Consider the following 144,179-nt stretch of genomic DNA (forward strand, 5'->3'; position numbering starts at 1 on the left):
CTGTAAGCATGCATGACCTAGGTCGATAGACAATCATATATAGTGATGCTTAAAGGTATCGGTTACACTCTCATTTACTGACACCAGTGAAAATTGAACAGAGGGCTTGAAATTGGTTAAAATCAACCATTCTGCATCATATAATGTCTTTTCTATGTAAGGGCCAGATTTAGGCTTTGGTTGATAAATGTATTTTCCTACAATGTTTATATAAATGGACTCTTCTGCTGATGTAAAAGAAACAACTATTGGTGAATTCTGTTTGAAAAGTGTCTTTTATCTGATTTGTACCTTGATTGAATAAATAGAAAAATAAACGTCAGACAACTTTTATGCAAACTTGAATCAATATATTATATCTTTATATATCTTTATATATTTACACTGCATGTTTGTTCAGCCTTGGTAAAAACTGTTTTCTTCCATTCTGCCTTCTTTATCTATGTACTATACACAACATAGGTATATTTGGATGTACCAGTACTTTCAATTTCATGAATATTCATATGATCCGTCCAAACAGATGATGTAACATATTCATTTATATGCATTCCGAATGTTCAATGTTTTCAATAAAGTAGTTATTGCTGTTTGTTGTCATGGGGCTATTTTCATACTGTAATCCAAATTTATACGATTTATCCATTGCAAAGTGCCTGGATAGAAATTTGTTAAATTAAAATTCTATTCATCCATGTCAAATCGCTGTAATTTGATTGAATATAAACAGCTATGACTGCATGAGAAACATGATACTAAGAGGACGAGCATTACTGGATTGCGCACTAAATTTCATGTGCGCGTCAGCACAAAGTATGACTCTAAGTCACACTTAACTCTTTGTGAAAACACCCCCCCCCCCTGGTTTGAAGTCAATTATGAATCAGTGAATTTGTATTTATTATGAAAGTTGCCTCTTAGAGACAAGAACTGCTTTCTTGTTATAGAAATTATACTTCTACATATTTCACGTAATGGCCTTCCATGAAATTGAAACATCTTTTTTTCAATGATATCACCTTGTCAATCTTATAAAACCTTGATCCAAATCATTAATGATTTATAACAATGTATTGTATACCGGTTATTTTACACAATAGAGCTATTGGTCTGCCCGCCAATATGTATTAATACCATCAAGGCCGATATAAGCCAGGGGCATGATGAATAGTGTTCAAGAAGGATTTTGGCTAGCTTTGTTGTAATAATGAGGTATTAAAGTGTATTAGTGTAATATATATATACTTGGTCATGCGGGATCATGTATTGTATAAAAAAAATGTATTATATGTAATATATATGCAATACACTGTAATGTAATATAGACTAATAGTATTGCGTCCATCCGCCATTATTGTAATTACTCAAAGGAGTGGATATTTCTTTACTTGTTTCTTCTGTTTAATAATAATGAATTTCTCTTTAAATTAGTTATTGTGAAAGAGAAACATTCATATTATATACAACTGTAGTTTAGTGTTAGCATATCATTACTATTAAACTCATTTATTGATAGCTTGAATGAATAAATTGTTTATTCAGGAATGATTTATATTTAAAGAAGAAAAAATACACACAGTTGCTTAAATTAAAACAACCTTTTTTTCCAATTACCAGCTGTTGGTGAAAATCTTCATTCGTTAGGATGCGTCACCGAAAGGGGGTCTGGTGAAATTATGAGGACATGTTGGGAATTAAACAGGGACGTATTTGGATTAAATGTGGCCCCAATATCTGCCCTCTACCTAATCTTAATCTGTAGGATAGCTAATCTAGATCCATGCTGACTGATTAGGGTGTAGCCCTAATTGAGCTTTCTCTAAGCTCTCCTAAATATCCATGTACATAATATCATAACTCAATTTAATATTCCATTCCATTTGATTTTGTTTGTATTTTCTATGAGCATATATGTATTTTCTTATTATATGCATGTGTAATTGTACATAATGAAGAATAAATTTATTTGTTGTTTAAACTATAAATACATCTGGCTAAGATTTACTTTTGTTCTGTTGCCCTTGTGTTGTAGAATTATATAGGAGTTAGATAAAATCACACTGCAGGAATATCACAACACAAGGTCACAAATTTGGTGAAAAAGAAATATTTGGGTTTGGTGATGCAAATAATCAAGTATAAATTTCTGTGATACATAAACATATGGCACAGAAGGACATTGGTCAAATGCAAATTTATATTGTCATGGTATTCTTTCCAAACATGTGGAATTTCAACAACCTCTGTCATCTGCAGTCCATTGACATAAACTTGTATTACATTCAACAAGAATTATTCTGAAAAATAACATAAAAACAATTTTCAAACAATCATGAAATTCAACATCACTTTCTTTGACAGATTTCTCTTTCCAGTGAGTTTTATTCCACCTCTTCAAATCAGGGTCCCCGTCTTACAAATCCATCAGTGTCATAATTTTTTATACAGGAAATTTGCAAAATGTCCTTTGTAAACAAAGGAGAACACACCAAATTGTCAAGAAATAAATGAATTTATGAATATATATTCATATCTAGAATTTTTTTTAACAAACATGCATTTTATATGTTGACTTTGCTGGCTTTCCATAGTTTGATCTGATCAATCGCAACTCTTTGTAAGGTTGGCACCAGAGCTTCCAGTACAATTCTTGGATGACATAACAATTATTCACAGATGAAAATTATATATGCACATTGTATGATGTGATCATATTGAGAAACTTATAAAATATATAAACATCTGCAACCCAAAGAGTTTTTCTTAAAGGAAATTAAAACTCTGGAAACACTCCCAATCCTCTTTCCAAAACATTGCTTTTCAGAATATAATTTCATTGAACGTTTCTCTAATCTAAGACTTGCCCCCTGCATAATGTAAGACTTACATTATGCAGGGGGCAAGTCTTAGAAGGGATTGTGATTGATCAAATGAATCTCAACCCTAATCAATCCTCATTATGGCAGGCCAGTGATGTCATCACCAAGAATGGATACACCCTTTTGGAACCATGTCCTTTGGTTATTACATTGTATTTTGGCATATAAGAGTGATCCTTCTCAGTGGCCAACAAAGAATTATGGTGCTGTCGCCTTTCCATAGTTATGATTAATTCAATCAGTCATACTTTTCAGATATCCCTGGCCCCATAATTAAATAAATAATATAGGATTTGTATAGCGCACATGTCCACCTTGCTAGGTGCTCAAGGCGCTCCTGTATTACCCCGGCTAAGCTAGTCTACCTATTCTGGTGCGCACAGCTTTTTGAGGAATTACTTCCTGCCGGTACCCATTTACCTCACCTGGGTCGAGTGCAGCACAATGTGGATAAATTTCTTGCTGAAGGAAAACATGCCATGGTTAGGATTCGAACCCACAAATGTATTTAATTTTTTTTTTTTATTAAATGTATTTTATTCACCGTATCGATTGCAATTCAAAACTGGAATTAACAAATTAATTACAAACAAATCGACAGATGACATTAAGAATCATTCATCAATTTCACATTTGTTATTCTTTTTATTTCAATACAACATAATTAAAATTTGCACGTACAGTATTAAGAATCTCTTTTGCATAACTAAATCATTTCCTTGTTTGTCACAAACGGTTTATATTTCCCTCCACAATATATCATTCATTTTGTTAGATTACTAGAAAAGGGATGTTTTTCATTCTCATACATTATAAAAACAATTCAATATCAACCAGACAGACATTGAGACTTTAGTAGTCTCTTTTTTCAGTCCTTTATAAGATAAAAATCATACATATAGCTAAGTTTTTGTAAAATACAAATTCAGATGCATTCATAGATTGGGCCAATGCACAATGGTCCCGAACAAATTGAAAAGATGTATTTTACATGAAAGTGATCATTGTAGAAAATTAAAAAGGCATCTGTTCATTCTAAACTTTTACTACACTTTATAGTCACATTGATTATATGCTAGCAAAGAGGCTATTTCTTTCAGCATTTACCAATTTACCCTCTATATGAAACAGTAAAAAATTCAGTACTGCCGTAAGCCTGGCGTTAATTATCTAAAATATTTGTGTTTTGTGACATAAATCACATGTTTACTATGTAAAATTTGAGTATTTTCCTGCAATAGAGTCTCGAATGGAAAACCAAAATACATTAACTCTCGGAATCATTTTATAATCATTGAAGTCAATGCTTAAAACTGAAGCCAATGCGTAAAAAGTTTACCTTGTATATTTAGTCAATAATCCATAGAGAAATCTAATTCTTCATATTTCAGCACACAAAGATCAACATACTCTTTTCGTTCTACATCTGCTCCTTCCTATCTCATTCCTAAAAATCCAGAAAATAGGCCGACTTCAATTCTTTACAATCCCTCCCCCCCCCCCCAGACTTTTGAACAAACTCCCAACATCTCTGTATCTCTTCTCTGGACCTCTTTTTTAAAAAAAAATCTTAAAAAACATTCGTATAACAAAATCATAACTTGCCTTCTGCCATTAACAGCGCTTTGTATCCTCTGGAAAAAGTGCTATATAAAATAAATCCAATCATTATTTGCAGTAATTTTAGATCCAAGTCTGCATAGATAGACTACATGAACTTCCTCAACTCGCCTTGCATTCATACATTTGTCAAAAGGAATAAAGACATGGCGTATTTTATTGTGATATGTCACTGAGTCACTACACCTCTATTATTCTTTTCTCTCCGAAATCGAACTTATTTTGATAGTAGATCTTCTGACGTCAAAATGGCAGTTCAAAAAAGCAAATTGCGTGCAATTTCATTCATGTAGAATTGGCAGCTCTGATATTTTCCATTTTTTCATTCAAAATTTCTTTGTACCTCTTGACAGACATCTTCAGAGTAAAAAAAAATGTTTGAGCATTCTGTTATTTGAAAGGATTTGGTTGCTTCCTGCTTAGCAAAAAACACATTTAAAAATGACATAATTTCATTCTTCTTTATCATACATTCTGTTATTCAACATGTTTTGATAATTTCTTCCATTTTAGCAAAAAATACTCAACATAATTTCATTTTACATCATCATACATTCCTTCATTTAAGAGGTTTTGAAAATCTTAGCAGAAACACATTCAACATACATAATTTCATTTTTTGATAATACATTCTGTTATTAAGCATGTTTTGATAATTTCTTCAATTTTTGGCAAAATATACATTTAACATACATGTAGATTTCACTTTTTTCTACACTGCAATCAGTAATCTTTTCTCAATCAAAACTTCTTTTCAGATTCTTTTAAGATAATGGTAATCTACAGTTTCTTGGATATTTGCAACTAACTTCCACAAGATAATAGTCTAATAGGACGTAGAAATAAACTCGCAATCAGTTGATCAAAAAGCAATCACAGGTCTTTTAATTGATTGCAAATTTATAATTGATTGCTGGTCTGCTTTATGTATCAACAAATATAAATTGATTTGCTTTAATCTAAAGTGATCTATCACTTTAGTGAATAATTTTGCAAATGAAATTTGCAATTTATTTACTCCTGACAACTAATTTCATGGAAAATCATCAAAAATTAAAACTAAACCTAGGCTAAACCCCAACTTATAACCCCAGCATTTGATTTCATCTTAGAGTTTGTTTTCTACAAGCTTTGATTTTTATCCCTTTATATTTATTCTGAATTATCATACAAAATTAGATCACAGCCCAAAAGCCAATGCAAAATGTTCAGAAAAATAAACTTTTAAACAAATGTTGCAGGAGTAAATATCAGGTTACCATGACGATTGTTTTTCAGTTTGCAAATCTTACCTGATATGTGAGAACGATTTTTCTTGTGAATTAAAAAAGAGAACTGAAGATTACACCTTCAAAAAATATCCTCTCATAATGTATCCTCACTCACAATACAGACACACAGCCTTAAAAAACCATTTCACACAATACTCATCATGCCTCACCAAACAAAAAGCAGACATATTGTTTAGAATTATCCTTGATTTCATTCTATTATATATATCCTTATTTATATCTCCTTCATCATTTTAATCTGGTGTGGTGTTGAAAATGTTGCACAACAGATTAAGAAATACGGAAGCAATGCACGTTTGCCACAATTTTTTTTATAGAAATAAAGGGATTTGGGGATATTGCAAAATATCATCTATGAATACTGGCTTTAATGCAATATCTTAACAATCACTGTACATGTAAGAGCATTCACTTTAATACAGTATGTCCTATATATTATGACATGTAGATACAAGGGCCAGTCTTTTAAAAACAGGTACAAAACCATAGAATATGCAGATTTTTTTTTACTGGACTTCTCTTTTAGTGCCATTTCCCTAAAAGCACACATTTAATTGGATTTGTCTTAGTGTACACAATGAACTAAGCAATAATTATGTACAAAAATATGCACATTCTATGGTTTGTACCATAGTACAATTGAAACCTCTTTTGAGAAAACCGGCCAGGAAGTCTCATCTCAATTTATGAAATAGCATGGAAATTATCCAAAATTCCCAATGCATATTTTTTCATTTTCCAATTGACCACAATCTCACACTTCTCACATGATTTCTAGCTATGTATTCACTTTTACATTTTCATTGCTTTTTAACAAATGATTACAATGATATAACAAACGATCTTATTTTTCAAATAAAAGCACAAAACTTTATTATGTCAACTGACCTCACTGTTTCAATAAAACATAATACAATCTTTTGTACAATAAATACTTTTATATACAGACATGTACTCAGTTGTTTTAAAACTTTCACTAAACTTTACAACATATCATATGATTTTAAGGAATTAGAAATATGTATGGGTCTATTAGTAGGCCTATGACTTAAAAAAATAAAAATATTTCTTTTAACTCATTATGATCATTTCTCATTTATGAACATACAATATACAACCCCAACAAAGAAAATTTAATAAAAAGCCTTGGAAATAACTTCTTGATTCTTTTGAAAATGAAAGTGAAATTGAAATTTGCAATAACAGAAACTAAGAAAAAAAGAATTGAATTGAATATATTTATAGACAGCCAGTTTAAGGCTGAAATAACACTACATATTTTGGCAGCTTGTACATATATTTTGATTCGATCCCAAACATCTGACTATCACAGTTAAGGAGTGTTATTGTCATAGATTTTCACAATGATGCCAAGTTTTCCTATTCACTAATTCTAATGCTCTAGAATTTTTTTATTTTCAATTTTTGTTAGATCATCAAGGACACCGTACAATTTCTTGTTACTTTGTTCATTACAAAGGAAAGAAAAGTCTCCACTGAAGTCACAGACAATAAAATGGTGATTCACTGACACATGTATAAAGAACTCGGGCAGGATATCATTTTGTCTTTATAAAAATAGTTCAACAAAAAAAAAATGAAAGAATTTCAGACTTTTTGAAAGTAACACAATAAATACCAATATACACCTCTGTACTATATCAAACAGAAATATTAAATATACCCTTTAATAAAGTGATTAGCAATCAACTCTATGTATATAATCGTAATGTTATAAAATTAATGATGCATAATATGTTAGCTTGCTTCCTTTAAAATTGCATATGTTTGAGAAATCTGGCATAAATCCACATGATATTTTTTCTGCTGTACAGTGTACATGAAGGACACCACCAGATTCTTCTTCGTGTGTAAGCAGATCTAGACGATACAGTTTGCTCGTAGATTTGTTGGTCTTCATAATCCTGGTGGCAGACATAGATACATCCTCCTAGCTTTCATTTCATTCAAGCTCATTTCACCACACCTTGCTCAGAGAGGCCCTCCCACATATCCTTGTAGTCATTCATTCCATTCAGAGACACCATACCATGTCTCTTGCAATGACGAGTTTGATGGCATCGTGATGAGGGATAAACCCTGATGCAAAGAGGCCTCACAAACATTCCAGGGAACAACTCATCATGACGACGACGCTGGGAGGCAGTCGGCCAGGATTTCCTTGGTGGTGCTCGGTAGATGGTCGGGAAATACAATGTCAAAGGTGATGAGGAGGTCGCCACGGCGACTGGGCTGTTTGGGGTACGGGAGTCCCTCGCCCGTCACCCGCTTCCTGGAGTTGGGCTTGATGACTTCTTTGCAGGGGACTGTTATTGTTCGTCCTTCGATGGTCGGTACTTTCAAGCTGGTCCCTACCAGGGCCTGGAAAATGAAAGAAGAAAAATGCACAAAAAATACAGAAGATTAAAAATTATGTAAAAAAAGGAAAGATAAGAGTTTTCTTCATCTGAATGAGAGTAAGTTAGGTAGATATACAGGGTGGGAAATATTGTTTATTTGTTATGGGCTATTTCTTTCAATTTAAGGGCTACTTTTTAGGGGCGACAAGCAAATTATGCAGTAAATCCAAATATCATTATTCTGCCATAGTTAGAATATTGATTTCTAAATAATCTTGAATATTTTTTGTGATAGATCTTGGGGCGACTCTAAATAGAATGATTGCCCCAAAGCATGCATTTTTTAGGAATATTACGAGTGATTTGAGCTCTCATGAGTGCGAAATTGCCCATTGCCCTCATGTATTTCTTATCTAAGATACACATGTACATATAAGAATTCTGGTTGTAACTTGAAGATTATTTTATCACTTTGTCAATTTGACATGTTTTTAAATCTGTGTCCCGTTGCATAAAAACTGCCATTATGGGATATGAATACTAAATTACCATGGTAACAGGGATACGCAGCCAATCCAAATTCCAAATTATGTTTCCCAATTCCATGGTAAATTTCCATAATGTCAAAGATAGGAAAGTTTTCATAAGACTAAAGGCACTAGGGAACAAACACACTGCAACCCATTTATAGTAGAATCACTGAGTACCATATCAAATCAAATACATACAGAGACAAATATGGCAGAAGAAAAGTGAAATGTTTTTTTTCTATCCAATAACAGATGGATAAAATCATAACAATTGCTTGCCAAATACTCTGCAAGTTTACAGACATGTATATATTCAAAATGTGGGTGACTAATGGAGATCCCTGATTGTAAATTCTTAACATTTTGAGAATCCAGAAAGCCAACATGTCTGCTTGCTGAGCTCATCACCAGGCTTACGACTGTCCCCTTTGCTAATCAAAACACAGGGGATATCACGCACATAGCGGTCTTGTTATTGAATTGTCTGATTTTTCCAGGACGGCCCTCATGCCTCATTACAGAAGTTAACTTATCATTCTTTATAATGGCTCTTCAGTGATAACCAAGCACAGCTTTCCAAGTAATGAGCATGGTGATTCAGTCAGTGACCCCGTTTTCCCCCTATCATATCCCACAATGCATTCTGCGGACTTGGCCTGATGAGGCCTGTATTCATTGACATGTAGGTTAAGGTCACGGTTTAAATCGCCTGCAGGAGGTACAAACTGCTGCAGTTTTTACACATTAACGTCAAAGATTAAGAACTGGGCTTTATGAGCCAAGTTGATGAAGAGGCGGGCAAGCGGCGCCGCGGCGGCACGGGGGCAGCTAAGTTGATGATGCTACGGGGTGTCCCACATGACAGCGACCTATAAATACCATGTGACCCCCTGACTGTGACAAATACCAAAGTAGGCCAAGTGTTTGTGAGATGTTAGCTATGAGGCAGAGAGAGTGGAATGTCTGGCAGCAAGCTCCGCTCGACATTGATGTAGAAACTCAACCAGGAGCAAGCGGCGGCACTAAGTCTGACATCAAAGTCAGTCTCATGCAATGAAATATATACTGGTATCGTAATAGGCTTATTTATTATTACAAGTCTTAATCTAAATCTGAAATCTGAACTTAATACAGAAGCAGTGCAAAGGATGATGAATGCACTTGTCTATTGTTTAATGATATGGATTCAGCCATCATGAATGGAATTGTTTAGAATGCCAAGATATCCAAGACCATGCAACTACCAATCAGGCGTTGTAATAATATGCATTAAATTACTATGCATGTACCATGTACATGAAAGCATTGACCCTCCTCGGTTGCCTGATCTATCAGCAAACTTTATTCAAGGAAGAGAGAAAATGATTTGATAATCCCCTAATGAACACCAAAAGAATGCATAGCTACCCCACAATGTGAACTGGTGGCTGTTTCATAAAGAAAAATGTGACTTAGAGTCACGCTAAAATTTCAGTTGCGTACAGTGAATGCACCCCCGCATTGGTCAGATCATGCGCAAAAAAACACGCACTACCGCATAGCCATCAATCAGGTTACACGTTTAAGTAACATGTACATATGTACGCACTGACATGAAGCATGGGGCATTGCAAGAAACTTGCGATCAATTACAAGTCTATTTTTAGTCCCCACATCAATCATATGTCTTGCGATTAATTGTGAATTTGTGATTGATTGTTGATTTGCTTCTTATGTACAACAAGAGTGTTATCCGCCGCTAGATCATTCTGCTATGGTCCTAGAACACAAATTGTGTTTACTAGGAATAGCGACATCAGCAGTCGCAAGAAATACAAGATGCCCAGCAGGTGATGGGTTCGTTGTTTTGATTTTGACTCATCAGCTACTAACACTCAGAGGTCATGCTGTTGTGTATCATGTTTTTTTCTGAACGATACCTTTAACCAACATCGGGACAGGGAGTGACTGAAGGTACAACTGAACAAGATTTAAAAAGATCATGCCCTTCTGCTTTTGGGAAAATGTACATCTATCCTTGGTACTTAAGTAATCATAGTCATAATTACTGCTTTCCAAATTTGATGAATTTTCCTTTTTCTCAACAAAAAGCTAAGCTTATGCTTAAAGGAATGTTTCTAGTTCTAGTACAGAGTAAAAAAATGATAAGGTCTAGGACTTCTGTTCACATACATGTACATGTAGCATAAAGCTAACACTCAATGCATGCAGTATCTCTCATTTATCAACTAGAATTGGAATCATGCCCTGTGCATTTATGGCAGAAAAATCGTGGCCATTAATTTCATTTGTCAGAAATGAATCAATGTATCTGTATACTAAGAATTAGTCAGCCAATCTAATGTGCATAGTAACTTAATCAATTAAACTTGAACTTAAAATTGAAAGACCACCAAAACATGAGTAAAATTAAGCCCCCCCCCCCCCCCCCCCGAAAATAGCTGCATCAACCAAATCAGAAATCAGACACAAAATAATAATCAATAACAGTTTTATATAAAAATTGCCACGACTTTTTTGAGGAACAGAGATACCGGTAAGCAAACATAAAAATGAAGAACTTATAAATTTGTTTCTTGTTTTCATTGGATTTTGGTAACCCTTTCCAAAGATGTCTCCAACCTATTCAAATACCTTTTTTAAGAGATCTGTACCTTGAAAACTTAATCCAGATGTAATTCCTTTAGAAAATATATATTTAAAATATATTTTCAAAGTGTATTCTAATGCACATGTAGGGTGACCTGGGACTACATAAAATATGTAATATGCTAGTCCCAGGTCACGCTTCACTATTAAAGAAGTCTAAAATAAAATAAAATAAAGATGAAAATTCTTGGTGACTATAACAACTCACTGATTTATCTACATGTAACTTCAAAAAACAATATTTGGGTCAAAGTCAAACACAACTTTAGGAGAAAGAAAAAACCTAGATTGATCAGTGAAAATTAGAAAATCAGACAAGGAATAACTAAATAAGTTTCATTTGTTAGGAAATGAGATCATTTAGACTATGTAAATTTCAAATTGGCGATTTAGTGAGTGGATTGTGATTTTATTGTGGTATAAGGACAACTTTTGCATTGTTCATACATACATGTAGATCTGCTAAACTGTCAAGAATTATCGGCTTTCTCCAAAGCCTAAAGCACTGTTATCTTTAAAGTGGTAATCAAAACAGCATGTTGTTTTATGTCATCATAAAGAATTTTCCTTTTTATATGACTTTTCAGTTATTTTTTAATCAGGAAAAATTAGTTGTCAGTTACCTTAATGATAGTACATGTACCATACGTCACAATCATATTCTATGCAGCCAATTTGAAATCTCCAGTAACATTACAATACTCAAACCTTTCTTAAAAAATTTTAAGTTCACTCTTTTTTTTATTGTCTGATTTTGATTAATCTGCCTCCACAGTTTGTCTGGCCCTGGATAGGGATTCCCCTATAATATTTTTTTTTATAGAATCAAACCTACATGTATGGTCAGTTCCCCCATGTCTGCGCGGTCTCCCAAGTCTGCGCACCCGCGTATCTGCGCGATTCTAGTAGAAGAAGATACGCAACGAGCACGAACTTTACACATGCAATACATAGACAGGTATTCATAAAAAAATCCGACTCAAAATGGTGAAAAAATAATGAATTCAGGGCATTTCATGTGACGGCCTCAAAATACAGCCTTTCTCATCAAAATCTCAGAATCGTGTGCAAAGTGAATGAGTGCGCAGACATGGGGTACCATTTTTTTTTTCAATCTGAAAATGACTGCCCCAAGGTTTTTTCAAGAAAATCCTATATTCTCTTTCATTTTTTAATGAGAAATTTGGTATACTTACTCTCAATAATATAAGGAACATTATTATCCAAAAGATTTTGTGAAATAAGAAGAAATTCATGTTAAATCTTAACTCAAATTGTTAGGTGCGCAGACTTAGGGCCCACCATCATACATTAAAGCTTGTTAAGATACTTACATCTCTCAGTGGAATTCTTGCTTTGTAGACTAAATTACTCCCATCTCTGTTGAAAACTGAATGTGGTATGTCTTTGAGGGTGAACACAATATCTGCAGGAGTTTTCTTTGGACCTTGGTCTCCTTCTTTGGGAAATGTGATTTTGGTGCCTTCCTTCCATCCAGGTTTCACATTGATTTCAAGGATTTTGTCCTCAGTCCTCGTCGTTCGGCCATCTTCATTCAACACTCGACGGTTGATTTTCATTTTCTTTGTGCACCCACGGAAGATGTCCTCGAGTGTGACCCTTAGGTCATGGTGTACTGGTGGGTCTTGGCGCTTCCTTTGACTGTTGCTTCGCTGTTGGTGGACTCCCGGGAACCCACCAAATCCAAAGTCGTCGTCAACGTCCATCGCTTCGGGTTGGCCACCGGCGAAGTTAAAACGAGTGTTCTGCTGGCCGCCCATGCCACCAACATTAAAAAACATTTCAAATGGGTTGCTATTTCCAAAGAAGCTTGTGAAGGTTGCGTTTGGATCGCCATGGAATGACCAAGAGTAGTTCTCTCCTTGTTCTCCTTGCGGGGCACCTGCACCTCCCTTCAGTCCTTCCTCTCCATATTTATCATAAATTTTCTTCTTTTTCTTGTCACTTAAAACTTCATAAGCTTCTGCTATTTCTTTGAACTTTTCTTCTGCTCCTTTGCTTTTATTCTTGTCCGGATGATACTTCAGTGCCATCTTCCGATAGCCTTTCTTGATTTCATCATCGGAGGCATCCTTGGATACCCCGAGCACCTTGTAATAATCTTTCCCCATCTTGGTCATAGGTGACGGCTATCTTTGTCTCCTCAACCAGGTATGAAATATTCTTCACCTTCACAAAGGTAACAAGGAAGCTGTTCGTCCTTAAAATGGCTCCTCTTTAATAAAAAATCTTGAACAGCTGGGAGAACAGGTAGACAATGATTATTGCAAAGTCCTGTTCGAACGAAACGTTGATCTCAATACCAAATCCAATTCAAAAATCCAACTTTCCAAGACAAGTTCGTCGAAGACGTTGATCGATGTTGCTCAAAATAAGAGAGAAACAATGTTCTTCACACGTTAGTGTTTGGTAGACAAACCTCGAGATTTTATTACTAGACTGCTCAATCGTTTTACTTGGACTTAAGCAAGCTCTTGACGACATTAACGAAAAATTTCTGATTCTTTCGCTTTTCAACCAGCTCATTGACTATCTCCGCAGCTGCGCCGCATAAAGATGATGATGATCCGGCCATGCCAGAGATAGACCGGCGACGTCACGTAATCCCGTACGAACTCGAATGTACACGAATATTCTCGAAGCCGCTCGAAGCATTTGCGATGTAAACAAGGCAAAGAGGGCGCGCGCGCGCAAACCAGGCTTGAACACTTGCGTATAAGTCGCCAATTTTGGCTATTTGGTTTTTACCCCCTTGAGTTATACACAGGGCTGTCAACATTTGGCGTGTTAGTGAGCAACAAGGCTTGTTTCCCGCCACACCGGTTGGGGGGGGGGGCATAGAGATATATACTTATAATACATCTCTATGGGGGGGGGGCACCTATTTTCGCCATCCAGAAAACATTGAACAGTGGGAACAGCTCCGGCATTTCAGGCAAATACTACGTTTTGACAATGTTTCCAGTAACTTTTTGCCCTGTTAGCTGCCGTAAAGCATTAATCGCCCCAGACATCCAGTTATCTTAACCAACTTGAACATGTAAACAAAAATACAACAAATCTCAATACCAAATCCAATTCACTAAATCCAATTTTAAATATCCAATTAACGAAAAAAAAAACCTAAGTATGGTATTTGACAGCTACAATTTGTTTTTAATCTTTTAATTTTTTTTTTAAAGAGAATACTTTCATAATGATTTCGTATACAAATTCACATTTAGGATACAAGCTCGAATATATCCCATATCGTAGTATAATTAATTTTTTTTAAACAAAATACCTAACAGTTAATAAGTTTCAGAACAGCATTTGAGTGAATAAAAGGAGACTTACCTCCCAAACTTTTATTTCTCACATAGTCAAGCTCACATTGCTAAATGAAAAAAAAAGTTTACAAAAGTGATAGGCCCTATAGTGCTTTATAGAGAGGATATACCCCTCCCCACCGTTTAATCGTTACCCCCCCCCCCTAAAAAAAAAAAAAAAAAAAACACGCTAGGGGTCATTATGCCTATAGGTATGATAGTTCGGCATAATCCAACCATGATTGGCCTATAAAATATTGAAAATAAGTTACTGATTTGGAAAGGGGTGTAAAATTATAAATAAAGAAGAAATTAAGGACGATACGAAGAAAACCGAAAAATAGGCCTAGATATATATTTATCACTACAATCAGCCAAAAATCCCTTATACCCATGTAATTATTATTCATTTATTTCTGTTTTCTTTAGACAGGGTGGTCTCTTCTGTACATAAAAAAACTGATTTTCGAGAGAGCCCTGTATATTAAACAATCATATACAATGGTGAACAATTACAGAATTAATAAAAAAAAAAACTACATGCAATATAAAAGAAATGAATTTCAAAAGCATACATATTAAATTAACAATACATAATAGATACATTGAGCGATCGAAATGTAACAGTACAATCATAATATCATTATAATTAAATAATTATCATTATCCAACGAGAAGTCGATAACAGTACAGCTAGTAGACAGTAACTCAGATCTACGCATAGATACTGGATACCAAGGATTCATGTACTGGTATATTAAGTCAGTGTGAAAAGGCCCCGCTCTATTTATAAACACTGAGTAAATTATGCATGCTACGAGTACACACGAGAAGCTTCTCAAACTAGAAGCTTCTCCGCTTTTACCGAAGCTGGCGCTTGTGCTATAAAATCAGACTCCTCGCTTGGAGAGTTTCAATTTCAAAACTCGACACCCCGGGCTCGACACCTCAGAGTGCGCACAGAAGATCAGAGACAGACAGATCATCTCGAATCCTCAAGTTTTTCTTTCTGGATCGTCATTTGCGTTTCAACTGGAGAAACTTTTGAGAAAAGATCGAAGCTTTATTCATTTCTACGAACGAATCATCCTTTTCAGGAATCCCTTGTAAACAATTTTTATTTAACATGGCACCAAGAAAAGCACCAGCGATTGGAATTGATTTGGGTACCACTTATTCTTGTGTTGGAGTATTTCAGAATGGAAAGGTGGAGATCATTGCTAACGATCAAGGAAATCGGACCACACCCAGCTATGTCGCCTTCACAGATACAGAAAGATTGATTGGAGATGCAGCTAAGAATCAAGTGGCAATGTAAGTAAATTTTCTGTCTTTGTAATCATACCTTATTGCTTCATTACAATCTAAAGAGTTTACATGTAAAAGGGACTAAATCCACCTTTTCTCATTCTTCATAAATCTTTTTTTTATTTCTTCAAAATCTATGTTTCATTTCAGGAATTTCTTACACTATGATTAAGAGTCATCAATATATGAAACAAAAATGCAATTAAAGATCCCGCAGATATCTTTTATTTTAGGTGATTCTTTATATATTTATCATTTTTATGGGCCTTTTTGCATCATGAAAAGCTAACTTCACGTTGTTGCTATATCAGATATATATAATTTTTTGGAGTTGCACTACAGTCAGTTTGATCGATGCACATGGTGATGTTTATTTAAACATGCAAAAAACAAATGCCGAATGATAAAAATGGATTTAGTCCCTTTTGCGTGTTAGCTCTTCATAGAATACCGGGTAATGCATGTTTCTTGTTATAATTTGATCATAAAATTCAATTGAGGTTTATAAATGGCGACCTTCGATTCAGCCGTCAGCGGCTATCACGGTGACATGTCTCTTGAATTCATTTTTTATCACTGACTTAGTAATTCATTCAAACTGAACTTCATATAATCGTCATTACTTTTGCAATATAGTCAAAGTATGTTTTGAACGCAGAATATAAGTTAAAACTCAAAATACATGTAAATATCAAAGTGTTGCGGGCCCCCGGGGGCCACTTACATTTTGTGTGAAGTTTAACATTGTTACAGTAATCAAATCTTCAATGAGTTTAATCATAAAGAAAACGTTTTTATGTTTGACTACGATTACAAATTAATGAAGTCTGCACAATCTTTTCTCATTATTACAGGAATCCTACAAATACAATCTTTGATGCAAAGCGCTTGATCGGGAGACGGTTCACGGATGAGAAAGTCCAGGCTGACATGAAGCATTGGCCTTTCACCGTCACCAACAAAGGAGGCAAGCCGATGCTGCAGGCCGAGTACATGGGAGAGAACAAGACTATGGCACCAGAAGAAATCAGCTCTATGGTTCTTGTTAAGATGAAGGAGACCGCCGAGGCGTATCTTGGTCAGAAGATCACCGATGCCGTCGTCACCGTTCCTGCTTATTTCAACGATGCCCAGCGACAGGCAACGAAAGACGCAGGAGTGATTGCAGGTCTCAACGTCCTGAGAATCATCAACGAGCCAACCGCTGCAGCTCTGGCCTATGGTCTTGATAAGAAGCTGAAGGGAGAGCAGCACGTCCTCATCTTCGACCTTGGTGGTGGAACATTCGATGTCTCTATCCTCGCTATTGATGACGGGATCTTTGAGGTTAAATCTACGGCCGGGGACACTCATCTTGGAGGAGAAGACTTCGATAACAGACTTGTCCATCATCTTGCTGAAGAATTCAAGCGGAAGCACAAAAAGGATCTTAAGACCAACCCAAGATCTCTTCGCCGCCTCCGCACAGCAGCAGAACGGGCCAAGAGAACCCTCTCCAGCAGTGCTCAAGCCAACTTGGAAGTTGACTCACTATATGAAGGCATCGACTTCTACACCAGCATCAGCAGAGCTCGATTTGAGGAACTCTGTTCTGATCTCTTCAAAAAGTGTCTCGAGCCAGTAGAAAGAGCCCTCGTCGATGCTAAACTCGACAAGAGGAATATTGACACAGTGGTACTTGTTGGTGGATCAACGCGAATCCCAAAGATCCAGAAGCTTCTTCAGGAGTACCTCAATGGGAAAGAGCTGAACAAATCCATCAATCCAGATGAAGCTGTGGCCTATGGAGCTGCTGTCCAAGCTGCGATCTTATCTGGAGACCAGAGCGAAGAAATCAAGGAGGTTCTTCTTGTTGACGTGGCTCCTCTGTCTCTCGGCATCGAAACAGCAGGAGGTGTGATGACGAACCTCATTGACAGGAACACGAGGATCCCTACAAAGGCTGCAAAGACTTTCACCACGTATGCTGACCAACAGCCAGCCGTCACTATCCAAGTGTTCGAAGGTGAAAGGGCAATGACCAAAGACAACAACCGACTTGCCCAGTTTGAGCTCTCCGGCATTCCTCCTGCGCCACGAGGCGTACCGCAAATCGAGGTTTCTTTTGAGATCGACGCCAACGGCATCATGAACGTCGCCGCCAAGGATCAAAGCACTGGTCGCAGCAACAAGGTCACCATCACCAACGACAGTGGAAGGCTCTCGAAAGACGACATCGATCGTATGGTCAACGATGCCGAGAGATTCAAGGCGGAGGATGATGCTCTGCGTGAACGAATCGCCGTCAGGAACCAACTCGAGAGCTACGCCTTCAATGTCAAGTCTGCCGTCAACGACCCATCAGCCGATTCCAAGCTCAGTCCCAATGACAAGGATATTGTGATCAAAGCGGTTGATGATGTCATCAGTTGGATGGAAAACAACACTCTAGCAGACAAGGAAGAGTTGTCCTACAAACTCGAGGAGCTGCAGAAGACATGTTCTCCGATCATGTCTAAGTTGCACGCCGGACCTCAGGGACCTCATGCATCGTCATCGAGCGGCGGAGGACCCACCGTTGACGAGATGGATTAAGCTTCTTTATTCACATAAACAATTACTGCATATTGCCGATTTTTATCTTTTATAATTTTCGAGGTAAACAAGAGACACAGACAGAACACTTTTATAGTAGATCTCTTTTAAAATATCTTCACAGTTTTTTCACCGTCAAATCGACGGAATATGAATATTTACATGCATGATTTTGCTAACATTGCGTCTTATAGCTCAGATGGTTTTATATTGACATCGTAAACATAACGTCATTCTTTAGTCATACTAAATGTTGATCTATTATTGTTAGATTTTTACTTTAATATCGCGTAGAAAAGAAACGCACGATTATACAAAAGATATGTTTTTTTCAAATAATTGAGTTCTCGAGACAAAAGTTTGTCTTCATTATTTTGTCACTGTCAAATTGAAGGGATTTCAAGAAACTTTTCTTATCGTAAACACAACTTTGTCATTGTAGGCCTTCAAATTGCAAAAATAGTGTTAAAATCTGTTAGCACAATTTTTCTAAACACACATACTAGGCCTATTTACAAAAAAGAGTTATAAATTATAATTTTGTTTGACTTTCTTTAATGGAGTATACCGACATAAAGACGGCCATTTCATTTTATCAAGAGAGCCAGTGAGTTTTTGGTGTTTTTTTCGGTTTTTTCAATAATGCTGCTGTCAAACTGACTAAATTTCAACTGCCCGTTTCTTATGTTTATTATGATATAGATTTTCTTGATATCATTATATCCATATTTACACAAGAAGGACGTAAAGGAAATAAGATATGTTACTGAATATAATGTTGATTTAAACATTTCATATTGCAAAAGATAAATTGAAAATATGTAGTTATGTAAAATGCAAATGGAGAGATGCTACGAACTATATATTCTTTTGTTATTTCAAATTGCATTTTTAGTTTTCGTTTTGAAAGGTCATTCGCAATAAAACATTATTGGTGATAACTTAATGGTGATAATTTGTAAACATCTTCAATAGTGCACCATTGAATGCATGTTACCATTTTTTTGTTCAAACATTGAAATGCCTATAATATCTTTCTTTTTCGGAATGAAGTATAATGGCCAGCGATACTTTGTTAAATTTCTTACAAACAATGTTTTGTATCGCTCTCTTTAACTTATTCAGAATTCTTTCGCGCTGTGCAACACCAGCATTCTCATCAGTGCACTCTTGTAGATGATGACTTTGTGTTAAAATCCTAGTTGCATTCAATTATTATAATGCAACGTGTTGTCAATTACTTGTATAAGATCAATTTAAATGCTTCAAACCCTTCAAATGCTTTTTCTTTTGTCATGCACTCATGAAAATCGTCAGAGAAGAACAACAGGTCGTTTGTGTTGCAATTTCAGTGCCATTCTCTAATTTGTTATCTTGATAATCCTTGTCATAAACCTGTCATTTAAACGCATTTTTTAAATACATGTCGATAACCTTTAGGGAGATGTCCTTACAAATTTCTGAGATCCAGGAAAGGGGATTGAACTGCCGTAGACCATCCGGCATTCTTACAATACTTATAAGTCCACAAACACTCATTGTGTTTCTTCTTTAAAGACGCTTCTTTTCTCGCTCCAAAATCAGCTCTCTCTTAATTAACGACATTGCCCATTCTCCTTTCACTCTCTTCCTTTTCTTTAGTTTACTATTTTTCACTGCAGGTAGATACTTCCAAGGCGGTGCATTGGCCAACAGAGCCTTTTGTACTTTATAGTATATCTCTCAGTGACGATCCTGATACCTCCGTCTCTGTATCCACTTGACTGCACACACACGCACATGCACTCACTCCCAACACACATCCCTCAACATGATAAACAACACAGATGAATTCAATAATGAAAATAAATATTACACAGTAGCAGAATTTAATAACTCATTTTCGAAAACAAACAGCTTTAGCATTTTACATATCAACTCAAGAAGCCTCAGCAAAAATTTTGAATATCTTCAACACTTGCTTTGTGCCATCAATTCAGTTCAATTTTCAGTTATTGGTGTCAGTGAAACCTGGTTCAATAAAAATTCTCCTCCATTATTTAACTTACCAAATTATTCTTTGATTAGAGCTGACCGTGTAGGAAGGAGAGGGGGTGGTGTTGCCTTTTACGTTTCCGACAATTTGAAATTCCGTACTCGAAATGACATAATATTTGAGCGAACTGAAACATTGTTTATTGAGATTGACATACCTAAGAGTAAAAATATTATTATTGGCTTAATATACAAACCTCCCAATGTTGAATTTGACATATTTTATCAAAATCTGGAGCAATGTCTTGATAAACTTTCTACAGAGAATAAACATATTTATTTCATGGGTGATTTTAATACAAATTTTCTGAATATAAATAATTCTAATACCGAAAGATTTCTTCAATTAACTAATTCTTATGCTTTTTCCTCACATATAAATAAACCCACAAGAATAACTGCAGCTTCTGCGACTTTGATAGATAACATTTTTTCTAATATTCATAATGAAACAATCATCGGCGGTTTACTTTATTCAGAAGTATCAGACCATTTGCCAATATTCACGATATCCGAAACCAATTCATCTAAAAATAAATCAACAATACCTCCCCGCTATAGATTAGAAACTCCCAGAAAAATTGAATCTTTCAAACGGGACCTTTTTGAAGAAAATTGGAGTGATATTTACAATGAAAATAATGTGCATATTGCTTATGAGAAATTTAACAATAAATTACAATTTTATTACGATAAAAATTTTCCACTTGTGAGGAAGCGTCAAAATTCCCGGGAGGCCAAAAACCCGTGGATCACAAAAGGGATTCTAAAATCAATACATACTCGAAACAGTCTTTACAAATTACATTTAAAGAAACCATCACCCATAAACGTGCAAAAATATAGGAAATATCGGAACAAACTTACAAATTTAATAAGATTATCTCGCAAGATGTATTACTCAGACAAATTAACTAAAGTTAGCGCTAATTCAAAGGCGACATGGCGGGTTATAAATGAGATTATCGGAAAAAATAAAACTGAATTACCTAAAGATGGACTAACTTTAAACGGTGATAAAATCGCAGATAATTCCACTTATGCTTCACAATTCAATTCTTTTTTTAGTAACATCGGCCCCCAACTAGCAAATAAGATAGGTAGTTGCAACAATGCACATTTTACTGATTTTATTTCAACGCCATTCGAAAATTCTATTTTTCTCAATCCTACCAACCCCACTGAACTCATTAACATTACGAAATCCTTAAACTCTAGTAAGTCACAAGGACATGATAGGATAAGTACATCTATGCTTAAAGAAATTATTCATGCTATTGTTGATCCTTTAACTTATATTTTTAATCAATCTATATCATCAGGTGTTTGTCCGAACCTACTCAAAATTGCAAAAGTTACCCCGATCTACAAAAAAGATGATCCTCATGAAATAAGTAATTACCGCCCAATTTCTATACTTTGTAGTATATCCAAAATCTTAGAAAAAATAATATACACACGATTGTACAAATTTTTAAACTTACATAATTTATTGAATCAAAATCAATATGGTTTTAGGAAAAATCACTCTACAGATTTAGCGCTAGTAAATATTTACGACAAAATTACTAAAGCGATGGCTGATAAAGAACATGTTATTGGAATATTTTTGGACCTAAGCAAAGCTTTTGATACACTTAATCACAAAATATTACTTCACAAACTACATTTATACGGAATACGTGGAAATGCACACAGATGGTTAGAAAATTATTTATCAAACAGACAACAATATGTTACATTTAATGGAATAGATTCAACCTTTAAAACTATCGAATGCGGTGTGCCTCAGGGGTCAATTTTGGGGCCGCTCCTCTTCCTATTATATGTCAATGATATATCAAATACTTCGGCCTTATTATCGTTTATCCTCTTTGCAGATGATACTAATATTTTTTATGCTCACACAGAACTAGAAACTGTAATATCTACTTTAAATGTTGAATTATGTAAAGTATCTACTTGGTTCAAATGCAACAAATTATCCTTAAATATAAACAAAACACATTTTATGCACTTTAAGCATTACAATACACATGCTGTTAACAATACAATAACGATAAATATTGATAACGTATCTCTACAGCAAAAACAACATTCAAAGTTTCTAGGGGTAACTATTGATGAAAATTTATCCTGGAATAATCATTTAAGCCAAGTCACAACTTCCGTGTCCAAAGGTGTTGGAATAATTTCCAAATTAAAATACATATTACCTGAAAAAACTCTCTTTTTACTTTATAATGTTTTGGTGCTTCCTCACATATCATATTGTAATATAGTTTGGGGTAATTGTGGTAAAACGAAACTTAATCCGATTTTCTTATTACAAAAAAGAGCAGTCCGTATTTGCACAGGATCACAATATCTTGCTAGATCCAATCCTTTATTTTTTAAATTAAAAACATTAAAAATTTCAGATATAAATACATTTCATGCTGCTATATTCATGTTCAAATACAAAAAGGGATTACTTCCCCCTTCCTTTCAAAATATGTTCACCCTGAACAACACCATCCATTCTTATCCAACACGAAACTCCACAAACTTTCATTTAACAAATCCAAAACTAATAATAACACACAAATCAATTAGACATTACGGTGCGGATTTGTGGAATGATTTATCACATGACATTAAGCTATGCACATCACTTTATTCATTCAAAGCTGTTCTGAAAAAAAATACGCTGTCAAGCTATAATTTCTAAAATCTTTCTGTGTACCCAAACAACTGATAATCCCCCCCCCCCTTGCACATGCACACTCGCACACCTGCACTTGCACTTTCACTTTTATCAACGTTATTAATCTTATCTCAATCAAATTTCTCTTCTCTATCCACTTTTGATATATTCCTATTATTTTGTGCAATAAAAGATAGTCTCTTTTATTGCACTATACAGTCTGGTTTTCTATCCCCTTTCCTTTCGAGGCCTCCATCGCTTTCAAGCTCCAAGCTTAAGATGGAGGTCTCCCACATTTCTATATATATGTTCAGTAATTAAAGAAAATGTATATAGATATATAATTTCACAGTACAGTTGATATTTTATAATGATTTATGTGCATTATTCATTATGTTTAAAAAAAAATTTGCTTATTATGTAATATTGAAAAAAAAATGTTATACTTGTATATTCTTTGTTTTTTGTTTAGAAATGTGGAAATAAAATAAATCAAATCAAATTATCATTGTTCAATAGACAGAAATATTTTCAGGCGATATTCATATCGTTGATCATCTAGACTGTGTCATGCACAGCTCCAAAGGGATTGGTATGTTTATTAAAAAATAAGACATTTGAAGTATAATTATAGATAATTAAGCATTCTTGTTGTTCGCAAAGGAATTGATGTGATTATTTTGGAAGTTTAGTGTATATGTTGATGTTTAAAATAAGATATTGGAAGTAGATCATTGAGCAATCTTGTTGTTTGCAAAGGGTTTGATACTTATAATTGTGTTTGAAGTTTATTTGTATGTTAAAAAACAAGATATAGATCATTAAGCATTCTTCTTGTTTGCAAAGGGATGGATATGATTATATTTTTGGAAGTCTATTGTATGTTAATGTTAAAAAAGCAAGATAATTATTGGAAGCATATAAATCATTTTAAAAGAGACTTTTCCTATCGTGTACAAACTTCACGAGATTATTTACTTACTTGATATTCATTCTGATTTTTTTTTCGACATCGCAAATATTAAACTTTATTTTTATTAAAAGATGTGCTTAAATGTTGATCAGAATATAACTGTTAGTTGTTGACTTGATGAAGCTAAATGGAACAATAATTGTTTCATCAAAGCTTACAATGGGTATTTGTTCAAGATTTTGGTTGAACATTGTTTTTCTATAATAAGTATCATAAAAATTTATGTGAGTTTTAAGAACTTGGACTACATGTATTATCTTTATGTTAAAGCCAGAATATATATTTTCATATGCCATTTTCACTGCTTTGTAAAGCTAGAATGTGTCAACGCACTCTAAACGTATCGTACGTAAGTGTTAAACGTAAACGTATTATTGTACATTTCAGATTTATTTTTCGGTTAATTTGTATACTTTTGAAAAGTTTGTATTCATTCCGTTGTGGTGCTTTTGCCAAAGAGTTCAGGAGTTGAAATAAAGTAAAAACAAAATAATAACCGTACTTACGCCTTTCCCTTTTATGCCGTGTATGAAAGTAATATGTTTATCATGAGATAGAGCTCAGGAGGAAGTGGGAGATATGAAAATTATTAACTTGTATAATTATAAAACCACTTCGCTTGCATTCTAAAACATTCTACTCAGATTTGAATAAATTCTTTATAGGGTCACTTAGTAAAATTTTATTCAAAATGACAAATATTCTTTTCCTTTTTTTTAAATTATGCCTTTGAAAAAGAAAATCATTTTGAAACAGAAGCTTATATAGTGCTGTTCTGAGAATCAATATATTGAATATATTAAATTTGATTGGATTGTCCTAAGAGTGTAAAAAACAAGCGGAGCTGGGAAACATCGTGCCTATCTGAAAAGCTGTTGTATAATTATTATTAAGAGAAATACAAGATTAATTTTGGTTCGGGGCTAACTCAATTTAAAATGAAAAATATCCTATTCAGTGTTTGCCTATATAGTCGTATCTTTCTTAATGCTGAACCCCATGTGGACGGCTTGCTGCATGGAAAGAATTTACAATAAATCTCTGAAAAGCTATACATAACCTTTAATATTCTCAATTTGCCTATTGATATCCCTGCTTGATTATGAATCTCTCATTGAAAAGAGGAACCCTCTATCACGACTAACTGAATAGATTTTCACCTATATCTGTCAAGAAATATTCACGTGACTTTTATTATCCGTATATAAAAAAAGCTTTGAATATAAATTGAGCAGTTGATTTTTTCCATTTGTCTCTATCACCTTCCCACCCCTTCTATCGATACTGTTATTGAACAAAAATATATGATAGAAATTACGAAAGATAATACTGTTATTGGTAGGTGGGAGAGTTTGGGTTAAGATAGTGAGAGGGAGTGGGTGAGAGAGAGAGAGGGGCTAGGAGAGAGGTGGAGAGGGGGAGAGATGGAGAGAGGAAGAAAGGGAGAGAAGAAAAAAAAATAGGAATTAAACTCGGGAGGGGGAGGTGCAGAGAGAAGGGAGATATAGAAGTGGTGTATGATTTCTGAACTGGGGCGCAGAAAGTCGTTCAATTTCTAACATTAAACTTATCTGTAATATAAGTTATATTTCCCTTGCACACAGCTGACCCCTCCCCCCCAAAAAAAAAATACTAACAAAATAAAATGGGTGGTTTACACTATAAGACCATAGGATTCCCTTTGTGCGCGTCAATATCAACAAAATTAATAAAGGAAATTCAGGCTATACATAAATCATAAAAATGATTGTTCATTTTATGATTGACAGGTATATGCATCACGATGAATGTCTTTGCTAAAAAAGTCGGGAATTTCTCCAGCATTACTTTATTTCCATCACATTTATCTTTTGGACAGGTGAGCAAATCCCACATCTATTCAAACTGTTCAGTGAGAATATACTACGACCCGGGGGAGTGTTTCATCAACATTTTCATCCGACAAGTTGTCAGATCTGACATCTTTCTCTGATGTTGATTGGCTGAGAGGTACTGTTACTATGGTAACTGTCGGATAAAATGGGACTTGTCGGATAAAACGTCCGACAAGTCCTTTCATGAAACGCCCCCCTGGTCCCGAAAATGAGGGACGATCGACTCCCCCGCCCCACTCGATCGTGTTCGTTATATTTTAGAAAGTGCTTAAAATGTCACATTTTCTGGACTAAAATATTTCAACTTCCTCTTTGCGTTCACTATTAAGGACTATTATAATTTAAGGCCTATGTTATCAAAGCATCCAAATTCCAGCTGTTGATATGAATATATTAAATTTGGGTGACAAAGCTACATTTTTCCAAATTCTCGTGTTTATTTTTCTCCATTTATGTTTGATTGTGAGATTACCGGGTATCTATATTTCTGTATTCATACTGCATCAGGAGTTTTTATCGGTTTCATTTTCTGCATTTAAAAAATTAATTTTAACCTTTTCAATTATTTATCAAAATTATGTTTACCCTTTTGGTTGCCCATACCGCACCGTGGCTGTGAAACTTCTACAAGAATCATTCAAAGAGAGATATATATGTTGGGAATAGAATTGAAAATAAGAAGGAAATTAAGAACATGTCGTGTTATGAGAAGAATCTTGTTATTTACAGAATCACTGGTTTATAATGTAATATTATAACACTAATTATAAAACATCTCCCTGACGAGTGACCCCCTGTTTGGCTTACCATAATTGTTATCGTGGGTTTTGCAACAATTTGGAAGTTGGACTGAGGACGAAAAACGACTAAGAAAATGGATGTAAGTTCTATTTCAGCTACATTTACTGTGTTTATTGAAGTTATTGGAATGTACTGATAAATCTAGAATGTGTTGAATGCTATTATGATGTTCTAGCGTGAGTAAATTCGCTGTTTTAGACAATTTATGATTGGTCCCATGCAATGTTGGGTCTTGGCCTGGGAATGGGAGCGCCAGCTTCGCACAGCAACTGTGAATGTGATTCTACAGTGATCCACACGCGCGCTGCGATGCGACAATCCGGACCTTTCGTTTGAGGACGCGCACGCTTATTTACGACGTTAGTTGATTTTGGAAGAGACTTTTTGGGCCCGTCATCATGGTCGTCCTGCAATGCAAATTGTGTGACATGAGATTTTTTTTCGTTTCGCATCTGCGACGGAAACATTCAATATGCGTTTCGTGTGCAAAATCTTGGTTGCTACTATGGTAACACTAACAGCGATATATCTCATTGAGGACGACTTTCCAAAGCCACATTTGACTCCTAGTACTAGAGCTCGAGAGGCCGCCCGGGGGGCCCACTTCCATTGATTAGTGGATACCAGGAGCGACCACGCGTAAAAGGGGACAGAGTGGGCAGGTACGTTACGTATAGGCCTATGTAACGTTATAAGGGTGTCAAAACGATGTTTAAAATGCTGACAAAAAAGGGATATCCAATACTTGTAGGGTTTCACAAGCCAAATTCTTGTTAAGAGATGCATTTTCATAATCTGGAAAAGAATTACTTCCCAGCTTGTTTAGGGTATTTTTCGAAACCCCATGGTCGTGCCTGGTATCCACTCATTAATGGAAGTGGTCCCCCCGGAATTTGAATCTAATCCCCATTTCTGGGGGAAGTAAAACATAATGCCCATTACATCGTGTGCGAGAGGCATATCGTTTGTGTAGAAGGAATAAACAAAAGAAACAAAAAGAAACGAGTTCAAATGTATTACATAATGGTGTGCACATATCAACTCACGCGAAATGTTCGGCTGGAGAGGTTGATCTGACCCATGAAATCAATTGCCAGTGATACACCAATAATCCACATTAAATGTAATATCGATTCGATGGACTGTAATGATCTATATCTAAGCCTTCATTCAGTAAGTTTTTCCTCACTCAATATTTACTCGATTTGTTTGAAAAACCACTTTCTTATCCATGTCATAATCTATTTTAGGTCTTCATTTCGAATATCTCAAACCATCAGTCGTAATATACATGCTATGTATGGTGCGAGTGTCGCAGAAAAGGATTTTGCACACGAAAAGCAGATCTGTAGGGCCTGTAACCCCCCTGTAACACAAAGTTTAGCATTGATTGTAGAGCAGTTTTCTACGTTTGATTCTATTGACTATAATGCACATTCAATCTTAAAAATCAAGTGTATGATTAAGCGTTAACTTTTGTGTTAGGGGACCCTAATATTAGCGTCCGTGAGGATTGCGAAAGGTCCCAAATCTGGCCCTCGACGCGAGCTCGCCTCGGATTGGCGCGCCAGCTGCTGCTGGCCTGGCACAGTGCACGGCCACGAGAGGAGCTAACGACGTTACATCAAACATTGATGATGATGATGATGATGGTAGTCTTGAGGACGCAATGATGATGACTTTTTAAATACTGTCATATACTTCTTCATCATTGACGTCTTGACACTCCATAGTCTCAATAGAGAATGTCCAAAACAAAGATAATCCATCTTTTAAAACATAAATGTATTTAAATGTATGAATTTTATTGATTTCTACACCTTCCTACACCTAATGCATAGGAAGGTTTCAAAAAATCTTCGGTAAAAATGATACAAAATTAAGGTTTCTTACCTAACTGATGCCGAGTAGACCCCTCGATCCACATGTAAACGCAAATACAATGGCGTCGACCCTTGAACCGCATATGTATTACGTACTTCCGATAAGCAATGCCGTTTTGAAGAACAATTTATAGATTAAATATATTATTTCACGAATATTAAAATTTATTACGTGATTATAAATAATTAGCATTTAGAAAAAAATAAAAAATGGAAAATAATGATTATTTAATTTATTGTTCATTTAATGCTTATTTACGAAGCCCCAAACCGGACATTTTTGACAACCCAAAAAAAAAAATTATCACGTACGTACGTAATATTATTACGTACGTACGCAGTATTATTACGTACGTACGTGGTAATTATTACGTACGTACGCAGTATTATCACGTACGTACGCAGTATTATTACGTACGTACGTGATAATTATTACGTACGTACGCAGTATTATCACGTACGTACGCAGTATTATTACGTACGTACGTGATAATCATTACGTACGTACGCAGTATTATCACGTTCGTACGCAGTATTTATTACGTACGTACGTAATGTTATCTCCCAAAAGGTCATACATGAATTCAAATAGTTACTTAAATCTGATCATGCTAGCGCGAAGCCCGCAGGCTTTATATTTTTATGTGGGCCGACAATAGGCCTTCTGCTTTGATTGTTCCCGCATAGAATTCCCTTTAAATACCAGCCTCTTCAAATAGTTTTTCTTTTTTTAAACACCTATACATCTTCACTTAATTTACATCAATTAATACCATATCATATTCAAATTTAAGCAGAGAACGAAGCAATTTTATTCAGATACGCAGCTTGTTTTGGGGCTACAAATAGTTAAGTTATTTAATTCTAAAGTTTAGCAATTGTTTATGAAAATGGTGATGTGCATGTCGTCATGAATTTTAAATAGGTGGGTTGACATGTGCGGAAATCTCTCCCCAAAGGTAGAGGGACCAGGGCCTGCATGGAAAATTTGACAAGCATAAAAAAAAGAAAAAAAAGTTTTTCACCCAAAATGTAAGGTCATTTAGTCCAAAAGCTATTATTTCGATTGTGAAGTGATGTATTTTTCTCCATGAAAGACCAAAAATAGTAGGGGGACATTTGATATTGTGTCCTCCTACTATTTTTGGTAGGGAAGACACGTCCCCCTGTCCCCTCTGGGATTTCCGCCCTTGCGGGTTGAAGATATCACATCCCCACTATCCTGTTTCTTGTGTTATTACATGGAATCAAAATTGTTTAATTTTTTCATACCAGTGTGAATGATATGTCTCCCTTATAATGAAATAAGTTGCAGCAAAGAATATCTAATAGACTAATAAAATCAGTTGTCAATTCAACTGTTTTTTGGTTCTTGAAGGGAAAATATTAAATAAACCTAATTTTATATAAAAAAATACAAAAGAACAATTGGGGATATGACATCATCAGTTTGCTCACTGAATATTAATGAAGACATGCTTAAAACTGTTTCACCGGAATAATGCTAATCTTTAAAATGCAATAACTTTGATATTCCTTGTCGGATTTTGATCAAATCTTTATTCTTATGTTCGTCTGATTTCTCTTTATCTGTTCAAACCATATTACATTCAGTGTGGAGTTTCAGATCAGAATATCAAAAATTTTCTGCTCGCGCTTTGCGCTCACATTATTAATGTAAGAATATATTCAATTACCCATCATTTTCTTGATTTTCAAAACATGAATAGAATGTCCCAATTATAGGTCTGAAATCTCAATTTTGTTTCCGCTCGCTCTTTGCGCTCGCATCAATTGTATAGTTATATACCTATCCTGTTCATGATTAGAAAAGTGCTTAAGATGTCCTGTTTTTAGGTCTGAACTCTCGTTTTTAATTCCGCTCGCGCTTCGCGCTCGCATCAATTGTTTAGTTATATACCTATCCTCTTCAAAGTGCTTAGAATGTCTCGTTTTTTGGTCTGAAATCTCAATTTTGTTTCCGCTCGCGCTTCGCGCTCGCATCTTATCCTGTTCATGATTGCAAATAGTGCTTAGAATGTCTAGTATTTAGGTCGGAATGTCAATTTTTTTAGCTCGCGCTTCGCGCTCGCATTATTTGATTGTTGATATATGAATCGTCTTAATGAGTAACGTACTGCAAACATTCCTTATAACACTTCCCTTTCGATCAGACCAGAGCGTATATAAAAAATATCTGCTCGCACTAATCACGTTCGCAGTTATTATTTGTTACATACGCATCTTGTTCAGGACCACAAACATTGCTCAAAATATTTAATTTTTCAGGACAAAATACATGAATTTCCCCCCCCAAAAAAAAAATAGCTCGCGCTTCGCGCTCCACTTATCTCATTATATATCTATGTTCTTTTATAAGAAGAAAGCTAAGAAGTGACTGTCATATATATGTATATATATATGTGTGTGTGGAGGGAGGGTTGGTTGGTGTGTGTGTGGTGCCCTTAGAGGTGTGTGTGTGTGTGTGTGTGTGTGTAATTATGGAAAATTCAATTGTGTCCCCTCCCCCCCACCTTTGAGGAGAGATTTCAGCACCCCCACTGAAAAAATCGTTCCCAGGTCCCTGTTATATAGGCCTTATAATCGATGAAAAGTCATGATCATCACCAGCATGACTATGGTCCAACCATGGTCCCAGCTAGCAAGCTGACGTTGGTTGGGCCAATGCGGGGTGCCGATGTCGGCCAATGTCGGCGAATATCGGATTCCATAGACCAATGAAAATTAGAATGCTACGTACGTACGTAATAATACTGCGTACGTACGTAATAATACTGCGTACGTACGTAATAATTATCACGTACGTACGTAATAATACTACGTACGTACGTAATAATACTGCGTACGTACGTAATAATTAACACGTACGTACGTAATAATTATCACGTACGTACGTAATAATACTGCGTACGTACGTAATAATATTACGTACGTACGTAATAATACTACGTACGTACGTGATAATTTTTTTTTTTTTTGGTTGTCAAAAATGTCCGGTTTGGGGCTTCGTACTTATTGGTTGCATCTCATGTATTAAATCAACTCACTTGAAAATTATTTTATGAAATATTGAATGCATCGCAGCCTGATAGTGACAGCTGTGTCAACATGTCAACTTATTTCACAATCTAAGCTATGCCAGCACAGCTCACACTCACAGTCAATCATCACCGCAATGCAGGCGGGTATGAAACTGCATTAACGCCATGTATATACTCAGGCACTGACTGCTACTCAACAAAAATTGGGGCTGAAAATCCTTATTTCGCCCTTCAAATTGCGGGAATAACTTTCTTATTTTACAACCGATATTGATGAAATTTTCAGTGCTGGGTTTTTCTCTTTCTATTCGAATCAACTTTTTGTAGGGGTCGACTTGTCCTATAAACATTAATCTAGATTGAACTATTGTCATTTTTTTCCAGGTCAAGGTCATAAATGCTAAATCTGGCAAGGAGTTGCTGACCCTCCACAATGTAAGTATGTGGGTATTTTAGAAAATATTTTGTTGGAGTTTAAATCTGACAGTAGAGACTGAGGAGGTAGTGTATAGGAAAATAGGGAAATAATTTTTGAAATAAGGCTGCACAATATGCTGAGGATATCAAAATATAATTGTGTTACAAATCGTTGAAAGTATAAGGAAATAAAATTGCAACTATTTCATTGTTCACCTAGCTCCTGGTAATGTATATTTTAATTCGTACAACTTCTTCATCTGATGTATTGTCGTACTGGTGAAGTGCAAGTGTATGTACATTGTCCAATAATGCATAAAATTATCAATCAGTTAAATAAAGCTTTTAAACTCAGACATTCCAAATGTAACTCATTCAATTCCTGGGATGATTTGGACACAAGATGCTGCTTAACTCAAGGCAGACCTTCTACAAAGCCCACCCCCTCCCCTTAAATCCACCCTCTACCATCGCCACCTCCAGTTAAATCCAATATTAGAATATGTTGGAAACAACAAAGAACCAAGTAACTCACTAGGCTCCAAGAATGGAATTCCGGACTTTTCGCATTTATTACAGGGAAACTCTACAACGCTCCAATTTGAAAATGCAAGTCAAATCACAATGGATAGTTGAGGGGCTTTTGTTGAAAGTTGGTGGACTCACTGGAATGGGACAGCATCAGAATCTCTTGACTCTGAACAACTATCTTTTGCAGTTGTTCCTCTGGTGCAAATCTTCGGATCTACTGTCCCAGTCCACCAACTTTCGACAAAAGCCTCTCAGCTCTCCATTGTGATTTTAAATGCATTTTCAAAGGAATCGATGCGTTGTAGAGAGTTTTCCCCCGAGTAAATGTGAAAACTGCCTATTATAAACTTGTTTACATAATCAAGAGTGTACTTCAGCTGAGGGTTTCCTTGTAGTCAGCTTAATAATAATACCAACATGCTTTAAAATATAGCACATATCACTGACAAATGCGACCCTATGTGCTCAATTAGATATTATTACCCTGGCTTTAGCCCCGCAGCCTTTTACAGTGCGGTGGCTTTTCAAGGAATAAATTCCTGCCAGGTACCCATTTTCCTCATCTGGGTTGAGTGCAGCACAATGTGGATTGCTGGGATTTGAACCCATGACCCTCTGTTTCAAAGTCAGAAGACCAATCCACTGAGCCACAACATTCCACATTTAAAGCTTAGAAATATACCCCACTTTAAATATTCAGAAGTAACAGGACATTGAATGAAAAGCGTACAAGTATGCCTGCAGTAAATATAATTTATAATCATTGATTTGTGTTTTTCTTGCCTTTTTCATCTATTATTTTACAATATTTTGTTCATTTGATAATAGTTTAGGGTATTCACATGAATATTGCATGTCAAGTATCCACCTTGTGCTCAAGGTGCTCCTAAATTTTTTTTCAATCATTTTGTTTCTTGCCTCTTTTAGCTGAACAAAGGAGTGACCATTGATGATGTAAAGGAGGGTTTCTATCAGAAGAGTGAGTTATTGATTTACTGTGGAGCCCATGATTGCATTTATAATGAAATCCACAGAGATTATGATCACCACTATTAAATGAACAACTTAGTAAAATAAAGATTGATAATGATTTTGAGACATTGAAATAAAATATAAAAAGCAATAGAGTTACCGGTATTCTATCTATAAAAAAGTGTCATTAAATGTTCATTTGTATTCATCCTGAAAATGATTTAAAACGTTTCTTCTTGATGCAAAAAACCCTTTGTCTGTGAGAAGAAATTGATGTTTGATTTTCTGAAAAAGGTTATTTGGAACCTTTTTCAATTTATTGTTGCATGAGTTTGATGAAATTGAACAAATAATTTTTATTGGTGATTTCAATGGTTAGAGTGATTTTCCATTTACAAAAATGGTCTTTTCCATTTCTGAGACCCTGTAATTCTGTTTCAAAATTGATCGCAAATGGAAATTGCATTTTGTTATAGAAACTTTTATACACAGCAAAATTATCAATTTTATTTTGCAAAGGGTGAATTCAATGAATTTTCACATGGAAAGTAAAGAACCAAAGTGGATTCCTGTTTTTATTAACTGGTAAAAAAGAAAATCTCTATCCCTATGATGAGTAATGGGTCTTCTGGTCCAACTTGACTTGTATATTGACTGGAATGAAGTGTTTTTCTCAACTGAGTTGTCCCAATATGAATTTTCAATTTTTCTTAACCCGGGTCCATATGAATTATTTTAATGTATTTTCAGGGTTTTTTTTTTTTTTTTTTTTTTTTTGTGGGGGGGGGGGCTGTTTTCAATAACTCTCATTTAATCTATTATTGTGGGAAATGTGTTTGTTTTACAGACAGGAAGTTTTATCCTGATAGGCAGTCATATCGGACAGAGCCAAGTAAGTCTTTACAAATGATTATTTTCACCTGTATCTGCTTTTTTTTTGTATGGACAAGTATTAACGTCTGTCAGAAAAAAATAATGTATTCATAACAATAAGTATTCAATTCAATGTAAACAAATTTCTTCTTGCTAAAGTTACAGTTATATCATATAGTGTTTGATATGATGTGATTAGAAGGACACGACCAAAGAAGTTACAAACTTGTGTTGGATGCTCTAAGATTACAAATGGTTCAAACAAAATGAGATTGGATATAACTTTGATACAAAAAGGTGACAAACAATATTCGGAAATAATGGCATACATTGCACAGTCACAAAACTTCCAAGAAATAATCTTTCCTCATGTTTTAAACCCTAACAACCTGTAATATTGCAGTCTGATCAAACGGGTCATATCTTTGAAGAAGACTGAAGGGTTCAGTCAGAAATTTGGAGGTAGATCAGTTTTACACATTCCAATTTGCTTCTGGATCAAAAGTTTAATTTTGTGGATGTTTCACCAGTGCAGTTTAACTCTCATTTGATAATGCATTTATATCAAGTATATTTTAAATTATAATTTAAAGAAAACACACTTGTAATTATAACAAAATTTCTAATCACTTATTCAGAGGCGTTTATCATGAATAACATTCAAAAGGTGCTATTCAAACTGTATATTTTTTCGAAAATGTGTGGGTTAATAACCAGTACTATTCAATGTAAAGAATGAATGGAAAATAGAGGTAGGACATACATGCACATGTTCAGAAAGGTTGATTATTTTATTAATCTAACCATCTACCCTTGTTTTTTTAATCTGAATTCAGAGGGTAAATCTTTGAAGGGCGATGAAACTTTAGGATCCCTGGGTATCACTCATGGTGATAGTCTCTACTTCAAGGATCTAGGGCCTCAGGTTGGATGGACTACGGTGAGTATACACCATGAAAGGGTTTCTAAATAAGTTTGGTGTTTTATATACACCATAAAAGGGTTTACATATAATTTTGGTGTTTTATATACACCATAAAAGGGTTTACATATAAGTTTGGTGTTTTATATACACCATAAAAGGGTTTCCAAATAAGTTTGGTGTTTTATATACACCATGAAAGGGTTTCCAAATAAGTTTGGTGTTTTATATACACCATAAAAGGGTTTACAAATAAGTGTTTCATAATTTGTTTTACACACATCTTTACGCATTAGTGACCCTTACCTATTTGAAATAATGTGTAAAATCAGTATTACTGTTTATTGGGTTGCAAGGCCCCAAAATATTGCAATACTAGAACCTTTGATAGGTTTTTTTTTTTTTAATCAAACCAAATAAAAGAAATGAATTGGTAAATAAATTGAAGTAAACGTAAATGTCTCTCATGGTAATTATCTTTAAATGAGTCCAAACAGAATAAAATTAGATGGCTACCCAAGCGCTAGTATGTATAAATACGCTATATCTGCCAGGTTTTGGCAGAAAATGTGCAGTTGGCTAATAGAAATGAGCAACATAAATAAGCATGGCATTCAAGCTTGGTGTAGGGTCTTCTTTAAAAGCAAAAAGAACCCACTGTCCCACACATGTTTATACATGTGTGTCGGCAATCTTTGGGATAATTGTCTTTCAGCTTCAATTTCATTATTTCACAATTTTAGGTATAATTAATGTACCAGATCCCAATCTATTGTTATATGGTGACAATTAATAATAATAATAGAGTTATATTTACCCAGGGTAGCCACTTCAGTTCTGAAAACTGTTCTCCAGCAGGCCCTGCTATTATTAACCTTGATTTTAAAAATCTTTTTCGTAAAATCGGTGATTACTGCAACTACATGGTTATCTTTAAGTTCATTCCGTTTACCATAAATTGATGCTACATATTATACATTTCTGTTTCTGTTTATCCATGTTCCTGTAAATGTAATGATGTATACTCTCATGTACTGTTTGCATATTAAGGCTCTAATATGTATGCACATGATATGCATAATGCCCACAAAACAAATTTTCATTTGTACAAATGAATTAATCTGAATGGTAATATTCCTGATTGTTTTGAAGGTGTTTATGACGGAGTATTCAGGTCCTCTGTTTGTATATCTCCTGTTTTACTTGAGGCCTTCAATCATCTATGGATCTGATGCATCACAGCCTCGGACTCTTGTGGCAAAGTAAGTAGCCGATATTTGTTTAATGACATGACATTTGCTTCTGCGACAATTGCTCCGGGCATTATTTCATCTAAGATATAAGGTTAGGGTTGCAATAGGGCTTTATGTTAGGGTTAGTCTTTAGGATAAGGTATGGTGTTTAATCCAGGGTTGAAGTTGGCGATTCCATTAGCATGTGGAATTCACAGCAGAGCAAATGTCACCGGAGCAAATGTCATGGAACCATTTGTTTATGTAATACACTTGAATTGATAGTATGGAATTGAACTTATTACCAAATCTCACTCTCAAGGATACATTTTAATTGAATAAAATTTACCTGTTCCACCTATACAGCAAACAACGTATATGTATGTATACATAAGAAATATATAATTAAACATTGTTTCGAGATTGATTATTATATACATTCGTGTTACAGTGTTTATATCTATATAGATTAATAGAATTTTGCTGATTATTTTTCCTATACTTATATCATATTACCCTTGTATAAAATTTTGATCTTACAAGCTTTGCTTGTCAGTAGGCTCCTCCCCTTTTTTTCATTTCATTGGTACGTTTCAACCCTGCATATGTTGTGCAGTTGATGCATCTTTTCATTGTAAAATGATTTATTATGAAATGTACTTTGAGGATTTGTGGAATATGAATATATGAATAAATGAAATATATAAAAATTAAGGATATGACGGGAGGTACAATATGCCTTAATGAAGAGGAAAGCTTAGCTTGTAGAAAATTAGGCTCTTGTGTGGAAAACATAAGGGATAAGGACGGTAATATGATGGAAACAGAATAAATATTTGAATGAAACTACATCAAATATGAAAAAAAAAAGGTAATTTGAGCTAGCATAAGAGCAGAATGCTAATCAAGGTTGGCCCAAATAGATATAGTCATTAACCGTAGTTTAAAGGGGAATTTAACCTTTGGAATATGTGGACTTGTGTGGAAACAGAAAAATCAAAGAATAAGAACAAAGAAAATTTTGGAAAAATCAGAGAAATGATGAGAAAGTTATGAGCATTTGAATATTGCGATCATTAATGCCATGGAGATCCTCCTATTGGCAATGCGACGAAGATGTCTGATGTCACCTGTGAACAACTCTCCCTGTACTCTTGTATATATTTCATTTAAACAGCCTCTTTTAACACATCTATCAGTAGATCATGTATTCTTTCAATAGGAGGGCATGTAATTCAAATCTTCAAAAATACATCATGGATAAAGAGTTTGTATCACCATAAGAAAGAGCAAAAAGTTACATTTTGGGGGTATTTTATAGTCTACCAATGGGAAGTTGTTCACATGTGACATAACACATCTTTGTCGCATTGCCAATGAGAGGATCTCCATAGCATTAGTGATATTTTTTCCTGTAATTTGGTCTTAGATGCCTTGAGCAGCTAATCCAGGTGTATATTGTGCTGTATAAATCTTATTTATAATAATCATTAGTATTATGATGATGTTTGTCTTCTATATCATGTAGCCTTGCTATGGGGTGTTGGACCCTTCACTACGCCAAGAGACTTTTTGAAACGGTCTTTGTTCATCGCTTCTCTCACGCCACTATGCCTATCACCAATATCTTCAAGGTATGACATTGTTGGTCTTGTTGCTTTCATACCATCGTGTGGTTTTACACATCCCATAAAAATGTGGTTTAATTACATTTAAGTATATGTTGATAGGATGTTCAATGGGAAAGACTAAGGATAGATTTGAAAATCATGGTTCAACCTTACTAAGAGGATTACAATCACTACAGAGAATATATTGTATTGCATGTTATTGCTTTTATTTCCTAGAAGCAATAGGAAATACATGTATCTATTTTTAGTGCTACTACTGGAATCTCTTTCTCCAGCCATTTGGTCGAATGATGAAATAAACAGAACTAAAATTAACCGTACTCCTTCTAATTTCTACAGCCAGATGCTTGAGAATTATTCATCAGACTATTCTTGTGATTTTTTGTTTGATTTCCTTTTTTGCCCCCCCCCCCCCCACTCTGCCAAGAGCCTCTAGGATCTGAAAGACATATCACTTTTAAGCTACATATATCAAACATATGTAGTGCAAAATCAGCACTTTGAAATGCAAGAATTTATATTTTGTTTCTTAGCGCTTTTTCAATATGTTATTCTAGGATTAATACGATTACCTGTACCTTCCGCTTAGAAATGTTGTTAGTGCTAACAATGCGCTAACAGAGGCCCTGTTACAACCGGTTATTGTGGCAGCGATGCTATAATGCATTACTTGCACATTGAAATGAAAGGTTTTGACTTCACAATCCGAAAGATGTGACTGGGCTTACTGTTAGCGCTCTGTTAGGGTAACAACGTTTTTGTGCGGCTGGCACTGATAAATTGAGTTAAAATTTGAAATGGAATATCTCCTGTTTCCCTCCCGTTTTTGTTTTTTTTTAGAATTCTATATACTACTGGGGTTTTGCAGCCTTTGTTGCTTACTTCATGAACCACCCATTGTACACACCACCTAGTAAGTAAAGAGATGTGAAATCCTATAATAAAATAGTGATTTGGATCCTGATCATATGATTGGCTGAAGTCTGTCATGTGACCAGTCATCTATTGCACTTAACAGAAAAAAAATTCTTCTGACTGGTACTAATGGCAAGTTTTATTGACCGATCATTGTTTTTGAGATGAGGACGGTTTATCAGAAAGACGGATTCACGTCGCTATCTTATAAAACATATAATAAGCACCATTTTGCTTGGGTAGTAGAATAATTACACACTCTTGTTAATTTTGAAAGCCCAAATGTCCTCAGGTTTGACTGGTTAGAACTGTTCCAAATGTACCTTGGGTCTGTAATTTTTAGTGATGCCCTTGATGATTTATAATATTTGTTAATTTTTCCAACCGTTTGCAATGAAATCAAGTTGTGAGGTGCATTGTACAGTGGATTCTATATGCTGAACTTCTGATAGAGGTTAAAAATCTGATAGCGATAAGAAATTTAAAGTTTGTTATAGAATGTGAAATTTTTAATTGGAAGACATTAGAAGTAGAAATGGTATAGGAGGTTGTGTCAGTTCTATGGGTGTAAATGCATCAAATACAGAAATAATTATTGTTGTTGTACTTTAGAGAGTAAATATATATCTTCTGTTTTAATGCAAAGTATCAATTTTTATTCATTTTAATACTGATGATCTTGCTCCTGATTTGATACATTAAACTGTTGAATAAAGATTTATTACTTTTTATCAGCATAAAAATGTGAATCACAAATGTACAAAACCTTTTTTTTATCATATTCTTATTTAAACCTTTGTTCTCCTTTTGCAGCTTTTGGAGATCGTCAAGTCTACTTTGGGCTCTTTATGTTCTTGGTGAGTTTTTCGGTTTATGAAGTTATGAAGGTGAAGCAAGATAATGATGATGATGATGGTGATGATGATGATGATGTTAATGATAATTCAATTTAATGAAAATCTGATGAGATATTCTACTCTGTGAATGAATTTGTTAGTTGTTGTATTTTTCCTATTACTTTAGATGAATTAATTTTCTTACCATAACCATGGATACGCAGCAAATAGAATATCAACTTCTCTTTCAAAACGCATTTCCATTCACTTAACTTTAATACAGCTATGCGAATATGGCAACTTCTGTATCCACATTGCCCTGCGTGACCTTCGACCCCCTGGCACCAGGGAACGACGTATCCCGTACCCGACTGGTAACCCGATGACCCAGATGTTCCGGTTCGTCAGCTGTCCTAACTACACCTACGAGACGCTAGCATGGGTCAGTTTTGCTATCATGACACAGTGTCTACCAGGTAAGATCCAGGGGAAAAAAAATAATGCTTTACTTTCGGGCTCTACTTTTCACAACTTGCTGCCTGAATCTGTAACATTGGATTTGCTGTAACACTGCAGTGAATGGGGAGCTTCCAGGGCACCGTTGCATAAAATTTACTATTATGGTAACACTGCCATCCTATGGTAACTTTCATTGAATCCTTGATTTTGATTGGCTGATGAGCATTGTTACCATGTTAGTTACCATTGGATGGCAATGTAACCATAATAGTAACTATGCTATGGGGACCAGGGCTCTTTTTAGCATATTTTCCTATCACCATCGGCATACTCACCTGTCCCTGTTTAACTTTGCCACCCCACCCTCAACAACACCGGTATCACTCTACGATGCACTTGTGTTATTGTTGGAAGGGCGCGCGGTGGTGAAAGAGGAAGTGACAAGGGATGTAGGTCACAAGGTGACCCCTGACGGGTTGCACGCTGTACGTGCCAGGAGCATGTATACATTATGTGGGAGATATATTACCAGTGTTGTTGAGGGTGGGGTGGGGTGAATAGCAGTGTTAAATAGGGACAGGTGAGTATGTCTCATTCGTAAATAAGACACTCACTGACTGAGTGTCGTTTTCTGGGGACGAAATCGCCCGAGTTGTCAGTGATTTTCACTGATAACTGTTATAAGCTACTAAAATCCTTGCATCTGATTGGCTCAAACCAGATTAGAAAGTGATAAAATCACTGACTATGCTCGTGGCAACACTCCCCAGTGTGTGGTATTTGTGAGTGCTGTTTCGTAATTCTGCTTGTAATTTATGCATAACTTGATTCATGACTGGTGAGCATTTTGTTTGCTTAACGATATACCCCAATTTTTCCCATTTAAATAGTAAGTGTAAAAAAAAGGTGTAGAATGTTGTGGCCTAGTGGATTAGTATCAGGACTTTGGAACAAAAGCTTGTGGATTTGAATCCCAACCATGGCGTAATATCCTTCAGCAGGAAATTGCTCCACATTGTGCTACACTCAACCCAGGTGAGGTGAATGGGTACCTGGCCGGAATTCCTTGAAATGCTTGTGCACTGTAAATAACATAGCGCATAGAGACGTTATATCATATTATTAACTGTATCAGACATCTGCGCAGGGCAACTTTTATACATTATTGCTTGCTTATGACTGTGATCAAATGGTCGGTCAATAAGTTTCCAATTGTTTATCCACGTACCCAATTTATTGCCCGCTCAGGAAAGTCAAAGAGAAAATGAGTGGAAATGTAGCGGGCAATAAGGCAGAGCTAACATCCGGGTATTCTACACGCTTTTGCAAGCGTCCTTGAACCGCGAAGTGCTATACGTCACAATGTTTATCAAGTCGAGAAAACGCTGGATACTGCGTCCCCAGGCCAGGGACGCGTCATTTCGATTACTTCACAATGGTAAAGTTCAGAGGCCCAGTCTGCTCAACATGACAAAATAGATTCCCATTCTTAAACTCTAAAATATCTAAATTTTACAGATTTTTGCTCTAGATGTCTGATTTGGTAAATAATAGCAATATTGACTGGCCTGGGGGCGAAAGGACATATATCGCCCTCACTAAATTGATATCACCCTCGTCTACGACTCGGGCGATATAAATCTAGTTTGGGCGATATATGTCGTATTGCCCCGAGGCCAGTCAATATTGCTTTAATGTGATATGCACTATTCAAGAATTGATTATTATCATCATCATCATCATTATCATCATCATCATCATCATCACCACCATCATCATCACATCATCATCATAATCATCATCATTATAATCATCATCATCGTCATCAATATCATCATTATCGTCGTCATCATCATCATCACCAATCATCAGTCATTGATTCTTTTTTTCTGTTTTCTTGCAGTACTTCTATTCTGCCTGTCTGGTTTTGAAGTGTAGCCCTGTAATGAGCATGAAAGCCTTATCAATCAATGTTTCTTTCTCTTCTCTTTCTTGCAGTACTTCTATTCTGCCTTGCTGGGTTCGGTCAGATGGCTATCTGGGCTGGTGGAAAGCATCGTAACTACAAGAAAGAATTCAAGGAATATCCAAGGGGACGGAAAACCATTCTTCCATTCCTTCTCTAAGCTCCTCCCCCTCTCCCATCACCCCCTATCTTTCTCTCAAATACCATTTTAAATCATTCAAATTATCAATGACTGTACGTGTTAATTTTCAGGTACTACACCGTGTACATAATTTGAGACCTTTTTCCGAATGTGTCGGGCATGTTGGGTTGTTTGGTTTTTTTACTGATTGAATGACAAAGATCAATGCCAGATTGGAAAAAAAATCATTATTTCAATCAAGATGAATGATCAAATTTATAGTCTGCCTTTAAAAATTGTTTTTTTATGGGTGATTTGCCTCCTGAATTAATGGAAATCAATGTTGCGAGAAATGTAAAACATACATTCATGTACAGGGGTTAGATTATTTTGATGTACATCTCATTTTCAAGAAAATATGATAGTTGTCATGATAAAATCTAATTTTGACGAGAAATTGCAGGAAAGATTTTAATGGTATTCCATCGAGTGGAAGAAATTATTGATTTACTAATCACAAGATGTCTCCTCCATAAGAGATAATTATGTAATCGAAAGCAAATTTTACTCAACTCCAGTACAAAAGAGATTCCTTTTTCTGTTGAATGGATTAGTATGGAAGGCATATAGTATTACCAGGAAGTATTAAAGAAGTGTTAAAAAAATGGTATTAAAAATATCCCCATCATCCTTATCCATTTTATGTCGGATTGATTTAAATTGAAGTATTCAGTATTTGATTATTAATGTGTTGATACCTTTCTCATATCTGCATTACACAGTGTTATTAAGATCTATTTTGTGCCATTGTGTTTCCTTTTTTTATGATTTATCATATTGTGTATTTTATACTTTGAAGGGGAAAATACTTAGATAAATGTTCATTACACAAAATATGGACATTTTGTGTAATTTGGTTTCCTCTATGATTTATCATGTTGGGTATATTTAAATTTGATGGGGGAAAATGCTTGGATATATGTTCATTACACATTTCTACTAAGAAGGACATTTTGTGCCATTGTTTTTTGTTTAAAGATTCATCATGTCGGATATATTGAAATTTGAAGGGGGAAAATACTTGGATATTTGTTATTGATATATGTGTATTATTCATTACACATGAAGTTCCTGGATAAGACATTGTGAATTCCATATCAGTTTAAATGATATTTACTTGCAGCATATGTAATTTTGTTTGTGCAACATTTGCAAAATGAATATTACTACACATATCTATGCATGTGATGGTTGAATGTGTGTACATATATGATAACATTTTTTACATGACTATACCTGCTTTAAACATTCTTTGTGTGTTTTAATTGACATTTTTCATGCTATCTACTGACAAGAGATGGCCCATGGAATTGACCTAAATATTATATTAGTACGATATCGTTCAACTCTTGTAGGCTTGTTTTTGTTTGTGTTTTACACAGAGCTGCCAACTATTAAGATAAAGTCATAATGTTAATGATTTTCATGTCAAATTATGCTTTTGAGCGTAATTATTACACTTATGAGATAGAATAGGTATACACATTTAATACTCGTGTAGTAATACATTGCACAGTGGTGAAATTTACTTGCTTGACTAGGCAAGCTAGTGCTCCAAAAGAGTAATGTAACACCCTGGATAAATATTTCTGACAACCATCTTGTAGGGTTGGCAAAACTGAGCATTCACATATGAAATTGTGACTTTTATCTCCGAATTATGACTTATGAGATTCTGGATCATTACTCTTAAGCCCAACGCACACTATGCAATCTGGGGCCTGTAACACAAAGCTTAGCAATGATCGTAGAACATTTTTCTACGATTGATTGCATTGACTACAATGTACAATCAATCGTGAAAATCAAGCATACGATCAATAGCTAAGCTTTGTGTTACGGTACCCAGATGCGATGTGATTTTTTGATAAATCGTTTTTTGCATTTAATGTGAAAGTTCCAAGAAGTAAGATTATTTCATTTTAAGTTCAGCATAATGTTAGGAATAATAAAATCATAAAAATAAAATCATAATTTTGCTTGCGGCAAGCCCTATGGTCAGCATAAAGTCCAAATCAGCTTCAAGTTACAGCCAATGATGACGTCATAACGATTTGGAATTTGCTTTTATTCCTACAGGGAGGCTTGAAGTAGACTGAATTTTTATTTCAGTAGTCCTACCACTGTTCTAAACTCTGATCACTAAGATTTTATTTGTTTGAATGTCCACATCAAATGTTATTTCAATTTCTTTGAAAAAAATTGGATCGCAACAAATCGCATAGTGTGCGGCGGGCTTTAAAGCTTGGCAGCTCTGTTTACAGCACTCTCATGTTATAAGCTTTGTTATTATTATACCTCTGCTAAAGAAATGTTTAATGGGGGAGGGATTGGAATCGGCATAAGGATGGGTGACTGTATGCCAAACAAAGAAATTGTGTTGCTATGGTAATATCATATAATGGCATTACTGCAGAATTCTATATCCACATTTTCATATTTCCATGGTTGTAGTTTCAAGATTAGGTTTTTATTAAGTAGAGCATTTGAGTTTATTCCGAATCTCTCGATCCAAAAGTGGAAGAAAAACATTTTTGTGTACAGTAGTGTCTGTAACATGTTTACGTCCACAAATATTATTTCTGAATCTTAATAAAAGTGCCTTGGTAATCATTCATGCAAACACATGTGAAAATGCAGTCGTAAGCTGTCCGGAGTGCGAGGCAATTTAAAAAAAATTACTTCATATAAAAACCTAACCACTCGGTAATTTAGGGAAATTTTGAAGGCAGCAAGGAAATTGCAGCAAGGCAATCTTGGTTGTGCAGAAGTGCATATTACTTTTACAGCAGTCATAAACAAATGAGAAGTGATTTTTAAATGTTGAAATTCAAGAAAATGCCAATGTCTGAAAGTGCAACAGTTATTATTCTGTGGAATGACAAGAATTTTATCCCAAGTCTACATAAGGTATACCTTTCAACAACATTTTTTCCCCAAATTTTTATTTGTTTTGCTTACAGGGTACACTCATAAAAGCCCATAATTTAATTTACGATTATCTTTTAGGCCCCTCTCTCTCTCTCTCTTAACCCCCTCTGTTGCTCTCCCTCTCTCTTTATCTCTTCTTTCTGTAATTGGTGTCTTTTATAGTATTAATATTTAATATACTATGTTTTGAGTGATTGTATAAAATGGCATTGGTTACAATTCAAATTGAAATGTAATAAATTATGTGATTTTGCAGCTAATAATTACATTTTCTTGTGTCGTCATTCTAATTGTAGTTAATTAGTTTATTAACGGTATGTGTTACCACATTAACTTGGGTGTCAAATCTGTCGATCAGTATTCATGGTTGATTTTACATACCAGTAAAAGTAGAAATATTTAGAAAAAATATTGGTTGGTGGTTTGATGAAATCCATCAAAGAAGAAGTGTTATGACTGTTTTATAGTTTGTAATATGTGACATCATATGAGAGCATTTCCCCCATATATATCATGTAATATAAATTCCATGAATTCAAATTTTTAAATGGAACATGATGAATAAATATATTTTTCTGACAGAAGGGGCCCAGGGTTAAAATGATGTGTCTGATGATTATATCAAAACTGATTTATATTTTTTTAAGAACCTTTGAATATAAATGCCACCTGTAATGTGCATACCAATGTAATGTACATGCTCCCTAGTGATCTACATACCATCTAATGACAATAGAACAATAGATGGATACCTGAATGGAATACCATTGACTATAGATAGAATGTCTCTGCTCTGAAATTCCAAGCCACTTCACTACCTAGCAGCCGAGCAGAGAGCACCTCCCTAAAGTCTCGGGTAAAGCCTACATTTTAGTGTGCACGTTAACGTATATAAAACAGTGGTGAAAAGGATTATTGGAGTCCACCATGAATTTTGGCCACATTGAGGAATATCGCCCAGAAGTGGGGGATTTGGTTGGAGAAAGAGGTGAAGAACGCGACAGGTAAATTTTCATGAAAAAGGGCATGAACATTTTCTGCTATTTCATCCAATGGCTGTAAATTCTGAAATTTTGTCTTAAGACAAATATTCTTGTGTCTTAGGGTTACAATAAAATCTGTATCATGAAAATTCTTTGATCTATTCTTTTATCTTTTCTTGTAACTTTCACTGAGCACACATGATGTCAGAGGTGAAATTTGTGTAAAGCTAAAAATGACGCTTAAATTTCTCTGCACAATAATATATAACGTATCAAGAGAAGGTATTCTGAAAATTCTCTTATCTTTTCTTGAGGTTAACTTCTTTATACAATCATTGAAATTTACAAGGTGGGGGCTATTGTAACTTGTGTTGCATGTGATATTTATCGGTTAACAATAATGATTTCTTGGTGGATCCTGCAAGAACAAGTTTTTCAAAAGATTCTGCAGAGACGGATTGGCAGACTTTTCAGCAATTCAAAGATCTCAATCGAGATGATGAATCTTTTAAAAAAAATTATGGCTGGGAGATCAGCAACATGTATTTTTAGCACAGTAGCGCACAAGCATGAGCAGCGATAATTAGGTCTCATGTCAATAATGCTTTTTTTTACAGAAGATATGCTTCTAATAATAGCAGGGCCCGCTGGGAGAACAGTTTTCAGAACTGAAGTGGCTTCCCTGGGTAAATATACCTATATTCTTATTACTAGTATTATTATTATTGGTCAACCTAAGCATATAAATCCTAATCAAGGTTTTATATGCTTAGGTCAACCAATAGAATTATGACTATGATTCAAATAAAAAATACAAATAAGAATTAAATCTCTAAAAGCATATTTAAACCTTTGGGTGTGTCAGAGATAAAATAGGCGATGTCCTTGCAGATATTAAGAATTTTTAGAATACCGATTTGAGATCATTTTAGCAAGCTGTTATCTTGCTGAGTTACAAGAATAGTTAATTGCCACCTTTCGCAATCATCACGGACGCTAATATTAGGGTCCCCTAACACAAAAGTTGACGCTTAATCATACACTTGATTTTTAAGATTGATTGTACATTATAGTCAATAGAATCAAACGTAGAAAACTACTCTACAATCAATGCTAAGATTTGTGTTACAGGGGGGTTACAGGCCCTACAGATCTGCTTTTCATGTGCAAAATTCTTTCCCGCGACACCCGCACGCCATACATGCATGTATTACGACTGATGGCTGGAGATATTCGAAATGCAGGACCTAAAATAGAATATGACATGGATAAGAAAGTGGTTTTTCAAACAAATCGAGTACATATTGAGTGAGGAAAAATATTGCATTTAATGTGGATTATTGGTGGATGACTGGCAATTGTTTCCATGGGTCAGATCAACTCTCTAGCCGAACCCATTTCGCATATGTACACAGCGTATGCAATACGTTTGCATTCGGGTTTCTTTTGTTCACTCCTACACAAACGATACGCCTCTAGCACACGATGTAAAGGGTATTGTGTTTTACTTTCCCCCAAAATGGGGGGTTAGATTCAAATTCCGGGGGGACCACTTCCATTGATGAGTGGATACCAGGCACGACCATGGTGTTTTGAAAAGTACCCTAAACAAGGGAAGTCTTTTCCAGATTATGAAAATGCATCTTTTAACAATTATTTGGCTTGTGAAACCCTACAAGTATTGGAAATATATCCCTTTTTTTAGTATTTTAATCATCGTTTTTGACACCTTTATAACGTTACATAGGCCTAAACGTAACGTACTTACCCACTCTTTCCCTTTTACGCGTTGTTGCGCCTGGTATCCACTCTTCCATGAAAGTGGGCCCCCCGGGCAGCCTCTCGAGCTCTGGGAGGAACCAAATGTGGATTTGGAAAGTTGTCCTAAATCGGATATATCGCTGTTACCATAGTAGCAACCAGAATTTTGCACACGAAACGCTAATTGAATGTTTCCGTTCCAGATGCGAAACGAAAAAAAAATCTTGTGTCACACAATTTGCATTGCAGGACAGAGTTTTAAGACCATGACGACGGGCCCAAAAGTCTCTTCTAAAATCAACTAACGTCGTAAATAGGCGTTCGCGTTCTTCCAACGAAAGGTCGGGAATAGGAAAGTTTCAGACCATTTTCAGAATACCACCCTTGGTGGGGTGTTTATAAAACTGTAAGTTTAGAGTGACTTTAAGAATGACTGGTGAACCTTTCTTACCCACTAAACAATGGACATTTAATGGTGAATGTCATTTACCACAAGAAAGGATCACCAGTTGTTCTTAAAGTCACTCTTAACTTACGAACAGCTTTATGAAACAGCCCCCTGGACTTTTTTTCTCTTTCCATCCATCCATTTCTAATCATTTCAGAAAGGAATTGTTTTTATCAATAACAAACAAAAAAATTACATGAGAAAAAATTTTGATGGTCACCATGCTCATATACATTACGACAATCAATAGTCCTGCTATCAACATTATGATCATATTTGCTCTAAGAGTAATAATAATGTTCTACCATTAACTATTAACTTGGGAATGGTAATACAGGATAAACATATTGGAGGGGTTAGGGTTGAGGTATATCCTGCATCTCCCCCTCCCCCCCTAAACACTAAAAATGCACATAAAGAAACAATGGCTTCATACACAGAGACATGAGTGATTTCTTTCACTTTATTTTTCAAACAAACTCATACGCATTCAGTCAAGTATTTTGACCAGTTATTTGACGAAGCAATGGAAATTAAATGAAGCAAGTAGCACATTTAAAACACTTTGGCCCTGTAACACAATTGAATTGATTCATTATCATCCGCAACGCTTAGCAATTGCTAAAGGGGTTGATTTTTACGACTGAATCACTGAAAAAAGTATAATGATTAATCAATGATACAAAAAAAAACTGTTTGATTAATCATTTTAAACTGGCCCCTGGTTTACACTATAAAAACTGTCGAGTGACTACTTGTTCATGATGACAAATTAAACATCCACATCCATCATGAAATAAGGAAATTTCACCTACTGTTCTATGATGAAATAAAGCCACATTTCCTCCTTTTACGGGGAAAAAATAAAATTGTCAAATAAACAGTAATCATGACTCTTGATATTACAAGAAATTTCTATTCTTGTGAAAAAAAACCCCACAATATCCTCTGTTTATTTCAATACAAAAAGGCAATTGTTTAAAAATTTGCTGTATACCACCTACATAATTATTAATATATGGTAGAACATAGATAACCACCTCACTAAACATGAAAATTCATCAACCAGGGGCCTGTCTTACTAAGAGTTGCCATTGATACGATCAATCGCAACTATGGAAAACCAGCAAAGTCAACATTTAAAATGCATTTTGTTCAAAAAAAATTCTAGATATGAATGTATATCCATAACTTCATTGATTTCTTGACAATTTGGTGTGTTCTCCTTTGTTTACAAAGGACATTTTGCAAATTTCCTGTAGAAAAAATTATGACACTGACGGATTTCAAAAGAGTTACCATTGATTGGGTCAATCGTAAATCTTTGTAAGACGGGGTCCAGATTTTTGCAACATAACCTTTTGTATTGATCGTGATAAACATCTAAAGCTTTGATAAAGGTTAAATGCACGTAATGTGAATTCAACTGGAGTAACAGATAACGTTCATATCTTACAAGGGAGTACTGACCATTTAATTTTTAGAATCAGGAAAAAACTCATAAGGGGGGCCCGAGGGCAGTTTTGCCTCCAAAATACTCAAGAGCCCTGGAAAATCAAAACGAGTCCCCCAAATGCTCAAAAGAGCCCTGAAATATTCCTATATGATTTCTAACACCATCAAAATAACAATACAATATACATTTAAATAAATATTAGTTACCATCGGAACAAAAATTTGTAAAATATAAAATTAAATACATTTGAGGCAGCACAATTCATGGACAAATATGCTCAAGGTGAAAAATGTAAAGGTAGACATGTGAAATACAGGTTACTCATAAAGTGAGGCAAGTTAGGTATGTCGACTACAAAGTAATACTGAAAACGGCTTTTGAAGAATTGTTATCTTGATTTTTCCATTATCATTATCTTATAATGAGATTCAACGTATTTATGGAAAGCAGGAAAGCTTCATCTCTTTGACCCAGAAAGACTACTAAACAAATATGGTTTTCCATTTCCAGATGCCTAGAGAATGTGACTTTGCTTTTTTTTAATCCATTACGTAGAGTGAAACTGCTAGCCTTGTGCTCCTGAAAACAAAAGAAAAGAACAAAAGAGCTATAAATATGTATTGGAAGAGCAGAAAACACTCTTCTAGTCCTTTGAAGAGAATATAGCAGACCTGCCAACCTACAACCAAAAAAAGTATTCTTATAAGGAAAAAAAAGAGTATTTTTTTGACAAAAAAGAGTATTTTCAAAAATTTGTCTCAACGTAACAATCGCCAGCCTGTTGTAGTGAGATCGGTGAAAAAACATGTAAAACGACTTTACTTGTAAACTTGATAATTCACCCTCTTAAATATGTGCTCGTAGGCAAGAATTTACTTGTTCTTTTCATGCAACAAGTTACTGGCCTGACAGTGATTTTGCCGGTCTGGGACTGTTGGACCGGTGCTAATGCGCTGTGTATAATACATACACCATGATCAGAAATTTAAAACGAAAGTAACAAATCATACAAAAAAAGTATTGGTGTATTTATAGCAAAAAAGAGGAACAAATACTCTAAAAAGGAAACGGTTGGCATGTCTGATATGGGTGTGTCTTACTAAAATAAAGCCATGTATTTCAAAAGGTTTTCATCCTCTAAAATTTATAAATCTAAAAAGTCTAGTCATGAAATATATATAAAGAAAGTTTAGGAATCATCACAAATCAAGATGTTTCGTCAAATAACTAGAGTTTGCCAACTTACAATGAACATTCCAATAGTAATGCTTTTAAAAATTTCCCATCAATCAAATTACATCTGGCTATGATATTGAAATATTTTTAAAATAATAATTTACATGGCACTAATATAAATCCAAGGCACTCTAATATCACCCTGGGGAGTGTTTCATAGGAAGTTTTGTCAGTGATTTTCAATGGCTAACTTGCTCTCAGCCAATGAGATGGAAGTATTCGCAGTAGCTTATAACAATAATCACTGACAAACTTTTTATGAAACTCTCCCGAGAGAAGTGACACTTCCAATGTCAGTGCTCTCAGCTGCATTCAAAGAATTGCTTCTTCAACAGTGTCTGATCACTGACCGCCATCATTAGCCGGATTAGCAGGAATTTTCAATACCTTGAACAAAATACACAAAAGAGCTGGTTATGTAGTCTCGAGAACTCAACTCACAATTCATTTAAGCCCTGCATTATTATGCCTTGTACTACTTTATTTCATTTATTATAGAATAAACTGAAAGACACCAAAATTGACTTTTTAAATTTATTGAATTGAACTCCCCACCTGGGTGGAGAGTGGCAAATGTAAATGAATGACTTACCTTCAACACTAACTCTTGTAACAAGCGTTGACATTGCTTCTCCAATCCGATTAGCAGCTGAAAATAGGTCACCACTCCCTCGCCTACTTCCTCCTAATAAAGGAAATTAAATACATACATGCAACATAAAAATAAAAGGGATTATTTTATGAGATAAAATTCCAGGAATATTCATATACCCTCTTTTCATTCCTTTCTGTGTTTTATTTTGTCTATATCATGGCTTTTTTCTTGAATTCCTTTCCTTTTTTTTCCTCTAAATTTCTTGTTTTCCTAGGCAGGGTTTATTACCACATTTTCAATTTACTGAAGTTTGATGTTACAAACATAGTATGTAAGAATACAAAATATATATATATATTTTTTTTTTAAATCACTACTTAAATTAACATTCCTCAACAGTCGTATTGTAAACACATAGCAGTTGGTAATCTGAAGAAATAAAGAAATGCATATTCAATGTAACAAGATAAAAATACAATATTACCTATTGTTTTAAATGAAAAAGTAATTTTCTATGTCTCAACTCTCTGCATGCCAAATCCTGATTTCACATGATATAAAGCAATACAAATGGCCCAAACAAACTTGTTATTCCGAAGTCCCAAATATAAAGATACAAGCCCGTATTCTGAAGTTGGGTTTAATTTACACTCTGGTCCAAAAATTTGGTTAACTATGGATAGCCAATTGAAACAGGTATCTCTAATAGTACAAGTTCAATTTGCCAGCTCATTGGACACTCAAATCATTCATATGTGACTGAGAATTACTTAACTGAAATAGTTCTATTCATAATAATAACAATAATAATAATAGCTGGAATTTATATAGTGCTTTTTGCCTGAGGATACAAAACACTTACTATTATTACCCAGGCTTTAGCTCGAGCTATCATCACCAGCGCTCCGTGAATGCAAGAAAATAATCCTGCCAGGTACCCATTCACCTTACCTGGGTTGAGAGTAACACAGTGTGGATAAATTTCTTGCTGAAGGAAAACACGCCATGGCTAGAATTTGAATCCACAACCCTCTATTTGAATGGCAAGAGTAAGAACCACTAGACCAAGACGCCCCCACGTATTCATAATCAACACATGAGGAAAGAGCCAAGTAAAGATATGAAACATACAATGTAAACAGAAATTTGACATTTTTGGCTTGCCATACCTTTAACACCGAGTTAGATCATGGCCTACGCTAAGTTAAATCAGACTTCAGGGTCCTGTTTCAGAAAGAATTGCTACAATAACAAATGCGCAATTTCTATCACAAAGTTACTATCAGCCAATCAGATTAAAGGATTTCAGTAGCTTTTAACTGTTATTGTAAATTTGTTATTACAACAAGTGTTATGAAACAGACTCCACAATACAACCAGCAATAGAGTACATACTTGATCTCCTTGGTCTTGGTAGAAGGAATTCTTCCATTGTCATGACAGGCACATGTGGTTCAGCTGAATTTTGAGAAAAAAAAAGAAAGCATTCACCTTAATTAATAGCTATTTTTTATATAGCGCTTTTCCCATAATGGCCCAAAGCGCTTTACAGCATATTATTACCCCAGTCATCGGATCCTTGCATGTCTGTATACAATGTATGCACTTCTCCACTCCCTGGGGATCATTCCAACAAGAGCTCCAAGACTCAATTTCTAGGCATACTACATAGGCTTCACATCCTACCGGGTACCCATTTAGCACCTGGGTCGAGAGTGGCAAGTGTGGATTGACGCCTTGCCAAAGGACGCTAGACCACAGTGGGATTCGAACACACGACCCTCCGTTTTCAAGGCAAGAGTAAGACTATCAATGCGGTTTCTCACTATGGCAAAAATACTCGGATTGACTGGTTGCCAAATAAAAAGAAGAACCTCCCCATTGAAGAGGATGTTTACACTGATATGACTTTTTCTTTAGGCCAAGATTATTATTTTGCCATAATTTCATTACAACTTTAAAAAGGACTGGGCTTTTTAAGGATGTGTTAATGACTTGGGGACATGAATGGCAGTTTTTTCTACTTTTTTTTTCTCAAATGGAATTTTAGAATTCAGGACGTCCTGATAAAATCAGGACAGTTGGCAGGTCAGTGTTTACAATTTTGAATTATTTTGAATAAGATGTAATTCAATGTTTCATTTAAATAAATTGATGCTTTTTTATGGAAGTTATATCTGGTGCATCTAAATATTTTGTCATGACAACCAATCTAAATACCCACCTGGAGGAGGAGGAGAGGGGCTGTCATGGAGAGGGAAAGCATCAGTCATTCTCTGAATCAACTCATCCAATTCAGCTTCCTCCGATGGGTAAGCCATGGATACACCTGTCGTTGGAAAGTGAACCGTCGATTGGTCGTTGATGTTGGGCAGGAAACGCTCCAGATCCAACACGCTCTCTAAGGCACGCGACTTGTTCATTTGAAATGCAGCAGGGATTGATTGGTTGTTTTGAAACCTGGATGGGTGTGATTGGTCCGTTTGAAATCCAGATAGATGCGATTGGTCAGTTTGAAATCTTGATGCATGTGATTGATCCATTTGAAATCGGGATGCATGTGATTGGTCCGTTTGAAGCCCAGACGGATGTGATTGGTCGATTTGGAATCCGACATGATGGGACTGTTCTAGGCGAGAAGGATGTTGGCTACTGAATGGAATGTCTGCGGAATGCGATAAACTGGTCTGATAGCCTTGGCTGTTGTCATGGTGCGGGGCAATAGCACTCTGACTCCCGAAAGGGTACACACCACCCACACTAGCTTGATGCACCGGTGATGCATCACTCTGTAAACCATAAAAACTGTGTGCACCATCTCCACTACCCTGAAGCGGAGCTGGTGCTGAAGTCTGTCGAGCATGAGTAACCACCGGTGGAGCTAAGACAGAAGAATCCATATTCCCAGGGTAAGGTGGAGCAGGTGGCAGCAACCGAAAGCTCCCAGTCGCAACCTTTGACAGATCAGTCATTCGATGCTGATGAAAAGCTCTACTCACATTTCCCTGACCATAACCATGCCCATTAACATGTTTACCTACCCCCACTGGGAGTGCTTGACTAGTATACAGGGGTTGAGGACCAAGTCCAGGGTCTCCATGCCCATCTGGGTAGTCCTTCCCCATCATGACAAACCGTGGTCTAACCGCCGATGCACCAGACGACCCTGATGAAAGGTCCGCGATGGTGTCAAGGGCGGGGTGGGATTGTCCATAGGGGGGCAGTCGCTCGCCCGTCCGGTCATACCCGCTACTGGCCTGGTATCCTGAACTGTGATTGGACGTGTGGTTCATGGATCCTTGATGGTGGAAGTTGGTGTTGCTTGGAGGGTATGAAGGACTGTGGTTGAGGGATGCAGATCTTGGTGAGTGATCAGACCTTCCTTGGCTTGTCTCCTTCTGTCAATGGGAGAGTAGGAAGATCATTTCAAATAATAATATTCCTCTTTTATGAATACCACTTAATAAATTGAAATGACATCTCTATAAAAAGCGCTTTACAGATATATTATTAACCTGGTCATCTGATCCTTGCTTGCTCACACAATTTGTATGCACTTTCTCCATTCCCGGTGGGGGGCATTCCAACAAGAGTTTCAAAACTCAATTGCTAGGCATACTACAGGCTTTTGTATCACATGGGGTAACCATTTAAACACCAGAGTGGAAAGTGGCAAAGTGAGGATTGACGCAAAGGACGCAAAGCCACTGTGGGAATCCAACAAATAAACCTCTGCTTAAAGTTGCACAAAAACATGTTTGATGAACTAGTGATATTCTGGAAAAGTAGGAAATCCATTCAAAATTTTGTTGAGAATGGCCAAAAAGATGTGTATGTAATTTTCTCAAAGCTATGTAAAAGAAAAATAATATTAATTTTTATTAATTCAATTTGAAATACATTTGAATAAAAAATTTGAAGGTTGGACAAAAACTGATTGTTTTTGCAATAATTACAACATAATAATCATAACTTCAGCTGCATGGCTACACATCTGGGTTCAGGGTTCAATAATTTACTTTAAATGAAGTTGCTAATTGGCACAACATAATTTAAATCAAATCCACAGAGCTGCACATCTCATTTCTCATCTTGTAAAGATTTAATACTGAATAGGAGAATTTATTACAGCAAATATTAAGTGCGCTTAATAAAAATTCCCCAAAAAAACTAAAGAAAAATAGAGAAATTACAAGTACGCTTACCCTATGTATCATGGTTCTGAAGTTTTTTAGCTGCTCCTCTAATTTCTTGTTATGTTCTTCCAGGACTTCATAGCGAGCGAAGACTTCATTTCGCTGCTCCACTAGTCTTGTTCGGTCATGTGGAGATGGTTCACGTTCCCTTGGTTCTGAGTACGTCTCAGTTGATGATGAGGTGGAGTCTTGGACATGCAGGCCTAAACGTTCGAGATCATCCATAAGCTCACTTTAAAAATGATGAGAGAGTGGAAAAAGTGTTATTAAACCATTTTGAGGGGTTTATGAAGATAACATGCTAAAAATGAATTCCATTCATTTGTTCATTCCTTTCATCTTGGGATTTGGGGAAAAAATCTCAAGAGTTTGGCAGAATTAATTAAACCTTAACCTTTATTTAACTGGAGGGGGTCAATTTGACCCCCCTCAACAAATGTTGTCACATGTGAAATTTTGTTACCACGCCGCTCACTGACTTTTTACTTTCAAGTCTTGCGTATCTTTTGAGACCAAATTTGCGATGCCCGTTTATGCGGTTCCCAATCTACGCGCGTGCAAATTTTTGCGGTGATTACACAATCAGCGGCCAAGATCTGAAGGAGGGGTCAAATTGACCCCCCCCCCCCGTATATCCTGGTCTGAAATAGCCCAGTTAAATTAAGGTTAAGGGCCAATTCAATACGAACAGCAAGTCCAATGAAATCAATAGAAAGAGAAATATCAAGTCAGCAAACTAATATTGGATATAAAAGATTATGCTAGATATTCTACAATAATTTCACAAAACAGTAATATCCTCAACATGGGTGACATGCAAATAAGAGCTGGGGTACATTCAAAAAAACTTCTTACAATAACAAATTTACAATAACTGTTAAAAGCTACTGAAATCCTTCTATGGCAAATTTGTTATAGATATTGTGCATTTGTTATTATAACAAGTCATTATAATAGGGGACCCTGAAGATGAAATAAGATAATTAATACTAATTATCATTATTATTAAATAAAGTTATTATTATAATATACCATTAAAGAGAGCGGCAAATATGCTGTGTACAGAGTAATAAGTGGAGAAAACACATAGATTTGTAAAATCCAATTACGCACAGTGCACTATTGAAAATTCTTGGAGCAAACAAGTCAATATGAGGGTGAAAAGAATTCAGTTTTTTTCATTTGCAATTCATTTTTTATTATCAGTTCTAATCAGACTGGTGTGTTGGCTCAGTTGGTAGAGCATAAGTCTCACAACCGGGAGGTCGGGAGTTCACATCACACCGAAAGCATTGAAAGATGGGAGTTGAGGCTAACCTGTTGGGCATTCAACGATACATCGGATAGAGCTACTTTAACCTGGTGCTGCACAAAGGCAGCCGGTCCCATAATTAACTGGGCAAAACTAATTTTCTGAGGATTTCTTGGATTTTTTTTTAAATAACGATAATACTTGTCCACATACTCATTCTCTCTTTCTAATTCATCTATAAGATTCTCCAGCACTCGTCGCTCTTGATATCTACTCTCATCAGTGGTTGTTGTACCGATAGATGGCCTAGCGGACTTGATAGAGGGTGGTAGACTAGTAGAACGATGTAACCCTGGAGGTTGTTGGGCTTCCACTGCTTTCAGCCTATTCAAATATGACAGTGGCAATACTGGTACAGGGTATGCAAAACATGCATTCTAATTTCTAAATGCATTTAAGGTCAAGTCCACCCCAACAAAAAATTGATTTGAATAAAAAAGAGAAAAATCCAACAAGCATAACACTGAAAATTTCATCAAAATCGGATGTAAAATAAGAAAGTTATGACATTTTGAAGTTTCGCTTAATTTCACAAAACAGTTTTAAGTACATCCTGGTTGGTATGCAAGTAAGGAGACTGATGATGTCATCCACTCAATATTTCTTTTGTTTCTTATCATATGAAATATTTTCTTCTCATTGTCAAGTGAAAAATGAAAAAATGATTAATGTCCAACTCCATAAAATAAAAGAAATGTACTCACAGTGATGTGATGTCATAATGCCTTATAACCTTATATATTCTTCTACATGCTTTTTTTTCCTACTATTATGAAACAGATTATTTGCTAGATTGTGCTACCATTCAATCTACCATACTGGCATGAAACAATAAACAATTATCTATTTACAAAAATAATAATTGACTTCATCCTACCTCTCTGACATTTGACTGAGCCTAACATGGGTCTCTAATTCAGCATCTTGGTTATCACTAGAAAGAAAGAACAAACATAAAATACATCAGAAATTGTTATAAATTTTGAACATTTTCAAATGTTAGAAATGTTACACTTTGAATGTCTGTTGATATTCATGATAGGTATGACATGTCATGGATTATTATTATAAATGCACAGTTTTGTGACAAAAATTGTGTTGATATTCAATCATATACTGTCCAAAAAAATGTTATACTGATATTCCATAAATGAACACTGTGGATGGGAAAAAGAAGAAAAAATGAAATAAAGAGTGTTTTAGTGATACAGTAAAAACGCATATATTGGTCTGCATCAATTGCCCTGCAGTATTAGAACCTATCCCTAAATAAGACTGAAATCCGACGAATATCCCATAGCCTCCTGTACAAAATTTGTCATTGAGTATGAGGCCATATTCAACAGTCTAGTGCGCATGCGCCAAATATACAACACGTACAACAATGAAAGCAATGTGATGCATAGCATAGATCACAATTACGCTCCATGACGTCATAATGAGCTACCTGAAAGTTGCATGTTGAACGACCAAAATTGATCCTATGAAGTGACTGATAATGCCATAATAATGTGATAGTGATACGACTTGCTAAATCAAATTTCTCCTTCTTTTGGGGGGAGGGGTGGGATAGATGAATAGATGATAATAATTATACTGGATGGCTTTATTTCATGAAATACAAGAAATATTCCACTCATTAGGGCCAATATTTTCCCAAACTAGTAATATTTCTGGTATTCCATTCTGAGCCATCCAATATAGTATAAATATATTTCAATGTCGTTGATTAGCCTCAATGCCCCTCTCATTGGCCTTGACTATTTTTGTGCCCTTTTTAATCTTTTTTTATAATTTTCAAAGTTCAATGTAATAAAGAAATATGCCCTACAGAAAAGTTGCCTTGTCTCCACATACACCTCAACCCCCCTCTTTCCAGAAGAAAAAAAAAACCTACTGATTTCAAGCAAACTAGTAGAAAGCAAATTTTGTTATAATTATTTTGTTTATATATTCTCAGTAAATTTGTGAAGTATTCAAATGCCAGTGAGACCACATTTCTTATTACAAAACAGTTTAAATAGATTTAGTTTTCTTTTACCTTGCTTTGTCATCAGATTCCCAACCATCCTCTATAAAGCGATATTTCTTCTTGATACGGCGGCCATGTTTCTTACTCAAATTATTGCGCACAGTCTTTGTAAAGGCACGGACATCCTCCTTTGATTTACTCTGCAAAATTATATAAAATAAAAAGAGAATAAATTGATGAATAAACAGTCAACAGGCAAGAAATATACAGTTCTAATGGGGAAATAGTGATTATTTTAGTTACAAATCTAATTTGTGCTTAAATTTTCAAACTGCAAATGGAAATTACCCTTTTCCCACATGCCAGAAACAATGTGCATTAATTGTCTTTAAGATTAGGATCTGCATTTTGTTTTGTTTTGTTTAAATTTTTTTAATTAATATTCTGATCATATCTGACCAGTTTGGAAGTTAGTAAGTTATTCCATAATTTCAATTTTGATTTAAATAAAATGGATATTTATTAAAAACAAGGATAAAAAATGCAGAAATTTAAATTCACTAATCATATTTTAAATGGGAATATGCAAATTACATTGCCCTGACATAATTTAACCCCCATTTTATTGTCTTTGCATGATCAAAATACATATAAATGTGAGACATGAGTGTTATGGACCTAATTTCTATTGGATATGGGATATGGTTCAAATTGAGTAAACAGCATTTTAAGTTGAACTGCTCATTTGTCTTGAACAGACAATAATATAATTCCATATCCTATGTTTCTCCCCACATGCTCAAGCAACATTCATTTTTATTCTTTTATCCTCTATTTTCATTGTACTTCCTGCCAATTAACACTCTATCCTGACCTTTTGTGTCTTAACAAAGCAAAGCTTTTTTTGTCCACCTGTATACCTATCCACTTCTTGTATCTAAAACAATGAAGTGTATTTCACTCTGTAGGTGTTAAGCGTTAACTCTGTGGGTGTTAAGTGTATCTACAATGAAGTGCACTTTCCCTCTGTAAGTGTTAACTCTGTGGGTGATAAGTGTATAGATCTACAACAATGAATTTTTTTTTTTTTGGGGGGTGGTATAAGGCAGGGCTCGACATTAGCAGTGGCCTGGTGGCCCGGGGGACCAAAAATGAGAGTCGGGCCACCAAAATTCTGTAAAAGCAAACACTTGGTGGCCCGGTGGGGCAACCAAAGTTTTTATAAATTGTAATGTTTTTCTTTGTTTAACTAAATTTGCTTTGTGGGCCACCAAAAATATCAAATTAATGATTTTGGTGGACCGATCGGGCCACCAAGAAAAAGGTTAGTGTGGAGCCTTGTTTAAGGGGTTAATGTGTAAGGTTTTTGCATATTTCTTAAAGTGAACATTAATACAAATTAAACAACATGAGAATATGATATACCGAGAGGCAGTACTCCTGCATCGGGTGGCTCTGCTTGTGATGTTTGGACGACCTACGGGTGAAAAAGCAATTCTGGCAGAGGTCAAAGTTGAAACACTTGAGGCACTGGTAGCGAAGTCCAATGATAGGATACATCTTACAAACAGAACACTTGACCTCGTGCTTCACTGTGATATTAGAGAAAGGGAGACAAAGGAGGTACAATGAGTGCTAAGAGACAAGGAAATAATTTTTTCTTAATTTTAATTTCTGAAACAAAACGTTTCTGTTCTATAATAACTTTTAAAATTACTTGTAAAGTGTCTGAACACTAACCAGAGTAGAATCGGCGCCATAAAAATTCTAAGCCAAAGAATTATAAGCCAACATTCTCAAAAGAAGTCTAAACCACACCTAAATTTTCTGAGCATGCCATGAATTGATCCCCTTATACAAAAAGATGTAGGTGTGCATACGCACACTTGTGTAATGTGTGTTTATTTGCACATATTTTTACTGAGCTTTAAAAAATACAGTGGATTCTCTAATGGTTACTTTAAACCTCTTGCAATGCAGGTCAGAGAAATCAAAAGGAAGGGAAGAACAAAATATTGATTAGAGTACATGTACAGCAAAAAGAAATGTTTAAAGGAAGACAGATCAACAAAAGATATTTTGAAAAGAAGAGAAAAGAGTGAAACACAAAGTATATCAATGTTAAGGAAAGTCTAAGGAAAAAACATGACTAACAAGACCAACATACACTGAACATATTTGAAAATCATATTAAGAATCTATTCATTAGAATTCAGGCCCTTTTTATGACTATACACTGGTAAATATTCAACATCAGTATCTAAAATCAGAATACTGTGCATATTTTTTTGTTTTTGCATGAAGAGCTTACTTTTTTCTGCAGCTGAGAACCTATGTAGAGTTGGAAGCCAGACTAAGGTCTGTGGTTCAGACATCAACCACTGGTAGAAATCATCCTGAGAAATGGTTGGTCCCAAAGCCTGTCAAAAAGAGAAGAAAAAAAAAACAAGTAATGGATCAAATAACATTTGAGACCAGAGCAGTATCAAATCACATTTGAATTTAGAATATATAAGAAAATAATTTTTTAGGAACTGATAGCAAAATACTCAGGTGAACCTAGGTCTCTATTTCATAAAGACTTATGATCATTTCCACTTTGCCATTATGGTACCTACCATCCAAAACTTGATTTTGATTGACTGTAAAATTACGTTACCATGGTAGTTACCATTGGATGGTAATGTTACAAGAATGGTAAATTTATGCCACCGTATCCTGGTTTAAATGAATTGCAATTCTCCAAATCCAATTTGCATACAGGTTACATTTTTTTAACAGTTTACATACTTCTTTAAATATATCAGGTGAGCCTCTCACATGCTTTTTGGCTGCAGATGGGATTATTATAATTTTATAATTTAAAAGCAATGTCATAAATATGACAAAGACACGTGGATATAAATAAACAATTCAAGCAAGTCTCAGAGGGGTTAGTTTTCTTGGACTAAACCTCAACTGCTGTAGGGCGTTCCATTAATATTTGTAATTTATCTTTGCTATTGATTGGTTGACCAGCACGGGTGTGTAACTGTAACTACAGTAATTGTCGGGGATTGATTACTTATCAGTGCTGATAACATTTATGAAACGTTCCCCAGGGCCCCATCTTTCAAAGAGTTGCGATTGATCCAATCAATCGTAACTCTATGGAAATCCATCAGTGCCACAATTTTTTTCTACAGGAAATTTGCAAAATGTCCATTGTAAAACAAAGGAGAACACACCAAATTGTCAAGAAATCAATGAATTTATGGATATACATTCATATCTAGAAATCTTTCTAACAAACATGCATTTTATATGTTGACTTTGCTGGCTTTCAATAGTTGCGATTGATCGGATCAATCGCAACTCTTTGTAAGACGGGCCCCAGAGATGTAAGGACATTGACAATCTGAACTGAAACTTGGCAAAAACGAAGACACAAGTAGAATTACCGACTGGAAGCAGTCTTCCACTGATGCTCCTACACCTTTCCCAAACGTTCCACTCTCACCCATCAAATTGGTTATCTGTAAAACAGGAAGAATATTGGCAACATTTGGAGTGATACGTCAAAGGAAATTTAGAATTCAAATGAAAAATTACCTAAAGTTGACATTATTTTACATAATATTCGCAGGAAATATAATATCTGTGAAGTTGATTATTCGAGAAGGTTGGCAGCAGTTGAAACTTAAGTGATGAATAGAAAGAGATATAGCAAAAGAGAAACACATTAAACAGAGAAAAAGTTGACACCACTAAGTAATAATTTATTTGCAGGAACAAATATAGAAATCAAAGAAAAGATGACCACTCTGAACCATATATAGCCATGTCAAATGTTTCAAATGGAGAAAAAGAAATAATAAAAGGTGAAAATCAATGCATTTGCTGATGTGGTTACTGAACAATAATGTTTCCTACAGCATTTTTGCAATTACTATGCAGACGCTTTCTATAACGCAGAAAATCTTTTGTCCAAAGCCCTTCAATAGCAAAACAGCCTTTGTCATAAGAATTGTTGAAGCGAAACAGCAGTGTCGTCCTGGACTCTTGACAAACGACACATTTGCAATTTTTCGTCCGGTCCGAATATGCGGACGATCTGCTGTCCCGATCCACCAACTTTCGACAAAAACCTCTCGGCTGTCCAATGTGATTTGACTTACAGTCAACAACATCATAAAAACTTTGTTTCCACAATTTGTTGAAACCATTTTTTTTTCTTCAGTAGTATAAATCTCCTAAAACAGATTTTATTACTCAGAACAGATCTTACCTGAGTAACGTCATGCATGAATTCTGACATCATCTTACGAGTGATACTGCCTATTCTATTAGCAAGGAGGTCTTGGAAATCTATCACAGATAAAAGATTAGAAGGGGAGCAGACTTTATGATAATAAAACAGTGACAGACCAAAGAAAACCATACGGGAGCAAAAATAATTTGCTATAATAAGTACTTTACAATTAAAACCCACATTGATGATTTGCTCTACTTGCCGGTCAACAAGAACAATCCTTTTCCATAACAACTGTAAAGACGTTTAGTTATACCTAAGTATCATTGATATGTTACAAGCTACTGTTATAAGCTACTAAAATCTTATATTTTGATCACCAGGGATTACATCCAACAAAGAATATTAGGATTTTTTAAATGGATAATGAGTTTCAAGGAATGGGTCATTATTGGCTGGTCTATTTTAGCCCTGGAGAAAAATCTGCTTTAGCAATGCATATTTCATGTACAAATACTACCTGTATAAGATAAATAAATATCAAGGTTGACAATTTTTTAATAATAAAAGCCTTAGATTTTTAGTTAATATTTCAGAAGTCTGTTTACTGTAATAATACTTTTAAAAGCAATACATGAGCCTAATTCATATCATTGTATGGGTATTTCATTGCTTACAAACTTGCAGTTTACCTCATAGACAATATTGCATTTGAGTTTTATTTCAGTCTTTGAAAACTACAGTTCAAATCTTACATTGGGGGGCCGTTTCATAAAGCTGTTCGTAAGTTACGACTGGTGATCCTTTCTTACGCGCTAAACCATCGCCTATGGTGTATAGCATTTACCAAAAGAAAGGATCACCAGTCGTTCTTATCTTACGAACAGCTTTATGAAACACCCACCTGTATTTATCTGTTACCTATCCAGAACATATGACAGTAATTCCCCACTTAAAAACTACCATACATATAATACTTACATCTGTATTTATCTGTTATCCTTGCAGAACAAATGATCGCAATTCCCAACTTGACAGGTAGAACTCTTATACAACCTGTCCTTTGGCTAGAATACAACAGACATGACAAGGAGTGTCACTCAGACAGTGTGCTGTTTTCAAAACATTATATTTCAGGTCATAAAACACTTATATGTATTCATATGAAGTTGCTTAGAAAAAAAAGGATAACCAAGTGTTCTAGCTTTTCAAGAAATAGTTTCCAATTATATAGATTTTGATTTGCAAGAAGTAAACAAAAACAATAGCAAGAGAAGTAACGTTCATGTGATGATATCCCAATTATGAAATAAAACTTTACTTTCGAAAGTACAAACTCTACACAGAAAGTTATCTTATAAGCTAACTTAATGGTCTTTGTAAATCCAAGGGCCCTTTGAAAATTCCATAAGTATCCAGTAATAATTATAAATAATATATTGCATTCCAATGGATCTCTTGTATTTCTATAAATAGATTAAATGAACCAAATATCGGCATGATTTTGATCAATACAATTCAAGGATGACTATATAGGCCTACTTATCTGCGGGAAGAATAATGCTCAGGAAAGTGATCTTACACATCAAATAAATTAAGTAGCCAGTTAAGAAGCAGATCACTGCATCGATTCAATCTAAGCGTGCTCCGTCCACGGACCTTGGTCATGTGGTACATCTCATTGATGATGTTGTAGAGCTGGACGGCATCCATGACGCTGTCGTTATGGCGACTGTATCCATGGAGCTCAAAAGCCATCCTTACAGTGATCAAGTTAACCACATCCACTGGGGAATATAATAGATAACACAATGTCATTTCATATAACACTGTTCATAATTATACACAACTTTATGAGCAACTGTTGAGCCTATCTTCTAGAATATGATTCTCATAGGTGTTGATTAAAGTGATGGAAAGGGTCACCAATCGTTTGTGAAGTCACTTGTAACTTCAAAACAGCTTTGTGAAAAGCCCACCTGGTAACATTAAGCAACCAATGACACAGTCAAAATTCAACATCGAAATTCCTTAAATTTCATTTTGCACTGGGACTTGTTATTATAACCATGAAATATCAATGCACGGAAATTTCAAAGAAAGTACCGTATACAATGAATTCATTAGAAAAGAGAGAAAGAAGACATTTTACTAATACTCACTGTGCAATACTTTTTGTAGCATTCTAAGCTTAGCAGCAGTTCTGTATGCACCAAACTGAATGTTGTCCATTTTGCCTAAACATGCATACAATTAAAACATTAACAAACATAGATAACACATAATATCAAAGTGATTCCTGTAGGGTGTTTCACAAACAGCAGAAGTGTGACTTAGAGCACTGGCGGATCCAGGAGGGGGCAAAGCCGGCCCATGCCACCCCCCCCCCCTTTGAGAGGCACAATTTTAAAAATTTGTAATGTAAAAATGCTGTTAAAACAGGAGTGTGCCTCCCCTTTTGAAAGTGAAGACCTTTTTTTTTTTTTTGCTTGTCAATTTTTTCCGTGGGAAAATGTGCCTCCCCCCATTTGAAAAATCCTGGATCCGCCCCTACTTAGAGTCATGCTTAAAGCTGGCGTGCACATATTTGACATGCAATCTCATTTATTAATATCCAGAAAGCATATGTCCACAGAGCAACATCTGACCAATGCAGTGACACGTTTTATACCACACGCAACTGGAATTTAAATGCGACATTTAGTCACAGTTAAATAATTGTGAAACATTCCATTGTTCAACATCAATAATGCTAAAACGGCACTGTAAACTTTCAAGCGCAATTTCAAAAATTCGACGTTTGAAAGCATAAAAATAGTAGGCATGAGAAAGTCATATATGTGTACATGTAGGTAGATGATTATCAAAGGACAATACAGATGAACCCCCTAAAGAACAATGTACAATTTGCAGAAAATTAGAGAATCCAATGATGGAGAATGAAACTAAATTACAATAGCTATAAAATTGATGGTTTGAGGTTTTGATTTTGTTTTTTTAAGTCTCACATCCTAATTAAAACAAACAAATATACTTACTCAAACTGGACATGGCCGACACAAGATCTGGGTGATCCCATTGCGTGACCTCACTGTAATGGCTATATAAAAAGGGAGATAAGACATACACATAGTATGGGGGAAAGAACATTATTCAGAAGCTCTAATACTAAAGGAATCTGGATTTGAATGTATAAATTCTGTAAAGATTCTTTGAGAGAGCAAAAATACACAAGGTTTGTTATGGTAACGTGGATAGATCAAGGCACAACATCAACATTCTGAGCCATGTCTTTCACATATTTCATCATTGTTAAAGGTAAAAGAAGGTAGTTTGAGCAATCAAATATTTCATGAGAAAGTCTTTTAAATCAAGGTTAGTTGTCACCATAATATCATATATCTAGATCTGGTACATTAATGTAAACTTATCTTTGTGAAATCATGAAATCTTAGCTAAAAACCGATAATTCTGATCACTAACACTGAAAAGCATATTAGTCCAGGATAGAAGAGGCATAACCTTGTTTTTTTTATATATACAATATTTTTTGATGGTTTCTTGTCAATTCGAGGGTGCTGATTGCAAATCTGGATGATGCCACTCGTGTAACCTTGAGCATTTTCCGCAAATTGGCAAAATCCAATATGGCCGCCAAAATATGCAAATTACCCATGAAAATCCTAAAATTGTCCGCACATTGGCTATGAAATGCATGAAATCGTGTGGCAGGAGTGAAATACTCTCTGAAAAAATAATTTTTGACAAAATATTTATTTTCCTGATATTCAAAATGGCCGCCATAGGCCCTTGTATACTCTATTATGTACAATATGAAAAGGGAAAACTAATTTTTCACAAAAATGAGCCCTAAACTGCAAAAATCGCGATGTATGAATGAAGTAATATATGCAAATCATCATTACTAACGAGATATATCATTTATTATGTCATATATGGGAACATTGCTGTATTTTGATATCTAAAAAAGCCGCCACTGGCCCAAACAGTATTGCGTACAATGGCAATGGGGGCCAAAAAATTCACAAGAGTGATCAGTAAAATGCAAAGTATTAAGGTAAAACGAGTGGAATACTGACTAAAAACATAATTGTTAACGAAATATATTATTAATATGCCATGTATGTGATGGATGTTGTATTTTGATATTTAAAATGGCTGCCAAAGGCCCTAAAAATATTATGCACAATGAGAAAGAGGAGCAAAGAAATCACAAGAGTGAGCACTAAGATGCATATATATGTGATAAATTAATGGGATACTGTCTAAAAACGTATTTTCTAACAAAATATATCATTCAGGTTTCAAGTTTGTGTTAAATACTGTATTTTTACTTTCAAAATGGCCGCCATAGACATCAACAGTACTATGTACAATGCAAAGTGGGAAACCAATATTCACAGGAGTGAGCACCATAAATGCACGTAATAGTGATCTATGAGTAAAATATTGTCTGAAAGCATAATTTCTATTAAGATATATTATTTATTCTGCCAGTTAGGTGATAAATACTGTTATTGGAAAGTCAAAATTGCCGCTACAGGCCCTTACGGTATTATGCACAATGTGAATGGGAACAAACTATTTCAACAGAATTTGGATTTGCTTGGCCAAATGGTGATGTATGAGTGAAATATTGTCTGAAAACATGATTTATAACAAAATATATCATATCTTATGTAATTTAGGTGATAAATACTGTATTTCAACATTCAAAATGGCTGCCATATGCCCTGTTTGTGAACATTATTTGTCTCCACCCAAATTGTATAGTATACGATAAGGGCCTATATGGTGGCCATTTTCAATTTAAAAATGCAGCATTTATCACCTTAATTACACAACATTATGATATATCTCGTTAGAAACCATGGTTTTAGACAATATTTCACCCTTACATCACAATTCAGAATTATATGCAATATTTAGAGTCAAGCAAAGCCAAATTCTGTCAAAATTATATGTCCCATGTTACAATGTACACAATACTTTAAGGACCTATGGCAGCCATTTTGGATTTCAAAGTACAGCATTTATTACCTCCACGACCAATATGTGATGTATCTATTTAGAAATCATGTTTAAGACAATATTTTTACTCGTACATCACAGTTATATGCATTTAATGATTCTCACTCTTGTGAAAATTAGTTTCCCTATTCGCATGTTACATAATTTAGTTAGGGCTTGTAGAGGTTATTTTGAATGTCAAAATTCAGTATTTATCACCTATATGGCAGAAGAAATGCTATAATAAAAAAATAAATGTATGTTTTCAATTAAAATTTTACTCATACAACATATGGATGTCATATAATCAAGCAAATCCAAATTCTTACAAAATTATATGTCCCCATTCACATTGTAGATAATACTGTTAGGACCTATAGGGACCATTTTGAATTTCATAATACAGCATTTATCTCATGCATGACAAAATAAATGATATGTCTTGCTATAAAACATGTTGTCAGACGATATTTTACTCGTAGATCACAATTACATGCATTTTATGTTTCTTACTCGTGTGAAAATTAGTTTCTCCATTCGCATTGTACATGATAAATATAGGGCCTATGGCGGCCATTTTGAATTTCAAAATACAGCATTTATCACATAAATGGCATATTAACAATGATGTTTTTAGTCAGTCGTTTATATCTTAATAATATGCGTTTTAGTGCTCACCCTTGTCATTTTTTTGGCCCCGGCCATTGCCATTGTACATAATACTCTTTGGGCCAGTGGCGGCTATTTTAGATATAAAAATACAGCAATGTTCCCATACATGACATAATAAATGATATATCTCGTTAGTAATGATGATTTGCATATATTACTTTGTTCATACATCGCGATTTTTTGCGGTTTAGTGCTCATTTTTGTGAAAATTAGTTTTCCCTATTCATAATGTACATAATAGAGTATACAAGGGCCTATGGCGGCCATTTTGAATATCAGGAAAATAAATATTTTGTCAAAAATTATTTTTTCAGTGAGTATTTCACTCCTGCCACACGATTTCATGCATTTCATAGCCAATGTGCGGACAATTTTAGGATTTTCATGGGTAATTTGCATATTTTGGCGGCCATATTGGATTTTGCCAATTTGCGGAAAATGCTCAAGGTTACGCGAGTGGCATCATCCAGATTCGTAATCAGCACCCTCGAATTGACAAGAAACCATCAAAAAATATTGTATATATAAAAAAACAAGGTTTGGTCAAGTTTCTATGGGGCCTATCCTGGACTATATATGTGTGTATGAATATTGCTTGGAAAAATACCTGACATTTGATGGAATTCTGTGCTAATTTTACTAATTTCTCCGCAATTACACTTTTTTTCCAGAGCCACTTGGCATATACATGTATTTTTATTTATACATACAAACACTTGGGTGGTAAGTTTATTGGATTTTGTTCGAACTCATCTTGCGATCGTTACCGCAACTTGTATTTATCTTTAATCCTTACAATAAATTTCTAATAAATGAAAGCATGGAGAAATTGTAGTGAAAGATTCACAGTGCCTTTGAATCCCACTCTAACGGCATAAATTAATGCAGCAACTTCACTTATAAATACAATGCCCTAATGAGTTTTAGAAGAAACAATCATACTTACTTGATGTAATATGGAATTCCATTGCTTGTTTCACTTTTACTCCATTGGTTCTCCATTTTTTCTAGTACTGATCTACATTTCCCTGTCTATCTGTACTAATAAAATATACAATATATGATTATGTGAATAAATAAAAGTTGCCCATTTGTTACATGTAATTTTGTTTATCACATGCAAGCAGCTCCCCCCTATGTCATGTACTATCAATTCTATACATTGCTGTTTTCTATTGGTACATGGTGAAATATGAAACAATATATTTTCATGGTATCAGATAATGATTAACATGATCACCCCCAATATCATTTTCAACTTTCTAAGAAAATAATGATTTATAAAATTCATATTCCAAGACATATGGGGAAGATGCTTATGTATGACAGTGTGATATTGAAAAACTCAAACTTTGATAATTCTTTTGTGGACTTTCGCCAAACATTGAGATGTTTCTTTTGGCCTGTTCCAGAAAATACTAAGCCTTATCCATGGTCAAAATTTCAAAATCCTACAAACAGAACAAATTAGGTATCACTTGAAAGCTAAGACAGTGAAATGTATGAATCTGAAAGAAATAATTTCAAACAAATTCATTTTGGAACGGCATTAAACTTGCCAAAGCAACAAGATACAATATTACTTATGTTAAAAGCTCAAGTTTGCAATGATTTTTAAACCTGATATAAGCTTTGAAATTATCAAAGTTGGATAATGTCCAAGTTGTTATTACATCAGGTTTCTAGAAAATAAGTTAGTTATTTTTCTTCTACCAAATATATTAAAAGCAGGCACTTTAAAATGTACATCCGAACCCTTTTTCACATACACTTTTTTTTTACAAGCAAAACAAAAGTAGATAAATTTCCCCCAAATCAGATGCAAAGCAAGCTTGGTGTGTTAGTTTATACACCAGAAAATGTAGCTCACCACTAGTCCAGGAATTCAAGTTAAAAGGGGGTCAGATGTAAAGTTTTTTTGTATCCGACCCCTTTGTATAGGTATGTGACAAAAAAAATGAAAATCATCAAATATGAATAAATTTGGTATCACTTGAAAGCTCTTAAAAAGACCTTTAAAATGATACCAAGAACTTTAATTTTCATCAAGAAATTAAAAAGTTATTCCAGTTTAAGTTGCGCATATTCATCCAAATTTGTGGTCATTGTCTTAATGTAAAGTCAATGGAGTACAGAACCCATTTTTGTGACCATTTTGTGACCATTTTGAACCCAAGTCTTCAACAGGTTCTAACTTCTTTGTTTTTGAGTCCTATGAAGTAATTTAGGTATCAATGGAAAGGTGAGAGAATGCTCAATTGATGTATATCAATTCATCTTGTAATTTTTCTTATTATGTGTAAAATAATTTCTTCTAATTAATTATAATTAATTATGCAAATAAGACAAAATCACAATTACTCGCCTCTTTTTTTGCCAAATGAAGGTGATTATGATAGATAATTCATATAATTTAGTTGGCATCAAGACAGCATCATGTAGATAATTTCCTAAATGAATTTGTCTAAAGTATTGTTATTGTAATTTCTAATGTATTTCTTTGTTTTTCTGATATAAATTACAAGCTCTTTTTCAACTTAGTATTGTAATTTTGTATATGTGTATGTACGGGGGTCCTTTTTTACATATAAAACATTTTCTTTTGTACTTTGTATGACCAAATAAAAATATGTGTGCTTTTTTCTGATGATTTTGATTGTTTCACCAATTCCTTATGTATTCTATTGTTTCAACAATTTGTTATACATGTATAATATGTAGCTTTTGATTTGAGAGACAATGGACATGTGATTACATTTTTTTAGAAGGAATGAGCAGCTGAGTGTAAAATATGTATGTAGAATTGTATGCAATTTATTTCAAGTATCAAGAAGGACGAAAATTAAGTTTTAATATATTCTATCAGTTGTCAATGTCTTATATTTGTATACATACATTGTATTACTAAGGCCCTGTTTGAGCTCTCTTTTTAAAGAAAAATAAATAAATTCAAATTATTAGTCGAAGCCAAAAGAAAAGGAAAAGAGTGGTCTATTTCTTTCAAAACAAAACAAAAAACAACCAGGAAAAATATATAACAAAGCTCTAAACAACAACAAAACAGACATCAAAGCTCCAAACAAGCACTAAAAACAAGAGAAACAAAAGTGACACAAAAACTTGTACCAATCCCATCCCCATTTTCCAATTCAAAACAAAAACCCCACCTGCGCCCCTAAAAAAAGAAAAGTGAATAAAAAAATAAATACTAAAATTGATAATAAAGAAAACATAAATACATGACTTAGACCCATCTGGAAATGAAATATTCTTTCCTCTGAGTTTTCATGTATTTTCTTTAATACAAGAGTGAAAAAAATTACAACAAAAAAATAAACAACATCTAGTTCGTGCATTTTAATAAAAAAAATCAACATTTAAGATATTCTCCTTTCAAAAGCAAATCCAGTCTCCTAATAATGAAATATGAGTATATGACCCCCCAAAAATGAAAAAGTAAACAATACAATAATTTAAAAAAGAAACTTTAAAAAATATATAAAAAAAGAAACTGAAAAATTAACAATTTTTGCATTTTAATTAAAAAGTCAACATTTATGATATTCCCCTTTCAAAAGCAAATTCAGTCTCAAAATAATGAAACATGATTGAAAAGTTTCAAAATATATTTTTTTTCTACAAAAGAAAAAAAAGAAACACTATAGATTTTGCATTTTAATTTAATAAGTCAACATTAATATTCCACTTCCAAAAGAATCCAGTTTCCAAATGATAAAACATGATTGAACAATCAAAGTAAAACATGTTGACTCTATAACCTTAGGAGGAAAGAATGTTTTTGTGACAAAATGTATATATTTCAATCAATATCAGTATAACAATCTACGGTATAATGACAGACATTTTCAGAAAAAGGCACAATTATTATCAAGTAAACAATTTAGATCCAGTTCAATCCAGCATGAACGACTCACTATCGACCGCTCCCGTCACCAAGCCCTCCGCATCGGGTACCGGTAGCTCGACTGCCGAAAGACGGACGGGAGCCCACCGCATCGGGCAGCTCGACTGCCGAGAGACCGGCTGTGACAAGGGTAGCTCGCTTCTCTTATATCTGGACAGCTCAACGATAGAATCTTTTAATTTTAATTTTTTTGTTGATTTGAATATATTCTATAACAATTGAGATACATAATTGGATCGTAGTTCTACTTACCATTAAAAAATTTCGATCATTTGCGCATCCAAAAATTTGATGAACTTTCAAGCTCCGATATCCACACTTCACAGGCGAGTATCCACATTGAAACTTATATGTACAGAAAGAGCACATTTTCAACTGTCTGTATCAAGGCACGAGATTGCATCAACTATGTGCGCATGCAACCCCATTTTAGATGAGCCTCCCAGACAGAGGCGATGCCACTTGCAGCGAAACCCGTGCGAAAACCGTGCAGCCAAAACCAGCGCTCGCGATGCGCCCGTATTCGCACATACCTACTTTGTAACTTGGTTTTATGAATTTACCTTCTACTGCTTAGATGTTTTTGGCAAAATTTGAATATCATAACATCTTTTAGTCATATCAATCTTTCAAAATTGAATACAAATTTCAATTTCAACCTAGATTAACAATGACATTTTTGGTGTTCTTTTTAACCCCACAAATACTGGGGGCCAAAATCACCTCCCTCCTTCAACATGTTGCATGACAATACTGAAACACATGGTGATATCGCTGCATAGTTTTATCATTTTTTTCTTTGAAGTCTTTCACAACTTTTGAGACCAATTACGCAAAAAAATACCACATATTTTTTACAAAATGCAGATTTTCATATGATACCATCTCACAAAGGATCATTTATTTGTGTTGTGGGTACATGTTCAATGGAAATCATGTTCCCTTATGGAATTCACAAATGGCTTATTTTCTTTATTCTCAAATTATTACTCAAATCAATTGATTTAGTGGTAATTACACTGCCAGTCACAATTCTTTGAAGTTTGACTACTTGTTTACCCGTTTCAACCAGAGAACAATAGATTCGGTCCACTGAACCTATTTAATTAGATTTTTTTTTAGAAGTAAAGTAGAAATCTTGGGGGCGAAAGTTTGAGGTTTTCTGGTGGTATGTGTAGATTAATGCAATAGAATCCTTGGCTTCGTTGAGAGTAAGCATACGTTAGTAAATCAATGATTTTTACTCAAGTCTCAACTTCTCAAGCTAACGTAATAGAATACTAATACGTAATAGAACTTGAACAGTTGAAGTGAACTTCACAGGGGGGGGGGGGGCAGTCAATTGGCTGGCCATAGTTATACCACAACTGTCGACCAGAGTTTAAATCAAACCCGACCTTATAATATGGCCATGGGCCTATTAGTATTAGTCTGACTTTTATTTTTTGATTTTAATAGATCCAATGAAGATCATATCAACGTACAAAAAATTAAGCATGTGGGACCGTACAATATTTCATTTGATTATTAGGCCAGGGATAATCATAGTCATAATAGAATAGGGCGACAATTTTTTTTAACAATTATACAATTGCACAAGAATATTTACTGAAAATACAATGCGGTGATGAGAGGAAGTACAAGTAGCAGATCATACACTCAATTTTTATAAATACCTCTTTCGAATAATGGCGATTCATTCATTCATTTACAATTCAAAATTTCGCTCCGAGTCCTAGTCCGATGCGCTATATGCCGCAAAAGCTAGTACGGTACCGGCACCGGTAAATGAACGGTACGGGTTCTGGGATATCGTCTGTTCTAACCGGTATCGATTTAGAAAAAAAAAAAGATTAATACTCACTCATTCAGTTTTATTTGATTCAATTGCTTAGCTGCAAACTCGTTTTATGTTATATTCTGTATTTATTAGCCTAGGTATGAACCCAGTTTCTAATTCTTAGAATGAATCTTTTGTAACTGTAAATGTTCATATATAACTTTTGAATGTATAACCGTGACTATATATACGGTATGCTTTTGCTCAACATTGTGTTATTTTGGGAGGTAATTTAGAGGTAATTATGTCAGGTTATGTAATATGTCGTATATGTTTTGATCTGAATGATCAATCAAGACTATTAAAATTTAAAACAAAAATTAAAAGTAAGAAATGAATTTTGCCCACTGCACCCCCGCCACAAAAATATGAATAATGTGATAATTATTAAAAAAAAGTTGTTATTAAATAAAAAGGAAATTGTAAAAACAAAGAATTGAAATCTTTTCTCATGACCAAAAAAAGTGCAGCCTACAAGGACATAAATTTCATGATTTTGATTTAAAAAAATTCATCAAAAATTAATATATGGTGTATACCGGTATAGAAGTCTGTGAGTCTGATAAAAGCCGGGATAAACAAAATTTTAGAAATTAGCTCATGATAATTCTGAATGGTAAAATCGTTTCTCTTTAGTTTGTAGATTTTACTAAAAGGAAGCGCATCATTGACTCAATGTATGCTACATATGGCAATTCCACCTGTTCAGGGAGGCATCAAATCTTGTTTCACACTGTACTGAGAAAAAAAAACATTTCATAAAATGAGAAGGGATCAACCTTTCATTTTTGCATATTTTTTATATTGATTTGTGAATGTGTATATTATTATTATGTAAGGAAATAAAGGATACGATGGCATTGTTTATTGTTTTTGATGTGGGTAGTTTTTTTGTCATATTTTCAAAACAATGAGATTAAACCTCATGAAGGAACATAAGATGCAATTTTAAGCGATATTCTTTTTTTTTCGCTGATTTTATCTTTTTCTCCGGGATTTTTTTCTTTTGACACGCTATACTAGTGATAGTCCTTTTTACTACATATTGATGCAATTCAAGTTTCCAATTTGATTCGTTTTCTATAAACCAATTGGGTATTAAAATCTAGTTGGCGTCCATAGTGGCCACATCTTTGAGTTTGAGCCTTACACCAAAAAGTGTTCAAGTAAGTAAGTAGCAACCAGAAGTGCTGTAATGTAAACTTAACGCCGTAGTAAAATGACTAGTAAGTGTGATCTTGAACACCCGTTAACACCTTTTTTTTTGGGGGGTGTATATCTTTGACGATACTTTTCTTGCTTCTTTTATCTTATCAAATCATCCAGACCATCCGTCATAACAAATCAATGAGGAACTGAAACGTGACTGCAAAATTTTTGGTCACGAATTCAGTGATAAAGCCAATAACTGGACCATGGCTCAAGCAGCGGGAGGGCGGGACAAGGGGCAGGTCCCCCCTCCCCAATTTTTAAGAAAGAAAGAAAGAAAAAAAAGAAAGAAAGAAAGAATGTAAATCTATGTAAGGGATCCCTCTGTAAAACAGCGTTGATATGTTATCAACGCTGCAGTATAGGGCAATCCCTCCGTCTTTTTAATGATCATTTCTTTGTAATTGTAAATATATATATCGATGTTATAATTTTTAATTGACAGAAAATAAATACAATACAATACAAAGAAAGAAAGAAAGAAAAAAGAAAGAAAGAACGAAAGAAAGAAAGAAGGAGAGAAAGAAGAAAAAATAGACGATACAGAATTTCCCTTTAGGCCTATTCAATATAAGACCAAAATATATTTGCCCAAAAAACGTTGGCTATACTTTAGACACAGTGGCGGCACCATGATTTTTAAAATAAGGGTCTAGTGGGGGTAACAGACAAATAAGGAGGTGGGACAGAGGTACACGGGCCTAAGTTATATTTTCATCTGTATCCCAGGTTAGCTTAACAGGATGTGAACTTACTAGCATGATGATACGTGCCTGGATTAATAACATGAAAGAGCTTACCTCATGACAAAAACAACGTTGGAAGAAAACAATAGAAAAAATGTCAATTTCCATGGACATCGAAATGGTGAGAAAATGTCAAAATTTCGATTACACTTTGATTTCCAACATAAAAATTAATGGCCCATAGATCTTGACTGGTCAATCGAGGGAACCATATATTCACAACGGTTTATTTCTAATTTGGTCTAATGCCAATTATTGTCGAATAACCAACTGGACTACTATCATTTGGCCTACCGTCAATTCGTCCACTATCCACATGGGCTAATTGCATTTCTTCCACTAACCATTTCGTCTAATAATAAGCCATTGATCCAGTAGCCATTTAGTTCATTTATGCCAGTGAGCTTGGTCTAATTGGACTAAATTAAATATTTGAGTGAAATGAAATGAATTAAAATAAGATGGGTATTAGACGGACTGGTTATGACACGAAATGGTCACAGACGAAGTGATTATTGGACCAAATTATTATTAATGACTGTTAGACGAAATGTTGATGGACGGAATGGCATTAGACTAACCGCCGCATCTGATCCCACCCTTATACACATAATAATTATCCAGTTGGGCCTACTGACTGTTGATGCAAGCAACATTACACCACACTGTAAAAACTGTGGTGTTAAAACTGACACCAGTTGGTGTTAATAGAGGGCCACACCCTGAGGTGTTAAAATTACCCCTAGAGATTGAACATAACGCCAAAGAGTGTAAATGTAACAATCAAAGGTGTTGTAATATAGGTGTTAAACTAACACTGTCAATTTAACACCGATGTAAAATAACTGGTGTGGTCCTCTATGTACACCGGTTAACACCACAGTTTTTGCTGTGCACCAATCTACCACCACCACCACCACCGCAGCAGTGTCAGCAACCATCACCAGCAAAATCAGTGGCACCAACATGCTCAACGCTCTCGCGTCGTGGTCTATTTAGTGTTTCTGACTCTTGCCTTTCAAACAGAGGGTCGTGGGTTCAAATCCTAGCCATGGCGTGTTTTCCTTCAGCAAGAAATTTATCCACACTGTGCTGCACTCTACCCAGGTGAGGTGAATGGATACCTGGCAAGATTATTTCCTTGCATGCACTGAGCACCGGTGATTGTAGCTCGAGCTAAAGCCAGGGTAATAATAGCAGCGCTTTGTATCCTCAGGCAAAAAGCGCTTTATAAATTCAGTTATTATTATTATTGAAATGACTGCAGGAATTACCCAGCAGGAAGAAAATTATTTCAGAAAAGAGATAGAGTCAGTACATAATTATTAACCTTAAAACAATGATAATGATTCGAAAATTATCCTTAAATATGTCAGCGGTGCTTCCGTTTATTGTTGCTTTCGAAACCCGAGAGCCAGGAGGTTTCCATGGTAACAATCAATCACTATCACAGTCAATGTTACTTGTGGTCATTTAGCATTTTACACTTTTTTGTATGATATATAATTTCCAACAAGAAATCTAAAACGGGGGGGGGGGTAATAACATACGTCATACTTCATAAAAATCATGTGGCTGAAAATTATCTCTCAAGCTTTTATTTTTATGATAATAATGCTGGATAAATATTGTTTTGTCGCATATAGCTTTTTGACAAGTACACTGCAAAAACTCCGGTGTTGATTTAACACCAGCCTGGAATCTATATATGTCCACACCAGAGAAGCGTGAAATAACACCAGTTTCGTTTTGGTCTAACACCAGATAGGTGTTTATACAACACCAATTAGTATTAAAATAGCATCGGTTTGATTCCAAACTGGTGTTGTTTCAATACTTCTCTGGTGTGGACATATATAGATTCCGGGCTGCATGGTGTTAAATCAACACCGGAGTTTTTGCAGTGTAATCCCTTTTATCTTTTCGGACACCCTTTTTTACATGACCTTTCTAAAGACCTACATTTTTAGTGTCTTCGTATGAGTTATGGGGTGGTCTATTTGGAGGTGCACATCTTTGGGTTTCGTTTCGTTTGTTTCTGTCTTTAAATTTTGTTTTGGATTTATTAAGATTACGTTCTTACTTTTTCCATGGTTACAATACAAACTGGTCACAAACTCAGTCATACATCGTAAGGTTCCAACTATATGTTCTTTTAAAGGCATAGTTTTACCACATCCATATTGACATAACATCGAACCTTGGGAACGTTTCATCATCATTTTAAAATGGTTTGTCCGACAAGTTGACAGGTTTGACACCTTTACTTGATTATGATTCGGTGAGAAGCAGTGTTACCTTATATAGTAACTGTTGGATAACATGGGACTTGTCGGATAAAACGTCCGACAGGTCATGAAACGCTAGACAGATCATGCGCCCTAACACGCAATGCAATATTTTGATCGTGTAGCCTTATGATAAATACTCAATACAATGAAAACATATATATTTATTAATTCATCTTTGAAATTATAAATTTCAGCGATGAACGAAAGCATTACAATAAATTTTCTTTCGAGATTCTCGTTTTCCTCAGTGATCATTATAAATATATATACCAAACTTCGTAATATATTTCACATTCTTCACACTTAAAATGTTGGGAAACATACTGTCCACTATGTTGGGTAATGTTGGTAAATAAAATATAAAGTATATTACATAATTATGTAGATTCGAATCAGTGATAGGTCAATGCGCAACTTTATTATTACCCAATTGAGTCAATTTATTACCCAATTATTAGTTTTTATTACCCAATTTGGGCAGATTTTAGTTGTGGGGACAGGATGTTGCCCAAGGTTGGTTAAAAGTTGGGCATTTTAACCTAACTATTTTAAGAGTGTTGTATTAAAGGTGTATGCATCAAGACGTCTAGTATTTGGCTTCAGTCACAACTCAGAGCGGCGATAGACCGATTAGTATCCCGGGGGGGGGGGGTACAAACGCGTGACCAAAAACGCGTTGAAAGGGGTGTTTTGAAAGACTGGTCAAATTGTCAATCGCGGGGTCAAACTTTTTTTTCTTCTTTTTTTCCAAAGCTTTTTTTAAAGACTAGCCAAACGTGTTTAGGGTATATTTCCCCCCCCCCCCAAGCTTTTCCCCCGGGGTCATATTCTGGCGACAACTTGTTTAGGGGCCAAAATGTGTAAATAAAGCCCGCGAAAAACTTGTTTAGGGGGTTATAATTTTGCACACAGAGAAAAAAATCGTTTAGGGATGTTTGGAAATTACTTGGTCACGCGTGTGTACAGCAATATATTTGACTGGCCCCCCGGGTTAGTATCCTGCTCGGGTGCTGGAATTTGGGCATCGCCCAACGATTTTTGTAGAAGTCGAGCGGGCTGATGAGGTGGCCGAGCAGTGCCCTGTGGATTACTCATGGCCAAATCCCAAATCTGGGTCAAATCCCGGGAACTTTTCTGTTTGGCGTCCTATCCGAGCAGTGATCGGCTGAGAACCTACTGATTCCCGGACGGTCTCTCATCGGCCACCGGCTACTTTTAAGTAATCGCACGGCCGATCTTGTATTCGCCGCGATCTCTCAGCGGCCGGTGACCGCTCGACAGACTTTGAGCACACGAGTTCAATATTTGACCTATAAATCCTTCGACGGCGACCGCTCGATTGCATCGGCGCCCGGACGGCGACTATCCGGGCGCCGAACGTATTTAAATTGAGCGGCGACCGAGCGATGCCCCCAAACCATTCATTGGTGCCCGGGCAAAATTGGCTAAAAACTCGCGCCGCCCGGTCGCCGAGCATGCTAAATTTGGGGGTTAATTATTGTGACCATAGCCTAAACTAGTACATGAGTTTATAACAGGACCCCTTCCACTCTGCACTGACTTTCTTGGATTACAGTAGCCCTTTAAATAGTTTTAATGACATGTTTTTGCCTTTAACTTGATGTTTATTTAAACTTGATTTCTCTGGTCGTTACATCTAGACATTGTTATCTACGGCAGACTATTAGAAAAAAAAAGACCTTGTTCAATATCCAAATGGTTGCTGCAAACAAAGGAAATAGAAAGTAACCTGTACAAGCATAAAACAGGATATGGCCTTCCCTAAACCCTTTCGAAAGATAGGGCCCCGAAAAACATCCATGATTCCATTTGGCAGTCACATCAACAAAATTTATTACATATCGAACAAGCTTTGTGTACACTTTTTAAATGTTGCTGTAGTGATCGGATGTGGAGATGGTATCTTTAGTGTGTCAGAACCATATCGATAATATTTGTAGGCCTTGTTTTTCCACTTGAGCTTTCGATGAAAGGGAGGTTTTTCGTAGGATTATTTTGATGAGTAATCAAATGTGCATGTGAACCAGAATAAATAGATGAAGAATAATTTTTTTTTGGTCTTAATAATCTTGGCTTCTATTTGCAATGATTTAACTGATCTTCGCCACCAACCCTACTATTCCCTGTTGTAATGGGACTGGGGGCTTGGGGCACTGGACCCCAAAAAGTCCCCCCCCCAAAAAAAAAAAAAAAAAAAAAATAATAATAATAATAATAATAATAATAATAATAATAATAAATAATAAATAAATAAATAAATAAAATAAAATAAATAGATAAATAAAAATAGAAATAAAAATAATTATAATAATACTAAATGAGGGAAAATAGAAAAGAAAAGAAAAGGAAAATAAAGGTGAAATTATGACATAACTTTTAAAACAGTATGTCAAATTATTACAAATTTGATTTTCATTTTAAAAAAAGATAACCTTTTGAATGAATTTGCCCAATACGCCAAGTTGTGCCTCCTCAAAATCATTGGCTCATTAAACAGCTACTCTCTTACAAATGGGGGGGGGGGGGGGCTTACTGCCTACCAAAAGTGTAACATTTTTTGGGGGGGAGGGGGTGGGGTTAAGTTCTTGTAATTTAGTGTTTTAAATCATGAATTAGGCCGATTCGTCTATACAATCAAGTTCATATCAGAATAAATTTATCAATTGTAAATAGAAAACTTAAATTTTTGGCTCCCTAATTTGTTTTCCCTCATTAAGTCATTGTTGACTAAAGATCGCGAGCTTTTCGAAGTAACGGAAACGATCAAATAAGGGAAATATTTAATTCAGCATTGTCATGGTAATGGAAAGTGTGAAGAATTAGATGTTAAAATTATACTTTTCCAATTGGCGGGCGCAACCCTCAACTCCCTTGCAGGGGCGGCGGAGCGAAGTTGAAAGTGGGGGGCACTGGGAAAAAAAATCAAAGAAAAAAAAGGACTTATTATTTACAGTGGTGTAATGAGCCCAAAATTTGGGGGGGGGGGCTAGAAATGACGTATCACATACATTCATAAGAAGCTGAGAGAGAGCGAAGCGAGCAAGCAAAAATTTTGACATTTTACAAGAAAAAACAATTTTGTGATAGATGTTGACATAATATTTAAAAAAATAATATTATATTTTACCCTTCTCTCTTTCCTTTTCTCTGTCTTGATTGTGTCTTTTGGGGGGAGGGCTTCCCCCCCCCCCCCCATCTGTACCATAGGCGGCGGAAGCGGGGGGACGGGAGTCCGGCCGGTCCCCCCTAAATTTTGGTTGATAACCTTTTTTTTTTTGCTTCTCAATTTTTTTACCTGTGTCCATTCCAAAATTTTAGATAAACCCCCTCCGCCTTCATTTTTTGGCTTCCGCCGCCAATGATCTGTACGCCACTGCTTATCTTCCCCACTCACATGACTCGTAAAACTTTAGGCACGAAGGGTTATTCTTACAACTTTTTTCCTTCATAAGTAGTAACATATAAAAATAAGATTATTGTTTTCTTGTTTCAAAGGGGCACTCATTAAAACATAAAACGGGTCCTTCCCAGGTGAAAGGGGCACAGAACATGTTCGTTATTGGTACTTTTCTTTGGTGAAAAGGGGTACTGATACGAGAAAGGGCACCTATAAGAAGGCAAAGGGGCACTTGCTAACGGCATAAAACGGATCCTTTTCAGGTGAAATTGGCACAGAACACGTTCGAGAGGGGGCATTTTTGTATAAAAAAAGGCACTTATACGAGAAAGGGCACTTGGTAACACCTAAATCGGGTCCTCCTCAGGTGAAAGGGAAACATTACACTTTTATGAGGGGATATTTTTTTTCTTGCATAAAAAGGGCACTTTTTCAGTACTTCAATAAGTGGGGGCACTGTGCTCCCGCCCTCCCCCCGGATCGCCGCCCCAAACAAGTGCCCCCATAGCATCCCATCTGTAACCTATGCTAGTCGATGTCACTAACCTCACTTGCTTCTCGATCTTCTGCTCGGAATATGAACAATATTGGATTATCTTCATCCAGTTTAGTATTTACAAAGAAGTACGATAATCATCGTGATTATGAAAATGGAAGTAAAATAATGAAAGCAACTATAAATAAAATGGTTGGTGTCATTAACCTCGCCCCTAAATTCTCAAAGTGTTATCAATGCCACTGTGTATTTAAGCTCTACTCGGAATACGAACAATAAACCGCTCTTCAGTTTTGTATTTACATAAAAAGTACAATGAGAGCACATCCTGACAGAACGTCCTAAATTTAACTCTAGAGGCCTTGGAGTCTAACCGCTGATATTGTAATAATCGATAGGTTTCACAGAAGGCGGACTGGCGCCATCATTCGACGACGAAGGGTCATGACACCGCATTAGTCTTTGATGCTTACTCCTTTAATCAATAATTAAAACACAACGAGAGTGTGTCGATATAGGCCTACTAATGTGAGTAATGATAAATCAGTGATGAATTATATATTTTCTGCATGTTCAGGCTACTTTGAAGAATACATTAATCTGAGCAGCATTTTGGTAATAATTGAGTTCGAAATAGGGTATGATATTTTCTGTAACTTATCTCATTTCTGGTGCAGTACGTAAACCAAAGCCTCGTGTAAAACTGTCGAAGATTTTTATATTGTTATTTTTCCCATCCAAGCTTCCCATTATTGTTTTCTGTAAAATTAAGGCAACACGGCTATTATAAGCTGTCATACGCGTCCATGACAGTGGTGCCTCGAAACTGGCAAAAAAAATGATTTAAAAAAGTCACAAACAAAAATACACGGATTCGTGCGGTATGGTGTGTGATATCTCGTGTCAGTGCCCTATTTGTGGTCACGACTCGAGTAGACAGAGTAAATTGAACTGAGTTCAAATTTTCACAATGATGTTTGCATTCGATGCAAATGAGGTGAATTTCTGGGAAATATTGTTTAGCAAAGTGTGATCCTAATATGCCATGTGTGAATATCAAATCGATATATCTCGTGCTTCGTTTATAATTACGGTATTGTCAAAGAAAATGGGTTCGTTGTTTTCGAGCTGAAGGCTATACTAATGCCTGGATTTCGAATTAAATCGCAGGGTCACTGACAGCTAAAGGAATCGACCCTCGTCCTTCTGATATTCTGAAAGATAATTAAGGACTATTCCAAGTAAAATGAATCACCATTCGTTGATTGATTACCATTTCTCTTTCTCCCCCTTTTTATTTCAAAATTCATTAAATGAGTATAACCCAAATCCAAACGCTTTTATCCCCACGTGCATGATAACATGTTAATGATAATAATTATACTCTTTTTTTATTCATAGCGCTTAATAAAATCATGATCTGCGTGTTTATATTATTGATTTTAAAAATGCTTAAGACATTGTATTCATATTATGTGTTTCCCTTTTCGTTTCTTGTATTTAGGCCTGAAAAATATAGACCATAACTAAAAGTATGCTCCTATATTCACCTGCACTTTATCATAAAAGTAACTAGACCTATATAATTGAAAGAAAATGAAAAGAATTACATATTCGGCCTATGTGTCAATTCTATTCAGTAGGCTTACTGCAATACTAAACAGCAGCAATATCACCAAGAACACGTATTTTTTTGTCGATGTCTGCTATTCCATTGCCGGCTGAAATAATCTAAATGACTTAATTTGCAAATTTTGATAGAAATCCCATGCATGCGCAGGTGTGGGGACAAAAGTATTTCATGTCAAGATTATCAACTCCAAAAGTTGGCCCTACATTTTTCTCCCATGCAGAAAATCGGTTGGGGCGCATGAGGACCGAGGAACCGGGGAGAGCGGGGGGGGGGGGGGGGTGTACAGGAGGTTCTGTGTAGGTTATACAGCACCACCTTGGAAGCCAGGTCGGTATGCTAAAATGTAGAAATTTGAACAAAAGCACCTTCATTTTGGAGCTTAACCCCCTTTTTTGCCTTTCGATTTTTTTTGTTCGGACCAAACTCGCCTTCCCGGCTCACCTTCATTTCGGATTGAAAACCTTTTTTATTTGACCTTGTCTACCCCCCCCCCTCCACATCACCACCCCCTCTCAGTGGCGTAGCTAGGATTTTTTTCACGGGGGGGGCACTGGGGGGTCCTTGCTTTTTCAGGGGGGGCACCGGCCATTTTTCCGGTGTGTGTGTGTGTATGTGTCACAAGGGCGGATCCGACTTTCGCCATTAGGGGATGGGGCCCGAAATTATCTTCACCTGTCAGTCACTTCTTAGTTTTATTCTTATAAAACAACATAAACATGAAATAATCTCATAAGCCTTATAAAAAGTGCGAGCGCGAAGCGCGAGCGATTTTTTTTTTTTTTACTTTCATGTATTTTTTCCTGAAAATTTAATTTTCTGGGCAATGTTATGTGTGATCCTGAACAAGATTCGTATGTAACTAGATGGTTACTGCGAACGCCAAGCGTGAACAGAAATTTTTATCAACTGTTCTAGCATTATCGAAAAGGACTGCTTAAGGACTGCTTACAGTTACCCACGAAGACGGTATATATTTCAATAATGCGAGCGCGAAGCGCGAGCAAATTTTTTGACATTCCGACCTAAAAAATTGTCTTTCTAAGCACTTTTTGTATTAATAAATGGAGTAGATATGTAACTAAATAATTGATGCGAGCGCGAAGCGCGAGAGGAAGAAATTTTAAAATTGAGATTTTAGACCTAAAAGCGGGACACTTTATTCATATTTTGTAAATCATAAATAGAATATAGTCAATTGGGTATAATTAATAATGCGATTGTGAAGCGTGAGTAGACGATTATTGATATTCTGATGTGAAACTGGATAATTTAAGTACATTTTAAATAAAGAACATGCAGGCTATCGCGCATGTTTTAGATTTAGACCTAGAATCTGGGCATTCTGAATACATTTGTTTAATGGAACATTATGGAATACAATATGAACTTGGCAAATCAAACAATGTGACCGCGCAGCGTGAGCTTAAAATGCTGATATGTAGACCATAAAACGGACCGATTTCACAGAGCACTTAAATTTGTAAATGAAAAAAAAATAATGAAAGCTCGATGTCCGAGCTAAAATATGTTTTGCATATTGACTTCAAAACTTGCTCCATATCAGCCTATTGAGCAAGATATGAATCTCATCGAACAGGCAATTCTGGCGCGAAGCGCCAGCAAAAATTTTATATAGTAACATGAAAAGATTTGTTTTTTAATTGCAAGTCTTCCCCTCACATTATTTCATTCACTCGTCTTCCTCCTCTTATTTTCCTCTTCTTTTTTTTCTTCTGTCTTTCTTCTTCTTTTCCTTTTTCTTTTCTTCTTTCTCCCTTTTTTTTTTTTTTTTTTTTTGCTCTGCCAATTTTTTCTGGGGGGGCACCTGGGGGGGCACACCAAATCTCAGGGGGGGGCACGTGCCCCCCCAGGCCCCCCCGTAGCTACGCCACTGCCCCCTCTTGATTAACAAATCGTTCCCAGGCCCTTTCGGGGGGGGGGGGCTGGCTTCAAAGAAAAAAATTATACCATTTGATCGTGATTTTTTTTTTTGAATGATCAGTCCCCTCCCCCCCCCCTTATTTTAACACCGTGCCGCGGCCCCTAATGCGGGGGCACGGTACGGGACACCACCCTAAATCTGGATCCGCCTCTGGAATATTGCACTAACATCTCTCTATTTCCGATCGTTTCCCTTCTTTTTTTTTTCCTGTCCAGGTACCATAATGTTTTGTATATCGAACAAGTCGTTTCCATGGAAACGGAACGTATCGTATTACAGCGAGGTCGACCGGTTAGTTCACTTGTTTGGATCTGACCCATTTTATCAGGGGCCAAGGACCAGAGAATTCAATGTGATGTAAGGTAGGTATTTTTCTCATGGCAAAATGATGGGTGCATGCAATGAATGATTTGCCGAATGAACTACAAGTTTTTGACGAAGACAAGAAGCATGCCACGTAGGCCTTTTTATGCTGGTTTGATAACGATAATTGAAAAAAAGAAAATTACATCATGAGCGCCCCCCCCCTTCTGGGTCTGAAAGAGTAGCGTGAAATTTGAGGGGGCCTGGCTGGCGTATGGTCAAAATTTCTTTTAAAAAGCTGTGAATGAGCGAAGCAAACAAGCAACATTTTTGACCTTTTAAAACAAAAATCTCTAATTTGGTGATAGATTTTGACACGATATTCATCAAATATTGTTTTACTTCATCCATTTTCCTTTTCTTTTATTTTCATTTCTCTTTTTTTCTGAGCCATGACTTTTTAAAATTCATTTATATGTTTTTATTTATTTATTTGCATTATTATTATTATTTTTTTTTTTTTTGGGGGGGGGTCCTGTCTGAACGCCAGTGGTATGTAGTGTTATTGTATGAGATTTTGGAAGGTGTTATGAAAGATGACGATTGCTGATTTCGAAACCATTATTGTACACAGCATCAACATTATTGTTATTCCCCGATCTATTTATAAACCCCGATGACAAACAATCATTATTTTCCAAGCAGCTATATTGATCTTGTACAGGTTGATAAATGATTGGAATTGTGTTTTCACGCATGCTCTTATAATAATAGTTCTGAGATGAATCATCGAATGCAGTGGTTCTCTCTCTCTCTCTTATTATTTGTATAAAAAATAACAAAAATAATAATGAGGAATTACTGTCCCAGCTCGAGGTCAGCGATTTAGAGTCCGGGAAAGATTTATATAATATGGAAAAATCTCAATTGTTTCTGTTTTCTTGGAAAAGAAAATAGATTTGGTATAAACAAGTTGAGTATTTTGTCAGCCCTCCAAAAATAGGTGATCTTCCCCGTGATCTTCAGAGCCTATGAGAGTTGGAGAGGGGGGGGGGGGGTGACATGAGGTCATGATTCTATTTATATGTCAGATCACATGATTTCTTTGTAAGAAGCCGGAGTCTTATCCATCATGGTAAACATTTCGAAAAACTGATTTTATTTTTGGCAAATGAGCTGCTACGTAAAAAAAAAGAAAAGAATAATCCGACAGTCTGCATGGTATCACTGTGTGTGTGTTTTTTTTAATCGGTTTGATATTTATGCTTTTCAGTCATGTTTTAATTTTAATTTTCATTCACTTTCGACACTACATATTTTGTTTATATTTTTTACGAAACGCCTCTTAGTTTTAGGCCGATTGGCTGTCAAAATATATATTTACCTTAAACACTCAGTATTATTAATAATAATACATATAGCATGCACTCTCCATCTGAATTTAATATATGCTCAAGGCGCTTCAGTGCAAATCGCAGAAACGGAGAAAGAAATATTATAACAGTGGGTTATTATATAGCTCTATATAGCTAAATAGGTGCTACCAGTTTGATTTCCATGATTGTTTCTTTTTTTTTCTTTAGTGCAGAAGCACATAAAATATATTTTTGTGGTGAGAAAGGAAGAGAATCTGAGTGGTTAGTCTGAGTTTTGTTTTGGATGTAGATGTCAGTCATGCCTATAAATAGACCACGTGATACATTTTACAGATTCCTCTGGTATTTGATTCGCTCACTCTGAATTCTCAACCGATGTTTTCATAAAAAACAGAGGCTGTCATCAAATATAAAACTCCCATTCCAAACCAAAAAATAACTCGTAAATATTGTGATTTTTCATGATTATTTTTCAATAAAAACAAAATTATTAGAAATAATTTATGTTGCCTATTGCACTCTAAAAAAAAGTATATCAAGGAGATAAAAAGTGATATCTCCTTGAAACTTACCCTTTAAACTTGCATTTTGCCCAATATTGGGGAAAAATTACACAGCACACATGCTTGTTCCCTTTCTACCCAATAATTGTGTAAATGTTTTACTCTTCTTTTTTTAGAGTGTGATCGAGGCTGTATTCCATTTTAATGGACGTTTCCTTATTATTGTTAGAACGGAAGGAAAGAAAATAATATAGGGCCTATAGGCCTATATGTATATGCGTATACATACCAGATGAAGGAAGGATATTTAAGAGGAAATTCCATGTCGACTTCCCCGCGTCTGTCTCAATGATCCTTTCCCCCCCAAAAAAAGAAAAAAAAAATGGAAAGCAAAAAGTACAAATGTTTTTTATAATGCACCACCGTCGCAGGCCGTGGTTGGCGTGGGTGGGGGCACGCACTCGTCACAGGGGCAACTTGCCCCTCCTCCATTGTGGGTAATCCACCGCTTTATGTTCTAACTAATCGAGAAAGTGCTGTCTACTATTTTTGTAATTATGCCTACTCATGCACTGGTCCTTTTGAAATGAATGATCAAAGTAAAGAACAATTGATTTTGTTCAAGTGCATATTAACAAAATTAATTTGTAGGAAATTAGGAGACATTTTTTCAATGTACATGAAACCTATGTGTCCTTGTATGACGATGCATTTAAAAATAAATAATTTCTTTGGGTGTGTCCTATAGGCCAACACCAATATCGAAGGCGAAATGGGCGTTTATAAACACCAAAATCAAAAGGGGGAAGGGAGCAAAATAGGGAGTTGTTTACATCGGGTGGGGCACATTATCATACAATTCGACTCATCAGCCGCAATATATGGTCATCTTGAATTGAATAACAAGACCTTGAGATTTGTTTAGCGTGAGTATGAGTCATCATAAAACTCCAACATCACGGAAAGGGATGCCCTCTTCGTGCTATTAATAAGCGCTGACACATCGACCACCATTATTAGTCATACCAATACAACCAGCCGTGTATAGCTAGGCGGCACGTTGAAAACAACAACAAAATGCACAGCTCTACACACACAGTGGATGTGTGTGTGTAGTAACCTTCGGTGCGCTTGGCCAAATTTCGTCTGGAAGCATACCATTTGATTTTGTTGCCTGTATAGGCTGTATTCTGTCTGCGGGCTATGCACTATGCGTGCAATACAATACCACATTCCTTCATAAATACACAATGGATGAAGAAAAAAAAACGGCACTCTTTGACATGTAGGGGTCTATGTACAGCAGCATAGTCTGGTCGCTGACGCGGCCAGTATAGAGTAACTGAAGTTGAAGAAAATGTATTAACACCATTAATTTGGGGCATATATTCATTACAATTTACAAACATATATATCGCAATGCAAAATAGGCCGAAAGGTGTTGGAAACTCCTTACCAATCCCTGATTTAAACCTCGGATTTATTTTGTTGGGGTTTTGTCAATTGAAAAAAAATCTGAATACTAATAAAAACCTAGCGTAAGAATGTGTAACTAGCGTATCAAAATAGAGGCCTATGTAGTCTCCAATTAAATATTTGGCCGAGTATATCAATATTCCATGTGAACATATATGAACATGAACTAAATATTCCGGGTGTTTTCCCCACTATTATAGGAGCAATGAGGTTTAACATCCTTTTCACTTCATCATAAAGGTACCATTGATCATTCGTCATTATATTTATTTTCACTTCATGACGGAGTGTCATCTGCATGCCTTCGTATATGCGTCCTGAACCATTTCATTCTGAGAAGGCCTATATTCGAATTCTCTAAGGGCCAATTTTCAGGTTAATAATTGACCAATAAAAGAAAAAGAAGAGAAGATCTCCCTAATTATATATGCACGCCAATATTCACAGGCAGTGTGTGTACTACGGTATTTCGTCTCGAGCAAATACAGTTTGTGTGTGCCTAACGTGTCAACGTACAATGTGATAGTCTACTTTCTGCGGACATGTTGTTATCAAGTTCTTTGAGTTCGCATATAAAATCATACAGCGGGAAAATTTGATCATTTGTATAATACAGATCACAGTCTATTGATATTAGATGAATATCAATGGCAAATCTATAAACCTATCCAATCATAAATTAATATTTATAAATGTTTGATTTGATTTTGATATAGGCCCAAAGAATATTACAATTGATACACACTCATGAATGGTTTATGTAAGTCTGAAATAATTCAAAGAATAATATTTGTTACATGTCAAAAGTGACATGCTGCGATTTTTAAAAGAAACTATCATAAATCTTTAAAATGAACAAACATTGTAAACTTCTATAATATAGTAAGTATATAGGCAAGGCATACTGAGGCAAGGCCTAAGCCCATATCAGACGTACTGAAGTCAAATATACTTTGCAATTTACCATAAAATTCCCGATCAATTTTTTTTAAGGCTGTTCTTTTGCAAATAATCAGTGATGTCTTCGATTGAGAAGAGCTTTCCGTTCTCTTTCGTTAACCCCCCCCCCCTTTTTTTTTTTATTCATGCACCTCCAGAAATTTTAACACCTCCACCATAGACCTATTAGAGCATAGCTCTATGCCTCCACTAATAATATCCCATTTGACTATTAAAAAGGGACAAAGAAAAAAATCGGGATGTAGGTCTGTAACTGGAAAATGATTAGACGAATTGTTATGACTCTTGAATTTTTTTAAAGAAATGAAATACAATTGTATTCAATTAAAAAAAAATGATTGTCAAATGATACACTAAAAATGGAATGTGTAGATAGAAGTATGTTTGCAAAGACTAGCATATCAGTTCAAAATGAGGACCGAGTGTGCATGCGGGGAATACCACCTGTCCCTGGGGGAATTGCATTACCCTTTGAATATTCTACACTCCTAATTATTTCAAGTGTCTCCCCCCGCATATATTTATGTGCATGGCTCGTGTTCAATCTAAAACATTACCCCCACACAAAATTGGACGTGAGCAATGCATGGGGAGGGTTCAGGACTGTCGAATATGGGGTTTCGAAAGACTCCCAACCGCGGTATTATAATTGGGTCCGGGAAGGAATATTCTGCAGGGTATGCGGTGGTATAATGTGAACTTGAGGATGTATGACCTCTGGCATGCCAACGTGTCAAAGGAGTTGCATTGTGCTGCGCGCGCGAACGCGTTATGAATGCAAAACGAAAGTACCATAGATGAAATACTCGATTGTATTATATGGTGGTTAGTCGTAATAATAAATTCAAGCGAAACTGAAATTGGAAATGAAATAATTAGCTTTAGGGGTTATAGGCGCGGGACGATTTTCCTTGCTATATGAAAACAAACGAGTCCGATGTATATGGGATGACATGTTCAATTTTACGACTCCGCTGCTTTCAATAGAAATCTGCTTTTCGGTATTTCATCAAGATTATTTCTGAACTTCACACCGGTCCTTAATCATAATCATAAATCATACCACACCGGCATAAGCTTATAACCAATAGAAGAGGAATATGCCTATATAGCATACTGCCACGTCTATATTAAATGAAAGAGAAAATATCAACCGCATCTCTGGAATTTATCTGTTTTGGGATTGGAGTCGGTTTCAAGATTTTTTTGTTACTATCAGGCTTCCGAATTGGCTGTGAATATTGATGCGAGGTCATGTCACCGGTCGTATGTTTATTTGTAACTAAATTTAAAACTCAGTCACAAGGCTTGAAAATAAATCGAATTTGTTCAGGTTCGGGTCATTCTATTCACACCAGGTGTGGATTTATTTTAAATTGCTGAAATCTATATAAAAATTACATAATCTATATTACATAATTCTTAAAACGAGACGCAAACCAGCGTGAAGGAATTCACAAAATGTGACATAAAGAAACATAACCTATATATATATATATATATTTATATATATATGATTATATAGGCTTATATATGTACGTGATCATTCACGTGCCTATATTTCACCTGCACCTGTACTGTACTCATTTTTACCAGGACCCGAGGAAGGGATGACTCATCAATCAAGGGAAAACACCCTGAAAATTTTCCATGCTTCATCAGCGGATGGACTGGGGTTCCCCCGCAGCCAGACGGCTTCTACTAATGCACCGGTATTGATCCAGCCTTTTTTTTTTCACATCCCTCGGTCTTCATGCATATGGAGTGTTCAGCGCATTGCATTTTGAATTGGTCATGAATAAAGCGTATGGGTACATTAAAGGGAATAATGGAAATTTGCTTTAAAATTTTGTGCTAAGATGACTAAAATCTTCTTGGTATTTGACTCTTATCTGGACAGCATATAGGCCATTAATGTAGGCCTACTATTTGTGGTTAAAATACCAATAGGTCTTATATAAGTCATGTATATAGATGTTCAATATCATTAATCGGTACATATACATTCGACTTATAAAATGTCAACGAATGCGAAATATGTAGTTTTCATCATCACAATGAAGTACATTAAATTTCCTGAAACATAAGAAAAATACAGACTCAAATAAAATGTTGACTTTGTGAATTATTTTGGCTTATACCATTATTATGAAATACTACTACTACTAATAATAATATAGGGTATTTATATTGCGCACATATCCACCTTGTTAGGTGCTCAAGGCGCTCCTACACTCTAAAAAAAACCTCTTCATTTTTTAATAGAATCTATTCAGATTTGAATAGAAAACCTCTTCCGAGGGACACTTACAAGGTTCTCTTCAAAATGAAGAGGAAAATCTATTCAAATAAATGAATATGTATTCTATTCAAAGTTAAATAGTTTTCCTATTCAAGAATGAATAGAATCCTATTAAAAATGAATAGAATCAGTTTCATCCTCTTGTTAAATTGGAATATACCCTATTCAAAGTTAAATAGTATTCCTATTCAAGAATGAGTAGTCTTTCTATTCAAGAATGAATAGAATCCTGTTCAAAATGAATAGAATCATTGTCATACACACATAAAGAAAACAGGAGAATCATCAGTGTTAGCTTTCACATATAACACATTTTATTGCAACACCAAATTCAGGAATTGGTAACATTAACAATATAAAAAACATAACAAATTATAGAAAGGTATATTACATAAGTAAAAACAAAAGAAAGTCACATATTCACTATCAAGACATGATCTATGAACATTATGTTTATTATGTAGTGTAAGACAATAATTCCTGCACAGTAGTCATGGGATGATAAGTTGAAGTTATCCAATTTTAAAAAGTTTTTTCTGTAAATGATAAAACTTCAAGCATCCCCCCCCCCCCTCAGGTTCATTTCTATATATGACGAAAGAGCTCTGTTTGATAACACTATACCCCTCTTCTCCAAGTACGAAAACCCTACTGCCCCAGGCATGCAATGTAAGTATCAAAACACCTGTTTCTTGACCTCGGTCCGAAGATAACACAACAGCCCGAGTGCGGTCCGGGAAAACATGTCGCCATTTTTTATTCACTTACTTTCCTTATTTCGAGGTTGATTTTCTTTGTTCGAAACTGAAAATGGGCTAGCATTGAATTTCTGAATACAATATGCCTTTGAAAACGTGATTAAATATCGAATACAATAATTTAATTCCGAAGGTCCTTCTACAGGCAGAGAAGACTTACGTAATAGCACAGCTGTTGTTATCATTTCGTCCTTGGCTCAACGCTCATAATCTGGCCTGTGGGGATTACCTGGCCAAGCGGGGTGATCAGGCGGGTGTTTCATAAAGCTGTTCGTAAGTTAAGAGCGACTGGTGATCATGTCTTGCGGTAAATGGTACAATTGGCGATGATCACCAGTCGTTGTTAAAGTCGCTCTTAACTTACGAACAGCTTTATGAAACGACCCCCAGGGCTTGGAAATGATGTTTTAGATTTTCAAACGCAAAATGGGGTGAAATACCGCAGTTTGCAATCCGAACTGCGGTCCGTTCCCAAACGGGGGTAAGACGTAATTGGCAATAGACATCCTGATAGCATACATGTAAGAACATGCAGCTCAGATTTTTAAAATTGAACACCATGTTGACCAATGCCTTTAAGCCATTGTAAAGCTTTCTCATAGTAAGAATTGTTTCCACAAAAATAGGGTTTGCAATTCTCGAGCTACATCTGGTATACAAAGCATTCACAGCTCTAGGTTAACATCTCCTTTTAAAGGGCAAGTCGACCCCAACAAAAAGTTCATTTGAATCAAAAGAAAAAAAATTAAACAAGCATAACGCTGAAAATTTCATCAAAATCAGATTTGAAATAAAAAAGTTATGAAATTTTAAAGTTTGCTTAATTTCACAAAACAGTTATATGCACATCCTGGTCAGCATGGACCGATGACGTCACCCACTCACTATTTCTTTTGTATTTTATTATATGAAATATAGAATATTTTCAAATTTTGTAGTTTTGTCAATAAGGGAGCTCTTTGTTTAATTGCAGTATGTTGCAGAAGTGGATTCCCCACATGTAGGAAGGAGTCAAGCCCTTTTAAAACTTGTAATATAGAAAAAAATTACGATATTTCATATTTCATATAATAAAAATACAAAAGAAATAGCGAGTGGATGACCACATCAGTTCCCTCATTTGCATACTGACCAGGATGTGCATATAACTGTTTTGTGAAATTATGCGAAACTTTAAAATGTCATAACTTTCTTATTTTAAATCCAATGTTGATGAAATTTTCAGCGTTATGCTGGTTTGATATTTCTCTTTTTATTCAAATCATCTTTTTGTTGTGGTGGACTTGCCCTTTAAGGACAAAGGAATAGGTTGTATAAAGTTACATGCTTGAGATTAGCTAAAACCAGATTTTGCATTTTTTAAATGTTAAAATGATAAATTTTAATGTTAAAATTTTAAAATTTTTTAAATGTTAAAATGTTAAAAGTTTGAGATATTTTTTTCTGAGGCGGCGACAAAATCGAACGGTTTCTCTGGTTTGAGTCCTGATTTACTGGCATTCAACAGCTGCATTTTTAAAAGTGTCTTTAAATTTAGAATTTATGGTTTCTCTTTGGTGTGAGCAATACAAACTTTCAATTGCCATCCTGAGAAATTTGTAATCTACTTCTCATGAAGAACCCATCCAGGGTTGTTTGATTTAAATCATGTCGATTTAAATCATGATTTAAATCATGTGAGTTTTTCAAAAAAAATCACTGATTTGGCCTGAATATGAATATCAATGTCATTTTTAGGTTTTCAGATAATTTGCTTTAAGATGCATATCTCATTTTTCTAAAAAAAAAGAGGTGATATTTTGAGACAGCGCATAAAACATGCTAAATTTTTGTTTTGGTTGCCCTACCTCCTTAAAAATACAACTTGAATGACTTACCCACTTGACTTCACAAGTAGGGGTTTGGGTGCAAGAACATTATTGCACAAGAAAATTGTTGACATTTGTGATTGATTTTCACCCTTAATTCACTGAACTTGACCAATCTGAAAAAAAAAAATCTGTATCTATACATCTGTACAACAATTTCAAGCAATATTGTGAGATTTTTAGAAAACAAAAATTTCTTTTGAACTTGCCAGTTATGAGAATGGTCCAATACTCGCTTCTTTAATACTTCCAGCCCAATTTTCAAATGAAAACAAGTTTTGTCTACTTATGCTGGTAAACAAAACTTGTTACTTTTGGTTGCATTCTTTCTTTAAATGTTGGCATTTGCACAATGTGCTTGCCTCCACATTTCTCTCTGTTATTTCATGTTATTTACCTATTTATGATAAATACTTCTAAAGCTACAAAAACCCTAACACATATATACAACCCAGTAGGCTACGCACTTTAACCTCTTTACCTTGTTTCTATATATAGGCTGTTATTGCTGGCACTGAGGTACCGCTGTCTTTTCCCTGCCCAGTAAAAAATCCCAAACATGTTGGCACTGACAAGCATCAGTTTTTAAAAGATAAATCACATAAATGTGTTGCGAAAAGATATGCCTTCCTACACTTTTTATAATCTTATATCCGAGTAGATATTCATACGTAGTGATATTTAACATAATACGAAGTTTGAACTTCAACACTAGTTAATAAGTTTTACGCTAATCTTCTGCAGACAGAGGTGCTGTGATACCTGTCTACAACTGGTATGACATCATACAAAAAACAATATGTACATCTTTTCAATTTTCTTTTACCCAAGGGGCCAGGTGGAGCAACATTGTAATGTTTTCATGATGTAATCTTTTATGATGTTATACCAGATGAGGTTGCCGTTTTTAGACAGGTATCACTGCGCTAATATGTTGGACTAGTGAAAATGTTCCAGGTGAGCGTAGTACTTATGTAGTACTTGTTGAAGTTTAAACTTTCATCAGGCTTTTTCATTTGAGGCGTACAAGTTCGATAGCACACCTAAAATAGTCTTGAGGTGTGCGATTTTCAGCACACCTAAATTTGGTAAAATTATACACAGTTAGATACAAAATGCACACCTACAGCATACCTGAATATATTGAGAAGTAGTGTTTGTAGCACAACATTCATTTCTCAAAAGAAAAAGCCTACTTTCATATCATTCTTCTACTTTGTTTTCTACAAGACGCGTTACTGCTGGCATTGAGGTACCTCTGCCTTTCCCCTGCCACAGTGTGTATACATTCGTTTGCAATTAAGAAATCCCAAACATTATGGCACTGAAATTAAAATTAGACAAATCAATGCACTCCTACTTTGATGTTGGTTGTAATTGCTGTCTGGTTAAGAAAGTATCAACAAATCACTAACTGTGAGTGCATGGATTTGTCTTCACAAATGATGCAAGTTATTTACCTATCAAAGATTACCACTTCTTAAAGCTACAAAAATCAGAACACTATAGGTACATCCATTAGGCTTAAATACACCAATTCACCTAAATGTGTTGTACAAACATATGCCTCCCTAAACTTCTTTTACCTTGTTTTCTAGATAGGTTTTGAGAAGTGTTACTGCTGGAACTGAGGTACCTCTACCTTTCACCTGCCCAAGTTTGTAAACATTCTTCTGCAGAAAGTCCCAAACATGTTGACATTGCCAAGCATAATCCATATCAAGGATATACACTAGTTTCATGCATATATCAATTCCTTTCAGGAGACTTGTACATGGGATGGTGCTATTTTCCACAACAACAAACACTTGTTCTGGTTTGTCAATTTCACCTTGAATTAACACAAACGGTTGTGTTTGAGTCTTCTGGTCCAAGAAGCCTGGTATGTTTGTACCAATCTGCATATGAAATACAAATAAAATTGGTGACAAGTGAGATAGCAGAACCATCCACAAATGAAGGAGGGAATATTTAGTGCATCATTTCAATCTTAGTAAAACAGGCAAATGTAGTGAGGGTTGTGAAGCGGAGGGCTATACTGAATGCCAGACTAAGTTCTGATAAATGCAGGGAAATACAGCCAGCAGCTATACATGCCAATATTCGTTGAACTCAATTCTCACTGAAACATATTTTCCTCCAGAACAGTTTTCAAAGAAATTTTTTTAAAAATTAATTTCTCAGGTTTTTTAGTAATCACTACGGAACAGTACTATCATTTGTAATGTACGTCCATCCATTATGACAGGCGCGGATACGGGGGGGGGGGGGGGGCGAGCGGGGGAAAAAAGGGAGTGATAACCTTTTTTTTTTTCTTGTAAGATTTCAAAAAGGAGTAATAAAGACTTTTTTTTTTGCTTGTCAGATTTCAAAAAGGAGTGATAAGCTTTTTCTTTCTTTTTTTTTTGCTTGTCGGGTTTCAAATTATTGTCAGAAAATTTTCCCAGTTTGAACCCCCCCCAGAAATCCTGGATCCGCGCCTGCGTTATGAGACGATATATGACAGGCAAAACAATTAATTCTATCTTTTATTCTCATTCTCAGTCACAAATTTGAGTAATTTTCAAACCAAAGATGATGTCAACACCCCCCCCCAAAAAAAAAAAACATTTTTATTTAAAAATGTACACCCCTATTCAAACATACAATATTCCAAACCAAGTAGAGCAGTTCGCGTTTAGTTATAATGTGTAGCTTCACTGTGTTGACCGCTAAATGCACTGTCATATATTGTCTCATAATGGATAGCTTCATATTCCTATAGGATTACAAACGCACTCATTTACTAGGAATAATAATTAAGGCTGATTTACAGAGCAAAACCTTTTCAAACATTGACAGGTTGACACCAGCCTTAAAACTGATTATTTTTTCTGTGAAGATTCAAAATAAACACGTCTGTTTGCAGATTTTTCTGACGGATCCACGTTTTCAAATGTCAAATTTTGGGGGTTAAAAAAGACGAAAATTCACCCACACACACACACTATGCGTCTCAGACGTGTAAATACCCTTGCTGCCACAATTGCTTAGTTTTTGTGTCATATAGCTGATTTAACTGACTCAAACTTATAGAGCACTATAGCGGGCTTGTCAAATTATTTAAATTTTACTATAAAAAATTCCATCCAGAAAGGAGTTTACTGCAGTTTCTTTCACAAAATGTCATATTTTTGTCTAGGCTTTCATGGAGTCATAGGAGTGCCCCAGATATACTGTAGGAGAGCCGTTTTCTACTTTTTGCCCAGGTGCTACAACCCTTTGCAATGAGCCACTGTGTGTTTTATGTAATATCACTAAAATAATCTCAGTCCTGTCCTTTTAATAGCAGGCTCTGGGTATTTGTTTAATTTCTGCTTGATCTGTCTGAAACAGTGTGTGCCAAATAGTAAAAATAAAATTTGTTCCTCACCTCTTTGCGCTGCACGAATGCCTTGCGGGCTTCATCCATCGTTGAAGAACCACTTCTCCCTTTTGCCCCTTTCTAGCTTTCCCGGTGGAAACAGCATAGGCAACACCTGCAGAGATAAGTTTACCTCCTGTTCATCTGAAACATAGGAGACAAGATACAACTACATTTGTAAGTTTCTAAATTATAGTTCTTCCAAATGTTTATTTTCTCTCAAACTCACATCAAAGTCACATCTGTACAAGAACAATTTATGCCGCAGCATAGCAAGAGTAAATTGCTCATCAACCAGTTATGGGAGCGTGTTGTGAATCAAACAAGTGCATATGAAAGCGCGTACAGACGCCGCAAACGTGACATGATAGCAACGGCAAAAACACCTGCAGAGAAGTAAACTCCAGGACAGACTAAGATTAATTTGTGCTCATTTTATCACATCTAACCTGAGATTAAAGTTAAGTACAGATGTGCAGCCCGAACACCCAAAATTTCCAACAACCACCCTTTGATGAGTAAACCTAAGAAGATGCAAATTTGCAACCCATGTGTTAACCATTTACTTTTGTTGCTTTTGGAAGGGGCCTTTTTAAAACTAATCAGTGTTTTTTAATACCAAGTAAATTGGAATGCAAATAAGTACTTTTTGACAATATATCGGTAAACCAAAGAAAAATTCCTCAAAAATTAATATGTACACCAATTTTTAAAAAAGGGGCCATAGGTAAACAAGAGAGGCCAAAAAGGACCCTATTCGGGCCACACATCCCCGTACCCACCCTTTTACTAAGACCCCCTTCCCAGCATCAAACACGGGCTTTGTCCTCCATTCATATCACACAATTTCAAATTGGAGATAAAGAGGTGGTTATCAAATACGACTCAACACCAGTGAATGAGACTATAATATCATTGGTTATATTATAGTCTTAGGTGGGTGAGAATGATGTTGGCAGAGGTCAAATTAGAGTTATCTTGAAATAGCAAATTTTTTACAAAAATTTTCATCCTTCAATACTAAAATCACTGTACATGTCAGTAGCATAAATTTAAGATCCCAATATTGGCGTAGAGATGATAAAAATCGATCTGCATGTCAAATTTTGATGAAAATGACTTTAAAAAAGATTTTGTTGTTGCTAATTAATTCAGATTTTGTTCTGACAAACTTTTGCATTTCAATTTGCAAATATTATGTCCTACATGTACAATGAACTTACTGAACCTTGCAACTTACATGAACATGATCTGTAATCTTGTATTGAAAGCAATTAATGTATTTATGCTCTCCTGAACATTTCACTTTTTTGTTGAGATATAAGGCTTTTATCATCTCAGCAATGATATGATGAAGGAAGCAAGTTTTCGTACGACAAAGTAAATGAATTAATAATAATATTCATATTTAAAAGAAACAAATACTTTTCCAGACATATTTGTAGTTTATTACTATTACTGCAAATTGTAAAAAATGTTGGTATAGTTCACATCGCTCTAATTAATTAACATTAACATTAATCCCACTTACTGAAATGGGACAATCATAGTCTGGATTATCAGGTTTTCACCAAGCTATTATAATACATACATGTAGAATGGATTTCAAATTGCATATTCACTACTGTAGGCAGGGCCTTAGTTAGAATTTTGGAGTTGCCCCTCATTTTTGAAAGAGTGCCTGTCCAAAATGGGCTGAATTTGTATAAAATGTTCATTACTTGCCCGTCAAAAAGGGAAGTTACCTGTCAAAGTGACGGGCATGGCATGGCCTGACTGTAGGTTTGAAAGAAGAGTGAAGCTGTTAGACATAAGCACCATTTTACCTGTTTCAACAGCACCTTTGAAGTTAAGGTATAGCCTCCAATCCACCTGCTTTTCAGCATAGTTCAGGACATGTCTGCAAAATTTCGGCCATGTGAGGAATAACTTATCTGCTGATTGTGGGAAAAGAATTCGGAAATCCTGGTCAACCTGTATAAAGACAAAGTTAAAATCGAATAGTTTTATGTTTTGTCATTAGTATAAAGAAAACCTGTTTTGTACATTCTATTTGCTCTATTAAAGTGGAAACTACAAGAATTACATATACATAAAATTGAATAATTTACTAAGCTGACTGGTCAAAAAATGGCTCTGCAAAAAATTTGAACGCAGGGAGCTAAAAAGTGTATAAGTTGTGAACTGTGAGAGCTGTGATATTTTGCCACCCTATGTAGACACCCCTATTTTTTTCACATCACATTACAGAACTGTGCCATCGTCTTAGAAATGCAAGCTGGCCTGAAGGAAAAACCTGAAAATGTGAATGAATCTGGGCTTTTAAAAGCCTTCAAAACGGGCTGAAATTAGATAAAAGTGCAAGATCAAGCTGGAAATCATAAATTAAAAAAGCAGGAATTACTGCAAAAGCAGGAAGACTTTACTAGTCAGTACCATTGAAAACTTACCATTCCTTCTGTGTCAATTAAACGTGGAAACAACAGTAAAAGCTCTTGCACAGGTTTGTCCTTATTGTCTCTAATGTAGCCTGCCCTCGCCTTACAGGTATCCCTCATCCATGATCGAACTTGTTGCCTTGGCTCTTTGTGGTCCTGAAGCCACTTTATTTTTGCATCTACTTCCTCATCTCTATCTAAATATGCAAATAAATTCAGGGAGTTAATGCATTATGCCTTTTTAGTTTATTTATAAGTCATGACAGTCACAAGCAAATGTTCCATTTCACCTGATGACAGTAAAAAATTAACACAAGAAATAAAACATGTGGGCAGGCTGTGACAATTGGTTGCCTGATTGCCCTGGGCAATCATTTTTTGGTTTGGGCAACAATGATTAATATCAAATCGTAAGTTAGCTTGCATCAATGTTATCACTTAAGTTACACACATCCAAAAATTATACATGTCTTAAATAGTTACAAACCATAAACATATTCTGACTTTTAACTTTGCACAGACCGTTTTGTTATGCGGCTTGTTAGCAAGGTCAAGCAGTTTTAAGGCCAAGCTTGCCTGACCAGGCAATCAAGTGAAGAAAAAATCGTCGCAGCCTGCATGATGCACGCTCAACCCCCAGGCTCATACACTGTAATGTGCATGGTGCTGAATAGATGAAGCATGTGAAGCCTTAAAGCACTAGGAGTTTATTTGTTAAGATGTCAAGAATTAACCACTTCCCTGAATATTTCTTGACTGATTTCACTATTTTGTACAAACAAAAAGGGTACAGAAAAAAAGGAAGGAACTTGTGGCGCAGATCTCCAAAATATCATTCAGATCGATACGAAAAATTGCCTCATTTTCGTTACAGCGCAACTAATTTGTATATTCAGATGTCGCTTGAATGTGTCAGCATGATTGCTTAAACCCACTTTTTAAAAGACACTATACACATGCATGGGTATTATTTGAGACTAATTCTGTGTATGCTTCCCTGGCAGACACAAATACCCCTATTAGATCTCCATGACCAATTAACTAAGGTTATGTAATGTTCAGTTGTTATATTTCTTCCTTACCTGACGACAGATCCAGGTCTTCTGTATTAGGCAAGTTTGCTTGCACTTTCTTGTTGCTTTCTTTTGGCGTTCTGGCAGGATCACGATATCTGACGTTCCTTAGCCGCATTTCAATGTAACCTGATGAATCTTTTGTTTTGTTTTGGCTTGCTGGAGTGAACCAGGTCAACTTTAAAGTAAAAGAGTAAAAAAAGTAAAACAAAACTATTGAATTTTAGAAGTAGAGATCACTGTTCATAAGAATTTGTATTACCCTTTGGGGTAACTGTACGGTCAATCAGATTTACCTTAATAAAGGCTTGCCCAATCTGAGACAATAACGTACTTTCAATGATTTAAGCATTTAGACTTTCAGTTGTATCAAGTTTCATCCACTTTTGTCTGGTTGAGTAAATAATAACCTGCTGCAGATAACGTGTTCAGGGGGTCATTTAGCATTAGCTGATATTAAGTATAAACAATGGTTATCTTGGTCATCATGAGCCTAAAGTCAATGATGAACATGGCTTGTAAATGGGTGATCCTATCTTTAACAAGTAACAATGTTACACACAATTTATCTAGCCATGAACTAACATAATGAACTCAAAACTTACGTAAGCATCATGATCATCATTGTCCAACGCAGGAAACTGGGTAACAATGCATTTTGCCATTGCCAATTTTTGCTCTGTTTTAGGCCTTTAGAAAAATGAAAATTGAATGTTTAAGAATATTGTTTTAAAAGGCTATATATATTAGAGATTAAATGCAATTCTTTGCAGGGAATAAATTACCTAGTATCGCATCGCAATTTGCTTTGCTTTTTTGCAGGGCTGCTACACAAAATTTACTTTGTGTCACAATTTTTTTTCCATGGGATTGTACATAATTTGTTTTAAATATTTTCCCATCTCCAAAAATTTCTAATCAAATCTGGGAAGCAAAATTATTCCCTGCTTTGAATTGTAGTCTGATGAATTTCTGCTTCATTGGTGATCTGCTTTGAGAATATCCTTTATATAGCAAAATTTTGATCCACCCATTTTCTGATTTTAGTAATTCCAAACTCCCATCCTTTAATAAAGCAGACAAACAGTGCAAGGTGTATGTATCACACCAAACTATTTCCAAGCACCTGCATAATACACATGTAATGTCAGCTCATTGCATGTATTTGTTATGTAAATGTGATAAACAATTCAAAAGCTGTGTTTAAATATCAACACACAAGTTTCAATTATGCCATGAAAATGTAAAAAAATATAAATTTATGTGAAATTTGTTAGATAAGATTACATGTATACAATTTTTATACCAAGTGTCTGGTTATTTCTGGTATGCAATGCACCAGTTAAGTTGATAATTAACTTTTGTGTCATCTACAAGAGAAAGGGATTGCTTTTGAAATGGTATGTATGTGTCTGTGGTCAAACTTTTAATCCTTGACATCTATTTGATCACTGGAGTCAATTGGTAAGGCAAATAAGCAAATAAACTACCACATAGTATAGCACATCTAAATACGCTAGCATTTCCTTTTTCTGCTCATAGGATTTTAGCTTACCACTTTGTATATGTCTCTATCAGGTGTGAGACCAATGTGTTCACTATCAATTTTCGTGAATTGTAGCTGATGCACCCTTCCTCCATCTCCTTTATAAGCTCCTCCCCCTCTCTCCGTTTGGACAAGATGGCTCGTATGTCCTGCAGATCAGAAGTGATTACAAAGAAAGGTCATAAGTGGATGCTTTAAGTGATCCATGTATGTGCCGGGGCCTTCACATCTAGAATATGAGAGAGATACTATAGGAACAGGAACAAACAAGGAGCCTAGCTAGTACATTTTTTTTCTTCATTTTGCGCCAACAATCGTTAAATGTGGTACCATCATCCAAATCGATAGTTTCTGGGATTGTTTTCATACCTTTTTTTTAAATTAATTTCATATTTTTCTAAAAAACAGCCAACATGTTCTTAGGTCATAATTCAATTACATAGGGATATCACAGAGCACAAGAAAGGATCACCAGTCGTTCGTAAAGTCATTCGTATCTTACGAACAGCTTTATGAAACACCCACCAGGTGACTTCAAACTTTTTGATCATCAAAATGTCATTTTAATACTCCTTGGGTATAAATTTTTCTAAAATTTAACTCTTGGGCGATTATGAGACACATTTCTTTTTTATTTAAATTTTTTCCCCTCAAATAGAGCTCAAACTAAATTTCTATCTGATTTAATTTGACATGATAGACTAGAGCTGAATTAAGAAGCACTCATACAGGAATGTTAATTATTTGTCTCTGGAGACATAAGAACATTTATAAGATGGAAACTATCCCCTCTAATTTCATAATTTTTTCGATTTTGAGAAAACCATTAGAGTGGTGGGTTTGTATGTTGCTGCTGTTTCTACAACATAAAAAATCAATAGGTGTGGGTAAAAAATACAGTTGTCTATAAGGCAAGGGCAATAATGGAACTTGTAAACATAAAACTGGCAACGAGTTCTCAAGCTTTAAAATGGGCCAAAAATTAGTTTAAAAAAATCAGTTCTTTGAGCCCCTATTTTGGTGCCTTTCCATTCTTTAAGCCCCTATTTTCAGCCCTGCGAATCTCACACCCATACCAAAACAAAAGTTTAGTACCCCTCCCCCCCCCCCCCCCGATCGATATTTGCTCTTGGAACCAAATTATGTCTCACATATATGAAATTCTTGTAGGCCTACATGGCATTATAAGCTTAGTGTTCAAAAATAAAAATTCCAGGGGAATTCGTCCCCTCCCCCCCCCCCCCCCCTTAGTACTGCCACTGCTGAAAAATGTCTCTGGAGTGGCTTCTGACATGACTTGCCGCGATAAATTGCTCTGACTTAACCCATTTTAGATGTGCCACTGAGCGAAATCATGCACGCTCGCTTTAAAAGACAATATCTGATCTGATTTTGTAGGCACACAATATTTCATTTCCAGTAATTTTTCAACAAACCCCCCCCCAAAAAAAAAAAAACACATTTTAAGGCCAAGTAAAACAAAAAAAAATGGTTCTCTTCTGGTTTTTGGAAAAATAGGAGGGGCTCTTTGTTTTTTATTGAATTAATTTCTGAATACCTACGGTTTATAGCACTATATTTTCAATATGCGGTGCCCCCCAAAAAGATGGAGGCCTTTTTATTTTCTTGTTTCAAACATCTTTATAAAACAAGTTATATGGCCTTGGGAATTAAAGTTCCGGGGAGGGGAGGTAGTAGACTTGCATCTTTTTGAAATCACACAGGGCTTTATTTTTGTTCATTATCAGATCACTTATATAATATTCTGAGAAAATAAAAAAGTCCTGAATACAAAGTCTGTTGCAATTAGAATTTGTTGAAATACATGTAAATATATGCAAATGTCTCTAATTTCCCCCCTCGATCGGATTTGTTCTTTTTTACTAGCCCTGACAATATACATATCGGTCATATCAGACCAGCAAACTAAGCTAATTGCCTGACAGTGACTTTTACTGGTAAGGCCAAGTAAAATCAATTCCTAGTTTCTCGTCCGGATTTTTCGAAAATGAGGAGGGGGTTCCATGTTATTTATTTGATATTTGATTTTTTTTAATACACAAAAATGCTATTGGGTCAACTTCAACACATTCTTCACAAATTTAGTAACACTTGTACTACACTACAGAGGATCGAAACAAGGTGTAATTGCATATTAATGTTTTTTGGTATATCATTGTCTAGAAGTCCTCATATTTTTATTCATATCATTTCAGAACAAAAATATCAAATAACAAAGCAATTAAGGCGGCCCCAAAAAAAGGAAGGAGGGGACGAGAAAAAAAATTGAAATTATTTTTATTTGGCCTCATCTGACCACCTGACAGGTGTGTGTCAAGCCCTTTTTTTGGGGGGGTGGTCTACATATGTGACCTACTATCTCAAAAGCCCACAATAAGTCACCTAAAATGAGTTTTGAAATTTTCATTGTTGAAATTCCATTATTTTAATTATATTATTCTAGAATTTACAAGACGGCTGTGCCCTTAGCCTTTAGGTGTTGACATGCGTAGTCAGTCACAACTATGTCAACAGAGAGTTTCCTTTATGATAAAAATATTGAGGCCTAATCTTAAAGATCCATAATGCTTAGAAAATGTTTCGAATCGGCTACTCTTAAAATGTGGGATAATTCATCAAAGCACATAGTAATAAAGTACTAAAATCTACAAGAAAGGCCAACTGAGAAACTCTGATTTCTGAAACGAATTGAAATAAAATCACAGGTTTCTGGTAGGCTTTGAGTTTCCCCCTCCTGCGCTAAGCGTGGAAGCTTTGAAATTTCCTGAAATCATTAGCAAAAGAAGACAATCTTTGTTGTGATTCTACATCTGCCCTTTCCCTAACTTCTCTTACTTTTTCATTTTTTTTTCTCTCTCCCCCTTTCTCCCTCTCTCCTTTTTTTGTTTTTTTTTTGGGGGGTGACTGCCCCAACCCCCCCAGCTACATGCCTGGTAGTTATGACACTGATGGCTAGTTTTATCTCAATGTCAATCTTGACACTTTGCCAAAGACTCTCTTTGCATGCATATAATATAGGCCTAGGCCTACATAAAAAAACTAGAAATATCACTATCAGTGATTAATAATACTACCCCCGCCAGCAGCGCTCTACCTACATAAAAAATAATATCCCACTATAATAACCCCAAAAAGAAAAGAAAAAATGAAATATTTTGAAGTCTATCAGTTAGGGCAAAAACTATGCATCATCAGATATATCAAAGAATGACATTTCACTGAGAATCCAATCAACAGTGCAACCTTCTTTTTTTTTAACTATTAGGCCTATATCTTGCACTTCTTCATATCACTATGGACCCATGCACCGAATTTCAAATCAATTGGTCAAAAAATGAGGGAGTAGTATGATCCACAAGATTTTTGCACCAATTTTATTTTAAAATGTTGTTGCCATGGCAACGCAATTCTCGACTTTGACGAAAATTATATCTTGCACTTATATTTTATACACATCAATATGGACTTAATGTTCCAAATTTCAAATTAATTGGTCCTTAACTGAGGGAGTAGTATGATCCACAAAAATTTTGCACAAATTTCATTCAAAAAATGCTGTTGCCATGGCAACACGATTCTCGACTCTGACGAAAAATATATCTTGAATTTTTATACATCATTATGGACCTATGTAAGCCTACTAGCCTAATTAAAAATTCAGGTCAATTGATCAAAAACTGAGGAAGGAGTTAGATCCACAAATTTTTTGCATGAATTTCATTCAAAAAATGCTGTTGCCACGCGGCAACGCAATTCTCAACTTTGATGAACAATATATCTTGCACTTCTATACATCATTATGGACCTATGTAGGCCTACTAAATTTCAGGTCAATTGATCAAAAACTGAGGGAGGAGTTAGATCCACAAGATTTTTGCATGAATTTCACTCAAAAAATGCTGTTGCCATGGCAACGCATTTCCCGACTTTGACGAAAAATATATCTTGCACTTCTACATATCATTATGGACCCATGTATTAAATTTCAAGTCAATTGATCAAAAACTGAGGGAGTTTGATCCACAAGATTCTGCAACGGACCGCCCGCCCGCCCGGCCACACGGTGATTCCTATATAGGGCCTAGGCCTACCCCCTTACAGTTACACACCTTGTGTGTGGCGGGGGTATAAAAAATCAGTAGTAGGCCTAAGTTAGGCCTACTAGGCCTAGGCTATAGCTACCTTCAAGACAGTGAAGCCATAACTTAGGCATTCATTGAAAAAAAATTGAATATCAAATACTAAAGTTAGGCCTAGGCCTAAACTAAGTTTGGGCCTAGGCTAGGCTAGGGCTAGGCCTTGATCTAGTCTAGCCTTGGCCTGGGTCAGGGCCCAGGCCTAGTATGAAATGAGGTTTGGAATAAAAATATGCTTCTTGACATTTTTGTGCATGAGATCGCTGAATACCTTAGCCTTCAGGGCCTATACAATCCACGCTTCATGAATATACTCGTAATGTAGATAGATCTAGGCCCCGCCGGGATCTAACACTATAACAGTTAGGCCTATAGCTAGGCCTACATGGGTCTGCCTTGTTTTGCCTTGCCTTGCTCAAGACGACTCGACATGCTATTGCTAACCATAACTTACTAGGCCTAGTAGGCCTAAAGTTAGGCCTAATACTAGTTAGATAGGCCTAACGTTAGACCTAAGGTAGGCCTAGCCTAGCCCAACTTCCAAGCCTAACTTACTCGAGTTCCATTTGCTGTCTTATGACTGAGACTGCTAGTGCTAGCCGCGAGACCAGGGCCAGGGCCAGGCCCAGGGGTGAACATCATAAAACAACATCAATTCCAGACTAATCATTGTGCAAACTGCATGCAGACTGTCGAATGCAGTAGGCTAAGGCTAAGCTACCGTACATCAATCATATTCATAACGTATGTGCATCGAGTAGCATCGCAGTGATCGTACATGACATTTTGTGAGTTGCATTGACATTTTGTGAGTTGCATTTTGACCGAAAATCGTATGATGGCACTGTTGCAGATACAAGAAATTTGTTCAAGAGAATAGAGCATATTAATACATATAAAAATAAAACTACTTCACCGACAAAATCATGTAATATCTTACAGATTAAACTGGATAACTTACCGCGGTATACACTCATGATATGGCGACTGATTTCAAATGATCGTCTGCGCTGCGCTGCGCTAGCTGCGCGCGCGGCCGGCGCGGTGACGTCAGTCAACAAGTTTGACCAATGAAATGTTTCATCGAAGACAACGTCATTTTGAAGAGAATACGTATCAAAAATTTTCAGCATCCACGTCATTTTGTCGGGGGGGGGGGGGGGGGGGGCACTCAACTTTGGGTTTGGTAGGGATGTGCGGCCCCGGTTTCTGAAACGGGGGACAGGTATAACCGAGTTGACTCTGAAAAGGAGATCTATAACCGAAGTGACCTTAAAAGCAGTGGCGGCACCAGGATTTTTAAGGGGGGGGGGGGCAAATAGGGGGCAAAACAAAATGTGGGGGGGGGGGCAATGCCGGACAAAAAAACCCTCCCTTTTCTTTTCTTTCTCATTTTCAACCCTTTAATTTTTCACTCCGAAAATTATTGGGGGCAACTTGGAGGGGGGGGGGGGCCGGGCAAAGCTTCTGACGGGGGGGGGGGGGTCAAATGCCGTTTGAAGTTGAGAGCTATTTTTTGTCAATTGCTCTGGAAGCAAAAAAATCTGAAATTTGCTTAAAATGGCCGGGGGTCTAGATATTAAATTTCCCCCAAAAGGGATTAAGAATTTTCAAAAAGGGCTTGTGAACTAAATATTGTGCTTGAATTTATATGGGGTCTACGGAGCGGCAGGCAATTAAGGCGTGAAGAGGGTGTTTGCGGCGGCACATTTTTTAGGTCAGTACGTGCCCCGGGCATTTTGTCATTCAAAAGGGAACGATTCTCTATTTTCATTAAATAGTCTTCTATTCAAAATATTTGACAAGGAAATCTTTTTGTTATTGTCATTCAAAATGAAACGATTCTTTTCATTTTAAATAGTTTTCTAATCATTTTGAACAGTTTTCTATTCAAAATATTTGACAAGGAAATCTTTTTATCTTTGTCATTCAAAATGAAACGATTCTTTTTCATTTTGAACAGTTTTCTAATCATTTTGAATAGAAAACTATTCATTTTGAATAGTTTTCTATTCGAAAATATTTGACAAGGAAATCTTTTCAGAATTTGAAGAGGTTATTTTAAGAGTGTATATTACCCGGCTAAGCTAGGCGTTCATAGCGCACACAGCTTTTTAAGGAATTACTTCCTACCGGTACCCATTTACCTCACCTGGGTTGAGTGCAGCACATTGTGGAACAGTTTCTTGCCGAAGGAAATTACGCCATGGCTGGGATTCGAACCCACGACCCTCTGTTTCAAAGTAATAGGGGGCCTAATTCAGAATATATTATAATTCAGAATATATTATAATATATTCTGAATTAGGCCCCCTATTAGTATAGTCTTAATGTTGGGGTACGAGATGGACACCCCCTTAATTTTGAAATCTTTACATCCATGCCCCACATAGCATCATTACTCCCAAATTATACAATGTACGTTTTCATCTTGCATTTTGAAATGCATGTAGAGGGGGGGGGGGGGGGTGCGGAGGTCACGCCGGTACGAACGGTGACTATTTTTAAAGAAAAAAAAATACCATCGTCAATAAACCTGGAACATTCAAATCGATGCATATTTAAAAAACAAATTGTTTGTCACACATTTTTATTCCAGAGGCTCTGACATAGCAATATGTAACGCTTGCAAACTACATTCTAAAATATGGTTCAAACTAAAGTGGTATCCATGATTTCAAACACTTTTTTTTATTTTTATAGCAAACAGAGTGTGTTCAGCAAGCGATTGTGTTCATGGATAATACTTTATAAGATAATAATCACGAGATTCATTTTGGTGAAATTTTGATTTTTTTCCCCCATCGTTCAAGATCTCTCGGGTCTTAGCTACATCTCTTTTTTTCGGATTATAATAATCACTCTCTGAAATGTCACGACCGTTCTCATGTGACCCGAGAAAAAGATTTCTAACTCAAATCTAGTCGGGGATCATGGCCCACTAGGAATTTGGGAAATCAGATGGCTATCTCACGGAGTAAGAGATTAAAAATTGAACCTACATTTTAACTCTTAATTGGATATAGATTTGCATCATGAGTTTGTTTGATTGGAAAAGATTTCCTTGGCCTTAAAAAATGAAATAAAAACACTGTTGGAATGAACGTTCATTAACGCTCAGTATTTGCAAATGGAATTTTCTGCAGTTCTTCAAACAAGGAATAAAAATAAATAATAGAACCTTTGCTCAAAGAAACGCGACAATAGTTTTTATTGGGACATGTTGGAGTTTGCTTTTCTTGCGCAACGTCGCTTTTGAATAGCGTGCTACGTCACAATAGAATGGAATGCAAAGAATGCAGCCGAGCGGATCACATGATTATGACGTCACTAATCGATATTTCGAAATACACACGTGTGTACATGTATTTCAAAATATATGTATTCTTGTGGAGGTACTAGACATATTATATAATTTCGTTCAGATCAAAAGAGTTCACGATTTATAAAAGGTATCATGCAAATTTGACATCACAATAGTGGTACCGCGCTGTACCAGTTTGTTATCTTTGACTTTATAATCGTCGAATAATGACATTTTAATGGGAAGCCCCTTATAAATTGGTATTACGAAAAGGTAGCTGCACGTTTACCGATCGTTTCAGAATCGCAATATTGACTTATTGCATAACCTCATTTATCCAGACGAGTCTTACAGAAAAGACTATATAGGCCTATGTATATTTTCTATGTATATATGGCCTAGCTAATAATAATGATAATAATGTTATTATATTATTCTTATTCTTGTGATTATTATTATCATAATTATTATTATCATTAATTGTTATATAATTATTATTTTATAATAATGATAATAATTATTATTATTATTATCATTATTATTAACATTATTATCATTATTCATTATTATTATTATAGTAGTAGTAGTAGTAGTAGTAGTAGTAGTAGTAGTAGTAGTAGTAGTAGTAGTAGTAGTAGTAGTAGTAGTAGTAGTAGTAGTAGTAGTAGTAGGAGGAGGAGGAGGAGGAGATAGTAGCAGTAGTTCTTGATTATCATTCACATTGCCACAAGCTCCTTTATTTAATGACCTTCACAAACTAGAAAAGGACATTGCTTTTATAATCCTCGATTTTTGTGATGATAAAACAGCTGAAAACTGTCAAAGTGGAGGTTTCTCTCTCAAGGAAATAAAAAAAAAGCTACATTGGAGGCGGAAAGAGACAGGAAGGGGACGGTGACAGCCTGCCTACCGGGTCCAACACCCGACGGGAAACAAGGAGGTACGCTCTAACTTGCTATAGCTCAGTTGAAAACCAGACTCCATACACCGTTAATACACAATTCCTGTTATTTATTCAAAACCATACAACAAGGTTATTACGACTGATTATGCACGTAGAGAAACGTTCATCCAGTAGAGACGGATGCGAATTATGATTTGATCGTTTGACCAGGTGCAATTATTAGACAACATGACATGGTTATTTATGTACTTGTTGTGTAGGTCTTCACAATGTTAATAATCAATTTATTTTTTTTTTACTGTAATTTATATGAAAAAATAGAAGCAGGAGAGACAAAACTAGGTATTGATGAAACTCATCGATTTTAGAATAGATGCTGCTGCTTGATAAAATTATAAACAAATAAAAAAATGATCATGCATATTTCCTCTGATTATAATAATATTGCATATGTGTATTATATACAGTTCTAGATCATGTGCTTAAAATGTTCAAGACACTGAGAAAGAAAAATAAGGGGAAGAAAAGGGAGAAAGAGATAGAGGGGGGGGGGGGGGGGGGTGTGGGGCAAAAAGGACCCCCAAAAAAAATCAATGAAGAAGAAGAAGAAAAACCAACAACAAAGCAAATGCAATTTGTGAGGTTTACAAGAAAGAATCTATGTAGACCTACATGTAGAAGGGAAACACTGAGAATTACCTTCTATAAAATAATCCACATGAGGAAGAAGGAAAGTAATTTTTTTTTTTCAAGCAGACAAGAAATGCAAATTTACCCTAGCCAAGTTTCAGTTAATAATTATGTGGATGTATTTATTTTATAGCAGTGCCTGTTATACATGTAATACACAAAAAACACTATTTTCTATTTTTGACAAGCCTCACATCTACGATACAATAAATTTTTATACATGTACATGAAGTTAAAGGTCAAGTCCACCCCAGATAAATGTTGTTTTGACTAAATAGAGAAAAATCAAACAATCATTATGCAGAAAATTTCATCAAAATCGGATGTAAAATAAGAAAGTTATGACATTTTAAAATTTCGCTTATTTTTCACAAAACAGTGATATGCACAGCTCAGTGACATGCAGATGGGACAGTCGATGATGTCCATCACTATTTCTTTTGTTTTTTATTGTTTGAATTGTACAATATTTCATTTTTTACAGTTTTGACAATAAGGACCAACTTGATTAAATCATATAGCATTAAACAATACTAATTGCTCATGTTCAGGGAGGAATTAATCGCCAACAGGGAGAAAATTTGAATATTTCATATAATAAAATACAAAAGAAATAGTGAGCGATATCATCAGTCTCCTCATTTGCATACCTACAAAGGATGTGAATATAACTGTTTTGTGAAATTAAGCGAAACTTTAAAATGTAATAACTTTCTCATTATACATCCGATTTTGATGAAATTTTCAGTGTTATGCTTGTTGGATTTTTGTCTCTTTATTCGAATCAACTTTTTGTTGGGAGGGACTTGTCCTTTAATTATGAACTACATGTACTTTTATGACTGTCTGCGTCTATAATAAATTGTTGATCGACTATCAGTGGATATATAAATCATAGTATTCTTGTACATATGATAAATGAATTTAAAGCGTTATTTCTCTACCAACTGCCCAGAATTCATCCACAAATACAGACACAGCCAATTGACACTTCTCTCTCCACTCTCTATGACCTATGACACAGTACTAGTACATGTACACAGTATGGTATTCTCTATCAGGCCATGGCATGATCGGGCATATATATATTCAATGATTGCATGCACTACACAGTATGACATGCCCCAGCATAGAATTACACATACTGTACATGTACAGTGCACACGGCAATGTGAGATGCTGTAAAATATGTAGGCCTAATGACACCGCTCTCATTTTCCAAGCTTTTTTGTTAATTAAATTACAAATTAGCAGTTGAGCTCTTAAACTGCTCATTGATTTGATATATGTAACCGGTGAAGTACCTGGATATGAATCATCCCATTTCATCTGTGAGAATCGTTTCGAAAATGAAAATGTTTGATCATGATGCCAGGAGATGCAAAATGTTTGATATATCAATACCTCTTTGACGGACTGAATTAAAAAAAATGGAAATGGAATGGGCGTTGGACTGGACATCCAGTCACAACTCACAATCATCCCCGAATATCGCTGCTACCACTTAATTATAGTAGCCTGCATGTATCATGCTTGAAGCTTCATGAGAAAACTTGGGATTTATTGAGAAGTCGGAGGCCTACATATTTTTGCAAATCAGTTTTCAACTTGGGCCTACGTGATTATAGAAATGTAATTAGGACCACTCTCCACTCTGTGTCTCCATATTCATGCACTCGAACACCAAACTCATGCAATTTTGTCCATTAACGTCATTGTTATTCACAAGATTAACACTTTATCCCGTTCTTCACTTATGTTAGCAGCAAAATTAATACATGCCTCTCCTACACACACCATTCGATCACAACACAAACATGAAAACAATTTCACTAAACCCAACAAATCACATAAGAAATAACATTTTAATTTTCATAATTTTTATTATCCAGCAAACTGAGCTGTAGTTTCTTTTTTTTCTTTCAATAATTTTGTTTTTACAATACATTGCATGACAAACTTCATAAAAACGAAATAATGGCAATAAAGGTAAAATGCATAACTAATGCACATGTATTAGTTGATGCATCTTTATAGAAAAAACACAAAATTGATTTGGAAGAAAAGATCTAATTCATTCAGATACATGTAGGTATCATACAATGAAGAATTGAAAATATTACCCAGCTTTCAAATGAACACAATATTCACATGACTTTAAATGGTTAAAAACATGAAAACCTATTATTGCAAGTACATTTTATTGGAACATATTCCAGCAAAGATACAAAAATTTGTAACGTCAAATTCTGTGCAACACGTGGAGAATACAACAGAGTTATTTTTTTAAAGAAAACGTTGTTCCAGAATCTAGCATGTGAATAATGGGTCAAAAGAAACTCATGTATGATTTAATTAAATAACAGATTATTCTTCAGCAGTGTTTCATATTTCGCCTTCATACATGGATTGCTTATATTAATGAATCACAACCTTTCTGTTTATGCCTATGTCATAGACTCATCAGGCAAAATGTTATCTGTCTGAAGTTGTATTGCAAGAATGGCGGCATTGGTAAATACAAAAAAATAAACAAAACACCGACCACAGGTGTCCACAGGTGTCGTAGATCAAAATGCGTAACTTTTACTGTAAGTTAAGAGTCTAAAAGCTTTGGTGCAGTAATGTGCAAACAAGTCGCAAAATATTTTATTTGGCCTCCCAATGGTGTGAGCTGTTGAAATTGTTGCAAGATTAAATTGATAACACAGATGAGCTACATTGCATTTGCAGCCATTTCTGATGGTCAGTGGTCATTACAAGCAAAAAATAAAGAAAGCTGATTATTTCCTTGCACACAATGCTTTCGTCAAATGTACAATTGGTAAAAAATAAAATCTGAGGAAAAACAAGAAATTCATAACACAAGACCATACATTCTGTTCGAAATAACTTCTCAAAACCAGTATGCTTCTTTGAAAGACAAAAAATTTTCATACGAATATTCACATCATAAACCATTTCAATGTACAACTTTATAAATTCCTCGCAGTTTCCTTCAAAAATTTTCTCACAAAAAATTATTTGACTTTCCTTCCCTTTTTTCTTTTGAATAAAGGACCATCCTACTACACTGGACTTCAAAAGACTAAGCATGGACAAGTACAATTAAAATTTGGGCATTATAAGTGAGTTTACACCAAATGACTGTTACCAAAGTACTGACTCAAAATTACTGGGCAAGCTAAAAGACAAATTGTCATTAGGTTACTAGGTTTGATGGGTTTATCAAATCGTCTTACTGGGCGGAATAAACAAATTCTCAATTTGCTCTGCATTTTTAGACATGTACAGTGTACCTACACAGAGATTGATAAATGCAGAAGATTATCAATTCCATACAACGAACATCATGGACTTGAGATATTTGAAAATCAGAAATAGGAATACTGGGGATCCTGCCCCAAATTTCTGGTAATTTTGGATATAACCAGGTCGGAACTACTGAATGAAAGTAATTTTGTATCAGCACTATAATATTGGGAACTGCAAACCAGCACAGTAAAATAGATTACATAGGTCTATACATGTCTTCTAGGTCAATTTTAAGATCTCAAAGAATATGAATGCAAATACAAAGTCCACATCCACAGTAATGTTTGTTTCGCAGGCCTCGAAAGTCAATAGTCTGTAGATCACTATTTTCAGTTATGAATGTCAGTGTTTCAAAATCATCTGCAATTATTCCAGATTAAAAAGCCAGTTGTTGTGCCAACATAACTTGACATCCACTCTTTACGTGTTCCATCACACTCTGTTTCAAAGCACAAACTTGTTCACGAAGCTTGGTTGCTGTAGTCGACAAGTCTGTATTTTGCGTTTTCAGGTCCTTCACTTTATCCTCTAGCCTGGCAATTCGCTCAAGCTTGCGCTTACGACATTTACTGGCGGCAATTCGATTCCTGAGCCTTTTCCTCTCAGCCTTGATGCGTTCTTGTGTTTCCATATCGATGGGGGACATGGGTGGGTTAGTGGTGGCGTGGTACACCGGGACGGTCTGGGGCTCTTCGCACGCAGGTTCTTGTTTGATACGTTCAACACTCGTCTGCCATCCGCATGTGATGGCTGTAGAGTCAGTGGGCATAGAATTACGAGATGAAAGGCTAACGGTTGATCCAGGCAGTGTAGTCGTCGTAGGCATTGCAGGGTTGTAAATCGATGTCGCAGCTGTGGTCATACTAGAGATGGTGGTAAGGGGGTTGAGGACCTGCTGCTGCTGGTAGGTTGTTATTGGATCACTTAGGTCCAGCTGGTCAACCGACGATTCATCATCGCTCACCACGGACTCGGAGTCCCCCGAATCATTCCGTTGGTGAAGGCTCTGGAGCGCCTCGACGAAACCCTGGGCGAAGGCGGCTTGCTCTTCGGTAACGTTTTTCGGGCAGATAAATTGAGTAGGCGTTGGTGTAGTACAAATATTGCCTTGCTGAGAAATAATCATTTTTTCGAGTTCAGGAGAAGCGAGTTTGAGCATCTGAACGTCTGGAGTCGACAGCACAGCAGCCGTAAGTTTGCGCTTGCCCGTGTCCAAATCCAGAGTCATGCATTTCTTCTTGCTCAGCCACGGGTTATGTGCATCTTCGTAGAACTGAGTCTCCATCTTTTTGCGACCGTTTTCGGCTGACATACAAACAGTTATGAGCTTTCTCTTGCTATGAGCTACAAGTCTGAGTCACAGGTCTCGAATTGATGTGGCAAAGAGGGAGATCCTGTAGTTGGCCAGGTAAAGGATTGAGAGAATTCTCTGTCTCTTCACAGTGCAAAATGAAATGATCGTAGCATGAATTTCCGATACCAACGCTGACTCACTATATATACACTGACTAAGGATTCCCAAAATAGACGGAAGAGCAGTGACATCAGATTCTCGAATAACGATTGGTCGGCGATGATGTAAGACGTGTGTTTGGCAATGTCATCTTGCGATCTGATTGGTCGATCCCAAATGTCAATCAAAGCACGTGCAGTGCTCTGGAAGTAAACGGTAACCCCTTCGACGACTCCACTTTTATAGTAGGGATGATATATTCCAGTGTACATATCAAGCGTATCATGATATAATCACGTTATAAATTAAAGAGACAAATATAATTCCTATTCAGTTTTGGTTATTGAATAATATATCTTCTTATTTTGATACCTTTTATCTCGAAGAACTTTAGATGAAATATTATCTAAATGGTGATATTCTATTGTTTTTAGTTTGAGTTTACCCGTAACGATGTGGACGCATCCAATTACACGTCACAATCTTTTTCCGGGTAATAGAACCAACCTCGCCGGAAGAGGTCCTTCATTTCCATAACAAAACATGCATAAACCTTGATTTCGCTACGTCACAAGTAACAACCCCTTTTTCCTTATATGGTATTGTTGTGGAAGTGAACGAGATCAATCAGGTGGTAAAAAGGTGAGACTAAATTTTGTATGTTGCTTGTAAGTTACTCTTAAGTTATCACTAACGTTTCAAGATGGAAATAAGTGGATGTTTGTGCTAGTAATAGTATTTGCTGTTTCAGTTAGTGTTGGCATTGGCATTGCTCGGCCTAACTCACTTTTACTTTAAAGTTTTAGTTCATAAAATCTTACTCTTAGTTAAAACACGTGCAACTGCAATGCTATTTCGAACACGTTGAGGTGGTGGGCATGCCATGGCATGGTCACATTCATGGACATGTCATGGACATGGATTTTCCCATTATTTATGCAGTCTAGGCCTATCTAGTATAAATCTCGATGTACATGTCTCTCCTGTTTCATTTGCCCAAATGAAGATCTAACGTTAGACCTAGGCTTAAAAGTTTTTAGAGGCAGTGACTGTCTTTTGGGACGATTCAAAGATAAATGCAAATAAAAATAGGGTCTAAATTTTTTTTTTTTACCCATGGCCATGCATGATTGAAAATAAAGTTTTGTAACCTATAGATCTAACGTTAGGCCTAAATAAAAAAAAATAATAACCTAGCCCAGGTAGGTAGAACAAAAAAAAGAAACAGCATTTCTACTAAAAAGCATTAGTGGCTAGATTTAAGAGTCTAGGCCTACCGTAATATTATTATTAGCATTATTATCAGAGACATTGCTCAAAACTTACCTCAAAATTTCCTAAATAGTGAAAAACAAGGCTTAAATACTCAATAAAAATATGTGCCTGGAAATGCATGTAGCATAATGATCCATTCCTATAAGCTATACTGTGTGGGATAGTGGCTAAAAATAGGCATTTTAAAGTCTTTATGTTGACCTAGACTGTTTGAACCTCTGTGAGGAGCTGTGAAACGTGTCACATTGATAGATAATGAACTTGGCTGCCAGAAAATGTTAAGATGTCGATACATTGTTCACTCAAAATATAGAAAGAAAATTTGAGGCCAACTAACCCATTGACTTTTTTTATACACATGTCTACAGCACAAATCTAGTGCCATCATAGCCTAGCCCTTCTGCCTAGATCTAGACCTAACGATAGGCTAGACAGCCATCTGTTTCAAGGATTTAAAAAAAAAACTTGTACTAGATCTAGATCTAATTGGTGAGTGGAGCCAACTAGTGGAACTCAGAGACCGAAGCTTGTGGTCTAGATCTAGAGAGCTGAAATCTGTCTGGTGGAGTTTTAAACATATAAAGCATTTTTTTACATTTTGAAATTTCTCCTCCGTTTGAGTGAGTGACGGTGGCAGTGTCAGTCTACACATGGACTGATGAAATTGGAGGAGACGGTGAAACAAGACATAGCCAAGTGCAACACTGACGAACAGAGACTCAAAACGGCAAAGCTATTGGTCTAGAATTTAGACTAAGTTTGGCCTAGTTTAAGCCTAACCTTATTTATTAAGGCCACCGCACACCTTACGACCCGATTGGTCTGCGACTGGCTTGCGACTGAGTGAGGGGATATGAATCGCAAGGTAGCCATAAGCCTCGACACCGCACACCTTGCGATCCGATCCAACTACCAAGCCGACTACCATGCTGTCTGCGACTCACGCATGCGCTTTTTGCCATAGCAACTAAGAAAATGCGCTTACTACTGCATATGCGCGTTGTATATCATATACGCGTCGTGCAACTCTGCTGTCTGATTGGCTGGAAGTTGGATTGAGCTTGCGATCCAGTCGTAAGGATTCGGCATGTCAAATCCTTCCGATTATCCTTGCGACTTGTCTCTGACCGGTCTGCAACTATCAAGCTGACAAGAGCTGTGACATCACATCTCCCCTCACTCAGTCGCAAGCCAGTCGCAGACCAGTCGGGTCGTAAGGTGTGCGGTGGCCTTTAGACATGACCTGGCTAGGGCTTGGCCCTGGCCTAACATTAGACCCTACACTAAAGTAACAATAAGGTATGATATGATAAGATATAAGTATACTGTTTTCTAGGGATTGTTGATAAATTAATTAAAGTTTATTAACTCTAAAGTCTAGTTGAATAAAAAATCCCCAGAAATGATAGCAGACTTCTATTCCTGTCTAAGACCTAGATCTAGCCTAATTTCTAGTCCAAATACTAAAATAAAACAAGTTTGAACTAAATCTTTTCAACTTTATCTCTAACTTAGTCTTAGACTATGATGTAAGATTTAGCTTTTGGAAGTAACAAGGTCCGTACAGTATGTCATATCTGTGTTCTATTTATAGATGATAAAAAAATGCCATAGACCTTAAATCATTTTTTAGGGTACAATAAAACTAGGGTTGACCACCGGATACTGCCATTTTGGTGTCTTGAGTACACTGAAGCGAATATCCAGTACTATGGAGTGGGTTTAAATGAAGATTAAAGATGTCACTTTAATGGTATGTGGCAAGCAGATCTACACAAACCAATTGTAATGCTGTTTTGGTCTGTAGTAAATCCAAACAACACCTGTGCTTACTTCCTTTAAGATGGGCTTCAAATCTCTAGTTGTCCTTGTTTCTAAAGGTTAAGACTACATTGTTCTTCAGCTATTGCTCATGCCTGTTTACACCGTACTAGACATGTTTTTCATCCGGTTTCTTCAACACTTTGAAAAAAGAAAGTTGTTTGCTGCAAAATTCTGTCTGCCTTGAACACTGTTTAATCAATTGTGGTTAGATTTATAGATCTGTACTGTTATTCATTTTGTTAGATGTAAGACAAGCAGCTTACTTATTGACAATAGTGAATGAAGGGTTTATTGGTGCAGTGCTATTTTGGGTTGTTATTTCATTGTGCCTATTTTTTCCATTCTGGGAAGAAGGGAGTTTTTATCCTAATGGATTTCATAAGAACTGCTTACACTGTTATCACAACTTATTCTTTGGTATTTTATTTTATTAATAACATCTATTCAAATTTTGTCTACCAAGAAAAAAAAATGGATTGACAATTGATTTAAAGGTCAAGTCCACCCCAGAAAAATGTTGATTTGAATGAATACAGAATAGCATAACACTGAAAATTTCATCAAAATCGGATGGAAAATAAGAAAGTTATGGCATTTTAAAGTTTCGCTTATTTTTCACAAAACAGTGATATGCACAACTTAGTGACATGCAAATGAGTCAGTCGATGATGCCCATCACTCACTATTTCTTTTGTTTATTTATTGTTTGAATCATACAATATTTCATTTTTTACAAATTTGACAAAAAGGACCAACTTGACTGAACCACATAGTATTAAGCAATGCTAATTCCATGTGTTCAGGGAGAAATAATCATTGTTTCACTTGACAATGAGGAGAAAATTAGAATATTTCATATTTCATATAATAAGATACAAAAGAAATAGTGAGTGGATGGCGTCATCTGTCTCCTCATTTGCATACGACCAGGATGTGCATATAACTGTTTTGTGAAATTAAACGAAACTTTAAAATGTCATAACTTTCTTGATTTACATCCGATTTTGATGAAATTTTCAATGTCATGCTTGTTGGATTTTTCTCTTTTTATTTTAATCAACTTTTTGTTGGGGTGGACTTGTCCTTTAAGGTGTAAGATAATAATTTATCCAACTTATTTTGTTACAAGGGAGATAGATATACATGTATATGAAATAATTATGATTTCATGTAGTACTCGTCAAATAAGGAAAGTGGGAACATGACATAATCTGCCTTCATATTGTATATTATCTGGCATTTAGTAATTGCTTCCACAAAATATCTCTAAACTTTAAGATATTGATAAATTTGTTATTTGATTTCAGATTTTGCTCAATGAGTTTTGCTCTATTTATTTAGATATAATAATTACTTCCAATTTTGAGTACCCTTTTACATTCATTAGGTCAATGTGTTGTTTTGTAGCATGTAAAACTCACTGATCTGAGAATCCCCTTATTTATATTCATTGATTTATTCCTTGACTGATGGATTAATTCATATTAATAGATCCACATTTTTTTTTTCAAAATATAAAAAGACCAATTATGATTTTATCTGCATATTTAAAACAAAATTTATTGAAAGAAGACCATGTTATATGTATATGCTCTGTTATTTGCTAGTCTGCAAGCGAAGACTCATATTTGACACTTTAACCAATAACAGGTCTTGAGTGAAGACTATACGCCAAAGGCTCTCAGCCATAGTACATAGTGAATCTAGTCTCACTGCTTCAGGCTCTGCATAATGCACTATGCGGATTGCAAAAACCAAGGGTCTGTGTCTACAGACTAGTCATTTGCATGGAATAGGTGAAACACATTCAATTTCAAGCAAAGTCATTCAAGAGTGCATAAAAACACTGCGAGCTTGTTCCACCGAATTACAGGTCAGCTGCATTCCGACTTCTACCACCCCTGCCAGTGCTACCTGTTGAACTACATGTACATTTCTTCTACCTCACCGTTTCCATGGTTACCATGTACACTGAATATGAAGGTGATACAGAGTGAGAATGAGTGTATGGTGAGTCCTCATGGATCGATGGTGCTACTGCTAGCATCATGCAAATATGACTCAACTCTGGGACTGCTACCCTGGGAACCGGGGAGAATCCAGTCATCGCTCGCTTGCGTAACTTCTCCTTCAAGCTGTACATGTGCATGTTGGAAAGTATAGTATCTTGTTTAACTGGCAAATTAAAGTCTATTTATTTCCCCCCCAAAAAAAAAATATTACTAAGGCTGATTGAAGCTTAGACTTTATTTATTTTATCATCCCCAACTGATTAAAGTTTTTGTATATTGTGTATAATTCTTAATTTATCTGTTTGCATTTCTTTTTCAATTGTGTCAGATATTCTTTAACTTTTTTACCTAGAGATCTAGAAGTAAACGATTAAATTTAAACTTGAAGCCTCTTTATTGATATCAAAATGTGACAATTATAGCCTGACCTTTTTAAAGAAGAGTTTCCATCTTAATCGAATCATGAAATGACAATTGTACATTTCATGGGATATCGTTAACATGTTTTAGCCCATGTACATTATTATGTCTCTTTCAAGGATTAATACAGGAATCATTTATTAAAATAATGTTTTGGTCTAGGCATGTCAATATCTGATACAGACAGAAGTTTATTTTATTTTATTTTTTTCATTTATTTATTTCACTTTTAAAACAAATAACATAATATACAAACAAATGTATTCGAAAACATAGTGTATCAATAATCAAATTAAATATCTAACATAAGTATTTAACATAAGATACACTACAAAATGTAAAAAAAGTGAGGAGCCTAAATAAAAAGCAGAGCTTGTAGAAAATTAGGCTCCCATTGGGAGAAAATATGAGTTGTTACTTTGAGCGAGAAAATGTGGAGACGGAATACATATTTTATTACATAGATTGTTTTACACAAAATATATCAAAATGCATCAAGTTACCAGAAAATGATGGAGTAGAAAAAGAATAATGATAAAAAAAGTACGATATTAAACTATTACCTTATAGTTATGATTGGAATAAATCTTATTTTTCAAAGTAAATAAGTGCTTTTGATAAACTTTGTAAGCTATGTTGGGCTAATGTTCTTTTTAATTTACATAGGAAACCTGAAATCCTGCACTGTTCGTCAGTGTAATATTAACAATTATGATGAAGATGATAATAAAAATTATAATAATAATAAAATATTATTATTATTATTATTATACAGATTTCTAGAGCACTGCAGAAGCTTTTCACCAAAGTATATATTCTACTGCACTATATAAGACTATAAAATGCTTGTTATTAATAAGATATATGTGTCTTGAGTTTTGATTAAAGTTGTTTACGGGTGGTGCTTTCAAGACTTCCAGGGGTAAGCTTCTACTAGTATTCCCGAGCTTGGGGTCTACACAAGCAAATGATCGATCTCCTGGTATTTTTGTACACATATATAAGTACATACATGTAAGAAAATGAAGATGCGAAGAACCTATCTTGCCTCCGAAATTGGCACTCGTACTGTATACCCTCGCTAATGAAAGATGGCAATTTGTACTGATTTCATTAATTTAGCTTTCTTTACTTGGCAAGCATAAAGGAATTCAGAGGCTTGAATGATATTTATAGTCTATTAAATACACAAAAAATTTATTCAATTTGTGCTGAAAAAGACAAAAAAAATCATTTCATAAAACGTTACTTTTATCATAACTTGTGTGAATGATTACAGAAATCTTCATTTTGTTTGGTTCTTGAACAATTTTTACTAATATGAATTATTGAAAGGGGCTCAATGGTTGCTGTATTTTCTAAGAAATGTAGATTGAGCTTTTCTTATTTATTTATTTATTTGAATTAATAGATAGATAAATGAACAATTAATAAACTTATTTATTTATTCACTTATTTATTGATATCCATCTAGCTATTTTTTTTTTTGGGGGGGGGGATGGGCTGGGGTTAAAAAAACACTATTATTTACAGGTTGAATGTTGACAACATTTTATTGAGCCATGTAGTATGATGTACATATGAAGTAGACAGTTATTGGCTCTCAAAAATATATGTTTTGGCGAGGGTCTCTAAATCATTTAAAGATTTTTTTGTGAGCCTGCAGCTACTTGTCTTACAAGGTGGATTGTATTCCTCTTGACGAAACTTGAACAGTTAGACTTCTGAATAGTTTCTAGAAATTGGCTCAATTCATATTACTTGTTGCTATGCCAGGTAGCCATGCATAAGGCCATTCAGAGAAAACCTAGCACCCAAGGAGACCTTTAGCAGATACCGTTTTTTTTATTTCAAATGACCCCTTGCAAATATGATCAATGTCTTAGTGCGATGTCTTTTCCTACTTGGTGCACCATTGCCATTTAGTATCCTCATCACCAGGTCCCTCAGAGAGGACCTTAAGCCTTTGGTTCTTTGGTTGCTTGCTAACAATAGCAATCGGGTAAAACCACCGCCTATTTGAACAATTTATCAACAAATTCAAAATGTCTTGTATAAAAAATGGCTTCTGAACTATAGTGTTGTTCTCACCCACCCAATAGCTTGTGTAGTTTGTTAGCCTTGCCTGACATGGTAACAGATAATGTATTCAACTTGGATTCCCAAGTATAGTACTTTCATTAATGTCTGAATCTTTAGTCATTCTTAGATTTACACCTTTCTGTACTAAAAAAAGGCCACAGTCACACAAACAAAGCAGAGTCCATACTGATGAAAGCTATTACACTATTTCTAATGACATACCATCGGACGGGTTGCATTGGTGTGACTTGTCCCATGAAGGTGGAATGCCTGAGAATTAACCAAACAAAACGTGGTGTGAAACGTTGATGATTGGTGTCCGCTAAGGTAGCTTGGAAGAGGCTGATTCATGCAGGAATTCTGCAGGAAATCAACACATCCTGTTCATACTAGCAGGGAGAGAAACGATCCATCACCATGAGACTCTAATTATGTTCTAAAGGACCATATATTCGAAATTTTGACTATTAGGGATATGTTCACTTCCCAAGAAATTAATTGTGCGCTCATGATACGTATTCAATAGTAGATATGCCATTTCTCTTCAAAATAATGTAAAATAAAGGCGAACAAGAAAGTGGTACGATAAGAACTGTAACAGTTCATACAAAGTTGCTCCAACAAACACAAGGAAAAATAGGCAAAAATATATGTGAAATGGTAAACAAAAAGGTAGGTTTTGGAAATTTATGGGGATAGGGGCAATTAGCGCTGCTGCCCCCTATCTTCTACGAGAGACCATGAGTTGTACCCCGTTTATACTTTTGGTCCACAATCATTGTAAAGTGGCCATTGGGTAATCGTATCCTGCTAGTCGTACAATCTTCAAGGGTGGAGTATAGTACTTAGCGATCATGCAAATTTTGGGGGGATTCCTGATCATCTTATATATGGTATATGATTTTGGCTAGCATGTAGTTATGCAAATTTTGAACAGTCACACTGTCGAGGTGTCCACATTGTGGAAATATCTTCACACTGTTAAATATGAGTATTTCATCAGTGTGAATCACATATTCACATAGTCGACCATGTGAACACACTGTGTTCACAGTTTCATTGTCGAGGTGTCCACAGTGTGAAAATTTCTTCACACTTTTGAATTTGAGCATTTCAACAGTGTGAATAATATCTTCACATAGTCCACTATGTGATCACACTGTGATCACACTGTGTGACACCGTGTTCTTACCAGCAGGGTAATTCAGCAGTTGATCTGGCAAGCTTAAATTTCTAGGAACAAAATGGGGCAACAAAATTTTCAGAGTCATGGCCTATTTACAATTATATAGCCCTATTTTCAAATGTTTTTATTTATAACAAGCATTTCTCAGCGAGGGAGCTTGCATGCTGTATATAGTTCTTCCTGTCAGTTCACAAAAATGTAATTTATGTGCAAATAGTTTGATTTTGATGAACTGGTATATTGCAGCCTATTTATAAATGGAATATTAAAACTTTTGATTTTGGTTTAATTCCTCCTCTTCCTTTTCTTTGTATGTATGTGGAGGAATGAGGTGTACAATGCGATAAACTATTATTGTGACCTGGGTCCCGTAACACAAAGGTTGGCAATTAATCGTACGCTTGATTCTTATGATCGATTGTACATTATAGTCAATGCAATCAATCGTAGAAAAATGTTCTACGATCATTGTTATTAAAGCTTTGTGTCACGGGCCCCTGGATGACTTTGAACTGTTTGGCATGGTACCATCATAACAAAAATGAAATAAGGAACCATTTTAGAAGTAAAAAAACCCAACATAACACAATCCGTATGCTTGTAAGATTTGAGATTTATTCTTTTCTGTTCACAACAAAATACAATCAAAGTATAACAAAATGTCACACATTATAATTGTCAAGTATGTTTTTATTTGTAGCTTTATCAATAGTTACCGGTATTAGGAATCTTACATATTGTCTTCATCCTAGGTACCCGTTTCATTTTTTGTTTCTTCAAGTAATTTACTTCTATCAAATTTGATGCGGAAACTTTTTTTTTAGTAGAAACTTGCACCTGAACTTCATTAGGATGCATCCTATCCTATGGATGCCCTGAATTTATTTTTTCTTTTAAAAGATGCTAAATGTTGTTTGCTTCTCTCTTGGTCCCATTCACCCTTCTCCCTTCCTGGCGGAGATTAGCGTGATGTTGCTAACAAGCGGGCTGGCATCCAGGGAGCGCTTATTAAGGGGTGCGTAGACGTCACCCAGATGCCCCCGTCATTGGACATGGCATCTCATTGTTAAGGCTGACACGCAACCCTTGCTCGCGTTTGTCTGGCAGCGCTGCGAGGATTAGCAGGAAATCGCATCAAGCCCCGACCAGAGAAAGACAATTAGCCCCCTTCGTCTCTTTTGTCTTTTTCGTCACTCGCTACAAAATAGGGAAACGCAGGAAGAGGAAGACAAAATCACAACCAGGTTTAGCTGATCATCTTTAACAAATTCAACAGAGTTCCTCTACTTTTAGGCTTCTCCAGTCGCAAGGGATGTTGTCATTTTAGATTTTAAGACGGTAAAATTATGAGTTTGAAGACCTGATGCTGGGTGCATTATCCTTTTTTTTCAGGAAACAATGCTCCCAGCCCACCAAACTCGCATTTAGGTTTTAAATCTCTGGCAAAGTCTTGCGTGGTTATGAAAGGCAGTAACGTTGCCATAGTTCTGTTAATGATCCAACCTACATGTACTAATGGTCAGATACTAGTACTCCTGAGAGAAATTGGATGGTCAGATAGAGTAATGATGAATATGTGATTCTTAGCAGGTGTCCTGGTCATTTTTTTGTCTTCATCAAAACTTATTTATCCTAAGAGCAAATTAATGACCATTATATTCTTTCATCCTCTGAAAGGTAATCAAAATTTAATTGTCCTTTCAAATATGAGAAGATCCAAATCTAAGACACCGTTCTCACTACCTTCCTAAAACTAGTTTGGTGGAAACTAGTTTAACGTGTAGTGGGAACGGTCGAAGCGATCTTCCAAACCGGTTCAGAAAACCACCTTGCGATGTAGTTTTCAAGATCGCTTTGCCTCGTTAAACTGGTTTTAGCGTGAGGACACAACCGTTCTTCGGGAAGCAATCTTCACACATTTTGAGCATGCTACTCCACACGACAGGTGTAGAATGCCTACGCTGTGGTTTCGAATTTCGCGCGAAACGTGTCACCCCACTGAGAGCGTTTCCATAGCAACATAATCGCTTTACGTGAAGTGATTTTGAAACCACTTTCGTGTGATCAAGTTGGAACACTAGCAAAGCAATCTTCCAAACTGGTTTCCTAAATCGGTTTCCAGTAAACTAGTTTTAGAAAGCATAATGAGAACAGCCTCTAGGTTCCATTGTCTCTTGTGACAATTTGTTTTAACTTATTTTTATTGCAAGTTTTTGCCTCATTGCCGGTGCATTTTCCACAAGACATGCCAATGAAAAGACATAAGCTGCTAAGTGATTGAAATCCTGCCATTTGATTGGTTGAAGCAGTTTGTGAAAGTCATTTGTTCATCAATACCAGGTTTTATGTAACCTGGTATTTTCAAATTGTAGCCTTTCTTCCTTCCTTGAAAGAGATGGGCATGTGGTGGACTTGAAAAAGTTTTACCACTTCAAAGAAATAAACTGATTTAACTTGTCATCATAAATGAAATAGGATGATGGGAGGCCAAATGGTTCCGCTGTCTGTGCGATGTGACCCAGATATCAAAACTATGTCAAAGTGCATGTCCCTTTAAATTCCTCAAGACAAAGTCAGTTAAATAAGATTTTGTATAGTTAGCATTTAACTTTCATAAGCACATACACCAGTTTTATTTTCTATTTACCAATGTACTTGCATATGTTATTGGTCAAACTAAATTATGTCTATAAAATAATGTTTAAAATGCATTTCCATATATGCCACCACTGTAATTTCTAACAGTTTAGAAGAGTAGTGACTCGTGACATGGGTATCTGATTTTTGGAATAGAAATGGCATTAGAATTCCTTCTTTTTAAAATGGAAATAAAACTGTTAGACCTAAATGGATACTCTGCAGAATGGCTTAATCATGACTTCTTTTATTTTGCTATTTGTGCAGATACTTTCGTTAATATTTCCCAAGCAGTTGTCACACACTGCATTTATTCATCTCATGAAGCATGAAAATATAATGGCCTATACGGATTGACTCACAAGTAATTCAAAATTTTCTTGATATTAGTCATTTTATCAATTTAAAAAAATCTTAATCAATCTACAAATTGTACAGAATACCATAAGATTTATCTTTAATTGACATCTAAGGCTAAATGAACTATTGAAAATAATAAAAGTATTGAAATAAAGAAAGAGTGTCAAGGATTTTTGTATGAGGATACACAAAATGTCAAGGAAACTCTACCGATTCCTTCAAGCCGTGAAAAGCTGTTTTAAAACGTTATGATAATAATCTGATACTTCTCTATCCCCCTTCTCCATCCATTTAAACCAAAACTCAAGTCTGCAAACTCATAGTATATCTTGTAATTCTTGAAGCGTGGCTTGTGCCAGCCCGGCTCCTGCGAGTCTGGCAATCCACGCTCCGATCCTTGCACGTCTGCCATTTGTTTTATACTCAACTACCCATGCTAATCTCCTAACGAATCTCCCTGGATCTCCCACCTGTCGCTCTGTAGGGTATACCTGGGGAAAAGCGGCCCAGCAAGCCCAGCGGTAGATTCAAATTATTATCCTAGTTATTAGCTTATGACTCATCAAGTCTCTAAGCCTTTTAGGCAGGGCAGTCAGGTTTAGTTAGAGAAGGAGAGGAGAGAAAGAGATAGAGAGAAAGAAAGAGGGAGAGAGAGCAAGAGCAACTGACTAGGTCTATCAAAATTAAAACAGTTTCAACTATTGTGATGTATTAAAACTGGCCAAAATCCTTCCAAGTCAATTAGTGCATTATCAAATAACAGGTCCTTGATAATAAAACTCCTGTTAGATCACATAAAACTTACTTACTAATAATAATCTTAAAATGGTTTCTTCATTGAAATCTTGATTTTGGTAGGCTGATGAACGATATTGCAATTATTAATAATGATAATAATAATTATATATGTACCCAGAGTAGCCACTTCATTTCCGAAAACTGTTCTACCAGCTGGTCCTGCTATCATTACAACATTAGTATTACTTGGCATAAGTTCTTCAATCAGTTATCAAAGTTCATAACCTTGGTACATAAAACTAATTAAAAAAAACTTTGTCGTCACTGGTAACTTCTGAGAGGGCCAAGAACCAATTATCTTTTTTTTTCAAAATCAGAAATAATGACATGATTTATTATGCTAGGCTACACTTATTTCAATTTTCATTTCATATTCAATTTTCCTTTATGCTTTGCCTCATCTGATGTTCATCAAATACATATGCAGTATTCGCCTGTCAAATATGATTACTCTTTAATTTTTGAAAGTGTAAATGTTTGATAAAAAATGATTAATTTAAAGTAAATAGAATAATGCGATGGAGGTGGAGCAGGAGGAGTATAAAAAAAGAGATATGAAAATACAAAGATGATGATAAAGATAAAGAGACAGATAAAAAGAGAAAGAATAATAAGAAAAAAGATAAATGCAAAGAAAGAAGCCAGACATAGAAATAGAAAAAAAGACATAGAAAAAACTATTCATAGGATTATGTTGGCCCATTTTTTGCAGTCTGAGTTTCTGCATTTTATTCACAAATCAGTCATAATTTAACATCTTCATATAATAATAACAATGATATCAATGAATACATTTTAAATGTGACAATAAAAAAGATAAATAATAATTTCAAAGACTGAGAATAGTATCATAAATAAAGCATGTGAAATTGTAAAAATGCAGGGGTAAGCGTTAATCAGGAAACTGCTTGAAGCAATGGCAGCCAGCAGGGACGTGTATGTTAAAAATCATCTATTTCCATTTTAAATTTCCATGTATTAGGTTACCTGATCCATACTCTGCATCTATCAAGGCAACCGATCAACACCATCATGGCCAGCTCTGTTGACCGGAGACTATCCACATCGGGAATGACCAGGTCCAGCTCAGCGAGGTCATTGACCTCTACTCCCATGACGACCGCTACGTCCACATCTAACCCGGATGACACCTCAGAGATGACAGAGGATAGCATCAGGCGTGTCCGAGGGAGCCAGGCAGGAGGGGATCATGCAGGGGGGAGGCTGGAGATGGATGGAGATGACTCACAGGTAAAAATTAAAATTCTTCTCAAAGATTTTTTTTCTGTTTAGAGCTAAAAGGTCATATGTCTATTTCTATTTTATGTGTCTACCAATTCTTCCCAGTTTATGGGGGGGGGATGGAAGTTGAGATTTCACTGTTTAGCCTTGTGATCATATATGCTTTATATTTTTCATACAGGTAAAATCAAAAGTATTCTCTAAGATTTTGTTTCTGTTTAGAGCAAAAGGGTTGTATGTACATGTATGTACATGTCACTTTTACATAGCTACCAGTTCTTGCCATTTGGGGGGAAGCGCTGATATTACTGTACATAGCCTTGTGATCTTTTGTTATAAATATACACTTTATGATATACTCACAGGTAAAAGTCAGATCCTTGTGAAAGATGCGTTATCTGTTTTGGAGCTAAAAGGTAATTTGTCCATTTTTATGCATACATGAAATTGGAAGCGCAGCTCTCACTGTACATGTCCTTGTGATCGTATGAACATGCTTAATTTTTATGAACATAGTTTTTATCAATTTTACAATTTCACATCTAGGAGCAATTTTGCGTAGTGCTGATCAATTTCTCATTTTCATGTTGGAACATCTCTGGGATAAGTGCAAGTGTTTTCGCTAACACGGAAGAGAAAGCATTTCAAGCACTGATATGTGTAAATCATGATCGTGTGTGCAACAAAACGGGCCATTTCAAGGATTCAAGAGGCATTTCAATCAAAATTAAGATGAATTTTTGTTCCAGGTATAACAAAGTCCTACATTCTTTGATATGGAACCCGCAAAACATCAGATTCATTGTTAGTAAACTGTTCGGTGTGACCATTAATTTAAATTTCACCCTCACTTTGTGTGTAATTCAGGGGATGTAGAAAATTATTTGCATTTTCATTTGCCAGACAATGTGCATCGGTCGGGCTACGTCAAGGTGTGAAATAAGCTTTTTCTTTGATTTTATTGTTATCTCATTATACGTGTACATGTTAAGGAGATAGTGAAAATTGTGTTGACATTAAATTTCCAATCTTCAGGATTTTATTACAAAACAAACATTAAGAGTGTTTGTCCATTGTATTTCTTTGACCTTCGGAAGTTTTCCCTATTTAAATGACCCTTGACATTTTACTACGTCCACATCTAATGTGGATAATCCACTGTTGGTCCAAGGCTCCGTTCAAGAACCATGGCCGGACGGTGTTAGGAAGGGGGTCAGAGAAGACCGAGGATTAAAGAAGATTTGCGGAACCTTGGCCTAGCAAGATCAGGAGAGAATGTCAACAATTAAAGCTTGAAGTATAATTATTAGTGACATGTTTTCAAGACAAATTAATAGGGAAGGTAAGATAGAGTTTACCAGTTGGCATGGAGGGAAGAGAGAAATAGGGCGGGGAGAGGGAGAGAAAGAGAGAGATATGTAATGGCTCATATTCACAAAGGTGGATTCAATTGTACCATTGTATTAATGAAACCATTGATTCCGCAGATTAATTGTATTATCGCGCATCGATTTAGCGCCCTATTCCAAATGCGTGCATTTATAACGGGTCTTTTCTTATACAGGTATGACATGGAAACCCCCTCCCCCTTCCCTGAAGAAAAAGTTTCATGACCATTAAAATAATAGAAAAAAAGAAAGGAAAGGGAAAGGGGTGAACTATTATATTTTTCTGAAAATTATGTCAAAATCTAAATTGCTTGCTCACTTGTGACCTTTTAGCAATTTTGCCTTATCCACCATGTTGAGCCCCTCAAATTGTGGCTCATTCAGGCATTGATGATACAACACATAACATATAAGAAAGGTCGTATTGAAACAAACATCATAACTAGTCTCTTCCCTAATGACATAGAGAAAGGAACATGAAAGGTTATGCTTGGTGATTGCCATTTTGATTTCCAAATCAAATTCATTTAAGATATGTCTACCTGAATATAACAGATATTTATCTGAACTTCAGGCCTCTTTATCTCACTTTCTCTCTCTGTCACTTAGGGTGTCTTATCAGCCGTACAATCGGAATGGTAATTCTGTGATTGAGGAATGATCTGTCAAATTGACTGTTTGTAATGACTTTGAAAGGCAGTAGCAGGAGGGTTCTGGGTAGGGCTATTGTTTCCTCTCTCGCTTTCTGTATTGCTTCCAATTAATTCCCCCTTCCAAGGTGGCCCTGCATGCACTAAGGCACTGAGGAAGGAGATGAGGAGAAGGAATAGAGGGAGCAGAGAAAGTATTAACTAAACACAGAAGCAGAGAATGAAAGTTGGAGAGAGGGAAAGAGAGAGAGAGAGAGTTGGGGGGTTAAGAAAGTGATAGAGAGAGATACTTATAGAAGGAGAATGATGTAAGCACATAGGATTTAGAGTGAAATGAAGTTTTTAAAAACGCAGGACTTTCAAGGAACACTGAACAAACGGTTAACAACAATAGGAGAATGAGGAGATAGGGAAGAAGGGAGAGAAAGCTAGAGGAAGAGCAAAAGAAGGAAAATTTAATGGTGTAAAGGAGAAATTGAGTAACAGCAACAGAAAGCCATCTGTTCACGTTTGCTGATAGCAGCAAACAATTTTGGAGAGACAGGATGACAAAATATGTATGGGACTTTCTTTTAGTGGTACATTAAAGTCACTTTAAAGATACGAGGGGGGTGGGGGAGAGACCAGGTATGATAGTTAATAGGTTTATAGAATTCAGAAAAAAGGAAAATAAAATTAAAAGAGAGGGGAATCAGAGAAAGGCGGAGGGTGATCGAGGAAAGGGTTCCATGACATTTGCTCTGTTCTGCATTTCACACATTAATCAAATGACCAACTTCAGCCTTGGGTTTTACACTATACCCTATCCTAAACCTTACCCTAAACCTAACAAAAGCCTATTGCAACCTTAACTCTACATGTTAGATGAAAATAAGCCCGGATCAATTGTCGCAGGAGTGAATGTTGTGTCACCTAGGAAAGTCCTTCAGAAAATCTTACAGAAACTTGAAGAGTCATCCTACCTCCTTGTTTGAGGTGGAGCAGGTAACGTCAAGGATTGGGAAATGCAAGGAAGTTTTGTGACACTTCGATGTCTGGAGATGGCGGGAGATTAATAGATGACTAACAGGACGCATAAAATCTGGATTGAATTTTATGAATGGGAAAAAGGCAGTGCATTTGTTTTCAGAGGAGCTTTTATGTGACCCACTCTCTGTTTCTGGTCAGTTCTCTAATAACATCTTTCTGAACTCTTGAAAGTGTTACAATGCAATCTTGTATCATGAAAGCATTCTACCTGTAACATATAGAGACTCTTAAAAGAAAAGATGATATTCTATGAGGGTATCTTAGAGAGACAAACATGGAACTGTCCTGTGAAATAGTGGTAATAATTTGTTGGGAGATCTTGTTAATTGTATGCTTACTGTGTTAAAAGTTCTCTAACTTAAGAACAGCCTAAGAAAGTTTTCCTTGGTAATTGTAATTGTATATTCCATGTGAAATTTTACAGCAAGTAATTTCTTAACTTAATTAACTTCACACATCTTCTTATAATTGGTAATAACCAATGAGTCATACAAATATATATAAATTAAGCAAAAACCTTGGCTATCAGAATAAAATTATCGAACTTAAAGTACCTCCCTAGAAAGTAAAGCCTTTTGACAAAACTTGATTTCAGAGATGCCTTGACAGTCCAGGATGTCTTATTGGATTAACCACTTCTTTGTAGTTAGGGCACATGATGATTTGACAGTATTTATAATGATTCCTAGCAAAAAAGTGCATATTTCTTTTGAGGTTTTTGGTAGAATGTCCATTAAAAGAGATTCCATCAGCAGGTTGTCAGTTTTCCGAAGGACACCGTGAGACAGAAACAAGACCTTTGTTAAATTTTGCTCGCGAGCGAAGCCGCAACAATCGCTGCCCGGAAGCCATATGTTCTCACTTAGCGCCAGCTGACCTAACTCCAAAGTCCTTGCTGACAGACTACAGATTCTCCTACGCGTGTTGTTCCTGTGCTTGGTCCAGGGGTAGCCTCATCAGAACCAATTTCCTCTGCGGCATTTGAGGTAAACAGAGGTACCCCTCTATCGCTTCAGTCGCAGTGTCCTCTTATAGGAGAGCCATGGAGAGATGGCAAGAGAGAAATTGAGACAGGGAAAGAGAAGGGTAAAGGGGACAAAAATGAGGCGTATTAAGTTCTTCCCCTTCCCCATAATTTGCCAAGCCACGTCAGGGTTAGTCACATCCTGTCCATTAAACACTGATCTGGGTCCTCTCCTAAAACAATGCTCACCAATTATCGCCATCCCCCTTCCCAGCATCTTGGTAGACTCGCTGGAATCTGGTCCCAGCTGCTGATAGGAGTTCATATAAATGTCCTTTCTTTTTCTTATGGTCCATTTTGCTCCAGTCAAGTTCTGAACATTGGCTGACTGAAATATAGTCAACTTATTAGCTGTAGGTACATGTATATCACCAGCGTGGAAGAAGCTAGAGGGTCCCAAGACCCTTACCAAATTCTGAACTGTGGAAGACTCTGTATGATACTAGTTTGTCATTGGTCAATATAAATGGATGAGTGGGCCACAAAATATTAACCATTGTAGAAATTGCCGGAAAAATTGGTGCAGGATTTAAAGAGAATGGCCTTGTCTGAAATTTTGAATTACTGCTTTTTCCAGAAATACATTGTCAGTCTTATTTTATTGATGCCATCACTCATCTAATTGATCTGGCATGAAAATTGTAATGTTGTATTTTTTTGACGCAACATTTTCTTTTTTTTTCTTCGACAGCAATGAAATCAATTTCCACTCCATTCTATTGATTTCAAGTAGACACTTTTCTGTGAATTTTAAAGCTTTGAACCTCACATCTGACCCTAATTCTTCTATTTCATTCTATTAAAGGAAACCCCAGAATATGGGTTGAATTACCTCACAGAGGAATAAGCCTATCAAGCAATCACTCTGTAAACTTCTCCCGGGTGGAGTTTAGGTGTGCAATGCAATATAAACTTGATCTATTTTCCTTTCCTGTTTGTCTCTGTTGGTATCTATGGGACAAAGGAAGTTGCCAAATCTACCTGGAAACCAGGAGTCCTCTGTTATCTCTCCAAGGGAAATTATGGTTTTGATAGTTAACATGGTAACAAATTAGGTTAGATTTAACTAGTGCCAAATTGGAGAGGTACACTGTGGAGCTGTAATGCTGATGCAAAGGGAAATATCCAAGGAAAGGGGCAAACTGCTCTGCAAAGCGAGTAGAGCAGTGGCCTAGCTTTGAGAAGAAGATTACCCAGATCAAGGATGTAAACCAAGAATTTGTTCTATGGTCAGAAATTCATTTCAAACAGTTAATGAAATATTGTCTGAAAAATTTGTTAGATTGGTTTCTTGTCTGGAATTCCAACTTGTCTGGACATAAAAGTACCCATCGCTAAAGAAAGATTAAAGAAAGAAGACCTGGGGGCCCAGTTTCATATAAACTCCAAATTATGGCAGCTACCATGGTAACAGCTCAGCAGCCAATCACAATCAAGGTTCCCATATAATGTTAATTACATAAATGGCACATTTGCCAAAGTTGTAAGACTTTGTGAAACCATGAACCCTACCATGGTGAAACTGACCTCATGACCACCAAGTTGTGTCTTCGGTATAGCATAATTGCTCATAATGCAAGGATCAGAAGACTGTTATATAATTTTCTTGAAATCAAATTATCTTATAATTCTTGCCTCTGCACTATTTGAGATTTGATTACATTTTATAATTGTTTGAACTGTTGTATGTGCTGTGTTTCTTCATGTGATGTCAAGACAGTCCATGCTATTCATATTTAGATGCAAATATGGTATCCAATCTTGACAATGTAACACCCAGTGGTCACTTTGACATCGTATGATCATGTGTTTCCTCCAAGAATCTGACCTAGTGTTTCCTGAAAACAGCATATGTCCTTTTACCATTGCATTTCTCTGAATAAAGGAAGCATATTGGTTTCAAAAGGACATGTATCCCTTGTGCTAATTAATTTATCAATTGTGCAATTTAATGATATTTCTTGTTATCAAAACCACTCTTTCCCTTTCCTGTTTTGCATTAAATTTGCAATACTTTGAATGAAGGATCCATGCTAAAAAGGCAAAATAGAATCTATTCAAAGTTGTATGGTCTTTTCAAACTGATCAGTTTTGTGTTGGTCACTATAAACCATTCTGTACTTCCTTTCTTTTTCCATTTCTATTGTATTAGTGTACAAATAAAGTGTCATTTGTTCAAAGTCTAATGTTTTTCTTAAAAGCTGAAAGACTTTAATGACATATCTTTTTAATTCAAATACTCTTTATCTTGAAATATTTCATGTGGTTAAAGTTTACAATTTATCATCCAAGAATTATTTTTTTACTTTTTGCATTATTTTGATGCAATACATATATTTATATATTTTTAAGTTGCAAAGTGAATAAAGAACTTATTCCCTTTCTGAAAGTAATATTTGTTTTAAAGATATTTCCAGCTGGCTGATTTTACATCTTGTGATGTACCGCTCATTTCTCATCCCTCATCACGTATTGCCCAAAGTTTTGCAATATTCCAGCTGACCGTTCAGTCTGGAGACACTAGATTTTGATGGGTAATTGTTAGGAAACAGCTGAATTGTTTTGGCAAGATCTAGGCAAATGCATAGCCTGCACCCCTTCACCTGTTGGCGAAGTCTTCCATATTGTTCTGACAATCTGGGGTTAAACCTTGCTCTGAAGTTGCATGGAAGGATCTGGTTAATCCATTGAATGAAGTTATTTCTTGCAGAATAGATCTTTGATTATAATTTAGATACAGATATTCAGATCTATATGACCTAGCTCAAAATGCATGTTGTTATGGACGATTGGTCTAAGGAGTCTGACAGGATACTACATATAGGTCCAGGATTTGAAACCCGACCACTGCATACTGAATAGTTATCCACCTGAGCAAGACATTTTATGCACACTGTTTTTTCACATCTTTTCGATGGAGATGTAAAAAATTTGGTTTCAAGATTGAATGATAATATCTGATTGATAAATGTCTGGAAAAAATCTGAAAGACACACATTCATGTTTTGGGAATCAAGACAACTTTGTTTTTAATTTAAAATGTATTTTACTTCATCTGTGTGAGTAGGAATCAAGTAACCTAGGATTATGAAAAATTTGATGGTGCAACAAAGGATTTCTTATATCTTGAATCACACATTTTCAGTCAAACTTACGGGACTGAGTGGACTCAGTTCACTGTTTATCACCATTTTATGGAACAGAACTTGTGTTCCAAGTGTGGGTAAATGCACAGCCACACCCACACATGACTTTGTATTTATTGGTAACTTCTATCCAACTTTGATCAACAAACAGTCAGAATCAAGGATTCCTTGGAAGTTATTATCTATACTATTAGTATCATAGATAACAAGTATACTTCGATTCAGCTTTGCAGAAAAAAAGGAAAATGTGAGAAATCTTCTTTCGAGTTATTCATGAACATGTACAGAAAACAATATCTTATTTACTTTGTATAACCATGCATGTACTTCAAAAAGCAATCATAAAGAGCTATCAGATTTTCTTGTTTGATCCTCATCTGCTATCACATACACCAGGTTTCAATCCCGAAAGAGAGCTAATTAACGCCACTCTCAGCAAAGTCACGCTCTAACGAAACCCATTCCCATCCTCTCAGAGAAACAAGAGGCCGTAACCAGTCACGAATGTTTCTCTCTGCACAGGGGAAGGCGCTTTATGTCTCATAGGTAGGGTTGTGTTTATCCGTGTGAGCCGCATCAATGTCAGAACATCTTATACAAGCCCACATCCATATCTCCCTCTGTCCTTTCTAATATCCGTGCGACGCTCTCATTCTAGTTTCACTTCTCATTGCCTGAATGAATATGAAGTGCTTGATGGAGGAAAAGAAGGAATAAAATGGGCTAAAATTGTGTCTCTGATGATTTAATTCTGCTCTTGAGATTTAGGAATGAATTTCTGCTAAGTAATACTAATGTCTGGGTGAAATTCAGTCAGGTTCACCAGGTGAGTGACATTGAAAGAAATTCAAAGAATGCGTATCATTGGATAAGAATAAACTTCAGTTTGCATTCAAGAAAGGGGGAAAAAGGGAGAGAAGGAGAAATATATATCACTTCAAATTGGAGATTAGAAATAAATTAGAAAGGAAAAAAACAACAGAAGCCAGCTTCTAGGAGAGTAAGGGTTAAAACTGCTACTAACAGTCTCCTGTTAGAAGCTATTTAAGTCATGACATTTGGCTTTTTAGATGAAATGCATTATCTACTTTCAATTTAGTTATTGAAAATAAGAATTCTAATACAGTGCCCAAAGCATAACCCTGGGGAACTCCACCTTGGACAGCCATCTGGGGAGCGTTTCAACATTCTCATCCGACTTTTTTCTGACAACTATCCTCGATTCTGGGAACTGTTTTATCAACATTTTGGTCCGACAAGTTGTCAGATCTGATATCTTTCCTTGATTCTGATTGGCTGAGAAGCTCTGTAACGAAGGTAACTGTCGGATAAAATGGGACTTGTCAAATAAAACGTCTGACATGTCTTTTCATGAAACACTCCCCTGATATGTTGAGAAGCACTGTTACTACACTGTTGGATAAAAAAGACAAATGAAGTGTCTGGTGAGTCCTTTCATTTAACCCTCCCCAGATGGTTTGAAAAAGGGATAACTTTTTTAAATGACCCAGCAGATGGGGAAAGTAAGATCTTGCATGGTAGAACCAGGAAATTTTTTTGGGATTAGCTTAGCTTGATTGCTTGTGAGAAGTCAATTCGAGGGCACCAAATGGCTTTAGCCTATGAAATCTTGGGTTCCATGAACATAGAAGTGCTCCCAGGCCTCTTTACTCAGCATAGCTGTCCTCAGTTCATTAATGCAAATTAGTTTTGTATAACTTTATGCCTACTTCCAAGGTACATGGATAAATGCTATCAAGGCCCGACTTCTCCCTCTGCTGTGCCTTGCTTAGGCTCCCAGAAGATGAGGGGATCTGCAGAGGTAAATTGCCAATTTGTCTACAGCCAACTTGTCCACTCACCACATGGTCTACCTTCATTTAGTCTAATGCCATTCCGTCCATCAACATTTCATCTAACAACCATTTGGTCCAATAAGCATTTGGTCCAATCATCACTTTGTCTAATCACCAGTTTGTCTATGACCATTTCATCTAATAATCAGTTGGTCTAATACCCATTTTCTTTTCATTCATTTTGCACAATTAACACTTTAGTCCAATTTAGACCAAATGGTAAATGGACTAAATGGCTATTGGACCAACTGGATATTAGACGGGATGGCATAAGACTAAATGAAAGTAGACCATGTAGTGAGTGGACGAACTGATGAGAGACCAAATGATAGTTGACGAGTTGGCAATTGGAAGAATTGGCATTAGACAATTTGGAAATAAACCTCTGCAGATAGTTCAACATGTCGGACACAGTGACCTGCCAACCTCATCCTTCTCACACGCACCTTGACAAATACTTTGGCAAAGATGATTCAATGTTGAAATCCTACAAAGGCTGCATTCTAACTCATTGTCTCTGGGAACCAGGCAGTCCCTTTACAAGGTGAATGAAAATCAGATAATCCAGTAGTCAATTAGTTAACACATCAAATTCCAGTCAGGATCTAGACCAGTGCTTAACGAACTTGAATATTTGCATCCTGGTCAAATTCAAATTTTCAGGCACTACTTTTTACAACATGCTACATGAATCTGCAACATTGGATAAGTTTCAACATTGTAACAAATGGGGATTTCCCCAAGGCTCTTCTTGTTAGTTTCCATGGCTCTTGATCATTTAGGGTGCGAAATTGCCCCGAGCCCCCATGAAATTTTTTCCCTTATCCTGGTGCTGCTGTACAATGAAATTCCTTTCTTCTATGAATCAGTTGATATGAATTATGTTCATAAATGATGATTTTAATATAATTAGTACACAATCTACCCATAATTCAATCCATCACCTCGATGTGGAATCTTGTCTTTCATCGCACAAGCCTTCTGAAGCTATCACTTCTTCCTTCAATTAGGAAGTGATAGGAACAATTACCCTATGAAACTCTCGGATCTCTCAGATAGATATGTGACTCAATTTTTGGTAGATTAAGAACAGATTAATGAGAAGAAAGCCAATAGTTTAAGAACGGTTTCGAGGGATTTCTCGGTTTCTTAGTCATGCCGGGATCTGCGGCAGATGAGAGAGCATAGAGAACAGCTACTCTACTGTATTTAGCGAGAAATGACTCATTAGTAGAGGAGAAAGCTACTATTGATATGATGTGCTGTCATAACTAATCTTTTCATTTAGAAGATGTTACTTCTTTTATGATATTTGTAATGTCTTCATGTATATTAATACGGAGGGAGATGGGGCAAGAAGAGGTGAGGGGGCACCATACAGGAGAGAATACCAGGCTCAACTAGAGGAAAAGTAAAAACCCACTGAAGCTCTACATCTTATTCTTAACAAACAAATCAAATGTTGCAAAAACTTTATTTACATAAAAATACATTGAAAACATTACATCTCATTTCTAAAATGCTTTATGTAAAATTTTACAGACTGTACTCTGTATGTTAAAATTTTGAAAAAAAGGGTAAATGCTCTTCTAATCCTGGTTACAAAATTGACATTTTAAATGATGCTTTAAAACTTCAATGTTCAAAATATAAGAAAGAGACCATGGCAAATTTTACATGCACCACTCATCGAGAACTCTGATACTGTTTACTCCTGTATAAATTTCACAGAATTCATCTTAGGCTAAAATTCAGATTTTATATAATATGAAAGATATTGTTTCAAACTGTCATCTTAACAGTAACTTAACAGAGAATGACTGAAGAACAATAAGATAGAAAGAATGACCCCATCCCACCCCTTCCATCCACCTCACCCCTTGAAGTAATCAAGTAACATCCTCGCAGCTGCTTCACCCATCTCTGCTCTCCATTTCCACTCATTTCCCATTGTTTTTCACCCCATGTTTCCTTTCCTTTTCTGCCACTGACAGCATCCATTAGCGTGATGTCCATTGTTTTTTGGACAGGTTTCTCATTGAAGAGTGCAAAGATGGTTTTGGAAACACCAAGCGAGACATGAAGGGAATAAAGTTATAAAGCCAAAATGGTTGTGGCATAGATAATTATTCTACATATGGAGTTGTGGACTCGAGGGCCCGTATTCTGAACTCGAGTTTAAATTAAACCCTGGTTTAAAGTTATGGTTTAACTATGGAGAGCCAATTGGAGCAAAAATCCCTAACAGTACACATTAAATATATTAACTCATATGACACCTAAATTGTTCATAATTGTCTGGGAATAA

At 35.7% G+C, this 144,179-nt stretch overlaps 6 protein-coding genes across 8 annotated transcripts; 2 read left to right on the forward strand and 4 right to left on the reverse strand.

Annotated features, from left to right (window-relative positions):
• Positions 1 to 6,635: 6,635 nt before the first annotated feature.
• On the reverse strand, positions 6,636 to 14,013 carry LOC129270977 (dnaJ homolog subfamily B member 4-like). Its single transcript, XM_054908318.2, has 2 exons — positions 12,665 to 14,013; positions 6,636 to 8,173 (listed from the first exon to the last, which is right to left on the reverse strand). The coding sequence occupies exons 1-2, from the start codon at positions 13,469 to 13,471 to the stop codon at positions 7,934 to 7,936; spliced, it is 1,047 nt and encodes a 348-aa protein (XP_054764293.2). The 5' UTR covers positions 13,472 to 14,013; the 3' UTR covers positions 6,636 to 7,933.
• A 1,576-nt stretch (positions 14,014 to 15,589) lies between these two features.
• On the forward strand, positions 15,590 to 24,730 carry LOC129270976 (heat shock 70 kDa protein IV-like). The gene is made up of 2 exons (XM_054908317.2): positions 15,590 to 15,973; positions 16,822 to 24,730. The coding sequence occupies exons 1-2, from the start codon at positions 15,786 to 15,788 to the stop codon at positions 18,539 to 18,541; spliced, it is 1,908 nt and encodes a 635-aa protein (XP_054764292.2). The 5' UTR covers positions 15,590 to 15,785; the 3' UTR covers positions 18,542 to 24,730.
• Positions 24,731 to 26,911: 2,181 nt separating this feature from the next.
• Positions 26,912 to 45,567, forward strand: LOC129270978 (very-long-chain enoyl-CoA reductase-like). Of its 2 annotated transcripts, XR_010295179.1 has the most exons (12): positions 26,912 to 26,988; positions 32,239 to 32,289; positions 33,730 to 33,781; positions 34,622 to 34,666; positions 35,484 to 35,587; positions 36,722 to 36,831; positions 38,330 to 38,435; positions 39,273 to 39,345; positions 40,161 to 40,204; positions 40,467 to 40,659; positions 42,641 to 44,043; positions 44,619 to 45,567. XR_010295179.1 is itself a non-coding variant. In XM_054908319.2 (11 exons), the coding sequence occupies exons 1-11, from the start codon at positions 26,983 to 26,985 to the stop codon at positions 42,766 to 42,768; spliced, it is 912 nt and encodes a 303-aa protein (XP_054764294.2). In that variant the 5' UTR covers positions 26,912 to 26,982; the 3' UTR covers positions 42,769 to 45,567. The 2 variants fall into 2 exon arrangements, 1 of the variants encoding a protein (XP_054764294.2); XM_054908319.2 differs by having other exon boundaries at positions 42,641 to 45,567.
• Positions 45,568 to 49,357: 3,790 nt separating this feature from the next.
• LOC129270979 (dystrophin-like) lies at positions 49,358 to 75,295 on the reverse strand. 2 transcript variants are annotated; one of them, XM_064106995.1, is made up of 18 exons: positions 75,215 to 75,295; positions 70,560 to 70,654; positions 66,949 to 67,010; positions 66,073 to 66,147; positions 65,493 to 65,697; positions 64,892 to 64,977; positions 63,947 to 64,026; positions 63,120 to 63,194; positions 61,991 to 62,099; positions 61,105 to 61,271; positions 59,749 to 59,879; positions 58,585 to 58,641; positions 57,861 to 58,031; positions 56,405 to 56,627; positions 54,424 to 55,597; positions 53,595 to 53,657; positions 52,197 to 52,289; positions 49,358 to 50,947 (listed from the first exon to the last, which is right to left on the reverse strand). In XM_064106995.1, exons 2-18 carry the CDS (start codon positions 70,613 to 70,615, stop codon positions 50,934 to 50,936), a joined length of 2,841 nt encoding a protein of 946 aa, XP_063963065.1. In that variant the 5' UTR covers positions 70,616 to 70,654; positions 75,215 to 75,295; the 3' UTR covers positions 49,358 to 50,933. The 2 variants fall into 2 exon arrangements, with proteins under 2 accessions (XP_063963065.1, XP_063963066.1); XM_064106996.1 differs by having other exon boundaries at positions 70,560 to 70,649; positions 75,215 to 75,286.
• Positions 75,296 to 95,615: 20,320 nt separating this feature from the next.
• On the reverse strand, positions 95,616 to 110,264 carry LOC129261372 (uncharacterized). Its single transcript, XM_064106997.1, has 8 exons — positions 110,238 to 110,264; positions 105,129 to 105,268; positions 104,179 to 104,263; positions 103,583 to 103,751; positions 102,513 to 102,697; positions 101,889 to 102,036; positions 100,072 to 100,206; positions 95,616 to 98,557 (listed from the first exon to the last, which is right to left on the reverse strand). The coding sequence occupies exons 2-7, from the start codon at positions 105,212 to 105,214 to the stop codon at positions 100,103 to 100,105; spliced, it is 777 nt and encodes a 258-aa protein (XP_063963067.1). The 5' UTR covers positions 105,215 to 105,268; positions 110,238 to 110,264; the 3' UTR covers positions 95,616 to 98,557; positions 100,072 to 100,102.
• Positions 110,265 to 116,037: 5,773 nt separating this feature from the next.
• Positions 116,038 to 119,097, reverse strand: LOC129270980 (transcription factor Jun-like). Its single transcript, XM_054908324.2, has one exon. The coding sequence runs from the start codon at positions 118,799 to 118,801 to the stop codon at positions 117,866 to 117,868; it is 936 nt and encodes a 311-aa protein (XP_054764299.1). The 5' UTR covers positions 118,802 to 119,097; the 3' UTR covers positions 116,038 to 117,865.
• Positions 119,098 to 144,179: the final 25,082 nt, after the last annotated feature.

This window comes from Lytechinus pictus, chromosome 11 (assembly GCF_037042905.1).
Source record: "Lytechinus pictus isolate F3 Inbred chromosome 11, Lp3.0, whole genome shotgun sequence".
Lineage (NCBI taxonomy): Eukaryota > Metazoa > Echinodermata > Echinoidea > Temnopleuroida > Toxopneustidae > Lytechinus > Lytechinus pictus.

Coding starts and splice junctions, on each gene's coding strand:
- LOC129270977 (XM_054908318.2), bottom strand. CDS start 13,471: ATGACCAAGATGGGGAAAGATTATTACAAGGTGCTCGGGGTATCCAAG. Junction 8,174..12,664: donor CAAGAATTCCACTGAGAGAT/GTAAGTATCTTA, acceptor TTCATTTTCCAG/GCCCTGGTAGGGACCAGCTT.
- LOC129270976 (XM_054908317.2), top strand. CDS start 15,786: ATGGCACCAAGAAAAGCACCAGCGATTGGAATTGATTTGGGTACCACT. Junction 15,974..16,821: donor GCTAAGAATCAAGTGGCAAT/GTAAGTAAATTT, acceptor TCATTATTACAG/GAATCCTACAAATACAATCT.
- LOC129270978 (XM_054908319.2), top strand. Junction 32,290..33,729: donor AGTTGCTGACCCTCCACAAT/GTAAGTATGTGG, acceptor TGCCTCTTTTAG/CTGAACAAAGGAGTGACCAT. Junction 34,667..35,483: donor GTCATATCGGACAGAGCCAA/GTAAGTCTTTAC, acceptor ATCTGAATTCAG/AGGGTAAATCTTTGAAGGGC.
- LOC129270979 (XM_064106995.1), bottom strand. CDS start 70,615: ATGGAGAACCAATGGAGTAAAAGTGAAACAAGCAATGGAATTCCATAT. Junction 64,027..64,891: donor GATAACAGATAAATACAGAT/GTAAGTATTATA, acceptor TATCTGTGATAG/ATTTCCAAGACCTCCTTGCT. Junction 55,598..56,404: donor TCAGAACCATGATACATAGG/GTAAGCGTACTT, acceptor TCCCATTGACAG/AAGGAGACAAGCCAAGGAAG.
- LOC129261372 (XM_064106997.1), bottom strand. CDS start 105,214: ATGGAGGAAGGGTGCATCAGCTACAATTCACGAAAATTGATAGTGAAC. Junction 104,264..105,128: donor ATAGAGACATATACAAAGTG/GTAAGCTAAAAT, acceptor ATTTTTCTAAAG/GCCTAAAACAGAGCAAAAAT. Junction 103,752..104,178: donor ATGATGATCATGATGCTTAC/GTAAGTTTTGAG, acceptor TTTACTTTAAAG/TTGACCTGGTTCACTCCAGC.
- LOC129270980 (XM_054908324.2), bottom strand. CDS start 118,801: ATGTCAGCCGAAAACGGTCGCAAAAAGATGGAGACTCAGTTCTACGAA.